Raw genomic sequence first — 111,185 nt, forward strand, 5'->3', positions numbered from 1 at the left:
TCTTGGTGGGTGAGGCAAGAACAAATAGATCTTCCACAATGCTAAGTTTCAATTCTTGGTTCATTACAAAAGAAAAAAACAAAAAAATCTTGAAAATTTTGTCTTAGCGCCTTTTTAAGAAGACTTCAGATTGCTGAATTAAGTACTGTCAAACATATCAAACTTCCCAAAAACTTAATTTGTTGGACAATGGGTTTAACATGCTAATCAAACTACGTTAACAAGACTATTACCATCAACACTTAAAAGGACTCAAGATTCTAAACCAGTTCAACAGGCTAAAACTAGTAAAATCACTACAGAAATAGAATTCTAGGAGAACTTCCTTCATTATCCATTTTAAACATAAGTAGTCTCAATTAGTTTTGGTTCTGCGTAGGTAAGTAACCAGAAAATGATTTTCAAGGGCTGAATTTTTTTTTTTTAAACATATAATTTTACTTAGTAAAATTTTCTAGTTAATTGCAAGATATATGGAGACTACATAAAGAAAAATTAGGTGTCAAGCTAATTCATAATTAAGTTAATAACACAAATATATTGCTAATTGAATTTTTCAAAAAAAAGAAAAAGATAAAATAAAATTGCATGGTCTTTTTTTCTTTTTTTTTTTGGTGGGGGGTGAGGAATAAAAACTGCATTTATATTAGTTTTGCTCTGAATGTTTATTTTAGTCATCAAGTGCTATTTTTTAATTGATAATCTCAAGATATTTACAAAGCTATATATACATATAAATATATATATATATATATATATATATATTTAAAAAAAGTTTTAAATAAAAATATAATTACTTTATTAGATAATGTACTAACTTTATTTGGGGATCAAAATGTCATTTAAAAAAATATTAACTAAATACCTAAAAAGATATTAATGGAATGTATATAAACAATAATATTAGAGTTATCAAAATATTCATCAACTTTGTTTACCAAATACAATAACATTTAATTGATTTATTTTTTATTTATTTATCTATTTAAATGTTTAATTTTTTATATTTAAATTATATACTAATAATATTTTAACACGTGTGATTTAATAAATATATAAAACATAAAAAATGAAAAATCTTCCCTCAATATATAAATATAAAAACTGAAAAACCTTCCCTCACCAGCACCAGGGAACATAGAAATCTCATGAAGCACTTACCTTTTACAACCCATTTAGCAAAATCCTGCCTATAATAGTTCTCTTATATCTTTTCTTTCTTCTTGTTTTTTTTTTTTTTTTTTAATTTTCTTCAAATTATTTGAAAGAAGTAAGTAGTCCCTGCAGTGTCATGGCTGCTATAGAAATCTTGGTAATTATATCTTCCTCTTCAAGGAAAGCCCAAAACCACTCAAACTATCACCATGAACACAAAAAGAAAAGAACCATCTAAATCAGTCCAACCGACTAAAATCTAAAATCTAAAACTATAGTCTGTACAAACATCATGGAAATAAAATTACAGTGAAATAAATATATAACTAATCAGTAAGCCAGAATGCTATGTTTGATAGGAAAAAAGATCTCTGTGTCAAGCTTGCTTCCTCAAAAGTGAACAAATCTTAATAGGATCCTAGCGATAAATAAAACATAATAGGAAATTGATCTCAATGAGTTGAATCATGAAATTCTGCTCAAGTTTGGATGATACTTGAAAATTAAGCCGGCTTGAAAACAAGGTCAACAAATGAAAAATAAATTCATCGGAGCCAAGTACAAAAAAATTATTAAAATTTTATTTCAAAGTATTATAAATACAATTTGGAAACTTCCATTTCCCAACACCTTCCAAATAATAATACTTTTTTTTATTTAATTTTACTTAACAATAAGAAAAGAACATGTCACATGTTATTGAATAACATATGGATCATAAATGATTTTCTTAAACTGACAAGACACTAAACATATTTAATCATAAAAATTTACATACTTTTTTAAACTTATTGATGCACTGTATTTTCAATCATTACATTCTGTTGCTCGCATTTAGCAGCAATACAAGCAAATTTCTTTCGGTTAATTCTTATTTATGAATTTTAGGGTTATTGACACTATAGAATATGAATATACTCCATATTAACTTATTAAATTCACGTACAAGATACATACATCCCATGTTGTATGTTGTAACAACTACATGTTTTTCAAAATTTCAACGGAGGAGGCTTCCTAATTTTAGTGGCTTGCTCAAAGGCATAAGCAATTTCAATAAGTTTTTGTTCTGAACCCCTTAGGCCCCCAAAGCAAATGCCAAACGGGACACCATCTTTGTATCCTGCAGGGACTATTATCCCGGGGAAACCCCCCAGAGCAAGTGGTGTAGAAAGAATATCAAATGGATCACCAGCCACCAATGCATCTAGCTTATTCTTTTTCATCACCTTCTCAAACCCATTTTTTGACAAGCGTGCAATTGAAGAAAGTGCTGCCTTCTCTGCATTTCCCATTCCATTTGTGGCTTCGGCAGTTAAAAATAGGTTTTGTCCATACTGCTTCACTTTTTCCTGCATTGTCCAAGTAAATTACAATGCCATGTTTCAGATGGGAAATTCTATGGATCAACAAACAATGCATACCTAAAGGGGATAACCCCTAATATAGACCTGTTTACAATGCAAGACTAGAATGGATTGTTTAAGGTTTAGATATCAAATCAGACTAAACTTGAACTAGTTCAATCCAATTTTAATCATGTCTAGTTAAGTCTTGCGTTTTCAAATGGGAATAGGATTAAATCATGTTTGATTGGACCAAATTTAAAAACAATTTAATACAGTATAATCATACATTTTAAATAAGCAACATATAGGCATGAATTGTGTACTTACTTTTTTGCTTTTGTTGTTGAAGGCAATGACATCTGCCAAGGACCGCACTGGTGAAGTCACAAGCTCTTTTAAGTATGCGTTTAGGGATATTTTGAACTCAGCAGACAACGCAGTATTTTCGGCTGCGGAGCTAAAGATCTCCCCTACGTTGTCTAGTTTCAGATGGTCTACCAAGATTCCACCTTCTCGCCTATATTAATCAGTACCAAGTTCATCAGAATACATTAAAATACAGAGGAGTAGAAGTCATTATTCCACACAAAGCTATCTCAAAATCCAGGCATTATTCATAAGGTATTAGATTATATATTAGTTGTGACCTTAATGTCTTGAAATGTAGCTCAAATGTTTGAGCCAGAAAAGTGTCGTTGCCAAAATCAAAGAAGGGATCCTTGACCATTCCAATTCTCTTTCCTTTGAGTCCGTCGCGTCTGAGAAACTGTGCATAGCCACCTTTAGGAATGTATTTGGACATCTCAATTGTTGCAATGTCGATTTGATCGATGCCAACAATGGCATCGAGAACGTGAACGGCATCTGATACAGTCCTACAAATTGGCCTAGTTCCATCCAACACCAAGGAAAGCTGCATATGTTATTTGAAAAACCAAATGGCATGGAAAAACTATATCTTCTCTGAGAAAAACAAAAAAAAAAAAAAAAAAAAAAAAAAAAAAAAAGAAAGGATTTTTTTTTTTTTATTGTTTTATTGTTGTAATTATTATTGAAATTTGTAGAAGCTAGGTAAAGAGAAAACCAGTGGAGTGCATTTAATTTTACACTTACCCAACGCTGTCCTGCCTTGGGGAGATGGGAACAACCCCAGCTCGACTAGTGAGACCCACTGTTGGCTTGATTCCTACCACAGAGTTCAAATTGGCAGGACATAAAATTGAGCCATCTGTCTCGGTTCCCAGTGACACTGCTGCCAAATTTGCAGCTACTGAGATGGCGGATCCACTGCTCGATCCACAAGGTCTAGCCAATAGATTATAAGGGTTCTGCATGTAACAATTTCGTTATAATGCCATCATCAAAGCAGAGTATATGAAACAGGGTATGTACACTGCACTTTGGTAATTTTTTATACTACAGTGAAAAAAAAAATACCAAAACATGAATCAAAACCCATATAATAGTAATAATATTTGAATATTGGTTATATTATAATAATATTTGAATATTGGTTATGTCTGTGGACTAATGTTAAATTCACCAGCCCTTGGCCACCTCTGGCACTCCAACCACCAGGTGCATTGTCGGACCTAAAATGTGACCACTCGCTCAAGCTTGCCTTTCCCAGTATGATAGCCCCAGCTTGCCTCAATTTTGTGACCACACCAGCATCACGAGGCACAATGGAGCCCAGCAGTGCATATGAGCCAGCTGTGGTGTTCAATTTGTCTTTGGTGGCAATATTGTCCTTCACCAGTATTGGAATTCCATGCAGATTAGAGTGTGTCACCGGTGCTTTAGCCTTTCGTTCCTGGTCTGCCTTATCCGCCAAGTAAAGCGCATCTGGATTCACTTCTATTACCCCCTTAAGCACCGGGTTCAGTCTCCGGATTTCTCTAAGGTAGAACTCCACGAGTTGCCTGGAAGTCAGTCTGTTTTGCTTGAATGCCAGTTGGAGATCTTCCACTGTGGCTTCTCTCAGTGCCATTCCATGGCTCTTTACAATGTTGGAAGCAACAAGAATCAGAAGCAGGGATAACAAGGAAAAGAGTATGGTTAGCAGTGCCATGGAAGCAATGTTTCGGCTGACTCACTGAGTCAATCTTGGAAGAGAGTAGAGTAGAAGTGGGTTAATTTAAGCTTGCACAATTGGATTGAATACTATATGGCGAATATGCATATGTGTCGGTCGCGTTATATATACTTGTGGTTATACTTATTTTAAAAAATATATATATATATATATTAAAAAAAAAAACTTGTGGTTGTATTATATTCAGCCTAACAGGTAAGTTGCACATGGCTGGCTGCTTGGGGATTCGACTTCCATCCTGGAATAGGTTCCTCTTTGTTTGTTAAAATAAAGGATTTCACGTTGGATAAATAATATAATGTCATATGTATGAGTAAATTTAAACTATTAGATTGTTTTACTTAACTGAAATAAAATTTATCAACATTAATAATTAGAATAGTTTTGGAAAATAAATAATATAGTTGATAGTTTCTATATTTATGGCTTATTTCTTTAATCCTCTTGATTAATATTAAATATAAATATCTTCTAAATAAATACTAAATACAAAAGTATTTTTATACATATGGATAAATTTTAAAAAATTAGTCTTATATAAATTTCTAAATTATTGAGCCACCGAAAACTGTAAATCAAAATCTTTATATTATGATTTTCTTTAAAAAAAAATTAAAGTTTGTTGAATTATTATTTTTTTAAAGAAAGTTTGATGAATTATTCATGGTTGATAAATCATAAAATTTCATTATGGTTGTTTATATCTTTTAATTTTTTGAAATATATAATCTCTTAAAATTTAAATAGGAAAACGAATTTTTTTTTTAAATAATTTTTAAGATAACATAGAGGAATTTGATGTCATTAAAGGTTATTTGAAGTTTAGAAAATTATTTCCTTCTAAGTAAAATAAATGGATTTAGTTCTAACGATTGGATAAATATAATATGATGTAACATGAAATGCTTAAATCAACTTGAAATCTTCCATTTTCGTAGAAATTGAAAGGATCCATGTCCCTTTCATCATCCTTTTGTTCTTTATTATTTTTCAGTTGTGCAATATTCATTCATATATTGAATATAAATGAACACTATACATATACTATGTTAACTCTAAATTGAAGGGAAGGAGGGCGACTTGAACCCACATATTTAAAGAACATTGCACTGGATCAAATCCCACAGAATTATCATATTTATATAGATTACAAAATGCGGAAAAAAAATATAGCTAGTTTGCATTAGACCACCAAAGCCAGAGTCAGAAAAGGCTTTTTAATTACATCAACGAGTCCTTTGGATTTCGCAGTTGGTGATAGGAAATCGGCAACCAGTATCGACCGACGCTAAAGTGAAGTTGAATTATTGCTTTCATACACGAGGAATTTGTGCTTAAAAGTTGTGTGAAACACACACACAATAATTTTGTCACCAAGAAAAAAAAATTTTGATGGCCCACTTGTTGTCAGTCTGATTTTAGTGTGGCAATTTGAAAATGTTATGATTTAAAAAAAAAAAAAGAATTAACTGATGTTATGCATTATGCATCAGTGGTTATGCAGCAACAAATGTAACTTTTTTTTTTCTGTTTTTTTCTTTTTTGGTAATAACAACGAATGTAATTTTGTCCTGTCTATGCTCGAAGAGCGATATGTAATTTAAAAAGTGTTTCTATTATGAGATTCGACTTTATAGGAATGGTAATGGATCCGATCCAAAAAAGTGGAAAAAATTATGGCCATTAGATTTAAACTGCAAGACACGGACGACTCAGATTTAAAATTCCCTCGTGTGAGAAAAATTGTCAAAATTCCCTTTCCACTCGACACCATGGCTTCCGCTTGGCAGTAATTGAAACACTTTTGGCAGCCAGAACCAAAAAAAAAAAAAAGGGGGAACAACAATGTTCATTTCCTGCTCTTGGCAGCAAGAACACCTCCAGGTTCCACCATATTCACAAGCTTTGTTTCCTCCTCCAGACTAAAGTACTCTACGTTTATGCTGCTATCTTCGTTTAACAGAACACCTACTACACGATGTTTTGATTTCTCCATTGACAAACTGGGTTTCACTTTTGCAAAGAGAAACAGATGGAGGAAAAAAAAAAAGAAAAAAAGTGAAGCACTTTTGGCACCCCACCCTCCTAATCCATGCCCAAACCTGTTGAATTCAAGCCTAATACATTTATTCATGTGTGCCTGACATTTCCTAAAGATGCAATTAAATGAAGAAGCAATAGAATTGATAAAAATAAAAAAATAAAAAAATAAAAAAGTGGAGCACTTTTGGCAGCCCACCCTCCTAATCCATGCCCAAACCTGTTGAATTCAAGCCTAATACATTTATTCATGTGTGCCTGACATTCCTAACGATGCAATTAAATGAAGAAGCAATAGAATTGATAAAAGTACCACCAAATGAAAAGTTTACAACAAAACGTTGGTGCTGAATTTTTTGTTTTTTTTTTGTTTTTTAGTTTTATTCCTTCTCTTTCTTTCTCATTCTTTCTTCACCTCCATATCTTCCTAACCTCTCCAAATATTCTAAACATTTTTTTTTCCATCACTTATGGATGATTGAAATTCAATTCCTTACCCTCACAACCCAATTTTTAAAATGAAAAAATAGATTTTCAGCCATGGTTTTCTGAAAACCGCAGCCAAAAAGAAGAAAAGATGATACTTTTCTGTAATAATGATGGCTATTATTAACGTTTTTAGTGATGCTTTTTAAAAAAATAAAAAACATTGCTAAAAACGTTTATAATAGCCGATGCTTTTACAGAAAAGCATTGTTTTTTTTTTTTCCTTTTGACAATGATTTTTAACAAAACCATTGTTAAAAATCTTTTTTTTTTAATTTTAAAAATTGGGTTGTGAGGCTAGGGAATTGAATTTTAATCATCCATAGGTGATGGAAAAAAGAAAAACGTTTAGAATATTTGGAGAGGTTAGGAAGATATGGAGGTGAAGAAAGAATGAGAAAGAAAGAGAAGGAATAAAACTTAAAAAAAAAAAAAAAAAAATCGACGCCAACGTTTTATTGTAAACTTTTCATTTGGTGGTGCTTTTATCATTTCTATTGCTTCTTCATTTAATTGCATCATTAGGAAATGATAGGCTGATGCAGCTGCAATATATTAGTTTCCTGTCTAAACGCAGTGTTTTATTTCCTTTTACTTTTCCTTGCTGATATGGCTTGTTTTGTTATTTTAATTGCTGAGGTGGCTTCATGCCTTTTAACATTTCACCCTGCGCGGTGACAAAGAGGGATATAAACAAAGTAGTTGTAAAAAAAGACAGATTTGGTAATTTCTGGAAATAGACTGAAAATGCTGGTTTTCTCTCATTCTTCGTGACTCATGCTGGAATTGGACCAGAGTTGGATCTGGACAGGAATGAGAGCCTGAGATCTGCTCCTTGGTAATTCCCTCTAGGATTTTCTGCATCAAATTGGTATCAGAGCCCACAGGTCCCAGGTTATCCTCTCTGAAATTTCCATGGCTGGTTCCGGTGAAAGCTCTCAACGAAATTCTGGCGAGGACCCAAGCTCGAAAATGCTCTTATCTGCTGTGGCTAAGTTAGATCAGAAATTCGACACCCTTTCTAATGAGATTCGGCAACTCTGTGCTGCAATACATTCTGGTCTGACATTGAAATCTGGAACTGCTGGTTCTCATCTCCCAGAGCACTTCGGCGACCGATCTGCAGCAACACAGATGCCACAGACGCCCATTCCTTTGGCACATCCAGCAGATCCACTCCTCCAAGATTCGCCTCCTCCTCGAATTCCCAGAACTCAACACCGTCAATTTCTGGATGTTCAGCAACGTATTCCACTCTCAATCGACTCGGACTCGGAAGATGAGATGGAGACAATGGCCATGAATCGAGCCCCTCAAGCTGGTCCTAACAGGTATGCTCGAGACCACCAACCTTCAGACTACCGAATTAAAGTTGATATTCCAAATTTTGATGGGTCTCTGAATATTGAGGATTTTCTTGATTGGGTACAAACTGTTGAGTCTTTCTTTGAGTATATGTCCATACCGGAGGATAAACAGGTTCGTTTAGTGGCTTACAAATTCCGTGGGGGAGCCTCGGCATGGTGGGAACAGGTTCTGAGTAATAGACGAAAACAAGGAAAGGGTCCGATACAATCGTGGTCACGGTTACGCCGAATGTTGCGAGCCAGATTTCTCCCCGTTGATTTTGAGCAAATCCTTTACCAGCAGTATCACCATTGCCACCAAGGTAACCGTTCTATTAGTGAGTATACTGAAGAATTTTATAGACTCAGTGCTTGGGTGAACTTGAATGAAAATGAAGGCCAACTAGTTGCTAGATATGTGGCTGGGTTACTTACTCCAATTCAAGAAAGAATAGAGCTTAGTCCTGTGTGGAATCTGAGTGAAGCTGTCAATTTAGCTTTCAAGATTGAAAAGCAAATTGAAAGGCATGTAACTAAAACATCAGCTAAGTGGAAACCCATGAGTGAATTGTACCCACCAAAAATTAAATCACTATCACCAGCAGCACCTTACCAAAAGGCCACCCCTGCTGATAATTCCATGAAAAATACCAGCAAACCCCAAAACCAACCCAACAGACCTTCAAATCCTTATGCCCGAAACTTTCCACTCAAGTGTTTCAAGTGTGGCCAGCAGGGTCACAAATCTAATGAATGCCCACTGCGTAAACAGGTTAATATAGTGGAGACTCAGGACGATTCGGGAGAAGAGTTTGCCACCGTGGGGGATGAAACCGAGTTGGTGGATGAAGACCAAGGTGAACCAGTTATTTGCATCATCTAGAAGCTATTGTTCTCTCCTAAACACCCCATGGAGCCTCAACGACATTCAATTTTCAAAACCAAATGTACTATCAACAAGAAGGTGTGTGAGGTGATTATAGACAGCGGGAGCAGCGAGAACATAGTGTCCAAGTCCTTGGTTAAAGCCTTGAAGCTTCCTACTATGAGTCACCCGAATCCTTACAAGGTGGGTTGGATTAAAAAGGGCATCGAAACCAAGGTCACTGAGCTGTGTAAAGTTCATTTCAGTATAGGAAAATATTATGCCGATGAGGTTGTTTGTGATGTTGTGGAGATGGACGCATGCCATATTCTCTTAGGCCGACCTTGGCAGTTCGACAACTCTGTAACGCATGATGGTCGACAAAACACACATTCGTTTCAATGGAATGGGAAGAAAATTGTCCTACTCCCTTCCAAGCCCTAAAATGACCCTACTCTGCTGCCCACATCTGGAGTATCACCAGAACAACTTTCGGGAAAGGGTCCTATACTTTTAACAACCTCGGGAAAACATTTTGAACTTCAAGCTAAACACTCACAGATTTGTTTCGGTATTGTAGCCTCACTTCAAGCCCCTGCAGATTCTCAATGTCCACAACCCATTCTCCAACTTCTTCAAGAGTTTGCTGAAATCTGTCCAAGTGAACTGCCGGATTCTCTACCACCCATGAGGGACATCCAACATGCTATTGACTTGCTACCCGGAGCCAAACTTCCTAATCTCCCTCACTACCGAATGCCACCAAAAGAAGTTCAAATCCTACAGCAGATGGTTGAGGACTTGCTGAAGAAGAACCTTATCCGAGAAAGCCTAAGTCCTTGTGCAGTACCAGCTCTTCTAGTCCCCAAAAAGAATGGTGAATGGAGAATGTGTATTGACAGCCGTGCTATCAATAAGATAACTACCAAATATCGGTTTCTCATTCCCCGGTTGGAAGACATGTTAGACAAATTAAGTGGGGCTCAAGTGTTCTCTAAGTTGGATCTTCGCAGCGGTTACCATCAAATCCGGATAAGACCTGGAGATGAATGGAAGACCGCCTTTAAGACTCCTACGGGTCTCTACGAGTGGCAGGTCATGCCCTTCGGGTTATGCAATGCACCGAATACCTTTATGTGTTTGATGAACCAAGTTCTACAACCTCTCATTGGCATCTGTGTGATGGTATATTTCGACGATATTCTTGTGTACAGCCACTCAACCGAAGCCCACATTGAGCATGTGCAGCGGGTATTTGTGATACTCAAGGAAAACCATCTGTATCTTAACCTCAAGAAATGCGTATTCATGACCCCAGAACTTCTTTTCCTCGGGTTTATTGTGGGCAAGCATGGAATCAAGGCCGACCCCTCAAAGGTAGCTGCAATCCGTGATTGGAAAACACCCTCAACAGTCACTGAAGTTCGCAGCTTCCATGGACTCGCAACTTTCTATAGGCGTTTTGTGCGCAACTTCAGTTCTATCGCAGGTCCACTAACAGACTGCCTCAAGAAAGGAAAATTCCAATGGGGGCCTGTTCAGCAGCAAAGCTTCGAAACTCTGAAAAAACATCTTACTGAGGCACCGGTATTGGCACTTCCAGATTTCGACAAAATCTTCGAAGTCGAAACGGACGCGTCTTCAACGGGCATTGGGGCTGTCCTTATGCAAGAACAGCGTGCTATTGAGTTTTTCAGTGAAAAGTTGTGCCCTGCCCGTCAATTGTGGTCGGCCTACGAACAAGAATTATATGCTATCGTGAGAGCTTTCAAGCATTGGGAACATTACCTGATCCAGCGGGAATTTGTTCTTCATTGTGACCACCAAGCTTTGCAACATTTCAGTTCACAAAAGCACATCAACAAGATGCACATCCGATGGTCCCAATTTCTTCAAAAATTTCCGTACTCATTCCACCACAAAGCTGGGAAACACAATCGAGTGGCAGATGCTCTCAGTCGCAAGGTGTGCCTCTTGAACAAGTTGCAAATCGAGGTTGTGGGATTCGACGCTCTCCAAGACCAATACCCCGATGATCCCGACCTAGGACACATTTGGCAAAAATGTCGTTTGCATGAGGCAGCCGGCGATTTTCATATTCATGATGGCTATCTCTTCAAAGGGCTCCAACTATGTATCCCTCGAACTTCTCTTCGTTTTCAGCTTATAAGAGACCTTCATGGAGGTGGTTTGGCTGCTCATACTGGAAGGGACAAAACAATTTCCTTGCTTGAAGAACGCTACTTTTGGCCTCACCTCAAACGAGATGTCACCAAATTTGTCAAACATTGTGCTGTTTGTCAAGCCGCTAAAGGCCAGCAACAAAACACCGGCCTCTACACACCCCTGCCTATCCCAAATCATATTTGGGAGGACATTTCACTTGATTTTGTCCTCGGTCTGCCACTTTCACAGCGCAAAGTCGACTCCATTTTGGTTGTAGTTGATCGGTTCTCCAAGATGGCTCATTTTCTTCCTTGCAAGAAAGCTGTCGATGTTTTGTATGTGGCCAACCTGTTTTTCCGTGAAATTGTGAGACTTCATGGCATACCGAAGTCCATCACCTCTGACAGAGATGTAAAGTTCATTAGCCATTTTTGGAAAACTTTGTGGCGCAAGTTTGATACGGTGCTTCAATTTAGCAGTGCTTATCACCCTCAAACGGACGGTCAAACTGAGGTTGTGAATCGAACTCTTGGTTCCATGCTGCGTAGCCTTGCAGGTGACTCTCCAAAACAGTGGGACTCATACTTGCCCCAAGCTGAATTTGCCTATAACAGCATGGTCAATCATTCCACAGGATTTAGTCCCTTTGCAATCATCTATACCAAACCTCCCAACCATATTGTCGACCTTGTCTCCACCTCTTTCCCTCCTCACACAGCTGCTGACACTTTGGCCCATAGAATTCAAGATATTCACACCCGGGTCCAGCATAATCTGAATGCCAGCAATGCTCGTTACAAGGCTACAGCTGATCTCCATCGTCGCCATAAGTCGTTTGAAGTTGGTGATCTTGTCATGGTTCATCTTCGGAAAGAGAGGTTTCCTGTCGGTGCCTACAACAAACTCCAAGCTAAAAAGATAGGTCCTTGTCGCATAATACAAAAACTTGGAGATAATGCCTACCAACTTGAGCTCCCTTCACATCTAAAGATTTCCAATACATTCAACGTTGCTGATCTTTTTGAATACCACCCCCCTGATGTCGCTGATGTTGCTGATTTATCTTCCTCGCTCGTGGTCGAGCCCTCTTCAAGTGTGGGCGAATGATGCAGCTGCAATATATTAGTTTCCTGTCTAAACACAGTGTTTTATTTCCTTTTACTTTTCCTTGCTCATATGGCTTGTTTTGTTATTTTAATTGCTGAGGTGGCTTCATGCCTTTTAACATTTCACCCTGCGTGGTGACAAAGAGGGATATAAACAAAGTAGTTGTAAAAAAAGACAGATTTGGTAATTTCTGGAAATAGACTGAAAATGCTGGTTTTCTCTCATTCTTCGTGACTCATGCTGGAATTGGACCAGAGTTGGATCTGGACAGGAATGAGAGCCTGAGATCTGCTCCTTGGTAATTCCCTCTAGGATTTTCTGCATCACATGAATAAATGTATTAGGCTTGAATTCAACAGGTTTGGGTATGGATTAGGAGGGTGGGCATGCCTGGTTTGAAGTGTTGAAGTTGCTGTACAGTTGTTGGCATGGACACACCAAACTTGCTGCCAAAAGTGCTTCACTTTTCTTTTTCTTTTCTTTTTTTTCCTCCCTCTGTTTCTCTCTGCAAAAGTGAAACCCAGTTTATCAATCGAGAAATCAGAACATGGTATAGGTGTTCTGGAGATGATTCCTTAACAACTTCACATGAAAACTGGGGAAATTTGAATTCCACGGTGTTCTTGCTATCAACAGGAAGAAATGAACATTGCAGTTCTATTTTTTTTTTCTTTTTTTTTTTCCATTCTTGCTGCCAAAAATGTTTCAATTACTGCCGAGCGAGAGCTGTGGTGTCGAGCGGAAAGGGAATTTTAGCAATTTTTCTCACATGAGGGAATTTTAAATCTGAATTGTCTGTGCCTTACAATTTAACTCCAATAGCCATTAATTTTTCCACATTTTTTCCACATTTTTGGACCTGATACAGTCCGATCAAAGATGTGATTCACATTTATCTTCTTAAAATAAATAAATCTAAAATAGTTCGCTATAAACCTATCCAAATGAAAATAAAATAGTGAACAAAAATCTAATTCTTCCACAATAAATAACAGTAAAATCATCATTATGCGAATAATGCTATATCAAATAAAACTTTGATTTTCTTGAAAAGGAGTCCTTATCTCATGGTTACTTCCTCAAGAGTATATTAATATTAGCAGGATTTTATCAATAATAAAAAATAAAAAATAAAAAACTTTAATAAGAAATCTCAATGGGCTTAATCATGAAAGTCTTGGACAACTCTCTACTCAAGTTGGCACGTACTGAATATTCACCCAAAAAAATAAAATAAAATAAAATAAAAGGTTGGCACGTACTGAAAATTAAGCCGATTTGAAGATCAGGTCAACATGAATAATAAATTGTCAAAATTTTGTTGCTAAGTATTTGAAGTATATTTTGGCAACTTTTCTAAATATCATAAATACATTTTTGAATTTTAGATAAGAATTAATTATATAAAAAAGATATTAGGTTTCACTAAATAATATATCATAAATCATTTTACTTGAACTAATATATAACTTCATTTCGCGGTTGGTGATAGGAAATTTGCAACCAATCTTGACCAAAGCTGAGGTGAAGTTGAATCATTGCTTTCGTACATGGAGAATTTCCACTTAAAAGTTGTGTGAAACCACATACAGAACAATTTTATCTCTAAGAAACATTTTTTAGATGGCCCACTAGTTATCAGTCTGATCAATTTGGTGAATAGTGTGAAGTTTAATGATGCATGGGTGAGTCATAAGTGGAAACAGCTTCTCGACCAAAGCTATAAAGTTCGCATTTAATCATCACTTTTATTCTTGCATGCAAAAGAATCAAAATGTTCCATCTAGCTAATCAAAACTTCATTTGATGGGATGGAGATCTTCTGCTTCATTTCTATCTAATTTATGATAGAATGTACTTGGATCTCTCAATTTTTGCAATTTCCGCTAAAAAAGTTGTGTGAAACCAGACACAGAATAATTTTATCTCCAGGAGAATTTTTTTTTTTTTTGATGGGTTACTAAGTCTGAATTTGGTGTAGCTGGTGTAGCAATTTATAATTGTTGTGTGTTATTGAATGTAATCTTGTCCTGTCTGTGCACGAAGAACGATGCATAATATCCTTACCAATAGTATGATCAAGCAAATGTTTCACACACCACCCAGGGTGGTAGTTCAGTGAAAAAAACTTTTCAGCTTTTATATATATGTGAATTCGAAAGTTGATGTTCAAATTTTGGTAAGTTCTATTATTATTATTTTGGATGGTCCTATAGCATAGATAATATTATCAGGTATTAATTTTTTTTTTTTCAGTTAAAAAAAAATTTGTTTAACACTTTTCTTCATAAAATAAATAAATCTAAAATAGCTCATCATAACCTAGCCAAACATGAAAATAAAATAGTGAAGTAAAAATATAATTCATCCACTGTAAATAAAGTGGAATCGTCATCGTTACGCTAATAATGCCGCATTAAATAAAACTTTGATTTTCTTGAAGATTTAAAAGGAGTCCCTGTGTCATGGTTGCTTCCTCAAGTAGTAGTAGGTTTATATCAATAAAATAAACTTATATTGGAAATCTCAATGGGTTCAATCATGAAACAGCATATACTGAAAATTAAGCTGACTTGAAGATTAGATCAACATGAACAATAAATTAATTGAAGCGAAGTAAGGGAAAAAAAAAAAAAGGCTGGGCATACAACGTTAGATACATCCCATATTATATGTCGTAACAACTACATGTTTTTAAAAATTCAATGGAGGAGGATTCCTAATTTTAGTTGCTTGCTCGAAGGCATATGCAATTTCAATAAGTTTTGGCTCTGCACCCCTTAGTCCCCCAAAGCAAATGCCAATTGGGACCCCATCTTCGTATCCTGCTGGGACTATTATACCTGGAAAGCCCCCAATTGCCAACACGGAACTAACAATCTCTCCAGCAGTCACCAAAGCATCTAGCTTATTCTTTTTCATCAACTTCTCGAACCCATTTTTTGAGAGTCTTCCTAAGTTGGACACTGCAGCTTTCCATTCGTTTCCAATGCCCTTTGTTGCCTGTGAACTTGTTAGTATGTCTTGCCCATATTCCTTGATCTTCTCCTGAATTGCCAATGTCAAATGGCCATATCCAAATAAATTTGACCAAGCTCTAGAAATTGTACCCACCAAAATAGTTAGTAGGAGGAAAAAATACTCACCAATTTGGAGTTTTTGTTGTTGAAGGCAATAACATCTGCTAAGGATCTGACTGGGGAACTAACCAGCTCCTTTAGGTATGCATTTAAGTATATTTTGAACTCAATCTCCAATGCAGTTCGTTCACCGCTCGAATTTCCAAAAATTTCAAGAGCATTGGTTATTTTCAGATGGTCTACCAAAACTGCACCTCCTTGCCTAAAAATTAGAATCAATTTCCATCAGAATACAAAAGTGTACATAGGGAGACAATTTCATATGTATTTTATGTACATTACCTTAGTGTCTTGAAATGTTGCTCAAATGTTTGAGTAAGAAAAGTGCGTCACCAAAATCGAAGAAGCCTCTCGCTATTCCTATTCTCTTCCCCTTGAGTCCATCTCTTTTGAGAAATTGCGCATAGCCACCTTTGGGAATGTACTTGGACGTCTCGATTGTTGCAATGTCATCGTGGTCAATGCCAGCAATTGCATCAAGAACATGAACCGCATCTGTCACTGTCCTACAAATGGGTCTGTTTTCATCCAAAGCAGAGGATGAAGCAAGACAAAGAATAGAGACTCTCAATTTATATACCAGAAACAAAAATAACTGAGCAATTTCCTTAAACATTGGCTAGACTAATTAGATTGAAGATTTTCAAAGGAAAAAAAATAAAAAAATAAAAAAAAGGAGTAAAGAAAATAGGTAGACCAGAACCTACCCAATGGTGTCCTGTCTTGAAGAGATGGGAACAACCCCAGCTCGACTAGTGAGACCAACTGTTGGTCTGATTCCCACAGCTGCGTTAAAGCTGGATGGACATAAAATGGAGCCGGATGTATCAGTACCTAGAGTCACCGCTGCCATGTTTGCAGCTACTGCTATGCCGGATCCGCTGCTCGACCCACATGGCGTCACAGATGAATTATACGGATTCTGCACGCCATCACGGTGAAAAAAATAAAACAAACATAATGATGATTCATCTTCCAATGGCTATATTGGAACGTGTAAATCTAGTTTGAATCAGTCAAAAACTCACCACTCCTTGGCCACCTCTGGCGCTCCAACCATTAGGTGCATTGTTGGACTTAAAAGCAGCCCACTCGGTCATGCTGGCCTTTCCCAATATGATAGCTCCGGCTTTCCTCAGTTTGGTCGCAACTCCGGAATCACGAGGCACAATGGAGCCCAACAATGCGAAAGAGCCAGCCGTGGTATTCAACTTATCTTTGGTGGCAATGTTATCCTTGAGCAAAATAGGAATACCATGCAACATCGAGTTGGAAACCGGTGCCTTAGCCCTGCGCTCATGGTCAGCCTTATCGGCTTCGTAAAGTGCATCTGGGTTCACTTCTGTGACCGCATTAAGGTGTGGGTTTAGCCTCTGTATTTGTCCCAGATAGAACTCCACGAGTTGTCTGGAAGTGAGCGTGTTTTGCTTGAAACCCAGTTGGAGATCGGCCAATGTGGCTTCTTTTAGTGGCAAGGTGTTGAACTCTGCGAATGAAACTTGGGGTAAAAGAATTAGAAGAAGCTGGGACAAGAAGGGAGAGAGAATCCTTAGGAGTTCCATGGAAGATATTGTGGAGCTGACTCGGTGAGCTAGTCTTCAGTGTAATTGATGGAAGGCGTTTGAGCTTTTCACAGATGAATTGTGCCAAGTATGTATCTTTTTAGTGGTATTGGTTCTCTTTTAACAGTCTAGTTATTGATAAGTGTACAATAAGTATGTATATTAAAAAAAATACATAAATTGAATAAGTATTAAATTTTGTTTGAATAATAAATAAGAATTATATTACTATGGAATTTTACAAGTATTATAGTTATATTAAATTATATAATCGTTGATAAGTGAGAGAAACCAAAAAATACATATAGATAAGTCTAAAATAGTGATAAAGCTAAGAAAATAATTGGAAAAGTAAAAAATAAAATAAAAATAAATAACCAAATGGATAGCTAAAGCAGGGGGTACAATTGTATATATTTGATTTATAAGGGGTAAAATAGTAAACAAACGAAATGGGTAACATTTAGAAAATTAAAAAATAAAAAAATTATGGGGCACAAGCGCCCACGTAGGCAACCCAATCCAGATCTGGAAATATGCCATTTTGTAACCCTTCCATATAAAATTATTGGTCATAAAAAATGCAACGAATAAAGTTTATGATGCCCGGATCCACAACCTATTAGTGGTCATAAAAAATGCAACGAATCAAGTTAATGATGCCCGAATCCACAACGCAACGAATAAAGTTTATGATGCCCGAATCCACAACCTCAAAACCATGTGAAGGAAGGTTTCCTTCCATTTGTTCCAAGCCCCGGGTGTGGCATTAATTTTCATATATATATTTTTTTAACATTATAAATTATCCTAAATTTCTGCATCTCCATAATTCAAAATTTTTATAATATAGATAAGAAGTATTCAACTATGAAAATTATCCTTTTCATCCATTAATTTTCACATTTGATGCCCCAATTGTTATCAGTCTGATTTTGATGTAGCAATTTACAAATGCTTTGAATTATTGGTTTATGCATCAACAAATGTCTTGCCCTCTCTGTGCACGAAGAACGATTTCATAAAATAAATTAATTGAAGCTAGGTGAGAAAAAATTCGTCAAAATTTTGTTGCTACATTTTGACAACTTCCAACTATAGTAAATACATTTTTGAATTTCAGATAAGATTTAATTATATAAAAGCAAAAGTTATTAGATTTCACTAGATAATATATCATAATCATTTTACTTTTACCTAATAAGATACTGCACATATATACTCCATTTTATGCTTGCAAATTAACTGGGATACAACTTGTCCCTGCCAAAGCATTTCAATGGCAAAGCCATCATTTTTTCATGCGGATCCTGAATTTTAAATTCTTATATCCTCCATATATAAGAAAAAAATTTAAAAAAAAAAAAAAAAAAAGGCTGGGGACACAAGTTTAGATGCATCCCATGTTGTATGTAACAAATAACTACATTTTTTTTGTTTAACTTCAGTGGAGAAGGGTTTCTAATTTTAGTTGCTTAGTCGAACGCATATGCAATTTCAATAAGTTTTGGCTCTGCATCCTCTGGTCCCCCAAAGCAAATGGCAATTGGGACCCATCTTCATATTCTGGTGGGACTATTATACTTGGAAAACCCCCAATCGCCAACACGGATGAGGTTATCATTCTAAATTATTGAAAGGAATATCAAACGTCTAAATTTAATTCATAATAATATATGCAATTTAAAGTTTATATCAACAAAAGATGGTAAAAAAATATTTTATTATTTTTTTCGACGATAACACTAAATACTATTATATATATTTGCCAAAGATTAACAATGAAGTTATAGAGAAATTTGGTTAATGAAGTTATAGAGAAATTTGGTTTTTATAAAGATGAAGTTGAGAATCAACTCAACAAAAAAATTAAATCAATTAAAAATGATCAAGGTGGCAAATATATAACATGTGAATGCTGTGCAGAATTTACAAGTGATAAAATTTGTTGTTATAAAAAATTTAGAGAATGCGACTGAATATATTCTGTATATTGTATATTTTTTGGGACCATGTATTAAAAGAAGTGACTTTCTTTTGGATAAAATTGCATGTGAATTGTACATCTGGTCAAACTTTAAATATTTTCAAATAAACTTTTGTTTTATTCTTCACAATCCACATTTTTCTTGTTCAAGAGTCAACCATCTTTTAACCTATCTTGTACGTTTTAAAATGTGTTACTATGTTTCGTCAACTCAGCAGGATCTCCAACAATTGACTCTTATGGTAATTCCTGAATAGTGAATATGTTTGGGCAACATATATGCATGAAACCTCATAAGCTATTAAAGACAACAAATCAGTTCGATTGTATTTATTATAGTTATTATGTTGATCTACCTAAATATGTTAAACAATATTCAATATACAGTATGATATTAGAATTATATTACAGTAAAACTTGGAATAAAATAAATTTTACTATATTATCTAAATATTTTGACATAAAAGTAAAAGATAAGAAAATGCAGCAACCAAAACTTTCACCAAAAAAACAAAAAAACAACAAAAAAAAAAGTATCAAAGAAAACAACAAACTGTTCTGTGTGAATATGAAATCTCACGAGTTTTCGTAATTCTTGTCTGTAATGAGGATTTGTTGATCCACATGTCAGTTTAATATTGGGGTAGCAATTAGGCTGGGTCCCACTATCCTTTCCAAGTTACTAATTTACAATTCATTCTGTTTCCTTTTTCTGAGGGTTTTCCTTTTCCTAAAACTTTACTACATTTGATAATGGCAGTGGAAAAATAGAATGATAGAGGATGAGAAAGGTTTACCCTGTTATACATTGAATTTCTACCCATTTAGCGTTACGTATGGAATTTTCCCATTGAAATCTTCCATAATGCAGGGTTTCAATTATTGGTAATTTTGTCTTCCTCTTCAAGGAGACCTCAGATTGCTCAATAAATACCGTCAAACAGCTCAAACTATCACCATTCAACACCAAACGACTCGAGCAACTAAACCAGTTCAACAAATTCCGAAGAGATCTTTGTCATCCATTTTAAATGATATTGAAAATGGAGGCTTACGGACCTTGGTTGCTTGTTCAAAAGCATAAGCAGTCTCAATTAGCTTTGGTTCTGTGCCCTTTAAACCCCCAAAGCAGATTCCAAATGGCATGCCATTTTTGTCATAACCAGCTGGCACAGTGATTCCAGGATGACCACCAATTGCTAATACGGCAATGGCACCCGTTCCTGGCGTCACCAATGCATCCAATGCATTTTCCAAAATCAGTTTTTCAAATCCTTCTCTTGAAAGATTTTTCATCAACTCAACTGCCTCCCTTTCCTTCTCTCCAAACCCGGTTGTCTTCTCCGATGCGATGAAAGTGGCCTGACCATATTCTTTAGTCTTTTCCTGCATTAAGAGAAAGCACCTAGGAACATAAAATCTAATAACGCAGCTACTTTTTAAAATTTATTCCATTGCGAATGTTATCCTTACCAAATCAGGGTTATTGTTGTTGAAAGCAATAACTTCAGCAAGAGACCTCACTGGAGAAGCAATAAGCTCTTTTAGATAATCATTTAAGGAGAGCTTGAACTCTGCCAGCATTGCTGTGAGTTCACCACTTCGCTTGGGACTCAGAATCACATCCACGTTTTCAATTTCAAGATTGTCCACTATAGTTGCACCTCTTTCTCTGGATGTTAAACATTGAAAGCAAAAAAAAAACAAATCAATTAATCTTGGTACTTTATTGTCAATTAGCAACAAGAATTAAAGCAATGAATTATAAGGTTCAGTTTTACATTTTTATACCTTAATGTGTTCAAATGATTCTCAAAAGCTTGACTAACTGAGGATTTGTTTAAAGAGTCTATGAACGGACTCCTAACGACCCCCAATCTCTTTCCTCTGATCCCATCCAAATTTAGAAATTGTTTATAACCACCGGGCGGGATGAACTTGGCAGCTTCCTTTGTTGCTTCATAATCATGTTGATCAAAACCCACGATTGCATCAAGTACATAAACTGCATCCATTACTGTCCTGCTCATCGACCTGATAATTAATCATAAACAAAATTCATTACATAGATGATATGATATGAAAAACCATATTCAATGTTCATGTTTTTCTTTTCAGATAAAACCTCGCTATATACCAAAGCTACCTAGCTAGCATAACCAACATAATGACTTTTACCCAATGGTGTCATGGCGTGGCAAAACAGGAATGACCCCGGCACGGCTAGTAAGTCCAACTGTCGGCTTCAACCCTACAACAGAATTGTGGTCAGAAGGGCAGAGTATGGAGCCGTGAGTATCACTACCAATTGACACAGTGACCATGTTGGCAGCCACTGATATGGCTGATCCACTGCTTGAGCCACATGGATCTCCAGACCGTACATAAGGATTCTGCATAGATTTTCATGCATGACAGATTAATTTCAGTTGTCACTTTATATTTTGGACAAAAATTTTGAGTTGTCACTAAATATCATTAATTTGTGTTATTACTCATAATAGTCACTTATACAAAACAAATTTGGACGAAACAAGTCAAGTCAACAATAGTCACTTATACAAAACAAATTCGGACAAAACAAGTCAAGTCAACACATCTGCATACAATAGATTTCATTATTTAATATGGAACTAGTGGAATGGCCATATGTTTGGATTTATGGTAAATTTTGTTGTGAAAAAACTACAGAAGGAAAATGTCAGCAATAACTATAATGGAAAATTTTATGTACATCTCTTCAATTTTATCATTATTTCATTTAGATCCAATGCTTTACAAAAATCATTATTTATCTTTTTAAAATTTTCTAAAACTAATCTATTAATTTTTATTAGTTTTTACAAATTAATTTTAACTATTAAAGAATAAAATTATATTTTTATAATGTTATTTAATCATAAACTATAAATTTATATAACTTCTTCGACCTTTTTAAGTATTAAAATTAACAAATACAAATTGACAAAAACTGTCAAATGGGCAATATATATATATATATATATATAATAAAAGGACTTTAATAGTAATTTTTCAAAAGTAGTAGAATTTTGAATGAAACAATGACAAAATTAAGAGATGTTAATGAAATTTGCCCCAACTAAAATTCCTAAGAACTTGGATTTCATAGATGCATGAAACTGAGACATTTGAGCCAGAAAATAATTGACGGCCATAAAGGCTGATCCTAACTGAAAGAGTTACCCAACTTCAGTAAAAATCAGTAGTCCGAGCAGTCCTTCCTGAAAAAAAGGCCCAAAGCAAAAATCTGATTTTGTCCACCCGATACATATTTCTGTTGCACCTTTTTTCTTTTTTATTTTGACATCTCTTTTTAATGCATAACAAAGGCAAAACATCTTTTCAGCCAAGAAAAATGAAAAAACAAAAACAAAAACAAAACAAAAAAAGAGAAATAATCTAGTAAGAGACAGAAATATCAATTCAACTAAATATTTAATTATATTCCAAATTCATAAGATTATACAAAATAAAATAAAATAAAATAAAAAAGTGAAAATAAATAAATAAAAGAATGAACTTAATTAATTCAACACCACGTTAGTTCGCGAAAGAAATAAAAATTTTGGAGGAGGAAAAGAGAGGGAGAGTAACTGACCACACCTTGTCCTGCTCGTGCACACCAACCGTTTGGTATTTGACCCAAACCACGAAAAGAATACCACTCCGTCAGACTAGCTTTCCCCAAAATCACAGCCCCAGCCTCTCTGAGCTTCTTCACCACGCCCGCATCTCTTGGGACCACCGAACCCAGCAGCGCGTAAGACCCAGCCGTCGTGTTCAGCTTGTCCTTGGTAGCTATCGAGTCCTTCACCAGCACAGGGATACCGTGCAACTCTCCGTACAAGGAACGCCCCTGATTGCCTTTCCTCTGCCGATCAGCCTCGTCCGCTTGATCCTGTGCATCTGGATTCACCTCTATGACGCTGCGAAGAATTGGATTTAGAATTTCAATCCGTTGCAAGTAAAAGTCTACCAACTGTCTTGATGTCAGCTTGTTTTCCTCGAAAGCCCTTTGGATCCCTTCGATGGTTGCTTCTTGGATCGTGAATTCCTGGCCGTTGATCCTGCTGAATATTATGATTACCAGCAGGGTCAACTGTGGACAGAGAGAAGAAGATGGATTCTTCATGGCCATCGAAATGCTCTCCGTCTTTCTTTTTAATAAAGAATACTCTTTTGTATTTCAAGTTAAGGCCACTTCTGTCATTGCAGTAAAATTGAATCTCTGTTCCTTTTTTGGTGAAAAGTAACCCCTCTTCTTATATAAGAACCCGTATTTATTTTCAGGCAAGGAAGCGTGGATTTAAAGAATTAGATTCTTATTTGCCTAGAATATGTAGAAATGTTGTTTTTATTCATGTTATTTTGAAAATTTTTTTAAAAAAATAAGTCTTAAAATTTTTGTAACTATAAATTTATCTTTAATTTATTGTATAATATTAAATTTAATTATATATAAATTTTAATTTTTTATTTTTTATCAAACATGTTAATTTTAAAAAATTATCGGAAGCTAAGTTTCAAATTAGTTCCTTTTTAACCTTTAATACATCTTAAACAAAATCAAAGCCTTTATATATATTTATATATATATATATATATATGTATGTATATATGTGGGAAAATTCATATATCATATATAATTATTAATAATATATTTCTAAGATAACTCTTTATATTTTATTAAAAAAAAAAAAAAAAAAGGCAACTAACACCTCTATATGTCGATATCATTTTACCTATACTTTTAGGGTGTCACGGTTGAAAAATATTACTTTTCATTTGTGATTTAAAAACTAAGCTCAAGTACTAAATAATTTATGTTATCAACAACAAAAAAACTCAATTGCTAAACTTCATTCGACTGTTAGTTCTGAGAAGCACGTGTCACCGTTGCATCCAAACTATCAATCGAGTGTTCTTAATCACTTCAAACACAACTTAAAAAAAAGGTATTACAATATAATTTATATTATTATATAATATATGAGTCACAAAAGGAAGCTCTATAGGGAGAAGAAAATATTTGTCACTGGAAAAATCACCACTATCTAACTATTTTCTTATAGTGAAAAATAGAAACTGTAGCACAATCTTATAAAAAACTTTTTTTTTTTTTGATTGATTATAAAATACTTAACAAAGGATTCATTAATAGCAAGAGGAAAAATATATATCTCAAACTAATTTAAATCTTTTATTTTGTACAGTAACAGCAGTACATTTTGTGTACCATAGATAGATGCATCAGTATATTTGATATTGTAAATCATCATAGAAAAGTTGATATATTGCATTTTACGGCTCATTCTAATTTATATAACTTTACAATTGAATCAATGCAATAGGGCTTTTAACACACTTCAATATTTCTTTTTACATGCTATCAGAGCTATTAGCCTTTATTTCTCCTTATATTTCGTATTTTTTAAGATACCTCACTATATTTATATGATAATATCTATAGTTTTAAGAGTGTCACCATTGAAGATATATTAATTACTTTTCATTTTTTCTTTATTTAATGTGAACTTACCGATTGCTGGCACTGAGAAGCCAAATGTCATTTTCACAAAAAGAAAGAGGGGGGGGGGGGGGGGGGGGGGGGTGAAGCCTAGTATCATAACTTACAATATAATACACATTTAGTAATTGTAATAAAACATGATACACTTAGATTATACCACATAAAATCCAACGTAACATATTGTAGTACAATTTGCCTACTAGCTAGCTCATTTTTCTTTATTTATATATTTATGAACTAGTTCATATGGCTAGGCAGACCAGAAAAACGAAATGCATGCACAGCCACACCAAAAGGAGGAGGAAAAAAAAAAAAAAAAAAAAAAACGTCCTTGGGTTTTTGCCAGCCTCTGCTTCATCAACCATTTTATTCACCCAAAAAAAAATAAAATTAAAAAATTAAAAAAACAAAAGGCTAAAGATGCCTTTTTAAATTGCCACGCTGTGAAGTACTACCGTCTCAACCGTAAGGCCAGGTCCAAACCCAAACAGTACTCCCCAGTCAAGCCCATCTCCTGTTGTCTTCAATCCATTCTCGAAAGACTTTTTCCTCATCTCATCCAAAATGAATAGCACACCAGCACTTGACATGTTACCATACTCGCTAAGCACGTGCCTTGTAGCCCATAACTTGTCAGGTTTTAGGCCCAACTTTAGCTCAACCTGGTCAAGAATTGCAGGCCCACCTGGGTGTGCAATCCAAAAAATGGAGTTCCAGTCTAAGATACCTAATGGCTTGAAGGCTTCCAGCAGGCTATCCTCAATGTTATTTGAAATAAGCTCCGCAACATTCTTTAGAAGATGTAACACAAGCCCGGCCTCGCCTAAATGACCTTCAATTGCCCCTTCACTTCCAGGAAGAATTGTTTGGGCTACTGAGACTAGTTCAAATATGGGCTTCTCAACTCCCGGTACAAGGTCCGAACCAACTATAAGGGCGGCTGCACCATCACCGAACAAAACTTCGCCAACGAGGCTACCAAAATGGGTGTCACTAGGCCCACGAAAATTGATGGCGGTGATTTCCGAACAGACGACCAGTACTCGTGCACCATTGTTATTCTCAGCTTGATCCTTGGCTAGACGGAGAACGGTGCCACCGGCAAAACATCCTTGTTGGTACATCATGATGCGCTTGACGGATGGAGGTAGGCCCAGGAGCTTGGTAAGCTGGTAGTCAGCTCCAGGCATGTCCACACCACTAATGGTGCAAAAGACCAAATGGGTGATCTTGGACTTGGGCTGGCCCCATTCCTTGATGGCCTTGATGGCAGCCTCTTTCCCTAGCTTTGGGACCTCAACTAATACCATATCTTGCCTGGCATCCAGTGAGGGTGCCATGTGCTCGCGCATATTAGGGTTTTCTTTGAGGATCTCCTCCGTTAAGTACATATACCTCTTCTTGATCGTCGAATTTTCACCTACAAAATTGCCAACAAAAAGTATTTTCAAACCTCCGCATTCTTTTCTTAATTAAGTAACACTAAGAACACAGGCTTGCTTTCTTGGGCATTATTTTTAAAGTGTTTTTTTTTTTCCTTTTTTCTTTTTTCTTTTTTTTTTTTTTTGGCTGGAACTTCTATTTTCAGCTTATCCAAAATGGGTAATCTTCATTTTTCATATTCATGCATGCATTTTTTAACTTAAAATGGCCATACGTACACGTGCTTTAGAAAGTTTTTTGTTTTTTTGTTCTCTTTTTTTGGCTGGAACTTTCTATTTTCAGCTTATCCAAAATGGGTAATTAATTATCTTCATTTTACATGTTCATGCATGCATGCATTTTTTTAACTCTAAATGGTCATACGTACACATGCTCTTGAATTTCTCTTTCAGCTCTGTCTTGTGCTCGCTGTTGGTGATGCGGAAGTAGTAATCTGGGTACGTGTTTTGATCGTAGCAGTGCGGTGGTGTGGCCGTCCCAATTGCCATGACCGTGGCTGGGCCATCTGCTCGCTGATCCTTTCGGATTTCATCAACTGTCACCATTTTCAGAACAGGTGGTAGTGGTGTTTGTTTGCTGAGATAGTTGAGTCGCAAAGAGAGTGCTGCAAATTATGATGACAAAGCCACTCTATTTATAAGAGACCAAAACCAATATAGTTGAGCTAGGTAGATGGTAGTATCAATTCCTTTATAGCTAAGAAACGTGATTTTTTTAGTTTGGTTTGTCTGCCTATCAAATATCCACATGGCTTGGAATGACTATTACACAAGTAGTTTTAAAAATCAAGTTTCGACAATTTTATAAGTGCATGGGATTATGAGCTATTAGGAGAATAAAAGATGAGACTGATAGAGAGGAAACAAACAAGGAGAAAAGTTGGAATACCACGATCTTTTATATTTTTCTCTGACAAGAAGGAAGAGATATTGAGCTAAGAAGGAGATTCTTTTGCCAAATATTGAATAAAAAGGCCTGGCACTTTGCTATAGACAAGGTTAGGTAATCAGCTAGCGTTTAAATAATTCTATGCCAAGGGTCTTTATCATCTCCTTTTTTCTTCCTTTGATAATTCTTGTAATAATTTTTTTCTTATTCTCTATTCATTTCTTCTGGAAGTTCATTAGAACTAATGGCAGGGTTAGCCTACAATGTTATGCATGGAACTGGAATTGAAGTTCCAGTTTGGAAGTTGGAATATTTGATGCATTGAAAATGAAGCACTATAGCTGCATGGCATCCTCTGTGAAACTGTTCGGTACAATAAGTTTACTATTAGATATAGCTTCTCGTACACCTAATTGATTCTTAAACAATCACAAGAATAAGATAAGTAAGGGTTAAGAAAGGAGTACCGAACTCCATAGTTGAACCATATGGCTCAAATCGATGGATGCCTTATTTTCTATATAAAAATGCAATTAATCCTGAGTATGTGTAAGATGTGCGACCGTATAGGGTCCCATAATAATAAGGTCATCGTAGATATATAATGAATTATATACGTATCTTTTTCATCTAAAAATTTTCTAAATGGAACTCATTTTTGTCAAAATTAAATGGCATAAAATTTGGAAATAAAAGGGACACTTCTTTAAATTTTATGCAGGACAATTCAAATTTTAAGATCAACTCCGTAAAATGAAAAGCATGTATCTTTTTAATTTTCTTGTCCTAAAAGGAGAAAAGATAATGTGTTGCAAACAGGGGCAGATTCATATGGAAAGTCCTTGTGCCCAAGGTTTCTTCTTTTTGATATTTGGGATAGGAGGATTCAAACTTTGGAATTTGTATCTTTGGCCAAGAAAGTAGTAGTTCTACTGCTATCAGGGCTGTCCTTATAATCAGGACCATGTATCCACACATTGAAACTTCATATATAAATTTCTTTCTTTGTTTCTTTTCCCTTTCCGCTCATCATTGGACTCCTTACATATTGGAAGGAGTTCAGCTCATTCTATGAATTCCTCTGGCCAAAATAAAGAAATAAATAAAAATAAATTAAAAAATAGAGGCACTAGCATGCCATAAAAATTTAATCATTCCAAGTAGTGATTTATTTCATGCCATAAAAATAGTTATTTCTTTATATATTTCATGTCCTAAAAATATTTATTTCATTATAGTATTGAGTGTGTCCTAAAAATATATGTATTCTTTTCAAAGAAAAGAAATTGTACAAGGATGATTTGATAAAGTTAAAATAACATATATGATGTAGAATAAGTAATTTCAAACTCAGAAGCAATATAACATACGAGATGAGGGAAAAATATAATTACACGCTAATATTTGGATTTTCCATGATGATCAATAGGAGGCACCCTCCTGGCCTTTGTGGCTTGTTCAAAAGCATAAGCAATCTCTATCAAATTGGGCTCGGTACCCTTTAAGCCCCCAAAACAGATGCCAAAGGGCATTCCACCAGTTTGATACCCAGCCGGAACAGAAATTGCTGGATAACCTCCAATTGCTAGTACTGGAGCTGAACCCCACCCAAATGTCACCATTGCATCCAATTCATTCTCTATCATCAACTTCTCAAACCCCTCTTCTGACAGTTTCTTCATCCTCTCCACTGCCTTCAACACTTGCTTTCCAATGCCATCTGTCATCTCTGACGCAATAAACTGATCTTGACCATACTCCTCCAGCTTTTCCTGCCATTTTTCAGGGAAGGCCTTAATTAAAAAAAGGCTGTAAAATTTAAGGGCTTGTTTGGGCAAGAAGACAGAGTTGAACACTCCTTGATGCTTACCAAAACAGAGTTATCCGAGTTGAAAGCAATAATGTCTGCAAGAGATCTCACCGGGGACTTTGATAGCTCCTTGAGATATTCATTTATATTCACCTTGAACTCGGCTAATAGTGTAATCGCTTCACCACTCTGAAAAGGATCTAGAATGATATCAGTATTGGCTATTTCCAGATTATCCAATATGGTTGCACCTCTTTGCCTTGAAAATTTTTCACAAACACAATTCATTAGTAATCATAATACCAAATGAGCTTCAATAGGCCAACTTCGAAATCTTGATTAGAACTTAGAAATTTTACCTTACCTTAATGTGTTAAAGTGATGCTCGAAAGCTGATACGGTAGAGCATGTATTATAAGAGTCCAAAATCAGATTCCTCACAACTCCCAATCTCTTTCCATGAAGCCCATCTTCCTTGAGGAACTGTTTATAACCACCTGCAGGAATGAACTTAGTTGCTGCTTTTGTTGCTTCATGGTCTCTTGGATCATATCCCACAATTGCATCCAGCACATAAACCGCATCCGAAACAGTCCTGCATAGGGGTCTGCATATGGAAAATTCTTTAGCCGATTACAAGCTGAATAAATTGTATATATACAAGTGTTATGTTTAACAATTATGTATATGTATGTGTGCATGCATGCATGTTATATACCCGATTGTATCTTGACGCCTGGAAACTGGGATAACACCGGCCCGACTGGTGAGGCCAACAGTGGGCTTGATCCCTACAACGGAGTTGTGATCAGCAGGGCAGATGAGGGAGCCGTCGGTCTCGGTTCCCAGTGAAACTGCTACTAAATTTGCTGCAACTGAGATAGCCGATCCAAAGCTGGATCCACATGGGTCCCCTGCCTCAACATAAGGATTCTGTAGTATACATGTTCTCAAATCATCAAGTTGTAAGTGCATGGATTAACTACACTCACATTACAATTATCCCTGCGTAATCTGTAATCAATTACTGAGAAAACAAGATCCTTAAGAGTATTTTCAAATCTAAAACTACCAATTTAATTACTTCTCTTTGTGCAATTACTCTGTTCCTTTAACAAATAGATAGGGTCAAATGTATCCAAGGATGGCATGCTAACCCCATACACCATGTAATTAATGAGCAAAATTTTTGGTGCTATGGAAGCTTTACTCCCTTCTTTCACAAAGAGGTAGGACCCATATGATTTTTTTTTTTTTTTTGGTAATTAATTAGTGAATTTGATCACTTTAATACATTTGGGTAGAAATTACATGTAATCCCACCCCAATCAGATAAAGAGTATAAATTGCAAGCTAAGCCTATAAAAGCATAATTAATAAATTACAACACCATAAACTATATATTACTAGCCTCTCAATGAAATATGCGTTGCCCACTCAAAATGGTGCATTCAATCAAATTCAATTTAGTAATTAAAGAATATCAAAGACATTAATATTAATGAATATTGATACAAACCATGGCCAGTCCAGTTCTAGCGCACCAACCACTGGGAATCAGCGAAGACCGAGTTCCGTACCACTCGGTGAGACTAGCCTTCCCGAATATCACAGCCCCAGCAATTCTCAACCTCTGCACCACACCCGCATCCCTCGGCACCTTCGATCCGAGCAGCGCGTAGGATCCGGCAGTCGTGTTGAGCCTGTCCTTGGTGGCGATGCTGTCCTTGAGCAGCACAGGAACGCCGTGCAGCTCTCCCACTGATCTACCGCCACGAATGGCTTCCTCCCTCTGTCTGTCGGCCTCGTCCGCCTGATCGCGCACATCAGGGTTGACTTCCAGTACGCTACGAAGCTGGGGATTGAAGGTTTTGACCCGCTCCAGGTAGAAGTCAACCAGCTGCCTGGAAGTAAGTTTGCCGTGAGTGAAGGCATGTTGAATGTCGATGACGGTGGCCTCGATGATGTTGAAATCTGAGGTGGTAGTAGTGATTTTGGTGAAAAAGCCAGCGGAGAGGACTATTAAGATCAGCGGTGAGATCAGGGGCAGTGATGGTGATGAGAGAAGAGGCTTTTTGCTCGGCATTTTATTATAATTCCTATATTCTCATATGTTTTTCTTTTTTGATAAATTCATGTCATATGGTGTTATCATTTGGCGCATGATTTGAGAATTATAATAGTTTATTGTTTAACATTGCTAACGGTTGATTAGTCCTTTCTTTTTCTTTTGAATCAAATTTAATTTCAAAGTCTCCCTGAATTATTCAACCAAAAAAAACAAAAGTCTCCCTGAAATCTTTTTTATTTTTATGAGGGGATGGTTAAGAAAAGGTAAAATTACAACATGCCCCTTTGACTCTCATTTCATGTTTCAATTTGCCCCGTAAATTATTTTTGAAGTAATTTCTCCCCAGACTATTGTATAATGTCAAATTGGCCCTTTTCTTTTTTTCTTTTTTTTTTCTTGTTTCTGATATTCGACAAAATTTACTTTTAAATATTAAAATTAACAGTATATGTATAAATCAAATTTCTTTTTATCAGGATTTATAAAAACTAAACAACAATAATGGGAAAAAAAAAGATATTATGGTTCATTTCTTTGATCATTTTTGTTCAAAACAAGGTATAATTTTTTGGTGAAACAAAACAATCTATAATTTAGACATATATTATTTACATAGATGGTTATTTTGAATATTAGATTGTCAATTTTATCAAATTTCAATAAAAGAAAAAAATTATAGAAATGGAGCAGTCTGAGACTGTGCAATATTTTGGGAGTAATTAACAGTTTAGAAGCAAATTCAAACAAAGAAGAAAATAAAAAGGGATATTTTGTAATTTTCCAAAAAGAAAAGAAAAAAAAATAAAAAGTGAGCACGTGGCAAGGATTTTCGATAAAAATCACAACATCATTTTTGTCTTTTTCATCCTTATCTTATTTTTGGTTTTTTTATTCGCTAAGCAATTTTTAAGCGATAAAGTGAAGCATATTATATATGAAACGACGTTGTACAGACCAACTTTTTCTTATTTCCAAAAAAATAAATAAACAACCTACGGTGCACTTTTATTCGATTTATATGTCTGGGTTAATGGAGTACACCCGTTCTTATTTTGATGATGACTCTAATGGTCCGATTGGACCAAACTTTTAAATTTAATATGATTTAGTACTATTATCAATTTTGAAGAAAACTTATGTGTATATATATATATATATATATATGTTGTTTTCCCCCCCTCATGTCATGTAGGGACCATTTTTCGTGCGGAAAGAATATGTATATTTATGGCATGCATGTTGATACGATTACTTCTAGTAAATATATATATATATATATATATATAATATTGATACGATTACACACATATCCCTTCAAAATAGAACATTTGAAAAAAAAAAATATATATATATATATATATCTAGTTTGGGGGACCATGACCTACTAAACATACGCCAACAGTTTTGTTCATATGCCCCTGGTGCACATTGATTCGGATTGAAAAATAAATAAATTAATCAACTCGTGAAACATGAAAATCAATATAATAAAATGTTAGTTTATTGCCAATATTAATAATGGAAACTAGTAACATTACTTTTTTTTTATTTTTCTGTGATACTAACATTACAGGTTATTAACGTATGAAAATTTATTTTAATTTTTTGTAGTTTTCACATGTAGTAGCTCCATTATATTTTAACCAGCCACATATTATATTATATCACTATCTATGGTAAATAAGTAAAAATTAAGATTGAAAATAAAATAATTCAAACTTTCATTATTGACTAACGAAATAGTGACAATATGGTGATTTTAACATGTACTTTTTTTACCAATATTGTACTCTATTAGTTATTCATTTGTCGTAATTCAATACAGCAAGAGCAATACTGGGCGTCTGCAGGAAATTTCATGACGATTAGAAATTTTCTTTCTTTTTTTTATTTATTATTTATTTTTTTATGTGATTGTGGAACTCTGATGGTTGATCTAGTTAGTTATAAACCAAAGATAAAGAGAAAACTAAAAGTGAGAAAGATCAAACTATAAATCTCTGGATCTTAAGTCATAAATTTTTCCCGATGAAGAAGCCTCCTCAAATTGAAAACCTAGTTGAGGAAAAGTCAGCTGCACATTTGCTTTACCTTTGTTGAAATGAATACAAAGATCTACAAAATCAAAAAAAGAAATAAACAAAGAGCATAGTTGAACAAACGGCGGTTGATGAGTTATTAAGTGTTAATTTTAACAAGCAAAGATGATGTCAGAAATTATTTTAAGATGCAAATTTCAATTGGCTATTTGAATTCTTGTGACACAACACTTAATTATCTCATAAAAATTTCAATTTTTGTTCATTAAGTTTATCAAAACCTCTAGCCGACACATAAACACCTTTAGAATTTCCGATCACCTTCGACGTTGGCTCTGGACCTTCAGTCAAAGAGTCACCCACGAACCATACGGTGTCAAACGGTGTTGTAGAAGTGTTGTTTGTAGCATTGTTGTTGTTCGGTTGGACGACCTTCACTGCGCTTGGGTTGTTGCCGCCTGGAGTACTGTCTTGCAATTGAAAATGGAGAACTATCTCTTTTTCTAAGATATTGTAGCCGTGAAGTGTCTGTGAATAATCAACATGGTGTTGTGGATGAAGCAAGGACATCGTGACAATAATAGCCCAAAAGCAGAATACTCGAACTTTGTCGAATTCCATGGTTTTATGCTTATCTGGTGGCCTTGGTCTTTCTGCCAAAATAATACAGGGGTGGTTTTCATAGACTTGGCATTAGGAATATGACCTTGTTTGTGTATAATTTTTCATTTCTGTGCCATGTCGATATTAGTTTTACACTTTTCACAATTTCAAGCTCTAAAAACTTGATTTTTATCTCATATATAGAATCTAATAAAAGGTAAATAGATAATAGTTTTACATGATTTTACTCAACTGTGTGTAATTTGCTTAACTTAATTGTTAGTTAATAATAATAATAAAAAAAATTTGCTAGACATATCAATTAGGACGAATATAAAAAAATCAAAATCAAAATTTTAAAAATCAAAATAATTTCAAATTGTGTTTCGTTTGGTGTTTAGATTTTTTTTTCCTCTTAAATTATAGTTAATTAAAATATTTAACTATACCAACTAATACAAACAAATATTTGAAATAAAAAAACTATATGCAAGATCCATTTAGGAGTAATTTCTGGGAATTACTTTAAATGATTTTTTTTTTAAATTACTTAATTGGTGCTTATTCTAAATCAACAAATAGTGTTTTTTTTTTTACAAAAAATAACTAAAATGATTGTAGACTTTTTTTATCAATATTATAAGGAGTGTTTTTACCCTTTTTTGCAGCCTATCGGCCTTTAAAAAATACCACTAATGCAAGTATTAATTGACTATTAATAGCCCGTTTAATCTAAAACACATGTTAGAGATTGGTCCTGGATAGAGGTGACAATTCATGTCCATGTGTCGGGTTCGTGTCGATCCGTTTAATAATCGTGTTAAAAATGTTCAACCCTAATCCGACCCATTTATTAATCGTGTAAAGTATTTTAAACACTAACCCAATCTGTTTATAAACAGATCAACTTGACACGATCCATTTAACAGGATTATTTTAACAGATCGTGTTAACCTATTAACCTAAAAAGTAACCTATTTATTTAAAATTAACTTGTTTTTTAATATATCTATTCTACTAACCTGGAAATCAAGCTCCCTTTGAAAATGATTAAAAAATAATAATTAAAAAAACAACATAAAAGTAATTTAAGCATTAAAAATTAAGATACAATATTTAAGTTTCATAGTAATATACCCTCAAATTATATTTGCAAATCCTAATCCACAATGCATAAATCTCAATATGCTTTTATAAAAAAATATTTTTATAAATTTTTTTAATTTATAATATTTTTTATTTATTAAATAATATATTATGGGTAAAGTTATAATTTAAAATTAAATTTAAATGGATTTTAATAGGTATAAAATCGTGTCGGGTTGAAACTAACACGTTTAATAAATATGTCATAACGGGTCAATTTCAAGTTAAATGGGTCAATCCGAAATTGACACAATTAATAATTGTGTTAAACGGATTAACCCGATTATGACTCGAACCCGTTTATAATAAATCCAAACCCATTTATCCCGTGTTGTGTCGTCGTGTCATGACTTAAATTGCCACTCCCATATATATATATATATATACATATTTCCCGCATTTTTTTTTCCTTTACATTCAAAATCAAAAAAAAAAAAAAAAATGGTAACCTAGCTCAAAGGCTGAGAGAGACAGTCTAGACGTGGCAATTCGTGTTTACGTGTCAAATTCGTATCGAACTGTTTAATAATTGTATAAAAAATACTCAACTCTAACCCGATCCATTTATTAATCATGTTAGATATCTAAAACACTAACCCAACCTGTTTATAAAGGGTTAACCAACACGACCCGTTTAACATGATTAGTTTAACAAGTCGTCCTATTAACCTGAATATTGACTCATTAATCTAAAAATTAATCTATTTATTGAAAATTAACTTGTTTATTAATATATATATTCTACTAACTTGAAAATCAAGTTCTTCATTTGAAAATTATTTAAAAATAATAATTAAAAAAATAACATAAAAATAATTGAAACATTAAAAAATTAAGATACAATATTTAAGTTTCATAGTAATATAGCCTCAAATTATATTTGCAAATTCTAATCCACAATACATAAATCTCAATACATGTGTTTTTATAAAAAAAATTACTTTTATAAAGTTTTTTAATTTATAATTTTTTTATTTATTAAATAATATATTCTGGGTAAAAATATAATTTAAAATTAAATTTAAATGGGTTATAATAGCTATAAAATCGTGTCGGGTTGAACCGGACACGTTTAATAAATGGATCATAATGGGTCAATTTCGAGTTAAACGGGTCAACCCAAAAATAACACGATTAATAATCGTGTTAAACGGGTTGACCCGATTATGATTCAAACCTATTTATGATAAACAAAAATCCATTTATTTTGTATCGTTTTCGAGTTGTGTCACCGTATTATGATCCAAATTGCCACCCATAGAGAAACATAGTAGAATTGATGAGATGCCTTACTAATTTTCCTTCTATCGATTATATACCTAATAAAATAAATCCAAACGTTAAACCATTTTGATCCAACGGTTTTAATAAGGAGTGGCATGGATCGAGAAATCGCTCTCACATCCTTTATCACCGAAACTATTTATTTTATTATTTTTTTCCTATATATATGCATTCTTTCTTGTGCACATCACTCTGACACTCTGTGATAACGTCACTTTGCCTTTCGATACATTATCTTTCAATTCCACTGTCTCTCTCACTACTCCTTTTCAGATCCAAATGGCTTTGAAGAGTTCAAAATTTGCTAAGACAATGCTGCTGTGGGCTGGCCAATGGACTATGTCTATGGCACTCGACACCTTGAAGGAGAAGGTAAAAGAGAGACTAAAGAATGAAGGTGTCAATGTGAAGAACTTTCTGGATTTGGCGAAGAAGAAGAGCAGGGTGTTGAGTATTGTGGACACAACCCATTGGCCAGCCCAAAACAGCAATGTCTTAGCAAATTTTGAACTCTTGGAAGCCATTTGGATCTGAAAGGGAGCAGTGAGAGACAGTGGAACTGAAAGATAGAGTATCGAAAGGCAGAGTGACGTTATGAGAGCGTGTCAGAGTGATGTATGCAAGAAAGAACACGTAAATATAGGGAAAAAATAATAAAATAAATGTTTTCGGTGATATGGGGTTGAGAGAGCGATTTCTCACTCCATGCCATTCCTTATTAAAATCGTTAGATAAAAATGGTTTAACGGTTGGATTTATTTTATTAGATCGATTCGTGCCTTTCTATTCCTAACCATTGGATTTTTTTTTTCAAGGACCGATCCATGCCTCTCGCTCTGTCAACCGTTGGGTCATGCACTTGCCTTGTTTCTTTCTTTTTAGGAAACTTATGTAAAGTTTTGTATTATTCAAATGACAATATTGCAATAAACATTAAAGAGAAGGTCAAATGTTAGCAGTTGTGCAAGGTTATTGTTATTATGGTTTCCTTTTTTTTTTTATTGGACGAAGAAAAACTTGCAAAATGGTTGGTGTTATCCTAAAATGGAGCCCGTTTGGTTCAAAAAATTATTGTCTACCTTTTATTTTCAATTTTATCCCTAAGGATAGATGGTAAAATTAATTGTTTTATTCTTATTATTATTATTATTGTTGTTGTTGTTGTTGTTGTTGGTGTTGTTGTTGTTGCTATTATTATTTTGTTTTCTCTATCATATTTGATCTTCCTTGCCAAATTGCTACCCCTAGAGAAATATAGTAGAACTGATGAGATGTCTTACTAATTTTCCTTCTATCGATTATATATCTAATAAAATAAATTCAACTGTTAAACCATTTTGATCCAACGGTTTTAATAAGGAGTGGCACGGATCGAGCAATCGCTTTCACACCCCCTATCAACTAAAATATTTATTTTATTATTTTTTTCCTATATATATATATGCGTTCTTTCTTTGCTCACATCACTCTGACACTCTATGATAACGTCACTCTGCCTTTCGATACTCTGTCTTTCAGTTCCATTGTCTCTCTCACTGCTCCCTTTCAAATCCAAATAGCTTTGAAGAGTTCAAAATTTGGTAAGACAATGCTGCTGTGGGCTGGCCAATGGGCTGTGTCTACGGCACTCGACACCTTGAAGGAGAAGGTGAAAGAGAGACTGAAGAACGAAGGTGTCAGTGTGAAGAATTTTCTGGATTTGGCAAAGAAGAAGAGTAGAGTGTCGAGTATCGTGGATACAGCCCATTGGCCAGCCCAAAACACCAATGTGTTAGCAAATTTTGAACTTTTGGAAGTCATTTGGATTTGAAAGGGGGCAGTGAGAGAGACAGTGGAACTGAAAAACAGAGTATCGAAAGGCAGAGTGATGTTATGAGAGCGTGTCAGAGTGATGTATGCAAGAAAGAACACGTATATATAGAGAAAAAAATAATAAAATAAATATTTTTGGTGATATGGGTGTATAAGAGCGATTTCTCAATCCGTGCCACTCCTTATTAAAACCGTTGGGTAAAAATGGTTTAAAGGTTGGATTTATTTTATTAGGTCGATCCGTGCCTTTCTATTCCTAGCCATTGGATATTTTTTTTTCGAGAACCGATCCATGCCTCTCGCTCTGTCAACCGTTGGATCATGCACTTACCTTGTTTCTACTTTCTAGAAAACCAAGAAAGAAAGAAACTTATGTAAAGTTTTGTATTATTCAAATGGCAATATTGTAATAAACATTATAGAGAAGGTCAAATCTTAGCGGTTGTGCAAGGTTAGTGTTATTACAATTTCCTTTTTTTTTTTTATTGGACAAAGAAAAACTTGCAAAATTTAAAACAGAGCCCGTTTATTTCAAAAAATTATTGTCTACTTTTTATTTTCAGTTTTATCCCTCAGGATAGATGGTAAAATTAATTGTTTTATTATTATTATTGTTGTTGTTGTTGTTGTTGCTATTATTGTTTTGTTTTCTCTATCATATTTGGTCTTCCTTGCCAAATTGCCACCCCTAGAGAAACATAGTAGAACTGATGAGATGCCTTACTAATTTTCATTCTATCAATTATATACCTAATAAAATAAATCCAACCGTTAAACCATTTTGATCCAACGGTTTTAATAAGGAGTGGCACGGATCGAGAAATCACTCTCACACCCCCTATCACTGAAAATATTTATTTTATTATTTTTTTCCTATATATATGTGTTCTTTCTTGCGCACATCACCCTGACACTTTATGATAACATCACTCTTCCTTTTGATACTTTGTCTTTCAATTCCACTATCTCTTTTACTGCTCCCTTTCAGATCCAAATGGCTTCGAAGAGTTCAAAATTTGCTAAGACAATGCTGTTGTGGGCTGGCCAATGGGCTGTGTCTACGGCACTCGACACCTTCAAGGAGAAGGTGAAAGAGAGACTGAAGAACGAAGGTGTCAGTGTAAAGAATTTTTTGGATTTGGCAAAGAAGAAGAGCAGGGTGTCGAGTATCGTGGACATAGCCCATTGGCCAGCTCAAAACAACAATGTGTTAGCAAATTTTGAGCTTTAAGAAGCCATTTAGATCTGAAAGGGAGCAGTGAGAGAGACAGTGGAACTGAAAGACAGAGTATCAAAAGGCAAAGTGACGTTATGAGAGCGTGTCAGAGTGATGTACACAAGAAAGAACACGTAAATATAGGGAAAAAAATAATAAAATAAATGTTTTTGGTGACATGGGGGTGTGAGAGCGATTTCTCAATCCGTGCCACTCCTTATTAAAATCGTTGGATAAAAATGGTTTAACGGTTGGATTTATTTTATTAGGTTGATCCATACCTTTCTATTCGTAACCATTGGATATTTTTTTTTCGAGGACCGATCCATGCCTCTCGCTCTGTCAACCATTGGATCATGCACTTGCCTTGTTTCTACTTTCTAGAAAACCTAGAAAGAAAGAAACTTATGTAAGGTTTTGTATTATTCAAATAGCAATATTGTAATAAACATTAAAGAGAAGGTCAAATGTTAGCGGTTGTGCAAGGTTAGTGTTATTACGATTTCCTTTTTTTGTTTTTTTTTTTCGTTGGACGAAGAAAAACTTGCAAAATGGTTGGCGTTATCCTAAAATGAAGCCCGTTTGGTTCAAAAAATTATTGTCTACTTTTTATTTTCAGTTTTATCCCTAAGGATAGATGGTAAAATTAGTTGTTTTATTATTATTGTTGTTGCTATTATTTTTTGTTTTCTCTATCATATTTGATCTTCCCTACTAAATAGGATTTCTATTTTTAAATTTTTAAATACTCAATTTCTATTACTAGGAAAACCAGATCCTTAAGAGTATTTTCAAATCTCAAACTACGAACTTAATTACTTCTCTTTTTGCAATTACTTTGTTCCTCAACTAACAGATATGATTGTATATGTCCAAGGATGGCATGCTAACCCATTACACCATGTAATGAATGAGCAAATTTTTGGTGCTCGTGGAAGTTGTCCTCCCTTCTCTCACAAAGAGGTCCGACCCATATCACTTTTTCCTTTTGTTTTTCTTCTTCTTTTTTTTTTGTAATTAATTAGTGAGTTTGATCACTTTAATACATTTGGGTCCAAATTGCATGTAATGCAACCCCAATCAATTAAAGAGTATAAATTGCTAGCTAAGCCTATGAAAGCATAATTAATAAGTTACAACGCCATAAACTATATATTATTGGCCTCTCAATGAAATATGCGTTGTCCACTCAAAATGGTGCATTGCAATCCAATCAAATTCAATTTAATAATTAAAGAATATCAAAGACATGATTCTTAATGAATACTGATACGAACCATGGCCAGTTCAGCTCTAGTGCACCAACCATTGGGAATCAGCGAAGATCGAGTTCCTTACCACTCAGTGAGACTAGCCTTCCCGAATATCACAACCCCAGCAGTTCTCAACCTCTTTACCATGCCCGCATCTCTCGGCACCTTCGATCCGAGCAAAGCGTAGGACCTAGCAGTCGTGTTGAGCTTGTCATTGGTGGCGATGTTGTCCTTGAGCAGCATAGGAAAGTCGTGCACCTGTCCCACTGATCTACCGCCACGAAAGGGTACCTCCCTCTGTTTATCGTCCTCGTCTGCCTGATCACGTGCATCAGGGTTGGCTTCCAGTAAGCTTTGAAGCAGGGGATTGAAGGTTTTGACCCGATCCAGGTAGAAGTCAACCAACTGCCTAGAAGTAAGTTTGTCGTGAGTGAAGGCATGTTGAATGTTGGCGACGATGGCTTCAATGATATTGAAATCTGAGCTGGTGGCAGTGATTTTGGTTAAAAAGGTCTCAGAGAGGACTATCAAGATCAGTGGTGAGATCAAGGGTTGCTGATGGTGATGAGAGAATAGGCTTTTTACTCGGCATTTTAGTATAAAACCTATATGTTCTATGGTTATCTTTTTTTATTAATACTTGTTATATGGTGTTATCATCTAGTGCAAAGTTTGAGAGTTATAATAGTTTATTGTTTAACATTGCTAACGGTTGGTTAGTCCTTCTTACTTTCTTTTTATTTATTTATTATTCATTTTGAATCAAATTTCATTTCAAAATCTCCCCTAATTATTCAACCAGGACCAAAAAAAAAAAAAAAAAAAAAGAGTCTCCTTGAATTTTTTTGGTTTTTTATGAGGGGATGATTAAGAAAAGGTAAAATCACAAAATGCCCCTTTGACTTTCATTCACGTTTCAATTTACCCCTTAAGTTATTTTTGAAGTGATTTCTCCCCATACTATTGTATAATGTCAAACTGGCTTTTTTTTTAATTTTTTTTTCTTTTTGCTGAAATTCGATAGAATTTACTTTTAAATATTCAAATTAACATTATATGCATAAATTAAAATTCCTTTTAATAGAAAGGTTGATCTATTGCCTTTTATGGCTCATCCTAATTGTATATAACGTTACAATTGAATCAATGCAACACATGGGTTTTACCACACTTCAATATTTCTTTTTACATGCTATCAGGGTTCTTAGTCTTTATTTCCCCACATACTTGGTATTTTTTAAGATACCTAACTATATTTATATGATAATATCTATAGTTTTAAAAGTGTCACCATTAAAGAAATGTTAATTACTTTTCATTTTTTTATATTTAAAATGAACTTACCAATTGCTGGTACTAAGATGCCTACTGTCATTTTCACAAAAAGAAAGGGAAAAAAAAAAAGAAGCCCTAGTATCACACCTTACAATATAATACACATTCGTTAATTGTAATAAAACACTATACACTTATATTAGACCACATACAATCCAATATAACATATTGTAGTATAAATTTGCCTACTAAGTGGAAATGCATGCACAACCACACTAAATAATAATAATAATAATAATAATAATAATGATTAAAAGATATGCCAACCTCCAGAGGATAGAGGTTTGAGTACCACAAACGTCCTCGGGTTAGCGTCTGCCAACCTCTACTTTACCTGCCTTTTTATTCACCCAAAAAAAAAAAAAAAAAAGGAGTTGACTTCACTGCCGGTGACCCGCCGTCGTAACAGCACTATGGGCGAAAGTTACTGTGTGATCACAACTTCCGATGCTAAAGATGCCTTTTAAATTGCGACGCTGTGAAGTACTACCGTCTCAACAGTAAGGCCAGGTCCAAACCCAAACAGTACTCCCCAGTCAAGCCCATCTCCTGTTGTCTTCAATCCATTCTCTAATGCCTTCTTCCTCATCTCATCCAAAATGAATAGCACACCAGCACTCGACATGTTACCATACTCGCTAAGCACGTGTCTTGCAGCCCATAACTTGACAGGCTTGAGGCCTAACTTTAACTCAACCTGATCAAGAATTGTAGGCCCACCTGGGTGTGCAATCCAAAAAATGGAGTTCCAATCAGAGATACCTAATGGCTTGAAAGCTTCCACCAGGCTATCCTCAATGTTATGTGAAATAAGCTCGGCAACATTCTTTAGAAGATGTAACACAAGACCGGCCTCGCCTAAATGACCCTCAATTGACCCTTCACTTCCAGGAAGAATTGTTTGGGCTACTGAGACTAGTTCAAATATGGGCTTCTCAACTCCCGGTACAAGGTCTGAACCAACAATAAGGGCGGCCGCACCATCACCGAACAAAACTTCTCCTATGAGGCTACCAAAATGGGTCTCACTAGGCCCACGAAAAGTGATCGCTGTGATTTCTGAACACACAACCAGTACTCGTGCACCTTTGTTGTTCTCAGCCAGATCCTTGGCTAGACGGAGAACGGTGGCTCCGGCGAAACAACCATGTTGGTACATCATGATGCGCTTGACGGATGGACGTAGGCCCAAGAGCGTAGTAAGCTGGTAGTCAGCTCCAGGCATGTCCACACCACTAATAGTGCAAAAGATCAAATGGGTGATCTTGGACTTGGGCTGGCCCCATTCCTTGATGGCCTTGATGGCAGCCTCTTTCCCTAGCTTTGGGACCTCAACTATCACCATGTCTTGCCTAGCATCCAGTGAGGGTGCCAAGTGCTCACACATATTAGGGTTTTCTTTGAGGATCTCCTCCGTTAAGTGCATATACCTTTTCTTGATGGTCGAATTTGCACCTACAGAATTGCCAACAGGATGTATTTTCACACCTTCTCATTCTTTTCTTAATTAAGTAACACTAACAACATAGGTTTGCTTTCTTGCCATTATTTTTAAAGCTTTTTTTTTTTCCTTCCTTTTGGTGGAACTTCTATTTTCAGCTTATCTAAAACGGGTAATCTACATTTTTCATATTCATGCATGCATTTTTTAACTCTAAATTGTCATACGTACACATGCTCTTGATTGAAAGTTTTTTTGTTTTTTTGTTTTATTTTTTGCTGGAACTTCTAATTTCAGCTTATCCAAATCTGTTAATTATCTTCATCTTTCATATTCATGCATGCATTTTTTTTACTTTAAATGGTCATACGTACACATGCTTTTGAATTTCTGTTTCAGCTCTGTCTTGTGCTCGCTGTTGGTGATGCGAAAGTAGTAATCTGGGTACGTGTTTTGAGCGTAGCACTGCGGTGGTGTGGCCGTCCCAATTGCCATGACCGTGGCTGGGCCATCTGCTCGCTGAGCCTTTCGGATTTCATCAACTGTCACCATTTCAAACCAGGTGGTAGTGGTGGTGGTGGTGGTAGTGGTGCTTCTTTGCTGAGATAGTCGAGTCACAAAAGAGAATGCCGTAAATTATGATGACAAAGCCGCTCTATTTATACAAGACCAAAACCAATATAGTGGAGCTAGATAGATGGTAGTATCAATTCCTATATAGCTAAGAAACGTGATTTGTTAGTTTGGTTTGTCTGCCCATCAAATATTCACATGACTTTGAATGACTATTACACAAGTAGTTTTGAAAATCAAGCTTCAACAATTTTATAAGTGCACGGGATTATGAGCTATTAGGAGAATAAAAGATGAAACTGATAGAGAGGAAACAAACAACAAGAAGAGTTGGAAGACCACATTCTTTTATATTTTCTCTAACAAAAAGGAAGAGATGTGGTGCTAAGAAGGAGATTCTTTTGCCAAATATTGAATAAAAAGCCCGGACACCTTGCTATAGACAAGGTTAGGTAATCAGCTTGCGTTTAATTAGTTCTTTATATGCCGAGTGTCTTTATTATCTCCTTTTTTCTTCCTTTCTTAATTCTTGTAATAATTTTTTTCTTATTCTCTATTCATTTTCTTCTGGAAATTTATTAGAACTAATGGCAGAGTTAGCCTACAATGTTATGCATGGAACCGGAATTGAAGTTCCAGTTTGGAAGTTGGAATATTTGATGCATTGAAAATGAAGCTATAGCTGCATGGCATCCTCGGTCAAGTTAGGTACACTAAGTTTACTATTAGATATAGCTCCTCGCAATTGATTCTTAAACAATCATAAAAATAAGATAAGTAAGGATTACCAAATTATATTGGCGTACTGATCTCCATAGTGGAACCAAATGGCTCAGATCGATGGATGCACTATTTTCTATATAAAAATGCAGGTTGAATTCTGAGGATGTACAGCATAGAATCCTATAATAATGGAGTTAAATAAGTATATAATAAATTATATATGTATTTTTTCCATTTAAAAGGTTTCTAAATGGAATTTATTTTTGTTAAAATTAAAATGGCATAAAATTTAGGAATAAAAGGACCCTATGAAAAATTATTAATATTATATATATATATATATATATGCATATATTATATTTTTTAAAAAATAGAGCATACAATGAACAAAATTATTTTTTATCATTCTTAAAACCTACATCATAACTAAATATGATCACATGATTAAGGCAAACTATAACTGTGCATAGTAAAAGCACCATTGGCAAAAATCAGTTAATAAAAATATATTTTATAATTTTATATCCTATTTTATGAAAAGTGATTGGATCAAAAAAGAGAAAAGATATTTGATTTGCATGTAACAAGCTTAACATACAAGACCAAAATCATTAGCGCTAACAATGGTTTTTAAAAAAAAAAAAAAAGAAAGAAAGAAAAAAACAAATAGATATTTTATTTCAATCTAACTACTGTATACCAAAACCAATAACTTTTTTTGGGAAAATTTTCTCCTTTTAAAAGAAATAAAAAAAAAATCATCTTCTCCATAGTTGTATGACTTAAATAATGTGTTTTTTCTCTTCTTCATAAACAAGAGAATTATGAAGTTGGTTTTATTTTGCCATAAATCATCTTTTTTTTTTTCTAATATTCTTTATTTACTATTATATTTGTTTTGTTTTGTTTTCTTGTTGTTTCCAGTTTCTTTTTTTTTTTTTCCCCCATAAAAAATTAAAATGCATATTAGAAAACTAATACTTGGATATGAAAAATGGAAGAAGAAGAAAAATTAAGAGTACTTTAATACAATTTCAAAAAGGTGTTCTTGATAGATATATTATTAAAGAACCAAAAAATTTAAACTAAATTTAATATTATTTATTCTATATTTATATGTTCTAAATAGATGAAAGTGGTTTATTAAAAAAAAAAAAATTTAAAAAGACAAAGGATACTTCTTTAAATTTTATACAGGACACTTCAAATTTTAAGATCAGCTGTAAAAATGAAATGCATATATTTTTTTAATTTTCTTTTCTTGAGAGGAGAAGATAATGTGTTGCAAACAGGGGCAGATTCATATGGAGTCCATGTGCCCACGGTTTGTTCTTTTTGATATTTGGGATAGGAGAATTCAAACTTTGGAGTTTATATATATATATTTGCCTTAGTAGTTCTACTGCGATCAGGTCTCCTTATAAGGACCATTTATCCACATATTGAAACTTCATATACAAATTTCCTTCTTTGTTTCTTTTCCCTTTCTGCTTATCATTGAACTCCTTACATATATTGGAAGGAGTTCAGCTCATTTTATCAATTCCTCTAGCGAAAACAAATAAATAAATAAATAGAGGTACTAGCATATTTAATTTCCGGTTTTATGTCTTAATAAGAGAAACTTTTCTGTGGTTTTTTGTCGGTAATTTTTGAATATGAAAATGCAATTTGGCCTTTCCATAAAGATTAAGGAGCTTTTCAAAGCAAAATGGGTTATATGAGTTTTCTGAAGGCCTGGTAGGTGCGTAATCTGATTTTAACAATTTAATTATTCCAAATAGTGATTTATTTCATGTCATAAAAATTGTTATGTCTTTATGTATTTCATGTCCTAAAAATGTTTATTTCATTATATTATTGAGTGTGTCCTAAGAATACATGTATTCTTTTCAAAGAAAAAAAAATGTACAAGGATGACATGAGAAAGTTAAAATAACATATATGATGTAGAATAAGTAATTTCAGACTTCAAAAACAATATAACATACGAGATGGGAAAAACATAATTACAATATAATTTCATATTTTCCATGATGATAAATAGGAGGCACCCTTCTTGCCTTTGTGGCTTGTTCACAAGCATAAGCAATCTCAATCAATTTGGGCTCAGTACCCTTTAAGCCCCTAAAACAGATCCCAAATGGCATTCCACCTGTTTGATACCCAGCCGGAACAGAAATTGCTGGATAACCTCCAACTGCTAGTACTGGAGATGAACCCCACCCAACTGTCACCATTGCATCCAAATCATTCTTTATCATCAACTTCTCAAACCCCTCTTCCGACAGCTTCTTCATCCTCTCCACTGCCTTCAACCCTTGCTCTCCAATGCCATCTGTCATCTCTGATGCAATAAACTGATCTTGACCATACTCCTCCAGCTTTTCCTGCCATTTTTAAGGGCAACCCCTGAATTAAAAAAGGCTGTAAAATTTAAGAGCTTGTTTGGACAAGAAGGCAGAGTTGAACAATCTTTGATGCTTACCAAAACAGAGTTATCCGAGTTGAAAGCAATAATGTCTGCAAGAGATCTCACCGGGGACTTTGATAGCTCCTTGAGATATTCATTTATATTCACCTTGAACTCGGCTAATAGTGTAATCGCTTCACCGCTCTGAAAAGGATCTAGAATGATATCAGTATTGGCTATTTCCAGATTATCCAATATGGTTGCACCTCTTTGCCTTGAAAATTTTTCACAAACACAATTCATTAGTAATTATAATACCAAATGAGCTTCGATAGGCCAGCTTGGAAATCTTGGTTAGATCTCAGAAATTTTACCTTAATGTGTTAAGATGATGCTCGAAAGCTGATATGGTAGAGCATGTATTATAGGAGTCCAAAATCAGATTCCTCACAACTCCCAATCTCTTTCCATGAAGCCCATATTCCTTGAGGAACTGTTTATAACCACCTGCAGGGATGAACTTAGTTGCTGCTTTTGTTGCTTCATGGTCTCTTGTATCATATCCCACAATTGCATCCAGCACATAAACCGCGTCCGAAACAGTCCTCATATGGGTCTGCATATGGAAAATTCTTTAGCCGATTACAAGCTGAATAAATTGTATAAAGACAAGTGTTATGTTTAACAATTATGTATATGTATGTGTGCATGCATGCATGTTATATACCCGATTGTACCTTGACGGGTGGAAACTGGGATAACACCGGCCCGACTGGTGAGGCCAACAGTGGGCTTGATCCCTACAACGGAGTTGTGATCAGCAGGGCAGATGAGGGAGCCGTCGGTCTCGGTTCCCAGTGAAACTGCTACTAAATTTGCTGCAACTGAGATAGCCGATCCAAAGCTGGATCCACATGGGTCCCCTGCCTCAACATAAGGATTCTGTAGTATACATGTTCTCAAATCATCAAGTTGTAAGTGCATGGATTAATTGGTATCTACACACACATTACAATTATCCCTACGTAATCTGTAATCAATTACTAAGAAAACAAGATCCTTAAAGAGTATTTTCAAATCTAAAACTACCAATTTAATTACTTCTCTTTTTGCAATTACTCTGTTCCTTGGACTAATAGATAGGGTCAAATATATCCAAGGATGGCCTGCTAACCCAATACACTATGTAATTAATGAGCAAAATTTTTGGTGCTTATGGAAGCTGTACTCCCTTCTTTCACAAAGAGGTAGGACCCATATGACTTTTTTTTTTTTTTTTGGGGTAATTAATTAGTGAATTTGGTCACTTTAATACATTTGGGTCGAGAAATTTTTCAGTGCACAATGTGCACCAGGTTGGATTTTGATTTGGTGCACATAGCAAATAAAATGCTGCCAAATGTCAAGAATAAAATAGAAATTAATAGCCTAATCAGCAATATTAATGCCGTTTTCGCTCCCAATAAAATTAAAAAAAAAAAAAAAATTGCCATCTCGTTTCTAGATCCAAAGGGGGAAGCTTTTTAAAGAAAGAAATCTTGGCTACATTTGGATATATTTTTTTGGCAAAGATGGAGATGACAAAGCTGCCAAGATCTCTAATCTTAGGAAAGAATAGAAGTGTAGGATTCTGAAATTGGTCAGTAGGCATTCCTCTTTTACGTTGCCCCTGACTCGTGGCGTTTTTTTTTTGAATGGTTCTCCAACAGGACCATCTCTATTTTCACTTCCTAACTTCTGTTTTAAATATTAACTTCCATAGAGATTGGATGCGAGCTTCTATATCGTGTAATTCATTATCCTTAAATTTATTATATATTATATTCTATGAAATAAATAATATTTTTTTTGGTCAACTACGTAAAATATAATCAACAGCTTAAATCCGAAAAAAAAAAAAAAAAAAAAAAAAAAAAAAAAAAACATGTTGTTTTTAGTTTGCATCATCCTCAAATTTGATTCTCCAAATATAAGGCACAAGATAAGAGATCAGGTCCTTCACCGTCGTTTGCTCACCGGATGCCCAATTTTCACTTTCTTGGTAACGCCAAACAACCTTTCTCTTTGAGTTCGGAAGGGAGAACGACGTTTATTTTATTTTATTTTATCTTTTTATCAATAGACTAGGAACGGCGTAAGTCTTGGCTAATTAGGCTATTAATTTATATTTTTATTCTTGACATTTTGCAGCATCTGATTTGCTATGTGCACCAAATCAAAATCCAGCCTGGTGTACATTGTGCACCGGATAATTTCTCCCAAATTACATGTAATCCCATCCCAATCATATAAAGAGTATAAATTGCAAGCTAAGCCTATGAAAGCATAATTAATAAGTTACAACACCATAAACTATATATTACTAGCCTTTCAATGAAATATGCATTATCCACTCAAAATGGTGCATTGCAATCAAATTCAATTTAGTAATTAAAGAATATCAAAGACATTAATATTAATGCATATTGATACGAACCATGGCCAGTCCAGTTCTAGCGCACCAGCCAACCGAGTTCCGTACCACTCGATGAGACTAGCCTTCCCGAATATCACAGCCCCAGCAATTCTCAACCTCTGCACCAGGCCTGCATCCCTCGCCACCTTTGATCCGAGCAAAGCGTAGGACCCGACAGTCGTGTTGAGTTTGTCATCAGTGGCGATGCTATCCTTGAGCAGCACAGGAACGCCGTGCAGCTCTCCCACAAAGAATATCAAAGAGATTAATATTAATGCATATTGATACGAAACATGGCCAGTTCAGTTCTTGCACACCAACCAACCGAGTTCTGTACCACTCGGTGAGACTAGCCTTCCCGAATATCACAGCCCCAGCAATTCTCAACCTCTGCACCACGCCCGCATCCCTCGGCACCTTCGATCCAAGCAGAGCACAGGATCCGGCAGTCGTGTTGAGCTTGTCATCGGTGGCGATGTATATCTATGGCATACATGTTGATTACTTCTAGCAAATATATATATATATTGGTACGATTACACATATATCCCTTCAAAATAGAACATTTGAAATATATATATATATATATATATATATATATAGTTTGGGGGAACCATGACCCACTAAACATACACAAGCAGTTTTGTTCATATGCCCCTGATGCAATTGACTCGGATTGAAATATAACTAAATTAATCAAGTCATGAAACCTGAAAATCAATAAAAAGAAATGTTATGTTTATTGCCAATATTAATAATAGAAACTACTAACATTACAATTTTGTTTTTTTCTGTGATACTAACATTACATGTTATTAACGTATAAAAAATTATTTTAAATTTTTTGTAGTTTTGACGTGTAGTAGCTCCAGCATATTTTAACAAGCCATATATAGTTCATATTTTATCACTATTTATGATAAATAATAATAAAAAATTGATATTAAAAATAAGATAATTCAAATTTTAATCATTATCTAAAAAAATAGTGGCATTATCGTTAATTTGTCACAAATGTTGTATTCTATTAGTTATTCATTTGTAGTAATTCAATACAGCAATAGCTATACTAGCGTCTCTGCAAGAAATTTCATGACGATTAGAAAAAAAATTTTCTTTTTTTTCGTTTATGATTTTTTTTTTTTTTTTTTATATGTGATTGCGGAACTCTAATGGATGATATGATTAGCTATAAACCAAAAGATAAAGAGAAAACTGAAAGTGAGAAAGATGAAACTTTAAATCCGTAGATCTTAATTCATAAATTTTTCCTGATGAAGAAGCCTCCTCAAATTGAAAACCTAGTTGAGGAAAATGCCAGCTGCAAATTTGCTTTGATGTGGACATGGTGGCAATGCAAACAATTACGGCCCAAAAGCAGAATACTCGAACTTTGTCGCATTCCATGGTTTTATGCATATCTTGTGGCCTTGGTCTTTCTGCCAAAACACAATAGTTCTTATAGACTTGGCATTAGGAATACGACCTTAGTTGTGTATAATTCTTCATTACCGTGCGATTTCGATATTAGTTTTACGCTTTTCACAATTTCAAGCTCTAAAACTTGATTTTTGTTTCATATATAGAATCTAATAAAAGGTAAGCAGATAATAGTTTTAGGTGATTTTACTAAACTGTGTGTAGCTTACTTATCTTAATTGTTAGTTAACGATAGTTAAAGTTTATTAAACATATTAATTAATTTGATTGTTAAAAAAAAAATTAAAACTAAAATAATTTCAAATTGTATTCTATTCAAAGTTCATGTTTTTTTTTTTTAATTTATAGTTAATTAAGATGTATAACCATACCAATTAATACTAATAAATAATTCAACTAAGAAAACTATACTTAAAGTGCATTTGGGAATAATTCTTAAAATTACTTCAAATGATTTTTTTAAAAATTACATAATCGATGCGTATTCTAAAATCGCCAAATAAGTGGGTTTTTTTTTTCTTTTTTTACAACAAAATAACTAAAGATGATTTTAGATTCTTTATCAAATACTATAAAAAGTGTTTTTACCCTTTTTTGCAAAGCTTTTAGACTTCCAAAAATCTCTCAAACATGTTCAAAAACCAAACACCTGCACATCTACTTTCAAGTTTCATAAATATTATTACATCTCACCTTTCCATCTATCTAATTCTGTATGTACGTGGAAATTAGATATGCATGAAAATTTTATAAAAACTACGTACTAGAAATGTCACTAAATTCATTGCCACAACCCCCCGAGTTTTCTTAAAATTATTGCTTTCTCACACAATGATAAATTTGAGCATATCCTAATTAATTTGATAAAAGAAGACAAATTTCTATTTTCTTATTTTAATGAACTTTGGCTTTCAAATCCTTTGTTTTTTTTTCTTTCTTTTGGGTAATATTACATTTCTGCAGGGATTTTTTTTTTTGGTCATGAAAAAACTAATTTTTTAATTAGAGGGGTATAAATATAACTCCAAATCCACAACTTTAAAAATTCCGTGGGAAAGTTTTGAAAGCATAAACCATATGGACATAATCTTTATATGCAACAATATTCACTGAATTTGATGTTTAACTATATTATTTTGTTAGTTAAAATCTGCAAATTTGATGCATAACTATATTATATAATATACTATAATAAACCAAAGCGTGATATTTACCCTTTTTTTTTCTTTTTTTCTTCTTTTTTTTTTTTTTTTTTTTTTTGTAAATAAAACATGAAATCAACACGCATATGGACGACTACGTCTCGCTTTTTTTGGGGCGTAATAGTACGAACGCCTCACTTATAAATGTTTTTATGGTTGGTTCGTGGTGCGGCTGCGTGGCTAAGATATGTTTTCCCATCTTGGTTTTTCTGTGACCATGCACTAGTTTCCGTGTATGCCTTCTCTTGTAATTCACATTCTTAATATGTTTCGACCCTCTCAGGAAATAAACGAATTTTGGAACACAAGAAATTCTGGCATTGAAGTCACTATTGACCAAGAACAAAACCAAAGAGAAAATAATTTCTCGTATCCGGTCTATAGACCAAAATGCATTACTTTAAAGAGAAAAAAAAAAAAAAAAAAAAAAGAAGGGCATTTATTAACAAAAGATTGATCAATGAAAATGTGGAAATCGTTTACCAAAAACTTTTGCATGATATTTCTGCCCTAGTACTTCTACTAAAACAATGGGAAATTTAAATGGGAAAACCTAATTTAGATTTTTGTTTAAAGGACCAATACATAAATCAAAGGTAATTTGATGTTGGATAAGAGATCAGCTTAATTAGTAAGTCATTTAACACCTATACAATAAAAAATCATAAATTCAAAACATCGAAATTGAAAAAATTGTTATAAACATAAAGAGGTATATCATAAATGACCAAAAAAAAAAATTAAAGGTAATGTGACATATAAAAGGACTTTTCTTATAAATGATATTTTTTGGAAAAATTATTTATGATTTATCTTTCTAAGTTCAAACTGTTGTTAAAATATATTTTAACAAACAAATAACGAAAAAATAATTTTATAAAGTATATATTTCAAAAACTTTTACTCGTATATATGAAATGCATTAGGCTCATATTATAACAACATAATAGTTTTAATATCAACATTTTATTTATTAGCTCTTGAATCATACAAAATGCTAAGATTTAAAATTAAAATGGTAAATACGAATTTAGGAATATACTAAAATTCTATTAAAAAAAAGTAAAATTTTTTTGAACCCGATGATTAATAAATATCATTAAATTTTAATTTTTAATACAATCAAAAGGTTGAATAAGAAAATTCTAACATTAATTTTCAATTCCAATATTAAAAATTTAATTTGAACCTAATCGTATATATATGTTATATATTCTATTAAAAAAATTAATAAAGGTAAAATGATTTGTTCAATTTCCTTAAAATATTAAATAAGTTATGGGCTTTGAAATCTATAAGGAGTCTTGAACAATAAAGTTAGGTATGGATACACTATCTCTCTTGTAGTTATGAGTTTTTGTTGCACCAAATATTGCAGTTTCTCTTATTCCTAGTTTAAATAAATATCTCAATTACGTCCCAATAATTCTTCTTACCTCAGGAAAATCCTAACCAAAAATACTGTAAAAAAAAAAAAAAATGTATACACGATGCTATACTCAAAGTCAGGTTTTAATATGAAAAAATTCTGGAAGAATAATAATAAATCCTAGAAAATTGATAATTGTCATAATTGCTTACCATCATCAGTTGGAATTTTTTTTTTTTTTTTGGGTAATTATTATCAGTGGGATCATATATATGCCCACGTAGCAATTAATTAACTATTATGGTTTTTAACTTGTCTAGAGGTTATAAAATGCTTGTGGTTGAGATCGATTCTAAGATAGTTCTGCTATAGGTAGAACTGGAAATTAAGTGAAATCCCCAAAGATCCATCCTCCTTAAAATTTAGAGGACCTTGCTTATCAACTATCGCAAGGTTGTTTTTATCAATTCCTTGGAAACGCAAGTTTGGCCAATTTTGGCTATAGGTACATGATTTTGGACATTTTTCCCCAAGTGTACCACAAGGAAAAGTGTGTGACTTTATGTGGATATGCAGGAATGTTTTGGAGATCAAACACTGATATAACCATAAAATCTCTAATGTTTTATTCTCCTTCCAAACCAATGACACTAAAACGTACTAGCAAATGGAATAAGATATGTGTGTGTAAAGTACACATTAGTAAATGATACTAATAAAAAGCAAGTTTCACACATACTGATGTGTGTCATAATCAAACTACAAGAAATTAATTTCACTTGCAAGGTGTAAATTTGCATGTGACAAGCCCATTAGAAGTAGAACCAGAATTAGCCCTCTTGAACCGCAAGGCTGTGAGAAGGACACTACTTGGGGAGCCCATCAACGCCCAATTCATGTGTTGGACCACGCCTACTGTGTGGTAAGGAAATTGTAGGCTGTTGAAGGAGTTGAGATAAGCAGTAATACCCTCCCTAAGAAGAGTTCTGTAGGGATCTCCTCTGCCTTGCAAGCCTTGCCACAACGTCATGTCGTTTCCATATCTCCTTGCTGCGTATAACCCGAAGGCAAGAGCTACTTTGCTGTCCGGGTTCACTGCCCTCCAGTAGCATTTGTATTCTGGGGTTGTCCAATTCCTATCATATCAGAAAACAATTCAAAGGGTAAACAGAAGAAAAAAGAGAATTTAATGATTTTGTCTAACATAACTACACCTATACTTAGGTATGTCCTCTTAGCTAATCAATGTTTCATGCACAGCTTATCAAAATAATGCCCAGAGATCAATTGAAAAAGTTACTAGGACCAGCCTCTTAAATGCTTAAGTGATAGATGTCTAATAAGAGCAGACACGCAAGAGGCAGATTAAAGAACAGAGGGATTCCATCACTGCTAGCAAAAGTATGAATCATATTTTTATATCATCAAACAGTTGTAGTTAGTACTAGTGACTAAAGAAACAAGCAAATTGAGACATAAAAATTTACTACTTACTCATGTGTACAAGCTGAAGCTTCCAAAAATGGCATAGGTGGCATTGGAGGCAATGAAGGCAGGGGTGGCAATGGAGGCAACTGAGGCACAGGAGGAACTCTAACACGCGGAGTAGGCGATACAGGTGTTACCGGTACCTGCACAGGAGGTGGATTTGATGGTGTTACTGGTGTAACAGGTGCTGGTACAGGATTGGTAGACCTGGGGCAGAATGACATTGGGTTGGCAGGCTCAGAGAGTAAAGAATCCACAGCATACATCTCCATGTCAAACATCCTAAACATAAGCCTAAGTTGTTGGGCTGATCCAGCAGCAGCTGTGCAGTCTGATGAGCCTTGGCCAGTGCTCGAAACTTGAGCATAGCAATTGCTCAGGTCAGGTGTGCCATCAAACTTCATGGCATAGTTCCCAAACCAATTTGTAGTCTCTTCCCTTGACATTGTGATTTGCCCATTTCTGTCGGCACAGTTCACTTTCACTTTTACTCCTGTACAAAATTAACATTATTTCTTCTAATTTAGTCAGCAGATCAAAGGACAAACATTTAATTAAGGAGAACCAATTATATTATATATATTGGTATCCAACCAGCCAAATAACACCCACCAAACCAAAATTAATTTGTCAAACCAGAATAGTGCTTTCAAACATCACCCTAAACGTGGCATTTGTCTAAGAGTCTAAAATTATATATAATTTGATCATGTAATCGAAAACTGGTTTTTGCATTTTGAAAGCACTTAGTAATTCATTTTAAAATTAGAACACAACTTATATATGTCTTTTAAAAATAAATAAATAAATAAAATACCCAAAAATTGACTAGGTTCATTATTTGAATATATAAGCTTATTTCCCTGACACAATAAAACTATGTTTAAGAAACTATGGAACTCTTACCGTAAAGGGGATAATCAAAGAGGGACCTCTCACCGTCCTTGCATTGGTCACAGAAGACAGTGCCAGTAACCATGGCATCGCCGCGAGTTTCATGAATGGCGGCAAAAAAAATCAGTAAGCAGACTAAGAAAAACTTCTCCACCAAATCCATGACAAATGGGAGACAATACGACGGCAAGAGAGAAAGTAATGGATAAAGAGAAGGGTTCTGTGTATGTGTATGTGTGTGTGTGTGTGTGTGTGTGTGTGTGTGTGTGTGTGTGTTTCTGTCGATTCAGAATGTGATGGACACCAGCAATATGATCTCAGAGTAAATAAATAAGTAGTAGTTGCTTACAATTTCAACTCTCAACTGTCCACATTTATGAGGTGTAGAATAAGTAGTACATACAATATATGCTCTGCAACTAGTAAGGAATTGAAATATATTATTAATATTATAGTACGAAAAGTAACATTTAAGAAGATGCTGTAAATAATATAGATCGGCCTATAAAATTATGTTTGTAAAACTTTTGTGAGAATGGTATAAAATAAAATAAAAGGTCCTTTCGGTTTTGTACACGGACTGTGAGAGCATGTAATGAAGGTGATAGCTTAAGAATTGAGTTGGGGAAGTTTCTCCAATGTTTGGATCACTATGCGGTTTGCAGTATGAAACCATTTAGACATTGTTTGACTATATTGTGTGAACCATTAATGGGGTAGCTGGTTTCCATATGAACCAGTTGGTTGATTGTAAATTGTATAGTCTAGGGATTTAAAATACAATTCAAAGAGAAACTAGCAAGTTAGCAACTCACGTGAATTTTCAGACATGGGGATGCTGATAAAGGAGCTAATATTTTGCTGAAAAAGAACAGATTTTTCTGGGCGACTTAAAAAAGTTGAAAAGGTAGGGATTGCCATATCTTGCAAACTGAGTGGTAAATCCAACTGCATTGACAAGGCAAACGTCTGCTTCCTTGATCACAATCCAAGTATTTTACCAAACCAATCTAAAAAGAATAAATGAATGTCTAATAGGATAATTTTTATTTATCTTTTTTTTTTTTTTCTATTGGCTGAGAAGTCATGTATATTCTGGAGTAAGAAGATAAACTCTGAACCTTTTTTCAAAAGAAAGTATTGAAAAGAGAGTACGGGAGAAATTAGCATTTAATTGGTTATTATTAAAATATAATATGTTTGTCATCCAATCAATGAAACACACATAATGTATATAAAATATGTTTGTCATCCTATTTCTATTGTCACCGCATTAATATACATGAATGAGTCATGTCACCCAAACTAACGGACACCAACAAGGGATAAATGAGGATTCTAGAGAGAGAGTGAATGTGTCTCACTCACCAACACTATTTCAAAGAATTCAATTTAATGCAAATGCACCAAACATTCACTTTATTTTGCTTCATAGTAGAAGCTTCCTCTGGCTTCTTTTTATTTTTTTACTGTTATCATTTTTCTTTATAGTGGGTATTAATTAGCCGTCGAAGTAGAAAAAGCATTGAATAAGAAAGAAGGGGAGCTGGAAAATATGCCGTAGGAAGGGCTAGAATGAGAAATAATCCTACAAATGTGAAATGCACAAATGGCTTGTACCATTAGAGCCATTGCATATACATTGGTGGAGCTTTCTCGTGCCCACATTTAATTAGTTCCCTGAACCAAAAAAGCACAATAAAAGCACAATATGTGGGGTTCCTCTCAACTCAAAAGCACTTTCATATAATTTTGTGAAAGCCATAAATAGCCTCCAGCTGGAGTAAATTTTTATGTCTGTCTAATAATGGAGTTCTTCTTTATTGTTATTTTGCAAATTCAGCAATTGTTTTCTCTACCTCATCGCATGGAATGATCGTAGTGAATGGAGGAAAATTCTAATATGGGTTGTACTAAACTCATAATGTCTAATTTCATTCTCAAATTTTGTGATATGTATATATATATATATATATATATATGTATGTATGTATGTATGGATATAGGAACTCTCAAATTGAGATCTTGCTTAACACATTTTGGATTATTATTCAAAAACTAAGAATTAAAGATATGTTTGAAATTTACAAGAGTTTTTATAGGATTTATCTTATCCTTTAAGATTTTTATATATTACTAGACTCACATACTTCACCAATATCTTTTTTAATCTCAATAGCAATTAAAGCAATTTAGACTTTTATTATTAGTTTTTGAATTGTTTTAAAAATTAAAATTTAAAAATATAATTTAAAATTTATATGAATCTAGTAAAATACTAAAATTTTTAAAAAATAATAATATATTTGAACTCATATAAATATTAAATGCATTTTTAAATTACAAACTTTTAAAGGAATCAAAAAGTTAATCCTCCTAGTTTTCTACCATGATGGTACTTAGAAGAGAATTCCTATATCTTTGTCAATGATGCTACTTAGAAGAGAATTCCTATATCTTTGTCAATTGTCATAGACAATGTGACTGTTTTTATTTATTGATTTCTATTTTGTCTGTTTGTTTTTAAATATTTATGTTTTAACCAAATATATATCTAAAATTTAATGAATATCAGTGATATTTATTATTTTATTTGTTATTATTGGTCTCATCTAATTTTGAATTATTGTGATCCTCATTTAATTTTAAACCATAAAGATATTGTCATGCTGCTTATTTTGTTTTTGATAAATTTAACTGAGTCACTGGTTCAGAAACATTAGTATGGGTTGCCATGGACCAGCCAATGGTCTTCTATCCTTTCCTTGTTTTAAAAAATGTTTATCATAATGTCAGTTTGTGAAATTTCTATATCCGCTTAATAACAACGATCTTTCCTTATTAGGTGACAAAGGCAGCTTAAATCGATCTTAGAATTCAATAAGTTATGCTAAATAGAACGAATTCTAACAAAATTGTAGTTAAATAAGATTGATTCAAATTGACTTTAGAAATTCAATAAGTTTTTTTTTTTTTTTTGGGAATAAAATTTAACAGAATTGTGGTTAAATAAGATTGATTTAATTATTAAACCGAGTTCAAGATTCAAATTAGGAGTAAATTATTATAAATAATTTAAAATAAAATAATAAAATAGAAACCTTCCAAATTTAAGCACATTGTCGTGAAAAGTAATGCAAGCCTTGTTTTGTTGTTCCAGCCACAAGCTAATGGCAACAATATTAGAAAAATACTAATCATTCCACATGGTAGTGGGTTTCATATTTACATGGCAGTACTTTTGTCGCTTTTGTTTTTAGAAGTGAAAAATCTCAATAATTAATCGAGTAAAATTGCATTTGGCAGTCTACATGGTTTTTGTCTCTTTTGTTTTTACAAATGAAAAATCTCAATAATTTTCGAGTAAAATTGCTTCTTTCTTTCGCAGTCTTGATCCATTTTTTCCATTCGTCTCTCATTTTTTGTTTTTTTTTGTTTTTTTTTTTTTTGGGGGTTGCTCTGTGTTTTCTCTTTTTTATTGCAAAACACCATTAAAGATGCAAGCGTTTGATTATTGTGATTGAAGCAAAGCTCTATAGATGGATTTAGCATTTTTTATTTTTAATGAATAATGAAGGAAAGATCCTGTGAAAATTCTCGTACAACCTCCCTCTAAAATATAAATCAAATTTTTTTTATGATTTTGGATGACCTGCTCTTAAAACAACAAAGCTCTCTACTTAACTAAAAGTAAAACTACTAATTTTTCATCATTTAATTTCATCAATATATTTATATAATTAGCATAAACTCATATCAAATCCACCTAAATCCAAAAGAAAGAAGGAAAAAAGAAAAGCCATCGAACAACCTTGTTATATGGCACTCATTAACTCATTAATGCTTTCTCCTTCCTTACAATTGGAACACAGAAGTTCAATTTATTTTTTTTTTTTTTTTTTTTTTTTTTGGGAAAGACATTCAAGCACGTAAGAGACAAAACTATGAAGATGAAAAAATGTTAAAGACAGAGTGAAGAGATGATAAAAGGGAGAGTGAACAAATGGTAGAGAAAATTTAACTTGTCAAATAGACAAGCTCTATAGATGTGAAATTTACTCCACTTACGATGGTAATATCACCACCAATGACATGTAATGGTATTCAAACTATTATTATTATTATTATTATTATTATTATGTATAAAGATTTAGAGTTTGAATTCTCTCTCTTAATATATAATAATAAGAAGTTGTGCTTTGTTAGTTTTCTTTCTTTCATGCTTGGCAGTTCACGTAAAGGGTGAAAATTTTAATATTTGTAATGTTGTATAAGAACATTAAATAATAGATAGTAAGTAGTTTTTTTTTTTTTTTTGTATATTTTATGTTTAGGTTTTCAACCTTAGGTTGGGTGTGGCTTGAGATGGAAAGCAAATTAATCATGTCTTTTATTAGTTATAACTAATATTCATTCTCGTATGATGCACAGTACGTGTAATCATAATAGACAAATTTTAAAAATAATTTATAATAATTAATTATATTTAAAAGCCTATTTAAAAATTTATTGTTAATAAAAATATTTTTTGATATATTTTTTTTTTAATCTATACTATAAAGTTTGTTAATAACTATAAATTTGATCTTTATATATAATATTATTCAATTATAAAATTCAAATTTAAAAATGTTTATCTATATATTTTTTCCATTTATGGAATTTTCCTATCCAATTTTTTTCATCTATAAAATTTAAATTTAAATTCAAATGTATTTATATAATTTAATTTAAAATCAAATGTTTTCCACTTATAGAATTCAAATTCGAATATATTTTTTGATTCCTTACAAATAATTAATTTCCATATATTAAATACTCATAATATAATATAATATAATTATTTATTTATTTATTTATTATTATTATTATTATTATCCTATAAACATATTTTTATCTTATAAGATAAAATATTTATGAAATTCAAATTATAAAATGTTTACCTATTTAATTTTTCCTATCTATAAAATTCAAATTCAAATGCAAATGAATTAATAATTTGTTTTAGATGTAAATCTTATTTTACTATGTTTAACAACTATTATTTATGATATTATATTTTTTAATCCAAATAAAAAAATATTTTTATTAATTTCTATATAACTATATTTGTATATGTAAAAATATTTAAAATATGCTTAATTAAGGAAACTATATATATGTAAATACATTTTAAGTATTTAACTTATTTAGTAAATAAAATATTTTGTTTATTTAAAATTAATTTTAAAATAAAAATTGATTTTATATATAATTGGGTACAACTATAAAAGATAAGATATTTAAGTAAATTAATTAATTAATTAAATTAAATTAAATTAAAAAAGATAATTTTGAAAGAAATTTACAATAAGAGTATGCTGACATGTGACACATCTTTTCTTCTTTTATATTATATATATATATATATATATATATATAAAAGCACATTTTGAGCACTTTTTAAAAACTGTAGAAAAATAAATTATTCATTTTAAATTTCTGATAAAAAATCAATTAATTAGTTTACAATAAAATTACATTTATTACATATCCATATATAAATATGTATTAGTATATAGAGTTTTTTTCATAAAATATCTATAATAATAAAACTATATACATTCTCGTTTTGACCAAAAAAGGGTTATAAAATATAAAAATAATTAAAAAAATATCTGATAAAATGTAATGGCATATTATAATGTAATATGAATTTGTTATAGATATGATGTATCGTATAAAAAGTTTAATATTTAATAAAAAAAAATCAAATAAAGATTGGTTGAGTGAAAATGACTTTGACTATTCATTTTGTCTTTTAAATATGGAATTAAAAAAAAAAGATAATGTTTTTCAAACATAAAATAGTATTTTAGATGATATATAATTTGATTGAATATTATAAATAGAAAAATATATAGAACAGAAAGCATTGGCAGAAAAAATATTGGTTTACTTTTTTAGGAAAAAACTATAGATAATTATCCTCTTTTTTTTTTTGGATATTTTAATTATTTAGGAGTGTTATAGGTATTGATTTAGTTTGGTTCAAAAAAATAATTTTACTGCTGCAATACATTCCAACACTTAGACCATGTAATGCAATTGAATGTTTAAGACCAAAGTTTCCAACCCAAAAAGCCAACTAACCATTTTTTTTTTCCACAATTCCACCACAATTAAGCTAATGAAATAATAATAAGTTCAACCACAGAAAAAACTTTTGGAGGAACTTAAAATGTCAGTTATAAAAAATAATAATAATAAATAAAATAAATATGCTTAAGAGAGGGATAGATGTCTTAGAGAACCTCATCATAGAACCTGGCACGCTTTGATACACAATACCTCAACTTGAGGTCCTCAAGCTCACTACTGAACTCTATAAGCCTTCTATCATATTATTCTTTTCTTACTCATCAATCACACATCCGTTGAAAGCTACTGCACATTCTTGATGTAATGAGAAAAAAACAAAAAAAAAAAAAAAGTAAATTTTTTAAATAAAGACAATTTAAAACATGAAAATCATAATTAATAAAGTGAATATTTTGATTTTTATATATAATACTATTCAATTATAGAATTTAAATTCAAAAATATTTACCTATCTATTTTTTTCCATTTATGAAATTTTTCTATCCAATTTTTTTTTATCTATAAAATTTAAATTTAAATTCAAATGCATTGGTATAATTTAATTTAAATTTAAATGTTTTCCACAGAGTTGAAATTCAAATTTATTTTTGATTCTTTGTAAATAATTAATTTTCACATAATAGTTATTTATTTATTTATTTATTTATTTATTTATTTATTTATTTATTTATTATTATTATTATTATTATTATTATAATACATTATAACTGACTTTGATACAATTAAACAGTTAAATATATAAAATGTTAACTATAAATTACTATTATAATAATGATCTCTTTTTAAATTAGATAATATAATATAATATTTTATTATGTAATATTATAATAATAATACTAATAATAAAAATATATATAATTTAAAAAGAATAAAAATATATATTTGATAAATAAAATCAAATTAAATATTTTATTTATTTTAAATTTATTTCAAAATTATTATCATATATAATTTTTTCAATCGTTCTTCAATAATTATATTAAAAATTAATTTTATATATATTTAAGGATACTTATAAAAAATAATATAATAATTTTATATATATTTAAGTATATTTATAAAAAGTAATATAATATATAATAAATAAAATAAAAATAACAAATATACTTTAAAGAGAATTTGGAAAAAGGATAGGAGAAGAGAGGAAATACAATTTCAAATTTTCTATCCATGAATTTTGGCATTCAACCCCTAATATTGCTCAAGACAACATTAGCAAAGTAGCTCTCATCATATCAACACTGATAACCAAAAAGACCCACAACAAGAATATGTCTCGAGCAACTACACGATACTTGCCAAGAAAATGAAAATGAACAAGGGCAGAACAAAACTAAACTTTGTATAAAACCATCTAATTTGAACTCAACCTCCAAAAAGAAAAAAAATTTAAATCCCAACAATAATTATTAGGATTAGGATATCTCTGATTGCAATACAAACTACAAACAAAAGCCATCACGGAAAAACTACTACTGTAAGTACTTAAGAATACCCTACCAAAATTGACTCAACAAGAAGTTCAAAAGTATAATCCAGTCTTAGCAAACGTACGAAATAGAAAATACACCCAAAAAAAAAAAAAAAAAAATTCTCTAATGACATAAATAGTCTGTGTTTCTTTTCCAGTCTTTTAGTGAAACTTGTAGACCTCAACTTTTCAATTTTCATTAACATCCTCAACTTTGTCAGCATTCCCATTCTCTATTTCCTCAGAATTCCCATTCTCAATTTCCTCAGAATTCCCATTCTCTATTTTCTCAGCACTGCACCGAAAGAGAAAAAGTTCAGTTGAACATATACTAAAACAACAGAATCCTATTTAAAAAAAAAAAAAAAAAAGACATATTCATACAAACAGTTGAAATCACAAAACTTATGAAGATTAAAACCACAATCCAATAACAATATGAGCTTTACAATTCATTCCTAAATCATTTGACTCCTTGTGAAAAAACCATATCCTGAAAAACTTGTGGTACAACTTCTATCATTAGAACCTTCTGGGCAAGGATAACCAAGGATGTTCAAGAAGCAAAAGGGTCAACTACCTAAAACCCTCCAAAACATTCTAACAAAAGCCACCCAAAAAAAATTAGTAGAACTTTCTTGCAAGCTACTTTAGTTTCTAACAGTTTTTTTAACCCTGTAAAAACGAAAACCTTTTCTCTACTTGAATGCATAGAAAGTGAATGACATTGAAAGCAAAAACATGTATTTTCTAGAAATTAGCCAAAAGAAAACCATAGAGCTATGGATGGGTAAATCCATGAAAAAGTGATAATACAAATTCATGCTGCTTGACTGTCCCATCAATATATAATCACTAGTTAAACAATTCTAACAACATTGCACTCTCCAAACAACACATAGAATTTCACTATTTACTATCATATCAACAACCAAAACCGTTACAGCTTGTAACTTTATAAGAAATAATTCAAAAACTAAGCCAATTCACGAAGATGAATTGACAAACCTTGTAGGACGAGCATCTGAGCCATCAGGCTTCCTCCATGTCTTCTCAGCACTGTCACTGGACGAACCAGCCCGACCGTTCCCAATTCCGAAACTCCTTTTCCCAAACGAAGACCCACCATCTGCTGCTTTATCATTCGTATGCTTGACCTTCGACTCGAGCTGCTCGTCGATCTTCTTCCAATCCTGCCCTTTCTCAGCCAATACCTCCTCTCTAGGTCTCGCATCTCCGAAAGGATTCGAGCCCTTGGTCTTAGCCACCACCACAGTCGCTGAACCCTGAGAACCCCCATCGCTCACGGGAAGTGTTCGAGGCTGCAAGTTCAGCCTCGGCCTACCACTCTCGGTTCCATTCACTGTCGTCACACCATAACTCTCTTCCCTTTTCTTGCCCCAGTTATCGGAATCCGCACCACCGCCATTGGAGGTGAAGCTCACTCTCCTCTCTCTCTCAAACCCACCACCAGAAGAACCGAATCTTCGACCTTCTGAGGGAACAAAGCTCTTATTCGAGACCCAACTGTCGGATTCGTCAGCTTTCGACTGCGAATCGAAGAACCCACCCCTATCTTTCCTCTCGAAACCGTTCCGGGTCGGGGATTTCTTCGCTGCAGCCCAATTGTCAATCTCATCGGCCCGCGAAGGCCCAGATTCCCTGTTCGCGTCCCTACCGAACCCACCGCCTCCGTTCCTTTCAGAGCCCCTCGAAGAACCCCACCTGGAATTCGAAGATTCATCGCCGTTCGAGTACCTATTATTCCGATCGTACGAGCCGTTCGAGCCGTAGCCCCTGAAGCCGCCACCGAGACGGTTACGGTCAAGCTCCTCAGCGGAGCGTTCGCGAGGGCCGGTGGGGAGCTTCAAGCGGTCTTCGTGGGTCAGGCCCTTCGGCTCAATATTATTAGCCGCCGCCGGCTTGGCGCCCCCGTAGGTGGTGAACTCGGCTAGGGTTATAGTCTGGCCCTTCTTCTTTTTCGGCTTGGTAGTGGCGGCGGCGGCGAGTGATGGGAAATCGGGTAGCGGCTCGGCGGCTTCCTTTTCCTTCAGCTGCTGGAGTTCGGCTTCGTGTTCTTCGGAATCGAGAGCCCACGCGCCGGGTTTGCCCCAAGGAGACATCGTTGCCGCCATGGTTTTTTCTTTTCTTTTTTTTTTTTTTTCTCGCTCTAGATTTTTTCTCTCTCACAAGTCGCAAAGGCTCGGAAATCTGGGTTGCGTTTGATAATAGCGAAGAGAGGCGTGCTGAGGGAATATATTAGAGAAAAAATGAAGCGGATTTGATCGGACGGTCGAGGATGAATGGAATATACCTTTTCGGTTAATTGCGATTTTGTTTTTAGATTCGATGGATTGGACGGTTAAGATCAGGGGTTTTGATTATATGCTAAGAAAAATTTTCGAAATTTGACTGCTGATTTTTTTTTTTTTTTTTAAGAGACTTTTAGAGAAAGAGACTTATAAAAATAATGAAAAGAGCCTTTGTTAAAAAGGAAAAATAATTAGAAGATTAATGTCTTTGGAATAAACATAAATGGAAAGTAGTTAAATTTTGTAAAAGGATGGTGTTTTTTTGAACTTCCACAATTTTCTTATTAAGATTATTAAAACTTTTTTTTTGTTGTTGTATTTCTTTTTTTTTTTTTTAGTTTGAATAATATTTTGGCTATAAAAATGAAAAGTTTGAATAATTTTTAATTTTTTTTATTTGTATTATTATGCTCAACAACCACTGATACTATTATTTTCGTCAAAAAAACAGAATGGTATTACTCTTTTTTTTTTTTTTTATTGAAGTATTACTCTTACTTATTTAGCAAGTAATGTATAAATATTTGATAAAAAAATAATGTAAAAGTATTAGTAGTTGGGTAAAGTCCTTTCTACAAAGGTTTTTAACTATTTTTGACAAATAATCATGGTCAATGAAATAGTTTAATCCGTTGGTAGATAAAAAAATGGAAGTTAGAAAATTTTAATTCATAATTAATTTTGATTTTTTTTTTTTATCTCTTATACATTATTATTTTACATCATTTTAACAGCCATGATTATTTATCAAAAATATTAATAAAAAACCTTTGTACAAAGAACTCTCTCATAGTAGTTAAAAAATTATATTAAAATAATAATAATGTTAAATTTATCAAAATATTTACTAAATTTATTGATATAACCAATAATATGATAATAATATTTAATTAATTTATTTTTACTAATTTATTTTAAAATATATTTATTCATGTTAAATTTCATGAATATATGAACAATATTATATCACATTTTATTTGGTAAATATTTTCATATTCGTAATAATATTGTAAAATTCAATAAAAAATAATAATAATGTATAAACTAGGTGTATAAAGGATTGCGTTTTCTCAATAAGCTTCAATCATTTGAAGGAATAATTTTTCCGTTGTTTTTTTTTTTTTTTTTAATGTTAATGGGATAAGTAGGGTATATGTCACATGAAATATAGGAAATATTTTTCTTTTAATAAAATATTCACAATTAATTCAAAATAAATAAATAAAACATTCACACTTATTTCATAAATAAATAAATAATACATAAAAGATTCACAGTACTTACTATAAGAAAAGAAAAAAGATTCGAGATTCACTCCTTCAAACATTGATATCCAAAAAAGTCTTCAATTAAAAAGAAAAAGAAAAGTAACAGTAAAGCTACATCTATTACACAAATTAAGGAGAACATAACTCCAATAAATTGAACAATTTAATTCTATACTAAAAGCAACTATTTATATAGAGGAAAAAAAAAAAAAAAACACTCTTTATGAAAAATAAAATGTAACCTCTTCCGCACCGTGAAGAGCGAGTAAATGTTGCCCTTACAAACTATTTTTTAAAAGCAATATCATCATTGCATTTTTTTTTTTTCAAATATCATTTTTCTTTTGAAAGGTTAAAATATCAATATATATATATTGATATATAAATAATTTGATACAGGTTAAAATATCAATATTAAAATATTATTTATGTTCAGATAATAAGAAATAGGGAAGTATAATCTTAAATGGCGCTTTAGTATATAATATAAGTTATAATAAAAATTAATAAAGCATTATAATAAAATGGCCTATTTAACATTGTTATAAAATGTAGAGTAATATTGTTTTATATATATATAAATATATATATTTAGAGAGAGAAAGATGTTTCAATGCGGTGGGAACGAGGAAAAATTATTGATATTATATATATATATATATTTAGAGAGAGAAAGATGTTTCAATGCGGTGGCAACGAGGAGAAATTATTGATAATCGACAGAATTTCAGAGGTGTGATTTTATAAAATTGCCAATATAGATGGAAACAATATATATATATATATATATATATATATATATTATGGAAACATTGAATATTTAACTTATGAGCAAGTTTTACCAAAAATAAAAATAAAAAATAAAAAAATAAAAACTTACCAAATTTGTAAAATGAAATAATAATATAACAATGAGAATAATTTCATAAAAATGGTGCGCACACTTTGGTATCAGCGGGTAAATAAGTTCGACATTTCTCTTACATGTCCCTAAATATCCGCGTTTCTCCTTTATCAAAAATCAGCAAAAATAATTAATCATGAAAAATAAAGGAATTGAAAATAATAAGACAGAAACAAATATTCTAGAAACATTAAACAGGCAAAAAAACTAGTACAGGAGAGAGAATAACCAAAACAAAATGCCATAATTCTAATGCCAAATGCATGTAATAAAACCAGCTCAAAACGTAGATAACAAGAGTTATTTATTAGTTTCCACCATCACCTGGCCAATTCAGATTTTGACGCAAACAATTTGTATAAGCATGATAAGAAAGTACACCAGCTCACTTTCTGTCACCCTAAATGCTAAACAAAACATTATATATAATCTAACTTCGTTTTCATTCGTGTTCTACACCAGGTGTGAAAAATTAAAAAATATATCTCCAAAACAAGTTCATAGACAGCGAAAAGTCGATCTCCAAAACAAGCTTAAAGACAGCAAATGCATAAAAATTTCAACTTCAAAATTTGTAATTCACAATTGCAAACGCTGTAAGATATTTGACTACAAACAGCCGTATACATCTATACTCTCTGTTTAACTCTCAGATGCCAGAGATGGACTTAAATTATACGAACTTCAAAAAATTTAAAAAAAAAAGGACAGGAAATATAAAAAATAATGAGTCCTGAACACCCAGAAAATCTACCAACTGAAACCTTTATAACGAGAAAACTGGACGAGCATCAGTATACGTACACATATCATGGACTGCCATGGACGATGAGGAAAATGCTGGACCACAATGAATTTCTCTGTTTGCACTGGAGCTTTTGCAGCATCTGAATCCATTTTCCACAGTTGAGTGCAAAGACGATACTGCACTTTGAGCCGAGAGTGGTGCCTTGCAAATCATGAATCACTTGTGTGTTTAATTGAGCTCTCATGACTCTGCTGTTGAAGAAATTTAAACCCATCATAAAAGACTGGAATTTTCCCACTCAGCAAACACTACTATAAATGCTAGTTGCAGTGTCGCTTCATTGCTGGGAGCTGAGGTTCATCTAGTTCCATCTAAAATGCAAAAATCTATTGTTCAAGATAATCTGCACCATGCAAGGCGATCAAACACTCATCTTCGATGTTCTTCATCGAATCTCCACTAATATACCATGTCACAGTACCTGCAATAATTTATGAGCAAAGTTACTGTCAAAAGCTCAAATTGATATTTAAAACCTCTAGGCATGGCGGAAGTTCAAGGTCCCTACTTACTGAAAAATCATCTCTCAATACCAGAAACAAAGCTACTCAATATACAGCTACTTTTAGAAATAAATTTACGTCTAAGCAGGAAATTTTGACTGTAACTAATTTTGACTGCAACAAGTTACGGAGATTTCCATCACAATATTACCATAGGAATCATCTTTTTGTCTTCCTTTTTTGTTTTTTTGTTTTTTTTTTTTTTTTTTTTTTTTTTTGGGTGTTGTGGGGGGCCGGGGGTAAGGAAATGCGGGTTGCGGTTACCAGACCACTTGTGCAGTCATGACCAGATGGGCACCTTTTGCCACTAGACCTAGCACTGCAAATAACACTTTACTGAAGTACTTCCAATCAAAAGACAAGTTGAAATTTCTCTTGATCAAAGGATGACATTGAGGACGTAGAAGTTAATTCCACCTTTTTATCCTCAAGGTGTGAGCCATATACCCATGTATCATACATGTATTCAAGGCCCTCAGGCCCGCCTTTATAGAAATAAATAACCTCAGCTAAGGTTTACCCGATTCCTGTCAAAGAAAACCCACTTATAATGATTGCAGATGGTACAGGTAGAGAAAAAAGAAGTCCTTTGTTACCTTGTGTAGAAGCCGTTTCCTGTTCTCTCGTTGCATGAAGTATGATTGTTCCTGATAGCACAGTGATGAATCCACATAACTCGGAGGCTATACTGCTCACATTTTGACCAGACCAATCCTGCAACATTGACATGTAAACATGAGAAACCATATATTCACCAAAAAAATAAAGAAATGAGACCCCTCATATATTTGTAACCGTATCAAAATAATAGAAACATTAGGCTGATTCAAAAAATAAACTTGAAGGATTAAGCAACATACCTTGAACATTATTGCACTGGCAATAATTGTAAGAGTTGTGAACATCACATAATATACAGGAGAAACAATAGCTGCATTGAATGTATCTAGGGCCTGCACAAACAAAGCTGGGAACATCAGTTACATGAGAATCTAGGAGTTCTTTATCTTTAATGTTATGTAATTCTTAGAGTTTTAGAAAGATTGGAGTATAGTAAATGGCTGATAAGCCACCTTAGATAAATGAAATTACAAACAAGATATCCAGCCAAGCAGGATGTCATATTTATACTCATCTTAGCATCAACATATTCACGATGTTTGTATTATTTAATTCAGTTTGAGGGGATTCCTTAAGCACTACTAAAATTCTTTTGGATTTTAACTTGCCTAAAAGTTCCAAGAGTATGCCTGAACCACTTCCCCTTTCCAGTTAGTAAATGGGGACTAACTCAAAATCCCTATTCAGTCACTTTTCCTCTCGCTTGGGCAGGGAAGTAAGTAGGCAAGAGGCAAGGAGCTCTTAGATTAAATATATAAAGGTACAAAGATTGGACAGGTTTCAGGTAAGAAGTAAGAGAAGTTTAGCAAGAACTTTGACACAACAAAAGAGAAAATCTGCCTAAAAATTAACAAAAGTAAATCGATTAGTTAACTAACTGTGAAATGAACCCTATTCCTCCTTTCCAATGGCCTATACACCTTCAGTTAATTCTTAGCATGCACACACAAGGGGAAAAATAAAAAACCTTGTTACTTTTATTTTACCAAAAGGTGCAATATGAATTAGAATTCATGGTAACTGCAAAGAACAATAATGTCAACTATCTCTCTTCAGGGAATTTTAACTCCCCTTCATCAGTTAACTCAATATATGCAGACGACCCAAAAAGCTATGACTTTTGAGGTAACTTTGAACACTCAGACCTCAAATGAAGGTATCATATAGACTTAAAAACACACAGAAGCTATCCCCACTCAATTCCGGTCTGCACTTGATGGTACATGCTTTTTGGGAATGGATCTCACATATAATTCGATTCTCAACTCTAATAAGGGCATTATGTGTTCCATGTTTTGCATGACCATCCCATCCAGAGACTAAAAAGAAGTCCCCACCAGGAACACTCAACCTCCTATTACAAGCTAAACCATGTCACACAATGAGCAAAGTTTTTCAATACAAGGACGATGGTACAAAAATGTCAAAAGCGAGGAACTTTAAAAAGAAATAAAACCCACAAGAAAGATTTTAAATACATATATATATATATATATTCTTTATTTATTTATTTTTTTCCCGAAAGATCTAACATTTGATTTTTTGCATGCTATAAGAAAAAACCATGCATGCCAGGAAGAGAACAGATTTCTTAGCACAATATGACCATTAGTCTAGAAAGAAGTATCGACAATAGCATATGAGAAAGAAGCCAAAATAAATAATACTCACCTTGTTGAGGTAATTTAACTGTGTAATGACGCATATGGCAGCGACAGTCACAAAGAACCAAGTTTGAGGATAAGCTACCTGACTCACCCCCTCCATTGTAAGTTTTATAGCAATTCCAATGGCCTTTATGCTTACAACCTAGATAGAAACACAGGATATAATTCATAGATAAGCACCTATAATTTACTCAATAACAAGATTAGAATTAAACCCCATAAGGTCTAGTAGACAAGATATATATATATATATATATATGTTGTCAGTAATAGAGAAACATAATTACCGTTATAGCTCCCATTAACGAACAGATTCCCAAGTAGACAAGTATATTTGTCTGTCCATAGCGAGGTTCAAAATGCAAAATCAGAGCTAACACTGCAGAAAGTGTTGCTGCAACATAAATCAGAAAAGCTGTAGGCAGAAAAAGTAAGGAGAAGATTAGCAGGTTAAGACAAATGAAATTCTAATTGCAAATGACTTTGAAGATAACAATTAGGGGCCTCAAACTTAAAAACCTGGTTGAGTAGCCAGAATCCAGATTTCTTGTACAGAAGCTGGAGTATGCTCTTGAGGTGCATGGATTACAATTACAACTGATCCCACAATACAAGACAAGCATCCCAAAACACCCATTTTCTGTAATCGTTCCTTCAACAAGAAGTGAGCCAAAGCAGCACTACATAGAATCACAAAGCAAGTCTTTAACAGAAACTTTTATCAATTTTTTAAAAAAGTTACCACGTAGAAGAACTCATATACCTCAGCATTTACCTGATTATTATACTCAGTGCACCAAGTGGGGTCACAAGAACTGCTGGAGCATATACATAAGCCACAAAATTGGCAACCTCTCCAACAATCACTGTTTAGTGCAAATATTTCAATCACAGTATCAGTAACTTATCAATTTCATTTCATTCCAGATTCAAAAATATTAAATGGGGGGCCAGGGTTGAGAGTAGAGAGAAAGAAAGTTGCATCAATAGCTGTACTTACTTGTCACCATGCCAGCCCACCACAGAGGCTCTAATAAGTAAGTATAGCCGCCGATTCCTACATCGCCCAACAGAAAACGTACACTTAGACAAAACAAACATACATGCATTATCACATTAGAAGCCCAAAATTAACCCAAAAATAAAAAATAAAAATAAAAAAAAAAGTCAGTTTCTTACAGTCTTAGCTAAAAATTAGAAACCGTGATTCAAAAGAACTACAATGTTCATGTGGTATTATTACTGTCATTGCCTGATATTATGAGGTAATTTCAATAAACCAAATACCTGCAAAGATCAATATATGGAACTGCATACATATAAAATATCATTTTTTAGCTGTCTGATTTGCTATCATAATTAACAAAGAAAGAATTATAATGTTTCAATTTTAGTTTTATCTTGATACTATTATCAACAGCATTTCATAAAGCAAAACCAGGACAAACCTGCCTACCACAACAGTACAAGATAGTAGTGCTAGAAGAGACCAAAACTTCAACAAGAACTGGACAAAACATATTTACATAAAAAGTTCAACGAAAAAAAAAATTACAGATCAGGGAAACAACTTTTGACCATTCATAGCTCTATAGCTCTAACTGAACAGATACTTAATGCACCATGATGGACACATCACATACTAAGCTGTCCTGTTTGTCATGAAGCTGCTCCACAGGGGAGAACACTGTATTTAACGCTTCTGACTATATTCAAAATTGGTTCTCACCTTTTTTTTTCTCTATTGAACTTGCAAACCATCAGTTTGAAACTAGTATGAACCTTAAACACCTAAATTAGCAGTCTGCTAATTGAATCCCAAATAACCAAAAGATTAAATAAATTTACACAAAATGTGATTCCAAACCTATGACAATTTCGATTAAAAAAAAAAAAAAAAAAAGTCTTCCAAATTGCTTCCCTATCTATGAAATGAATGTATTGCATGCATACAATGAGAAGAAAATCATCTTAAAATATCCATTCTCGATACCAACATTCCAAACTTCAATTGACAATTTGTTCTTGCTCAAATAGCTCACTTTCCACAATCGAAAATCATCATAAAGAGCCCAAGAAATGGCACACCGATCTTGATCTCTGATAAATGATACAGCATTATCACAATGACATCAACGATGACATACCAAAAATGCAGAACAATAAACCAGAAAATTAAGACCCCAATCAAGCAGCCCAAGTAAAGAAACAAATCAACTCATTTGCAGTTCCCAAAAATAAAAAAGAAAAAAAAAATCTCCAGCAGAGATCTGGAAAATATCAAACAGTTGCAATAAAGAATTAATTAAATATAAATGGCGAATATTAAATTAGATAGAAAACCTGCACGAGTACCGATAGCACCAGCGCGCTTGAGGCCTTTCTTCTTTAATATGAAGCTGGAACCTATGAATGCGCTCGATGCCACTGCCAGTATCACCCCCTTCGAATTGTCCGAAACCCCCATTCCCTTCCCTCTCTCTCTCTCTCTCTTTGTGTACGAGTCCAAAATGAGATTCAATTAAGGCGACAAAGAGCTTGGATTTCCCGGCCCAAAAAAAAAAACAAAAAAGCTGAAATTTCCGTCAACAAAGAGAAATGGCGGCCAAACGTGAATTTGCACACGTTCAACCCACCATTAGAGCGATACAAAGCGAGAAAGAAAAATAAAAATAAAAATCGAATAAAGATACAAAAACCAAAAAAAATAAAAAATAAAATAGTAGAAAACGCGTCTCTTAGAGAAAAGCGAGTGAAGAAAACTCAATGAGTTCGTCGTCTTGTCGGAAGCTTCTGGTATTGTGTGTAAAATGGTACGACCACTACGACAAGAGCAAAATGGGAATGAATTTGCTGCTTCACGAGTCTGCTTGAATTGCCTAAGCTAGGGGAGTTGGCTGATTGATCAGGACCGTCCGTTACGTGATTTGATCAATCATCCACATGTATTATTACGCGTTTGGCTTTTCTTTGTCTTTGTGTTGTAGAAAGTTTCTTTACTTTTCCCTTTTTACATATTTCAAAAACTCTTTTATCAAGAAAAATAAATAAATAAATAAAATTTGTGAGCTCCGTTTGGTAATCATCTGGTTGAAGACGGAGCTCATGCTCCTGCACGTGTTGCTTTCGGAATGACGATAATACCCACTCTCCTAGTGGCTTGGCATAGCCTTTGCTAAAGCTTTTAATGGAGGATTCGGTTGAGTGAAAATGGTAATTTCACCTTTTGGGTAATTCATATCCGTTACATGAACATGACAAGCTGGATGACAGCAAGCGCACGAAGATGTGCAGTTTAATGTTTCCCCACAGCATTCAAATGTATTTTCTTTTTTCAAAGGGTAAAGGAGGGCAATCTCAAAATATCCATGATATTCCTGTCCTTTTTTATATATAAAAAAATGCTATTCAAGTTTTTGTTTTTTTTTTTTCGTTTTTATAGAGCGACTTCAGGGAGTTAATTAGTTCAAGTAAAAAGTTCAATTTGGATAAATATTTCAGACAAATTATGTCCAAAATTGGAAAATTTCACCTCATACAATGATTTTCTTAATTAAATTGCAAGTGTTTGGATTGACAAAATCAACACTAATATAGAACATGCATTCAATCTTTTTTTTTTTTTATCTTTCTTTTGATTTGATAAATGAACAAGCATTCAATTTGATTAGTCATCCCCCCCCTTTTTTTTTTTTTGGTAATTTGATTAGTCATTCTTTTTGCTTGAATTTGATTAGTCATTCTACTTAAAAAAAGAGTCAACATTCATATGTATTACATATTTAACCAAAATGAGGAAATATTACACCTAAGGCAAGGAATTTCCATTCCAAGTTTTGGTTGAACATGCATTCTATAAAAAATGCCCATTCTTTTCTTTTGTTTTTATTTTAATCTTTTTTATATAAAATATATATGTATATGATACTTTTTTTTTTCCACTTTTTCATAAGTATAAAATAATTTATTCTCTTAAAAGATAGGGTATGTTTGGTATGATTTATTTTTAGACAATAAGCATTTATTGGTTGTTATAAACTTTTTAGTTTAAAAAATTTATGTTTGACTAAAAATCAATAAGTGTTTGTTAACCAACAGAAAGCTTTTTAAGCCAAAATGGAAATTTTTTTAACTTCTTCATGTTGAGCTTATACAGAACTTCAAAAAAAATTAAATAAAGCTTAAAAAATACATTTTAAATTGACAGTCAAACACTTAATACTTTTTTTTTATAAAAGCTATTTTTTTATAAACTTTATTAAAAAAAACTCTATAGTTAAAATTTCTTCTTACATAAGCTATACCAAATGGCTTTAAAATGTTAATATTAAATTCTATCAATAATCAAGGACTAAACCTAAGAATGTACTTTCCAAACTCTTCTTATTTGGCCAAGCTCATTTTTCCAAGAACCTTATAATTTCTATTAGGCCTTTTCAATTTAGAAAAACTAACTGTTATATGACATGGTTTCATGGTTTCACAAGTTACTCATTATCAAATATGATAATATTTATGTAAAAGCCATATATTTTATTTTTCATCATTTAATGTTGTGCATAATTATAAATTATTGAATTTGTATTGAATGTTATGATTGAAAATGATACAGATAATATAACTTAACCGTTACGTAAGATATTTTCTCTTAATTTAACATAAGATCACTGTTATGTATGCTAATTGACCTTTGTTTAAAAAATATCAAAGTTTTGAAATTTTTTTTAAGAAATATCAAAGTGTTGAGGGAATTTGAATCCTTGGAATTAGTTTTCCAAAAATTATTTTCCTCAAAAAATAGTTTTTGTCCTTTGATGTTTGGTTGCGAATAGAAACTTTAGCACTTGAAAATAATTAAATTAAATTTTATATGACAAATTACAAATAAACTTGAAATAAATATAACTAGTTTCCTAGAAAATCTTAAAACTACACATATATAAGCAAGAACAATTTTTCATTACTTTTTTTTAAATTTGGAAATTTGATTTTCTTAACCCAAACTTTTATATTTCCTAATAAACTATCTAAATATATAAATTTATTTACTTTAAAAATAAAATTCTCACTAACTTTCCCCATACAAAATGAAACCTAAGTCCAAAAGCACACCTTTTAGGTCTATTTGATTAGTTAACACCCAACTTTTCATGGTAAGTGTTAGTCAGCTAACCTTAAAAATTTCTTCTGACTCTTCTATTCAAGGGTCCAAAACACACCACATCATGTCCAATAATATCTTCACATTTTCTTTTTAATTGTTATATGGTTATATCTTTTAACAGATATATGATCACTTCTTACCAAAATAAAAAAAAATAAAAAATAAAAAAAAGGCATATGTTTACTTTGTTGAATCAAACGCACATCGGATTGAGCTATAAATTTACCATTATGCTATGTTTTATCAATTTTTTGAAAGATTAAATTTTGAAAAATGTTTTTTTTTAATCAATATGAGAAAATTTTATTAAATAAAAATCAGATTATAAAATAAAAAAATATTATTTATCATTGTTGATGATAAAGATAATTGAATTTATATAACACCTAGTAATTTAATATTTTAATTGGCTATAATTAAAAATATTACCTTTTATATTAAAATTTTATTATTATAAAATAAAAAAATAGATATCATTAATTAATAATGGTCACATTAACTGCAAATCCCACTAGATCATAATTAATGGCTGTAATAGTAAAATTCTACGATAAAGTAAATTTTAAATAAACTTGTGTAAACCATTAATATATTTTTAAAAACAAATCTTGAAGCTATTTAAAAATACTAAAAGAAATTCCTGTAAAAAAAATTCCCATGGTAAACCATTAAATGGATCACATGATGTAAGCCTTGTTGATTATTTATTTCTATCAAGTTTTCTCTTCCTTTTTCATTGTCTTTGTTCTATTTCTCTCTCTCCCCCTCTCCTCCTCTCCATTATTCAACTTCCTTCTCAGCTTTTACATTTTCCTATGCTTTCAATTGAAGAAGCCAAATATCATGCTTAATTTAATCATTTATTTACTTTTCAATTTCAAATTTCAAGGAGAAAATCAATTACTCATTCAATTGCGTTTTTCAGTTGGTTTTATTGGATTGTTGATAGATGAGCAATTGTTAACTCAATAAAAATCATAGACGTTTATAAATTCAACAAAAATCAATCAATTTAAAAAAATTCATATAAAAGTATTTAAAAATCTATATCAATATAGGTCTTAAGTTAGCTATTTTATTTTGATGTAAAACAACAACAAAAAAAAAAGAAAAAAAAAAGCAGGGTTTATGTTTAGATATCTAAAAAAGGATGGAGATTTTCTGTCATCTTCTTCACCTCTTCAATCCCATTCCACCTAATTGTACATCTTATATAAAAATTCTACTTCATCTTCCCTTTATCTCACTCTTTTAACTCCGCTTGTTAACTTTGCTATCGGTTTCTTTACAATCCCGTCACAATAGGTTTTTTTTTGGGGTAAAATTTCAATAAATGAATGTTTGATAAATAATAATTTCACTAAATAAATAAAGTTATTTGGTCTCAACTCGGATGGATATACTAAAAGACTAAATTCGTTAAATGCATAAAGATAATAATTTTTTAAAAAATCTTTTAGAACCCATTAAATATATAAATTAATAATTGATTAAACTTGTAAAAAATAATTAATATATATAAACATTTACTATATATAATAAAAAAATTTTACTTAATAGCTTTTATATTTATTTATTTATTTAAAATTTCCATATAATTTTTTTTTTCAAAAAATATACAAGAAAATAAAATAAGATTTGAAACAAGAATTGATTAACTGATTCACGGTCTTCTATAAGTAGTAAGTCAACTAACTAGCTAATTAACGGCGGTTTTCTTTGCGTTTATCAATAAAATTTGTTCTATTAGTAGACTTTTCTATATAGTAAACTTTTCTATATTTATTATTTTTTCTTTATTTATTGATCGAATGGTGAGCAATTTTATGATTGTAGATTTGATTAAGCTTGATTAATATTTTTTTACTATTAATATATTATATAATTAGTAAAACTATTTCACAAAAATAATGTAAACTTTTTTTAAAATTAATAATATTTATTTATTAATAAATTAATAGATAATTCATTTATCAATAAATTAACAACTCATTTAAAAATGAATAATTTTTTATTCCATGTTGTTTGAAAAATGCTTACTAAGGACTCTGACGCTCTTTCTCTCGCCAAACAAATAAGCCTTCAACATTTTTTTTGTTTTGCCTTTTTATTTATTTATTTTTCTTCTTATTTGAAACCCTCTGCTTTTTTTTTTTTTGGTTTTTTTTTTTTTTTTTCGTTTTCGAAACGCTTTCTAACCCATCATTCTCCCATACCTCCCATACCTTTTTTTACACTGAGAGGCCATTAACACTGTTTTTACTCTTATTCTTCCTGTAAGGATATTTATGGTCTTAACGAAACTGAAACTTAATTTTTTGTAGCTTATGAACCGTTCCAATTAGTTCGATATTTTTTTAACTTAATAAATAATGGCGATGGAGGAAAGTGTTTTGGGAAAAGAAATGGCTGAGGGTTTCAAAGAAACGAAAAAAAAAAGCAAAAAGAAAGAACATTGGGAGCTTTTTTGGAAAAAATAAACTAAAATTCTTAACATTCAATAGAATTGTTAATAAAGGGAGTAAGAAAAAAAGGTGAGGCTATAGGAGATGAAATTTTATATGATATGTTAAATTGTAATTAATATGGCAGAGGATTCATAACACAAAAAAAGGAATAGAAGATTCTTGTCTCTAAAAAAGCCGGTAATGCTATTTGCACTAAATTGTTTAAAATATAATGTGGCAAGATGATGTTTTATTATTTGGTTGGTTGAAAATTTTAATATAAATTTATATATATACGTAAAACTCAATACAAATTAATAAAATAATAATATTTGATTTTACAACATTATTTGATAAACAAAGTAGTAAACAATCCTAACCAACAAAACAAAAAAAAAAAAAAAAATAGCAAACAACTTTGATGCCTATGACAATATTATTGAAAAAAAAAAAAAAAACCAAGCCTTTAGTTAACTCCTTATAAATAAATAAATAAATAAATAAAAGTAAAAAGTTGGTGTAATGTTAAAAAAAAAAAAAAAAAAGTTGGTTATCGCATATTATATATATCGCCAAAACCCTTGTGCAAAATGTGTTATATTCTCACTTAATTAAGGGAAGAATGACAAAACGCAACTGCTTGATCATATATCATGAAATTTAATATGGGATATTTAAAAAATATATGCATGTTTGCTTACTTTTACCCTTAAAACTTTTGAAGGGGTGGTTTTCGTAGAACGTTGTCCTTCATTTTGGTATTATTCCTATAAACCTCTCTGTTATAATAACACCTTACAATAAATTAAAACAAGCCGGGAATATGTGTATAAAAGGAAGCTTCATTATATGTATAAAATGATATATGTTAGGGGAAGCTCCGTAAGATGCAATGTTTATTATTATTTCGTTAAATTGTCTCTAAGCTGCATACATAGTCGAGGCACTGCATTGTTTTTTTTTTTGTTGTTTTTCCTGCTTGTGTATGCATTTTATGTACAACTGATACGCAATGCAGTGTATAATTCAGCTTTAGGAGTTCAACAGAAAGATTGGTCCTTCAATAATAATAATAATACTATTAAATAGTAAGATTGGATTGGTAACTTGAATTATGCCATGTACGTACACCTGCTCAATTTCTCCCCCTATTTACTCGCATTTATGGCAACATATTCAAGTTGGTGTCATTGTTTGAGAGCATCTCAACTATTTATTGCTAGTTTTTTCTTTCTTTTTTTTTTTTAACAATACCAAAAAAATAAACAAAAAAAATCCTTTTTCTAATGGATTTATTTAAGCATCATATTAAATTGATGTGGTAAGAAAAAGAAGCACGGTTAAGATAATCTTTTATTTTTTAGAAGGTTTGTTACATATTTTCAATTTTTTTAAAAAAAATAAAAATTTAATTAATTAATAGTTATAAATATTTTTATACACATTATTTTTGAAAAATAATTTTAAAATTAATTATATAATTATGCTACATAAATTAGATAATGTTAATTTTTATATTATATAAATATCAATTCATATTTATCATTAAAAATACTTCATGCAAATAAATATAATTTCTAACAAAAACAAATAAAATTATTTATATTCATCATTGAAAATGCTTTATGCAAATAAGTATAATTTCTAACAAAAACAAAAAAGTTTTTTTAGTGTTTTCATCTAAACCTAGCAAGAAAGGAAAAGAATTAAAAAAACAAAAAGAAAAAAGAAAAAAAGCTCTCCATCAGCATAAATATATAATGAACTCAATTTAACTCTTTAAATTAAAATCTTTTTAGTATTTTCTTAAGATGGCCAAATCATAATACGAACTAGAAATCCACAGACCCTGTCTCCGGTATACCACTCATGATTGGCTACAGCCGCTATCAATTTGACTCGTCAGCCCACACGCAATTACACATCAACAAGAAGTTCATTAGAGAACCATTCTTGATGAAACAACATCAAACCTTTATTTCTTGAGGACTGCTTGCAACACTCACTTGCACACACGGTCATGCACTCGCTCCTTTCTCCACGCTAGCACACTCGCTCATTTCTACAATGCACATGTGTCTCACAACTTTTTCCAAAACTAATGCACTGCTTAAAACATTAATTTCACCCTTTATTTATTTATTTATTATAATATTGCTATTCCTTAAATTTTAATACAACTTTTATTTTACATATATTTCGTTTTCTAATTTTTTAAATAATATTTTTTTATTTTACATATTTTTAAAAGTGACACAACATATACCCAAAATAATAATAAATCTATATTTATTTAAACGTAGCTAATTGATCTTATTTTTAATAAATGTAGATATTTAAATAAAGCAAATATTTTTAATACAATTAAGAAACTTTTATCTCGCGTGTTTTTAACTATGATGCAATACAATTAAGTAAACATGTCAAACTTTTAGCTCACGTGTATGTGATACATTTTTTTTCCCCAGTTTTTCATAAAGGCTGCAACAATTAGAAAGTGGCGTATTAAGTCCTATAATCATCGACGACCCTAGGAACGTACTTTCCAAACTCTTTTTATTTGGCCAGACTCACTTTTTTCATGTTAAGAATTTAGGAGAATCTTATAATTTCTATCAGGCGTCTTCAATTTAGAAAAACTTAAAAAAACTAAGGTTATATGACACTATTTTACAAATTATTCATTACCAAATATGTGATTATATTTATGTAGAATTCATATATTTTAGTTTTAGTGGATGATGTTGCACATAATTATAAATCATTGTATTTACATTGAATATAAAAATTAAAAATGATACACATAATATGATGTAATCATTATATAAGATATTTTCTTTTAACTTAACATAATATTACTTTCATGTATAATACGTGCAAAAGGGAACCAATATCAAAATGAATTTTTAACACCTATGACCAAGGAGCTTCCGCCCTCTTCTGTTCTGGGAATTATTAGCTAGGGAAAAGAAAAGAAAAAAAAGGGGGCAATTGGTGGACGTGGGATGCCATATCTCAAATGCAAAGTATTATTTCCATCATTCAATATTTAAAAAATGGATATAGATAGAAATATTAAAAGTTTAAAATGTAAAAATTTCTATAAAAATATTGAATATCAATAAAAAATTATAAAAAATAATGAAAATTTGTTTTAAAAAATAAAAAATTTTATTGAAAGTTTAGAATTAGTTTATTTAATCCATCATTTATCAATTGGTTATAAAACTTACTAAAATATTGAATGGATATTATATTCTTATAGTGAGTTGATTTATAATAAGTATTAATGAACATATATGAATTATTATTAATAAAAATATATCAAAAAATACATATATGATAAAATTATTTATTAACTAAAATATATAAAACGATTATTACAATTACGTTGTAATTCATAAATGTTATCTTAATACCATATAAAACTTCTGGGTAGTTGAAAATCATTGGTTTCTTCTTTATTTTGATTTTGAGATGTGAAATGTGAGAAAAAGTTACGAAAAAATATATTTCTCTGATAATTTTGCATATAATTATTAATATGCCAACCATATGGATCTTGAATTATTGGTTGACTATGTGCATAACTACTACTCTCTGATGGTTGAGTTTGAGATGGTACCCATGAGTTGCTACTTGATGACATTCCATAAATATCCATTGAATAAGGGTTATGAAAATGATTTCCAACTCTCATACATCCAAAATTCATAAAAATCGAATATTTTCTTGTTGTGACATCTCCATGATAGGTTTCTCTTTACGTATATAGTCTTTTCCAATAACATCGAATCCTTGACCTGCATCTTTACTCCCATGATCTTTATCTTGTGTTGCATGTGTGTAATATTATTGTTCACCAGTAAATGGGCTTAATCTAACTTTCTTGACTTGGTGATTCCCTTTGGCCGCTACCACTTTTAACTTCTAATTCAAATAATTTATTGAAGTTATCTTCATAATCACTGCAGCTAAAGTGACTACTAAGAGTCTCAAATTGTAAATGTGTACTGCCTGATGGAGCTGAAACACTAGTAATTATAGTTGGCTTTCTCATAAGTCTTTGATATAAATTACCATTACTAGAATATACTTCTTCAGCAATCACTTTTGAACATTTATTCCCTCTTTTTCAACTTGTTGGGCAATTTTTGGATCAAGATTTCTTTCATGATCATCTAAATGAACATCTCTAATCCATTGGTATATTTGGTTGCCCTCTTCATCATCATCTTCCATTATAATTTCAAATATTATTATTGAATCCAAGTCTTGATGATTTTATTCTTCAGCTTCCATATCCTTCAACTTGAGTTTCATATTACAATAACAATAAACTAGTTTTGCTTATATCATTAAACATTTAAAAAACAATTAAAGGATAAAAAAATTATCAATGAAGTAAATTTGATAACAAATTTTACTAAATATCAATAATATTTATGAATTTTTTTTAGAAAATTAAAGAAGTCCATGGATATTTTTGATATTTCAATGAAAATTTTATGGAAATTATAGATTTTTTAACCAAATTGTTAAGGATTTGATGTTCATATTTTACGAAAATTTCCATGGAAAATTTGGTAAAATTTTGGAAATTTCGATAGATATTATGGAAGTTTTATCTGTTTCCATTTTGAACCTAAATTTTATTTTGACCCCTTCAAAAAATGGAAATATCAGATATTTTAAACATTATCATCATTGACAACATAAAAACAATTGAGATTTTTGATATTTTGATCAAAATTAATGACAACAATTTCTGCAAATCACAAATTTTTCCTTTAAGGACCGAGATGAGATAGTAGTATCCTATAAACAAATATCTAAATCATATTTATACATATATGCAGAGAGAGAGGCTATCATCAGAACATCCTGATCGTGTTGTACCCAGACTATTCGATTGATTTATCATTTTAAATAATATTGTGCTGCTCATTGAGGCAATTTCTTGAAGAACAGAAGATTACTGATATATTGTATTGTATCATATTATTTAAATTGCCTAGAGGATTTTGATATGCCACCTACTTTTTGAAAAAAGTGATTTGTTTCTTGGAGCTTATTCATTCACTTTTATCTCTTAGAATCCCAAGCATTAAATTTTTGTTCCATGATCTTCGACACTGGCATTTGTATGCTGAGTCATAAATTTGCTATGAAATATACATATTAGCAAAAAACAAAGTGAAACTCTAATAAATAGATTGAACTCCATCTATAATTAGAATTGTTTATCAATAACTGCCTCCAAATAAAAACTTTCAAGTCTGAGCCTTCTCATTCATGGTTTTAAAATGCATTTTTCTCTGAAAAGCCCATTAATGCAATGGTATAATGTATATAGATGCCTTTGTTAATTATAGCATGCTTAATTTGTTTCACTATCAAACAGGTGTTAGTGTACCATAATCTGCTTAGAATGTTATAACACCCACATCATGCCAAGGTTAATTTTTACAATTGCATTTCCATAAATTGATTCTCTCCTCTTATATAAATTTTTGCTTAACTTGGTCACCTTTTATAGGTTGCCTCGAAATTCTGTAAGCAATATACATGTGTAGGACTAGGAGATGTTATCAACAAAGCTAAGGAAAAAGTGAGCAGCGGCAAATTTCCTGGGCGTGCATACAAACCCTTTTTTGTTTTTTTTTTAACCTTACTCATCCAACTTTTCTTCTTATTTCTCTGTAACACCAAATAATGTCATCTATATAATATGCTGTTAGAATTCCTATTGAGTGGTAAAATAATTTGATTCCTGTACAAAGTTGTATTTGGAATATTGAAGCAATTTCAGGAATGAGAATGAGATTTAAAGCCAATGTTCATGGTTTATGATCTATGTTCAATCTGACTGGAGGAATTTACTTCCAGCTGTATATTAAATGAGGAATTTATTTCCAATTGTATCTGTGATTATTAATTTGACTCACCCCCTCTTACTTTTGTATTTTGGAATCTTCATTCTCCAAGATGGTTATGAGTAATGCTTATAGAAAATGCAAAATTGCAATTTGTGTAACCCTCTCCTCCCAACGGTGGCTCCGACTCCCTTGGATGAACGGTGATGTTGTATTTGGAAGGTTGGAGATGGTGGGAAAGAAAAGGAAGAATAGTGGCCCGAAAAGGAAGGGAAGGGAAGAACGGTGGCTCCTGATAGGAAGTAAGGGAAGGGAAGAATGACATTTGGGAGGTAATTTGAGATTGAGAACTTTTAATCTACACTATAGATTTTAATTGAACGGCCATGCAACACCCTCATCAAAAGATTACGTTTTTTGTCTGGATACAATATGATCAGGACGTCCTGACCATAACCTCTTTCTATATATATATATATATAGAATCTTTCTATGATCAAGTCCGACCTAAAAATACGAAAAAATGACCAGCCATTAGATTTCAACTTATCCAATGAATGGCTCAGATATTTCCTTGTCACACTTGAAAAAATTGCAACTTCAAAAAATTTCCTTCAACCTTCCCGCTTCAAAATATCATTTTCTTTCCCGCTCGCACCACTGTTTCACACAGACTTTACCATTTCAAAATTTCCAAATAAAATTTACAATCTCTCACCATTTCAAAATTCTCAAATAAAATCCACCACCTCCACCGTTCAAGTCTAAGATATTCTTCTATTGCTCCCATTGCTCGGGCCTTCTCCTTGACAATCCAAAATTCATTTAGAGCTAAGGTTAAAGGTTAGTATTTGTGAGCCATTGTTCTTTTTTTATTTTTTTTTTTGGTGAGCCTTTGAGTTTTTTTTTTTTTTTTTAAGTGTGAATAAAAAACCAAAAAAAAAGAAAAGAAAAAACAATGACATTAATAACCTGCAAAACATCACCGGCTTATATACCAAAGAAGTGGGCATTTTCCTCCAGATTTAGAGCTGCTCTTTATCGGTGGTCCAGAGTAGTCTCAACGTGGCCGAGAGCGAAATCCCGGTGGTGACTATATCGCTGTCTAGGGCAGAACGCGCCTCTATGGTCTTGATAATCAAGTCTCATTTGGCTGGATTCTTTTGAGTCTTGAGATCCCGATCTTGATCGAATATGAGGTTGAAGAGTTCCTACTTAGAGAGTTTCGATTGAGCTGTGAGGGACGAGTAGGCAGTCATAGAGGAATTAGAATGGTGGGGTTTTAGAGAACAAGAATTGAGATGGGGGTGTTGTGGATTGAATTAAATACTGGAAAGAAAGAGGTTTGAGAACGCAGAGTTATGGAAGCTTTAATGCTTTTGTAAATTTCTTTAATTTTTTAATTTTTTTTGTTATTTTCTTTTTTTAATTCCTTTGTAATGTTTTTTATATTTTTATAAGTAATATTCAAAATAATAAAATTCAAACTTAACAAAAAAAATTAAGGATAAATTGAAAATTACAAAATTGAAAAGATAAAAAAAAAAAAAATTGGGGACTAAAGCCAATGCTCTTACATCCTAAAAGCATTGACTTTGGTATCCCAATTTTTTTTAAAAATAAAATAAAAAAGAAAAGAATAAAAAAAATTTAAAAATTGGGGGACCAATTTTTTTTTTTTTTGTGGTTATCTTTTTAATTTTGTAATTCTCATTTGGTCCTCATTTTTTTTAATTAAATTTGAATTTTATTATTTTGAATGATACTTGTAAAAATATAAAAAAATTACAAAGGAATTAAAAAAAATAACAGAAAAAATTTACAAAAACATTAAAGCTTCTATAACTCTACGTTCTCAAACCTCCTTTTTTCCAGTATTCAATTCAACTTACAACACCATCATCTCAATTCTTGCTCTCTGAAACCCCACCAGTCTAATTCCTCTATGATCGCCTGCTTGTCCCTTATAGCTCAATCGAAACTTTCTAAGTAGGAATTGCTCAACCTCATATTCGATCAAATTTGGGGCCTCAAAACTCAAAAGATCGAGACTCGATTATTATGGCCATAGAAATCCTTTATACTCTGGGAAATGATACAGTCACCGTCGAAACTTCGCTCTCGACCACGACAAGACTACTCTGGACCACCAAGAAAGAGCAGCTCTTAATCTGGATGAAAATGCCCATTTATTTGGTATCTAAGCCAGTGATGTTTTGTAGGTCATCGATGTCATTGTTTTTTTTTTTTTTGGGTTTTTTTTAACACTTAAAAAACACAAAAAAAAAAAAGAAAGAAACAACAACAACAACAACAAAGGTTCCAAAAAATAAATAAATAAAATAATGGCTCACAAATACTAACATTTAACCTAAGCTCTAAATGGATTTTGAATTGTTGAGGAGAAGGTCCGGGCGGTGGAAGTAATAAAAGAATATGTGGGGTTGGAACGGTGGAGATGGTGGATTTTATTTGGGTTTTTGAAACGGTGAGAGATTGTGAATTTTATTTGATAATTTTAAAATAATAAAGTCTATGTGAAATAGTAATGCGAGCGGGAAATGAAATAATGTTTTGAAGCAGAAAAGTTGAAGAAAATTGTAATTTTTTAATGTGTGACAGGGATATATCTGAGCCATTTATTAAATGAATTAAAATCTAATAACTGATCATTTTTCTACTTTTTTAGACAATACCATTTTTGTTAGGTCCATCCTAACCATAGAAAAAGTATATATATATATATATATACTTTTAAATGGTCGTCTTTATCTCTCCCTTGTCTTTTTCTTAAAAGGACCGGTATTTTGTTTTCTCTACCCCCGATAGACCAAAATCCACCGAGGGTATTGACCTATATAATCTAAGAAACCATAGAAAAACAGAGGAAAAAAAAACACACACACACATACACACACACAATTGCAGAGATAAAAGATATTGTCTAACAGTGAAAATAGAAATCCAGAAAAGAAGTAAGATAAAAAAAAGACGTATTCACCCAAAAAAAAAAAAGACGTAAAATCTTTTTTTCTTTTTTTTTCTTTTTTTTAAACATAGTTTAGGGTAGCCCGATATTGCAAGTTAAGAGCCTCAGGCCATGTTTGTTTCACCGGATTGGGCAGGTCAGGACAGGACTGTGTCCCAGTCCGGTGTTTCGTAGCAACATTTTAAGAAGGGGACAGGATATCCCAAACAGTAATTCTGTCCCACGCTAGCAGGCCAAATCAGACCCTTTCTACACCTGGGTCACATTTGTCCCAAACTCGTCGAAGCTCTTCTCTTCCTCACTGGTGTCTCTCGCCGAAGCAACTCCTCGCCGGATTGTGTCAACAATCGAAGCAGCTCTCTTCCTCGGTGAACGATCGTGTTTTTTGCGGGACCTTTGTGTCTCTCCGAGGAGCAAACACGGCAGGTGAGTATGAATTTTTGCATCTCTGCATCGCTTTCGTTTTTCATTTTTATACCCATTTTCTTCAACGTTTATTGGTTCATGGCATGTACGGTTAGCTTGTCTTGTAGCGATTCCTTTCCATTGATTTATAGGATTTTGGTGCTGGTTTTTGTGATTGGGTTTCTCTCGTGGATAATCGTGGCTAACCGGCATAGAATTGAGCTGATTATGAGCATAATCGGGGTTGTGTCTGATGCTCTTTCTAAGTACTTGGGTTTGTTCGTGTTTCTGCCCAGTTTGATATGGGAGTTGGTTGTCTATTATGGGCCCATTGTTGTGTTCTTGGTGTTTGCCAGGTTGAATGGGAAGATTGTGCCATGGGAATCCAATGGAGAATATACTTGTGTGTAGAAGCAAGATAATTGGGTGCCTGCTTATTTCACATTGGCAATTCTTACTATGTTGTGGTCTGCTACTGCGATGGTGGAGGCGCATGTGTTTGTGATCAGTGGAACTATTTCACAGTGGTACAGAAGGCCAAGGTCAGTTGTCCATAGTTGGGAGTTCGAATTTATGAACAATTTTTCATAAAATTCCGATAGTATATTTTATTTGGCTGCTGAAATCTTTCTCTTTTTCTTTCAGATTGAGATTGTACTGAGGAAGTCTGAGAAATTGGACTCTCTTATGACTGCTGCTGTGGCATCTGAGATAGCTACTGAAGACGAGGAAAATGTTAAGGAGATTGGCAAGGAAAACAAGGAAAGTGGAAAGGAAAATGATAAATAATAGAAACCTTCTTTTTCAATGCCTTTTTTTTTTTTGTAGTTTAATATAACATTCTTCAGATTTTGTGGTTGATTAGGAAAGGAATTGCATTTACCTTTCTTCAGATTAGTCAACAGCTTGTTTTTTGTTCAAATTGGTTTTCTTCTCTAAATTTGTTTATGGGAACCATCTATTCCACCAATTAAAGTTCTGTTTCTTTGTTGCTTATGAAAATGGTCCTTGCAGAACTAATTCCGTTCATAATGAGAAAACAGCACAAACAAATGAGTTGCCTACCAATTGAAGACTCAGTGTAGAGAAAAATTAATTGGGCCTGATGGCCTCCTAGGAAACAAGTATATATTTTTTAATTCTAGTTATAAATCCCATTAAATTATTTTTATTTTTATTTTTATTTTTAGTTAATTGTTATTTATAAAATACTATATTATAATTTAATTTTAATTTGTATCTAAAATTATATATTAATATAATTTGTGGATGTAAAAAAAAAATTAAATTTTTTAATGTAAATATAAATATATAAACTTACAATTTTAATTAAATATAATATTTTTTTTTGTAAATATAAATATAATTTTTAAAATTTTCATTTTAAAAAAATAAAAAATTATACTGTATCAAACATGTAACAACTAGTTCTCTATTCAGTCTGGAATTCTGCCAACACAGAACTATTCTATTGTATTCTATCTGATCCTGTCCGATCCGAACATGTCCTGTCCGATCAAAATCTATCCTACTTATCAAATGCCACCTCATAGACCCACATTAGCATTGGACTGTTTTGGACTCGGTAAGGTTGTGCTTGTTTCACAGGATTGGGTACGTCAGGACAGGACTGTGTCCCATCGGATGTTTGGTAACGTAATTTTGAGAATGAGACAAGTTATTCAAACAATGATTCTGTCCCACTCGTTCAGAATTAATCAGACCCGTCTTCCCCCTGGGTCACTTTTGTCCCAAACTTGCCGAAGCTCTCCACTTTCTCGCTGGTGTCTCTCGCCGAAGCAGCTCCAGTCCGATCGTGTCAAAAATTGAAGCTTGGCCCGCACGGTTAGCTCGTCCTGTAGCGATTCCTTCCCATTAGTTTATAGGATTTTGGTGCTGGTTTTTGTGTTTTTGGTGATTGGGGGTTCTTTTGTGGATAATTGTGACTAACTGGCATAGAATTGAGCTGACTGTGAGCATAATCGAGGTTGCGTCTGATGCTCTTTCTAAGAACCTGGGTTTGTTCGTGGTTCTGCCCAGTTTGATATTGGGGTTGGTTGTCTATCATGCGCCCATTGTTGTGTTCTGGGTGTTTGCCAGGTTGAATGGGCCGATTGTGCCATGGGAATCCAAGGGAGAATAAACTTGTGTAGAAACAAGATAGTTGGGTGCCTGCTTATTTCACATTGGCAATTCTTACCATGTTGTGGTCTGCTGCTGCGATGGTGAAGGCGTAGGTGTTTGTGATCAGTGGAACAATTTTACAGTGGTACTTCTAGAAGGCGGAGGATTCAACTCCTAAGCGGAGTATTAGAAGTCCGTTGAGGTTAGTTCTTGCTCTTCTTTTCTGTTTGGGATTGTTTATCTAACTTCGTTTATAGCTGCTATTAATTATGGAAAAAGTTGAGAATGCCTTTACTCTGTAGTCCTGCATCTAGAACAGAGAGAATAAAGTAATATATATACGAATGCACCTAACTTGATGGCATAATTTGGTAAAGTTTGATTTCAAATATACGTGAAGGTCCATGTTGGTCGAAATTCATAATGAGTTGTGCTAATAGATTGTCCTTAGAATGGCAGATTGGATAGATATAATGGAGCTTACCGCTATTGGGACACCACTTGTCTTTTTTACGTTCTCTTATGGGTGCTTCTAGTGTAGCACAATTTAATTAATAATATATTGAGCTGGAGTGGGTGTTAAACTTCATAAGTAGCACATGGATTTAAGTTTAAAGATTGAGAATGTGGATGGCAGCCATTTTACTGTAATATGCATGATCAAAATGCTGTTATTGGCCTCTTTACTCTCTAGGATTAATGTTTGCCACTAAGTAAGGTATCTTGTTAAGCTAATCTGTCAGCCATCATTGAAGCATATGATATTTTCAGTGATCAGTGATATCATCTAACATGCATGGTGGACATAGCTGACATGATTTTTCTTCATTTATGATATGCAACAGAAGTTTCAACATCTACGGTTGGCATGAAAGATGAGAACAAAGGTTGTTTGGTACAGAAGGCCAAGGTCAGTTGGCCATAGTTGGTTCTAAGTTATGAACATTTTTTTATAAAATTTCTATAGTATATTTTATTTGGCTGCTGAAACATTTCTCTTTTTCTTTCAGATTGAGATTGTGCTGGGAAAGCCTGAGAAATTTGACTCTTTTATGACTGCTGCTGTGGCATCTGAGATAGCTACTGCAGACAAGGAAAATGTTAAGAAACTGGCAAGGAAAACAAGTGGAAAGGAAAATGATAAATAATAGAAACCTTCTTCTTCAATGCCCTTTTTTTTTCTTTTCTTTTTTTAAGTTTAATATAACACTCTTTCTTACTCTCTGATCTCACAGAGTTAAGTAGGAGAGTAGTCAGGTGTTCTGTTATTGAAGATGGTAGTATGGAATGGTTAAAAGAGTACAGAGAAACAACAACTTGAAATAAGATAGCATTGTATAAAGGTTGCAGTTGCATGCTACTTTCTAGTCTCATCCTTTTCTCAAGGAGTTGTAAAGATTTTCTCTGTTACCATACCATGTTTTGCTGGCTTTGTATTCATCTAAACTTACTGCACATAATATGATGAGTGAATAGTTGATTAGGAAAGGAATTGCATTTACCTTTCTTCAGATTAGTCTGCAGCTTGATTTTTGGTCAAATTTGTTTTATTTTCTTAATTGTGTTTATGGGAACCAGCTATTCCACCAATTAAAGTTCTGTTTATTTGTTGCTTATGAAAATGGTCCCTGCAGAACTAATTCGTTCATCATGAGAAAACAGCACAAACAGATGAGTTACCTACTAGTCTTAGGCTCAGTGTAGAGAGAAATTAATTGGGGCTGATTACAATTTTGTGTCGATTGGGTGTAATTAAAATTTTTTTTAATTAAATATAATATTTACAACTTTAATTAAATATAAGAATTTTTTATAAATATAAATATAATTTTTAAATTTTACACTTTTAGAAAAAATAAAAATATAATTATAAAATAGTTCGGATTATCTATACGAAACATAAAATTTATAACTGTACCAGTCCGCTCCAGACCTGTCCTCGTATCAATTGCAATCGCAACCTATGAGTACCAAAAATCATAAAACCCCATTGACATATCCCAAATGCCGAAATAAGCAAAAAACAACCCAAAAAAAAAAGAAAAAACAAAACAAAAAAATAAAAGATGAAACTACTAGAAGAACCCAACAGTCAAACAACCAAATCATCTAAGAGAGCTGACCGCAGTCGGCGATCACCACCGGCTTCGAAGTCCTTCGGGTGCTGGACCCCACTTTCTCCACGGCCTTCACAAATTCGAAGCCCTCGACGACCTGACCGAAAACCACGTGCTTGCCATCAAGCAACTCCGTCTCGGCCGTACAGATAAAGAACTGAGATTCGTTGGTTCCGGGTCTGGCATTCGCCATGGAAAGGATACCAGGGCCGGTGTGCTTGACGAAGTTCTCGTCGGCAAACTTGGAGCCGTAGATCGACTCACCGCCGGTGCCATTTCCGGCGGTGAAATTGCCTCCCTGGCAGATGGAACCGGGGATCCCATGGTGGAAGGTCATCCTTTGTAGTGCAGACGCTCTCCGCTCCTACCGACCCCTTTCTCGCCGGTGCAGAGGGCAAGGAAATTCTCGGCACTGCTATCCATATAAAGCTCTTGGGCTAGACGCATGAGCAACACCGGCACCCCAAAATGGCTAATGGCTATCCCAGACAAAAAGTGGATGTTTCAGCACAAAAGGAAGCATCTTTAAATGTAGCATTATCTAAACAATGATAACACTAAGAAAACTCAGACTTGACCAAAGATTCTGTAAGGCACCTTATGAAGCAATAAGTAAAAGCAGGTCAATTACAACCCATTTACCTCCCATCGTACAAGAGCAGTATTTCCACCAACTATTTTCAAAATATGTCCACGGGCATTACTGGGAATCAGTAAACCTTATGGAATGGGACATGGGTTTCCACAATTTGTGAGACATCATCGACAAAGGAATTATTAGTAATCTCAACCAATGATGAAATGTCCAGACTTATCTTAAAAGTTATACCTGTAAATAATGAAGAACACAACAAATGAAGATTAGATAACAATTGCATAAGAAGAAAATTCACACAGGAAAAAATTAGTAGAGATAATTTTTTAGCTTATTTCAAGCATAAGCAGAAATATTCACTACAAAGAGAAACCCATCAACATATGAAGCTTTAGCTTTAAAGACATGATAATCTATATAACCATAAAGCAGACACATTTTGATTCAAAATTCAACATCTACAGCTTGCACCTATCATGCACACACACGTTAATATAGGGGAGTTACACTGGTAACAATATGTTTGATTTTAAGCAGAAAATGATAGTCTGGAATGCAACATTTAAATTTAAGCCATATTCTAAGAGTGTAACATGATATGTAGTACAAGTTAACAAATATAAAGAATCATTTTCATAATCAGGATAAGGCTTCATGTTGTACATGGAAGCCAATGCAATTAACCAAAAAGGCCCACATAAAGTTACTCACACACACATTCTGCTGACCAATTTCCTTTCACATAGTCCTGAAAGGAAATTCGCCTTCCAAGTTGCAAAGAAGACATCGAATGAGACCATCAACAAAACTTTCTCTATCCCAAAATTGCATATAAAGTAACTCCCGCAAATTCAAGAGCTATGATATCCAATTGAAAAACCACAATTAATGGATTAACGTTGCGGATAATACCAACAACAGAGTCCAGAATGGTGAAAATAGAAATCCAGAAAAGAAGTAAGATCCTATATAGCTTGTAATAGCAAGAGCATTTTGGACATCCATATTTTTTTGGGTGATCATAGTCTCATGACATCTTCTAGTAATATGAGGAAGTCATTAGCTCACTCTGGTAGGGAAGATGTAAATTATATAAATGCACATGCTACATCCACACCAGCTGGAGACCTTAAAAGAGTATCAAGCTATCATGCATTGCTTTGACCAGAATCCTGAGGTAACTTAATTAATGATATAAGTGACTTGTCCATCTTTTACAAATAACCATGCTAAGAACTCTACTTAAACTCTAACGAAATCCATGATTGGTCATCTCCTAGGAGATTGGTGGAACCTGTAGCAACAGTACAATTCACCGTAGCCTTCCTTTTAACACCAGTTTTATTTATCATGTATATTTGCACAGACAAGACGTACAGGGTGGGTCATCCAAACGTCAACCTGGCCTAACCCACAGTAACATTGGACTATTTTGGACTCAGTAAGAGTACCAAAAAACATAAAACCCCCAGACATATACCAAATGCCGAAATAAGAAAAAAAAAAAAAAATTACTAGAGAAAGACCATCGTAATAGACATAATAAAAAAGACCCAACAAAATCAGACAAACCAAATCATCTAAGAGAGCTGACCGCAGTCGGCGATCACCACCGGCTTCGAAGTCCTTCCGGTGCTGGACCCCACTTTCTCCACGGCCTTCACAACGTCGAAGCCCTCGACGACCTGACCGAAAACCACGTGCTTGCCATCAAGCGACTCTGTCTCGGCCGTACAGATGAAGAACTGAGATCCGTTGGTTCCGGGCCCGGCATTCGCCATGGAAAGGATACCAGGGCCGGTGTGCTTCTTGACGAAGTTCTCGTCGGCGAACTTGGAGCCGTAGATCGACTCACCGCCAGTGCCATTTCCGGCCGTGAAATCGCCTCCCTGGCACATGAAACCCGGGATCACATGGTGGAAGGTCGATCCTTTGTAGTGCAGACGCTCTCCGCTCCTACCGACCCCTTTCTCGCCGGTGCAGAGGGCACGGAAATTCTCGGCGGTGAGTGGAGTGACGTCAGCGAAAAGCTCCATCACCACACGGCCGGCCGGTTCGTCACCGATCGTCACATCCATGAACACCTTAGGGTTTGGCGTATTTAATGAAGCCTCACAAAGGTCTGGCGTCTTTAATAAAAGCTCAAAAGAATGACGAAGGAGAAACCGACCGGTCTCCACTACAACCTCGGCACACAACGACAACTCGGGCAATTGCACCAGTGATGAAAGCCAAGGGATTGGCGCCATTGATGAAAGATTACGGTCGGCCGGTTGGCCACCAATCGTAAAATCTAAGAACACCTTAACCTTTGGCGCCATTGAGGAAAGCTAAGAAGAAGACTAATAACAGAAAAAAGCTCAAGCTCGCTCACAGAAACCTTCGAATTGAAGACCTGAGCGTGTCAAGTGTGGGCGTGGAGTTTATATAGGGTTCAATATTTATTCAGAGCTGATCTTAACCCTTGAATTTAAACACGCGATATGATCTTACATAGAATGAGGTTAACCCTAGTTGCGTTAGGCTTTGACTAGGGTTAGTGTTTGGGATCGGAGGCTAAGGCGGGGCGTGGAGTTTATACAGGGTTCAATATTTAGTCAGAGCTGATCTTAACCCTTGGATTAACACGTGGCATTATCTTACAAGAATGAGGCTAACCCTAGTTGCGTTAGGTTTTGACTAGGGTTAGGGTTTAGGATCCGAGGTTAAAGCGGTATATGCTATTGTCACCACTCGGATGCGTTCGCTCGCTCGTGGACTTTTTGAAAGACGACGACGTTTATTTTCGTACGGTTTTTCTTACGGTTCATCCACGTTGGCGGATAGTCTTCAATATATGCTACGTGGAGAGATCTCGGAATGGGAACTCACGATGTGTGGGTTCATCACACACTTGTCGTACGTGGATCCTTTAATTTAAAGCTGCCATGTCATTGAATTTTTTTACTGAATATCGATATGATCTCTAATCCAACGGTGATTATGAACTGAGTATTTTATACCGGATAAAAAAAAATTATTAAAAAAATACTAAATAAACCCAAAAAAAATAAATAAATAAATAAAATCCAAACATGGGCTACATTTTAAAAATGGTTTTGCAAATATCTACGGCTACCGAACGCGTTCATGAACCCGGACCCGTTTCAAGGAACTCCACAATTTATTGTTATTATTATTTTAAAGAAAAACCAGGTAGTTTTCTTTCTCTCTTTTTTTTTTTTTTTTCAAATATTGAAAAACAGGTAGTTGAATAAAATATCAAACAATTTTATGTTTCAATTATTATTATTAATATTTTTTTGTTAATGAATTCCGGGGCTATACTTCCACGGATATATACATATATATATATATTGTTTTTTTTCACAAATTAGAAAAGAAAAAAAAAACTCTAGTTACGGAATTTGTGGTACGACCCAAATGTACTAAAGGCCTATTCAGCTGTTTTCACCAAAAAGAAAAAGGCTTATTCAAATGTTTTTAAAGTGAGGAATTTATAGAAAAAAAAAAAGCATTGGTAACTATTTTTTTTAGAGAAAAAAAAAAAGAAATATAAAAAAGGGAAAGACTCAGGATGACCTATCATTTAAGCATGCAAACCAATTGGACTAATAAAAAACAATTTGTAAAAAAGGAGGACTAATCATCTTGAATCTGGGTTCATCACACAGTTGTCCTGCGTGAACCCTTTAATTTAAAGCTGCCATGTCATTGATTTTTACTTGACAATCGATATCATCTTTACCTAAAATATCAAAATTTTCTACCAAAATTTTTCAAAATTTTTATCTTTTAAATATCTTATAAAGAAATTTAATGTATATAACTTTTATAATGAAAATTTTTATTTTTTTTTATAAGTTTTTACGTAAATTTTTATCATAATATTCATATTAAATTATTGACAATTTAATTTAAAAATTCATAATTTCAATATAAATTTTTACAATTTTTATATAGTTTTTTAAATTTTTATTTAATTTTTTTTGAAATTTTAAAAATATCTATAATTTTTTTGATTAAATATTTTTCTCAAAAATTTTTATAAATATTATTAATATTTAATAAAAATTTTTGTCAAATTAATATATTGGTAGTTTTTTTACCTTTTAATTGTTTTCTAATAATTAAGCAAATAAAAATAAAATATTCACATTTAATAAATAATATTCAAAATTATATTAGACAAGTTTATCTATATTCTTTGAAAAAAAAAAATATCATAAGTTACAAGTTTACCTAGCTATTATTATTTTTCACAATAAATTTAATATTTGTATAAATATTATCAAGTATATAAAAAATAAAACATAGAAAAAAATTAAAAAATATATAGAAAATATATTTTCTGCAAACCAAAGTTCAAAATTTTAGTATTGATAATATTTAATACATGTAAATTTAACTTTTAAATATTCACATCGATGATATATTAATAATTATGTGCAAAATTATTAAAAAAATATATCTTTTAATAATTTTTTCATACATTTTACATTTTAAAATGAAAATAAAAAAGATATAAACAATTATTAACTATTTTAAAAATTCTTTATAATATTGAAATGATATTTATAAAATATAATATAATTATAATAACAGTTCTATATATCTTAATTAATAATAAATTTTATTAGATATGTATTTTTTTTTACATTTTTTATTATTAATAATATTATATTTTTAACAATTAATATTTATTATAAATCGATTGATTAAGAAAAATATAATATTTATAATTTTAATAAACAATTTAATAATTAATTAAATAAATAAACCAATACTAAAATTCTAATAAAAATTTCAATTTTTTAAAATAAATTTCATTTAATTTTCATTTATGAATTTTTATTGATATTAAATAATTTTTAAAAATTTTTTTTAGATATTTTTGTATTTTAAATTTTTGATATTTTTATCAATATCACTGATAAAAATTTTAATCTTGCTCCGATGCAACGGTGATTACAAAACTGAGTATTTTATACAAGATAAAAAAAAATTATTACCAACGGCTACCCAACACTTTAATGGACCCGGACCCGTTTCAAGGAGCTCCACAATTTATTGTTGGTATCATATTGAATAAAAAACCAGCTAATTTTCTTTTTTTTTTTTTCAAAAAATAAAAAATAAAAACAGGTTGTTGAATAAGATATCAAATCATTTCATGTTTCAATTATTATTATTATTTTTTTTGGTCAATGAAATCCAGGGCTATACTTCCATGGATATATATATATATATATATATATATATTTTAGTATTTTTATAATTACAAATGTTTCAATTTCTAAAATCAATTTTGAAACATTCATATATTTTATTTGAAAATTTATTTTAATATAATCCAATTTGATTAAATTTAATAGATTCCATCAAATTGATATCACTAGCATCTCACATGACTCTTCAAATATTATTTTTTAAATTTTATTTGTTTATTTGGTAGGAGTAAAAGGAAAAAGCATTTTAGTATCCTTTAAAATCACTAAATTTTATTTTAGATCTTTAAATCAATTTTTTCATATTGATAAAGAATATTAAATGTTTAACAAAATTTAAGAGCTCAAATAAGAATATCAAATATTCAAACAATTTTGGAAGTCAAAAAAATTATCAGTTTGTTAAAAAAAAATCCAAGTGTTTGAAAGAATACCAGATATTAAAAATATATATATATATATCATGAACTCAAAATAAAGTAAACTAGATGTAAAAAAAAAAAAAAAAAATCTTAAAGTCTGGAAAAAATCATATAGTAAAAAAATACTAGATGTTAGAATATTTGATATTTTATTAGACTCTCAAAATTTTTTTAATACTAGCATTTTTTTATCATGCTTTTAAAATTTATTTTTTTGCCATCTAGTATTTTTTGGACTCTCAGATTTTTTTTTTAAATATTTGATATTTTTTTGATGCTGTTAAATTTATTTTTTTTTTTTACTATCTTGTCTTTTTATAGTATTTTCAAAAAAAATTTAGTATATAATTTTTTTTCGGTTCTTCGATTTTGTTGAACATCTAATTTTTTTTATCAATATGAAAAAATTAATTTTAAACATCCAAAATGAAATTTAGTGATTTTAAAAAATATTAGAATATTGTTTTCTTTTACTCTAACAAAATAAACAACTAAAATTTAAAAAATAATAAAAAAATAATTTTTAGAAAATCACGTGAGTTGCACGCGTTTTCAATTTGAAAGAATCTATTAAAGTTAATGCAATTAAATCACGTTAAAATAATTTTTCAAATATAAAATATGAATATGTCAAAATTGATAGTAAAAAAGTATTTCAATCAATATTGACACTAGGAATCCCCTAAACAATTTGTTTGCCATTTGGCATTGAAAACTAAAGTATTCAGCTATATCCACACAAGTTTCTTACATCAACTCCTCGGTCTGTAACAATCTGGGATAGACAAACGATATTATATGTTTCAAGGACTTCATTGACCCTTTTAGGGAAAGCATGTCCCTCCGTGGCTGTAAAAACATTGAACCAAGAAACAAAGAGAGTTAGATATAAAAAGAACCCAGAAATAGTATTTCTCATAATGAAAGGATTATTACCTCCAATCAACTGTTTAACTGCTTTTGAGAAGTCATCTACGCGTCCCAATACAGGTGTTATGCCGCATATCTGTAGGACGCAAAGCTCCAAGTATAAGGCCATCTCCAATATTTGCAGTAACAAGCAGCAAATGTTCTGGACCTGTTTTGGAATATGCTTCAATTTGTTGGCCTCGCACAACTCGGTTACAATGGCAATTGCTTGATCCTGCATCGCAAAAGAATACCCAAGTCCAAAATAAAGGCTCACTTTTAACATTCATTTCAAGATTAGGTAACAAAATCGCAATATTATCAGAGTGGGACAACATTCTAAAATAAACATAGTCATCTTACCTGTAAGCCATGTAAAATTTCAGGCATCGGAAGCTCAGGAAAATGGGCAAGATCAACATAACCCACCTCCTCTGCCCTTCTAGAAGCGCCCTCAGCTTGCAAACAGAGAAATTTCAAAAGGAGAAATGTAATTCGGTAGATCTGTAGCGCAACTTCGTCAGAGAAGTATGTGTGAGAAGCGTGTAGAGCATTTTCAGTTGCTCTACTTCTGATTATTAAAGCAGGTGTGGTAGAGACTGCTGAGAACTTTTGTTTTGAGACACATCTAAGAGGCGCAAGAGCAAACCATCCATTTCTGCTGTTGATAAATGATGGTTTCTTGCAGTATTCAAACTTCTGTTTGAAGACAGGAGGACATAAAAGAGGGACAGTTGCACTAGGAGATTCTCCAACACGTTGCATTCCCCTACTAATGAAGGCTAAAGGATGGATACTTTGTCCTCTCAGATGCGAATCCATTTCCTTCACGGCCTTAACCCATGAATTCCAATGCTTTGCCAGCACACACATTAGCATGAGAGTATGCTCAATTTCTTTAAGATTAGTCAGGGATGATGGAGTTCTTTGTGCCCGCGGTCTTTTCTTGTCATGATCATCAGATGGAAAGTTTGGTGCACTGAGATAATAAGAAATCATGTACGCCTTTTCACAAAATAAGTAGGGAATCACATTATCCAAAATATCCACACACGAAGAACCATCTCCTAAGGACTGAACCATTGCTGTGATGACAGCCAATCCAAGTCCCCAGATTTGTTGAGGCTTTTCAATTTTTTCTGAAAGAGATGGACAGACTTCCCTTATTATTGGTTAACATGAAAGGTGTATCGCCCAGGCTTTCAGAAAACAAAAGTCTCAGAGATGAGAGAAAACCAGAATTAAGAAGCATCTCAGCATCTTCTCTCACACGGGCTAGTGTCAAAATGAACTTCATTATTATGGATATGGATGAAAAAGAATTCTTACCCTGAAGCTTCATAATAACATACTACAACTGGAGGTGATTCTGTACAATGGGAAACCAAGTGTTAGGTGTTAAAAAACTTCTTAGCATCAAGTCAACAATAGTCAAGGCGAGAGTGCAATGCTCAACAGTGGCAATACGGTTGCAGAGAACAGGTAATAGCCCCAAACACACATTAGAAAATTTAGCTACGTCTTCAACAAATTCCACATCGAATATCCCACCAAATTGTGAGTTTAGACAACTAAACTCCACTGTTGAGAGAGGCAACAACAGTAAGAGTTTCATTGTATTTTTAACCTCGGTAACTGATGGCCTGAAATTGGTCAATACTTTAAAGTCCAGAACCTGATGTTTTTTAGACAAGTATGCAAATAGACAACGTGAGGCATTGATGTAGTGATTGCAAAAGATGGAGAAGCAATTCTGCTTTGGCCGCAAGAAAATGACCAATGAAAAATGTGAGTAGAGGTTGTGAATAAATCAATTGAGGCCCTAATGTAAATGAAGCCAAAACCATATAACTACTCCAAAGAGGATGTACTCAATTTAAAATTTAAAACATTTTAAAAGTCTTTCAAAGTTTAAAAATATTCCATTTAAATTTTAAAAACTCCACTCAAATTTAATAATATTCAAATCAGATTTTGATGGATTTTATAAAAATCTATTAAAATCTAAATGTATTAAATTAAAATTTTATAGAATTTTTTTAAAATATGATAGTATTCAAAAAATTATTAATTTTAAAAAATAATAAATTTTAATGGATTTAAAAAGATTTTAACAGTGAAATTATAAAGAAAATTATTAATATGAAATCCAGCTTTAAATCCAAACATTTTGTTGGATTTTTATAAAATTTTTATGGAATCTGTAAAATTGTATAACAATCTATCAAAGTCCTTTAAAATCTATAACTCATTGTAAATCTTTCAAACTCTAAATTGAATTCATTCCCATAAATATTTCTTGAACACAAAAAGCAACAAGACATAGCTGATGAACCAAAAAAACAAATTCCAGTTCAGTGAGGAGGGAGTCCATACGGGATTGCAAAAATAAGATATCAACAATACAATAGCGGAAACTATAGGAATTGGTTCGATTCCTGACGATATCACTGATTGGAGAAAGATAGGGAGGCTGGAAGACTTATCCTGCAAATTAACAGAATTGAACAATCGGTTCCTGTGATTTGTTGAAGTACTATTCACAAAGTCAACTAAAATAATATAAAGGCAGAAAATAGTATATTAGATGAATTACTAGACAGATGGATAGTCACTGTTACTAAATAGCCCAAAAGATGATGAACCAAAGATCAATACAATTTACCGATGCTTGCAGAAAACTAAATATAATGTGCTAAAACTTGTTAAAGAAACTGACATAAACTTGGAAAGACATGCATTTAGCTAAAATCAAATCACCACACTCAATTACCTAAATATCAAGTTATTCCTAGTTAGCATGCCAATTAAATTGCAGTTTCCTTATTTTCTTCAAAACTATACCTTCGAAAACTCAGACCGCATATTGAAAAGAATATCCAAAACAGAACAGATAGTAACTGTTAAACCCTCAATCTCTACTAGATCAAAGAGACAACAAATATAACATTTCTGCAGAAAAGAAATGCCTATATTAGGGAAGAGAAAAATAAAAAATAAAAAATGAGCAATGCATGACAAGATAAAATAAGGAGGCAAAACTCCAACACTCGTGAAGTCGTGCAAACAATCCGAAACCGAAAGAGAGTGATGTTAATTGAAGAGTCAACATAGTAACATGTCCCGGATTATCTCACCCAGCTTTTCAGAATAGGGTGTTATCATAATGCCCTTTTTAATCAGTTCAGTCACCTAAAACAATAAAAACATGGTTAACCTGCCATGTTCAGATCTATATTTAAGCTGGGTTCATATCAACAGATAAACAACAGTTGATTTCAGTAGGCATAAAAAGCTAACATCAGTTAGCTGAAAATTGCAGGCATAGATAGGAACATTTAACCATGTATAAATGCAATAAAACAATAATCCCAATAAGCGTAAAAACCAATCTTGACCTTTCCACAGGCCACTTTAAGAAATCAAACAACGAAAAGGCACCACCAAAACGCAATTTGGGACACACAATCATGCAGCCCAGCAACCACAAATGGTCATCCAAATTGCCTACAAAATGACAACTCATACATGAGGAACACTAACTTCTCATAATTGTTAATTTGTAATGATATTTTACAAAGTTAAAAGAAGCTAAGCATTGTTAATTGCATGTGCACAAATCATTAATTGCAAAAGAACCAGTAAATTTAGATGTGCAAGTTATGATCTTTTAATGTATTGAGATGTGCGAGTTATAACCTTTTAATGTAGACACTCATGTCAATACATACATAGAAATATAAAACCACTCATGGTTGTACAAATTACAGTTTACTCCTTGGATATCAATTGAATTTTCATTTTGTCTCCTAATGTTCAAAAACCATCAGAATTCCCCCCGATTAATTAATTTATTACAGATTTGTCCATACAGCCGTCAGTTATAGGCTCATTCCAAGCTCTTTTTAATAATTATTATTATCTTTTTAAACTTTTGGTGGGTAGCTCAGAAAAATGCGAGTTGAAAAATAAAATAGACACGGAAATGAAGAAAACTGAAGATGATTTTAAGCTATATTGTAATGCAATGATATGGAAATCATTAGGTTCATGGGTAATTTGTTAAAATAAACTTGCTAACTAATCCAAAGCCAATGTGATAGCTTTTGCGTATTGGGAAGGCAAGTTGAAATCAAGTGATATTTTCAAACAAACAAAATGAAGCCTACATTTTATTTAACAAGAGGTGCAGAGCGTTATTGGAGGAAAACCAAAGTGAACAGACGACACAAGAAAGACATGAATGCCTCAACATTAATCATTAAGCCTCAAAAAATTAATTTATATTTAACTTGCCTTTGTACGACTCCCATAGAAAGCTAATTTGTAGGGCATTAATTAACCCGTAACTATCTATATCAATACATAAAATTTTCTCCCTCTTTTTGATCGTGTATGACTATTTTAGAAGGAAATGGAAATTTCCCACTAAGTTTTGTATCTCTTTTTAAATCTAATTTCCTTGGTCAATATGTGAGCCGAGTCATAAAAATAAGATCATAAAAACCACAATATCATAATTTTTATACGTAAAGGAAACAAGAAGACATAAAAAGAAATTGAGAACCAACTATAGAAGCACAGGAAAAAACCAAGATGTCTCTTCTGTGTTATTCTCCAGCGCGTGTGTTTCACCTTGTATTTCCAGTATTCATGGTTAACCAGAACATATTGCAAAAAGAAAACAACAAGAGCTAGGACAGCATCATTCTCAAATCCTGTTTCCATGAGCTGCATGGTAAAGTCCAGCATTGCAACGTTTAAAGCATGCATGTTAAGACGGAAAGCTGACTGTAATAAAGCACATTTGACCTAAGCAGAAGGCTTAACAGAATAAATGTCTAAAGCATGCTTACATCTATGATGTATGAATACATGCACCAACAACGAAACAAAGTTTAATTTATCAAAGAAAAAAAAAAAAAAAAAAAAAGGCTCCATGACCAAAAATCACATAAGTCACATAACCATGCACTACTTAAGATAAAGAACGGAAGAACAAAAGTGTGCGCTGCAATGGGATCCCAAAGCTAATAGGTTAAGGCAAAATAAAAGCATGCAATGAAAAGCCAACCACCGAATACCCTGACATAGTCAAAGGACAGTCATTATCATTCTGCTCGCAGTCAATCAACAGCATCTTTACCAGTTTTCCAGAAAGCAACCATGATCCACTAGAAAAAGACAGGGTGATGAATTCATTCTCCACTAAAATACCACTAATACAAATATTAATTGACTATTAATAGTCAGTTCAATCTGAAACACATGTTAGAGAAGCTGGCCCTGGAAGCAGAAAAATTGAAGAAAATGCTGATACAGCAAAACAGAACATGATGATTCATTATTGACAACATGGCATTCTATGTATTTTATAAAATGATTTCAGCTGCCAATATAAAATTTCATTGACAAGAAGAGGATGTAATTGATCATTAATTTGATGCGACCGAAATGAAGAAATACAAAATCTGAAAGAAAATAGAGAACATGTGAAGAAAGTTAAACAAGGCAGCAGTGTCCAAATGCAGGAAACAAACGTTCCAAAAGAATAAGTCAAAAAGCCTCAGAAGGATATAACTCATAACCTCAATCTCTTCCCCTCTCCTTTTTTCCATAATCTAAATCAATCTTGTCAATACAAAATTAATTCAGCTATGCATATTTAAAAATATATATAATGGTAAAGGAAGACAGAAACTACTTATTTATTAAATTAATAACTATAAAGAAGGTAGTAACTAAATGGTGTATATGCATATCAACAATAAATTATACAATATCCCAATCTTATAAGATAGGGCTTTACCATGATGAACCATTACTGCCAGCGTCAAGAACACTCATCTTTAAAGCCACATCAAAGATATTTGCCTTCAAAGTCACTGCAGCAACATTCAAAGGCAAACTGCCCAAAAATATAAACATATCCAGATTAAAATATAGAGATTGCATTACCAGGTTTTGCTTAAAATATAACCAATTGAAAGCAATATCAAAATACTTGAAATGCATTTAACGCCCTGAAGTCGGGGTATCTAGCATTTTAGTCTGCAATTCCAGTCTATACTACTGTACCCTAGATTTTCTTACTGCAACCAGTCTATCCAACCAAAAGGTGCTAGCAACTACTGCTAATGAAACTCTTTTGTGCCAGAAGATGGTCCACCATGTTCAATTTCACTCCAGTTCATATTTGTTCTTGGGTGACCGATTTTAGTGTGAGTTGTGTTGATTGCCAACTGGACTCACTTCTTACTAACTTTATTTTTTTGACTGATGATACTTTAACAAGGTAGCATAGCTGTATTCTATGCTTGATCTTGTTCTCAAATCTCGTTGATTCTGTTAAAAAGTCAAAAAATATATATATATATATACATATAACATGAGGATAATAATAATAATAATAATAAAAGGCGAGGGGAAAACTCTATCTAGTTTTCTCTTCCTTTTTCATTTCTTTTGTTCTCTCTCTCTTTCTCTCTCTCTCTCCTCCCTCCATTATTCAACTTCTTTCTCAGCTTTACATTTTCCGGAGCTTTCAATTAAAGAAGCCAAATATCATGGTTAATATAATCATTTTCCTGTGTTTTAGGATATAATTCATAGATAAGCACCTATAATTTACTCAATGATAAGATTAAAATTAAAGTGCATAAGGTCTAGTAGACAAGATAATATATATATGTTGTCAGTAATAGAGAAATATAATTACTGTTATAGCTCCCATTAATGAACAGATTCCCAAGTAGACAAGTATATCTTTCTGTCCATAGCAAGGTTCAAAATGCAAAATCAGAGCTAACACTACAGAAAGTGCCGCTGCAACATAAATCAGCAAAGCTGTTGGCAGAAAAAGTAAGTAGAAAATTAGCAGGGTTAAGAGATGAAATTCTCACTACAAATGACTTTGACGACAACAATTAGGGGGTTTCAAACTTAAAAACCTGGTTGAGTTGCCGGAATCCAGATTTCTTGTACAGAAGTTGGAGTATACATGCATGGATTACAATTACAACTGATCCCACAATACAAGACAAGCATCCCAAAACACCCATTTTCTATAGTCGTTCCTTCAACAAGAAGTGAGCCAAAGCAGCACTACACAGATTCACAAAGCAAGTCTTTCAGAAACTTTTACCAAATTTTCAAAAAAGTTACCACATTGAAGAACTCAGATACCTCAGCATTTACCTGATTATTATGCTTGGTGCACCAAGTGGGGTTACAAGAACTGCTGAAGCATATACATAAGCCACAAAATTGGCAACCTTTCCAACACTGTTTAGTGCATATATTTCAATCACAATATCAGTAACTTATCAATTTCATTATCATTCCACATTCAAAAATATGAAATGGGGGGCTAGGGTTGAGAGCAGAGAGAGAGAGTAAGAGAGTTGCATAACTAGATGTACTTACTTGTCACCACGCCAGCCCACCATGGAGGCTCAAGTAAGTATAGCCCCCGACTACTACATCGCCCAACAGAAAACGTACACTTAGACAAAAGAAACACACATGCATTATCACATTAGAAGCTAAAAATTAACCCCCAAAAAAAATTGTCAGTTTCCTTATGATATTAGCTACAAAATTAGAAACTGTGATTCAAAGAACTACACTGTCCATGTGGTATTATCAAATACCTGCAAAGATCAATACATAGAACTGCATACATATATAACATCATAATTTAGCTGTCTGATTTGCTATCACAATTAGCAAAGAAAGAATTATAATGTTTCAATTTTAGTTTTATCTTGATAATATTATCAATGGCATTTCATAAAGTAAAACCAGGACAAACCTGCCTACCACAACAGTACAAGATAATAATGCTAGAAGAGACCAAAACTTCAACAAGAACTGGACAAAACATATTTACGTAAAAAGTTCAAAGAAAAAAAAAATTATAGATCAGGGAAACAACTTTTGACCATTCATAGCTCTTAACTGAACAGATACTTAATGCACCATGATTGACACAACACACACCAAGCTTCCGTCATGTTTGTCATGAAGCTGCTCCATAGGGGAGAACACTGTATTTAACGCTTCTGACGTTATCCAAAATTTGTTCACACCTTTTTTTATCTATTGAACATGCAAACTATCAGTTTGTAACGAGTATGAGCCTTCAACACCTAAACTAGCACTCTGCTACTGGAATCCCAAATAATCAAAAGATAAAATAAATTTACACAAAATGTGATTCCACACCTAGGACAATTTCCATTAAAAAACTTTGAAAAAAGGGTCTTCCAAATTGCTTCCCTATGTATGAAATGCATGTATTGCATGCATACAATGGAAAGAAAATCATCTTAGAATATCCATTCTCGATACCAACATTCCAAACTTCAATTGGCAATTTGTTCTGCTCAAATACCTCACTTTCCACAATCGAAAATCATCGAAAACGAGCCCAAGAAATGGCACACCCATCTTGATCACTAAAAAATGATACAGTATTATCACAACGACATCAACGATGACACACCAAAAATGCAAAACAATAAACCAGAAAATTAAGACCCCAATCAAGCAGCCCTAGTAAGGAAACAAATCAACTCATTTGCAATTCTCAAAAATCAAAAAGAAAAAAAAAAATCCTTCGGCAGAGATCTGGAAAATATCGAACAGTCGCAATAAAGAATTAATTAAATATAAATGGCGAATATTAAATTAGATGGAAAACCTGCACGAGTACCGATAGCACCGGCGCGCTTGAGGCCTTTCTTCTTCAACATGAAGCTGGAACCTATGAATGTGCTCGATGCCACTGCCAGTATCACCCCCTTCAAATTGTCCGAAACCCCCATTCCCTTCTCTTTCTCTCTCTCTCTCTCTCTCTCTCTCTCTCTCTCTGTGTACGAGTCCTAAATGAGATTCAATTAAGGCAACGAAGAGCTCGGATTTCCCGCCCCAAAAAAAAAAAAAAAAAAAAAAAAAGCTGAAATTTCCGTCAAAAAAGGGAAATGGCGGCCAAACGTGAATTTGCACACGTTCAACTCACAATTAGAGCGATGCAAAGCGAGAAAGAAAGAAAGAAAAAAAAGGAATAAAGATACAAAAACAAACAAAAAAGAAAAAATAGTAGAAAACGCGTCTCTAAGAGAAAAGCGAGTCTCAGTGAGTTCGTCGTCTTGTCGGAAGCTTCTGGTATTGTGTGTAAAATGGTACTACCACTACGAGTAGAGCAAAATGGGAATGGTTTCGCTGCTTCACGAGTCTGCTTGAATTGCATAAGCTAGGGGAGTTGGCTGATTGATCAGGACCGTCCGTTACGTGATTTGATCTATCATCCACATGTATTACGCGTTTAGCTTTTCTTTTTCTTTGTGTTGTAGAAAGTTTCTTTACATTTCCCTTTTTACCTATTTCAAAAACTCGTTTTCAAAAAAAAAAAAAAAAAAAAAACTTTTGTGAGCTCTGTTTGGTAATTATGTGGTTGAAGACGAAGCTCGTGCTCCTGCACTTGTTGCTTGCGGAATGACGATAATACCCACTCTCCTAGTGGCTTGGCATAGCCTTTGCTAAAGCTTTTAATGAAGGATTCGGTTGAGTGAAAATGGTAATTTCCGCTTTTGGGAAATTTATATCCGTTACATGAACGTGACAAGCTGCAGGACAGCAAGCGCACGAAGATGTGCAGTTTAATGTTTCCTCACAGCATTCAAATATATTTTCTTTTTTACAAAGGGTAAGGGAGGGCAATCTCAAAATATCCATAATATTCCTGTCCTTTTTTATATATAAAAAATGCTATTCAAGTTTTTTTTTTTTTTTAGAGCGACTTCAGGGAGTTAATTAGGTCAAGTAAAAAGTTTAGTTTGGATAAATATTTCAGACAAACTATGTCCAAAATTGGAAAATTTCACCTCATACAATGATTTTCTTAATTAAATTGCAAGTGTTTGGATTGACAAAATCAACACTAATATAGAACATACATTCAATCTTTTTTTTTTTTTTTCTTTCTTTTGATTTGATAAATGAACAAGCATTCGATTTGATTAGTCATCCCTTTTGTTTTGTTTTTTTTTTTTTTTTGGTGGTAATTTGATTAGTCATTCTTTTTGCTTGAATTTGATTAGTCATTCTACTTAAAAAAAGAGTCAACATATATGAATTACATATTTAACCAAAATGATAACACCTAAGGTAAGGAATTTCCATTCCAAGTTTTGGTTGAACATGCATTCTATAAAAAATGCCCATTCTTTTCTTTTGTTTTTATTTTAATCTTTATATATATATATATATATATGTATGTATGTATATGATACTTTTTTTTTCCACTTTTTCATAAGTATAAAATAATTTATTCTCTTAAAAAATACAACAATTAAGGTATGTTTGGCATGATTTATTTTTAGGCAATAAGCACTTATTGGTTGTTATAAACATTTTTAGTTTAAAAAATTTATGTTTAACTAAAAATCAATAAGTGTTTGTTAACCAACAGAAAGCTTTTTAAGCCAAAATGGAAATTTTTTTAACTTCTCCAATAATGCTTACTTTGAGCTTTTACATAACCCCAAAGAACATTAAATAAAAGTTAAAAGGTACTTTTTAAATTGACAACCAAACACTTGATATATTTTTTTATAAAAGCTCTTGTTCTATAAACTTTATTGGAGAAAACTCTACAGTTAAAAATTCTTCTTACATAAGCTATACCAAATGGCCTTAAAATGTTGATATTAAATTCTATCAATAATCAAGGACTAAACCTAAGAATGTACTTTCCAAACTCTTTTTATTTGGCCAAGCTCATTTTTTCACGAACCTTATAATTTCTATTAGGCCTCTTCAATTTAGAAAAACTAACTGTAATATGACATGGTTTCGTGGTTTCACAAGTTATTCATTATCAAATGTGATAATATTTATGTAAAGGCCATATATTTTATCTTTCATCATTTAATGTTGTGCATAATTATAAATTAATAAATTTATTTTGGACGTTATTATTGAAAATGATACAGATAATATTATTTAAATCTTTAGAATTAGTTTTCCAAAAACTATTTTCCTCAAAAATAGTTTTCTTCCTTTGATGTTTGGTTGAGAATAGAAACTGTAACACTTGAAAATAATTAAATTAAATTTTATATGACAAATTACAAATAAACTTGAAATGAACTTAACTAGGTTCCTAGAAAATCTTAAAACTATACATGTATAAGCAAGAACAACTTTTCATTACTTTTTTTAAATTTGGGAATTTGATTTTCTTAACCCAAACTTTTATATTTCCTAATAAACTATCTAAATATACAAATTTATTTACTTTAAAAATAAAATTCTCACTAACTTTCCCCATACAAAATGAAACCTAAGTCCAAAAGCACACCTTTTAGGTCTATTTGATTAGTTAATACCCAACTTTTCATGGTAAGAGTTAGTCAGCTAACCTTAAAAATTTCTTCTGAACCTTCTATTTAAGAGTCCAAAA

General features: G+C 32.6%; 13 protein-coding genes, 1 long non-coding RNA gene and 2 pseudogenes across 61 annotated transcripts; 1 reads left to right on the forward strand and 15 right to left on the reverse strand.

Annotated features, from left to right (window-relative positions):
• Positions 1-2,057: 2,057 nt before the first annotated feature.
• LOC107427584 (probable amidase At4g34880) lies at positions 2,058-4,675 on the reverse strand. The gene is made up of 5 exons (XM_025077515.3): positions 4,048-4,675; positions 3,618-3,832; positions 3,152-3,391; positions 2,832-3,021; positions 2,058-2,507 (listed from the first exon to the last, which is right to left on the reverse strand). Exons 1-5 carry the CDS (start codon positions 4,573-4,575, stop codon positions 2,148-2,150), a joined length of 1,533 nt encoding a protein of 510 aa, XP_024933283.3. The 5' UTR covers positions 4,576-4,675; the 3' UTR covers positions 2,058-2,147.
• A 10,514-nt stretch (positions 4,676-15,189) lies between these two features.
• On the reverse strand, positions 15,190-17,447 carry LOC107427546 (probable amidase At4g34880). The gene is made up of 5 exons (XM_048480260.2): positions 16,778-17,447; positions 16,457-16,671; positions 16,036-16,267; positions 15,756-15,965; positions 15,190-15,657 (listed from the first exon to the last, which is right to left on the reverse strand). The coding sequence occupies exons 1-5, from the start codon at positions 17,309-17,311 to the stop codon at positions 15,304-15,306; spliced, it is 1,545 nt and encodes a 514-aa protein (XP_048336217.1). The 5' UTR covers positions 17,312-17,447; the 3' UTR covers positions 15,190-15,303.
• Positions 17,448-19,830: 2,383 nt separating this feature from the next.
• LOC107427572 (probable amidase At4g34880) lies at positions 19,831-23,588 on the reverse strand. Of its 2 annotated transcripts, none has more exons than XM_016037958.4 (5): positions 22,923-23,588; positions 21,477-21,549; positions 21,090-21,332; positions 20,772-20,970; positions 19,831-20,684 (listed from the first exon to the last, which is right to left on the reverse strand). In XM_016037958.4, exons 1-5 carry the CDS (start codon positions 23,455-23,457, stop codon positions 20,292-20,294), a joined length of 1,443 nt encoding a protein of 480 aa, XP_015893444.1. In that variant the 5' UTR covers positions 23,458-23,588; the 3' UTR covers positions 19,831-20,291. The 2 variants fall into 2 exon arrangements, with proteins under 2 accessions (XP_015893444.1, XP_015893443.1); XM_016037957.4 differs by having other exon boundaries at positions 21,477-21,691; positions 22,918-23,586.
• Positions 23,589-25,104: 1,516 nt separating this feature from the next.
• On the reverse strand, positions 25,105-26,902 carry LOC107427576 (chalcone synthase 1). The gene is made up of 2 exons (XM_048481030.2): positions 26,660-26,902; positions 25,105-26,269 (listed from the first exon to the last, which is right to left on the reverse strand). The coding sequence occupies exons 1-2, from the start codon at positions 26,835-26,837 to the stop codon at positions 25,278-25,280; spliced, it is 1,170 nt and encodes a 389-aa protein (XP_048336987.2). The 5' UTR covers positions 26,838-26,902; the 3' UTR covers positions 25,105-25,277.
• Positions 26,903-28,510: 1,608 nt separating this feature from the next.
• Positions 28,511-31,193, reverse strand: LOC107427571 (probable amidase At4g34880). Its single transcript, XM_016037956.4, has 5 exons — positions 30,510-31,193; positions 29,709-29,923; positions 29,355-29,597; positions 29,051-29,249; positions 28,511-28,952 (listed from the first exon to the last, which is right to left on the reverse strand). Exons 1-5 carry the CDS (start codon positions 31,074-31,076, stop codon positions 28,578-28,580), a joined length of 1,599 nt encoding a protein of 532 aa, XP_015893442.2. The 5' UTR covers positions 31,077-31,193; the 3' UTR covers positions 28,511-28,577.
• Positions 31,194-33,051: 1,858 nt separating this feature from the next.
• Positions 33,052-33,721, reverse strand: LOC132799419 (dirigent protein 15-like). Its single transcript, XM_060811229.1, has 2 exons — positions 33,382-33,721; positions 33,052-33,176 (listed from the first exon to the last, which is right to left on the reverse strand). The coding sequence occupies exons 1-2, from the start codon at positions 33,719-33,721 to the stop codon at positions 33,052-33,054; spliced, it is 465 nt and encodes a 154-aa protein (XP_060667212.1).
• Positions 33,722-40,495: 6,774 nt separating this feature from the next.
• Positions 40,496-41,789, reverse strand: LOC132799420 (probable amidase At4g34880). The gene is made up of 2 exons (XM_060811230.1): positions 41,759-41,789; positions 40,496-40,938 (listed from the first exon to the last, which is right to left on the reverse strand). Exons 1-2 carry the CDS (start codon positions 41,787-41,789, stop codon positions 40,496-40,498), a joined length of 474 nt encoding a protein of 157 aa, XP_060667213.1.
• A 345-nt stretch (positions 41,790-42,134) lies between these two features.
• LOC132805433 (chalcone synthase 1-like) lies at positions 42,135-43,806 on the reverse strand. Its single transcript, XM_060820425.1, has 2 exons — positions 43,565-43,806; positions 42,135-43,204 (listed from the first exon to the last, which is right to left on the reverse strand). Exons 1-2 carry the CDS (start codon positions 43,740-43,742, stop codon positions 42,213-42,215), a joined length of 1,170 nt encoding a protein of 389 aa, XP_060676408.1. The 5' UTR covers positions 43,743-43,806; the 3' UTR covers positions 42,135-42,212.
• Positions 43,807-46,495: 2,689 nt separating this feature from the next.
• Positions 46,496-50,005, reverse strand: LOC107427550 (probable amidase At4g34880; annotated as a pseudogene).
• A 3,963-nt stretch (positions 50,006-53,968) lies between these two features.
• LOC107427568 (protodermal factor 1) lies at positions 53,969-56,053 on the reverse strand. Its single transcript, XM_016037954.4, has 3 exons — positions 55,760-56,053; positions 54,860-55,346; positions 53,969-54,501 (listed from the first exon to the last, which is right to left on the reverse strand). Exons 1-3 carry the CDS (start codon positions 55,908-55,910, stop codon positions 54,141-54,143), a joined length of 999 nt encoding a protein of 332 aa, XP_015893440.1. The 5' UTR covers positions 55,911-56,053; the 3' UTR covers positions 53,969-54,140.
• Positions 56,054-63,213: 7,160 nt separating this feature from the next.
• Positions 63,214-65,599, reverse strand: LOC107427556 (eukaryotic translation initiation factor 4B3). Its single transcript, XM_016037942.4, has 2 exons — positions 64,368-65,599; positions 63,214-63,654 (listed from the first exon to the last, which is right to left on the reverse strand). The coding sequence occupies exons 1-2, from the start codon at positions 65,492-65,494 to the stop codon at positions 63,549-63,551; spliced, it is 1,233 nt and encodes a 410-aa protein (XP_015893428.1). The 5' UTR covers positions 65,495-65,599; the 3' UTR covers positions 63,214-63,548.
• A 2,765-nt stretch (positions 65,600-68,364) lies between these two features.
• On the reverse strand, positions 68,365-74,345 carry LOC107427581 (probable magnesium transporter NIPA6). 4 transcript variants are annotated; one of them, XR_007243064.2, is made up of 10 exons: positions 73,786-74,343; positions 72,443-72,499; positions 72,218-72,308; positions 71,962-72,122; positions 71,730-71,857; positions 71,447-71,584; positions 70,015-70,107; positions 69,751-69,868; positions 69,572-69,681; positions 68,365-69,072 (listed from the first exon to the last, which is right to left on the reverse strand). XR_007243064.2 is itself a non-coding variant. In XM_025077647.3 (9 exons), exons 1-9 carry the CDS (start codon positions 73,907-73,909, stop codon positions 68,978-68,980), a joined length of 993 nt encoding a protein of 330 aa, XP_024933415.1. In that variant the 5' UTR covers positions 73,910-74,345; the 3' UTR covers positions 68,365-68,977. The 4 variants fall into 4 exon arrangements, 3 of the variants coding, with proteins under 3 accessions (XP_024933415.1, XP_015893453.1, XP_024933416.1); XM_025077647.3 differs by lacking the exon at positions 69,572-69,681 and having other exon boundaries at positions 73,798-74,345; XM_016037967.4 differs by lacking the exon at positions 69,572-69,681 and having other exon boundaries at positions 73,786-74,334.
• A 15,661-nt stretch (positions 74,346-90,006) lies between these two features.
• Positions 90,007-92,016, forward strand: LOC132799478 (uncharacterized). Its single transcript, XR_009634101.1, has 3 exons — positions 90,007-90,649; positions 91,293-91,357; positions 91,458-92,016. It is a non-coding gene; the product is annotated as an uncharacterized LOC132799478 (long non-coding RNA).
• Positions 92,017-92,235: 219 nt separating this feature from the next.
• LOC132799537 (peptidyl-prolyl cis-trans isomerase-like) lies at positions 92,236-93,011 on the reverse strand (annotated as a pseudogene).
• LOC132799536 (peptidyl-prolyl cis-trans isomerase-like) lies at positions 92,904-95,603 on the reverse strand. Of its 3 annotated transcripts, none has more exons than XM_060811596.1 (3): positions 94,754-95,602; positions 93,207-93,393; positions 92,904-93,043 (listed from the first exon to the last, which is right to left on the reverse strand). In XM_060811596.1, exons 1-2 carry the CDS (start codon positions 95,478-95,480, stop codon positions 93,275-93,277), a joined length of 846 nt encoding a protein of 281 aa, XP_060667579.1. In that variant the 5' UTR covers positions 95,481-95,602; the 3' UTR covers positions 92,904-93,043; positions 93,207-93,274. The 3 variants fall into 3 exon arrangements, with proteins under 3 accessions (XP_060667579.1, XP_060667580.1, XP_060667581.1); XM_060811597.1 differs by having other exon boundaries at positions 92,992-93,105; positions 94,754-95,603; XM_060811598.1 differs by lacking the exon at positions 92,904-93,043 and having other exon boundaries at positions 93,255-93,393; positions 94,732-95,599.
• Positions 95,604-99,445: 3,842 nt separating this feature from the next.
• LOC132799469 (uncharacterized) lies at positions 99,446-109,084 on the reverse strand. 42 transcript variants are annotated; one of them, XM_060811359.1, is made up of 11 exons: positions 108,423-109,084; positions 107,144-107,222; positions 106,916-107,002; positions 106,669-106,822; positions 106,437-106,564; positions 105,528-105,626; positions 102,563-102,670; positions 100,955-102,205; positions 100,082-100,857; positions 99,746-99,953; positions 99,446-99,658 (listed from the first exon to the last, which is right to left on the reverse strand). In XM_060811359.1, exons 8-11 carry the CDS (start codon positions 101,058-101,060, stop codon positions 99,534-99,536), a joined length of 1,215 nt encoding a protein of 404 aa, XP_060667342.1. In that variant the 5' UTR covers positions 101,061-102,205; positions 102,563-102,670; positions 105,528-105,626; positions 106,437-106,564; positions 106,669-106,822; positions 106,916-107,002; positions 107,144-107,222; positions 108,423-109,084; the 3' UTR covers positions 99,446-99,533. The 42 variants fall into 42 exon arrangements, with proteins under 42 accessions (XP_060667342.1, XP_060667339.1, XP_060667343.1 ...); XM_060811356.1 differs by adding an exon at positions 102,856-102,910 and having other exon boundaries at positions 100,955-102,670; XM_060811360.1 differs by lacking the exon at positions 102,563-102,670 and adding an exon at positions 103,117-103,225.
• Between the last annotated feature and the right edge of the window lie 2,101 nt (positions 109,085-111,185).

The sequence above is a fragment of the Ziziphus jujuba genome, chromosome 9, assembly GCF_031755915.1.
Source record: "Ziziphus jujuba cultivar Dongzao chromosome 9, ASM3175591v1".
NCBI lineage: Eukaryota > Viridiplantae > Streptophyta > Magnoliopsida > Rosales > Rhamnaceae > Ziziphus > Ziziphus jujuba.

Bases quoted from the DNA above. Each gene is read 5' to 3' on its own strand.
- LOC107427584 (XM_025077515.3), bottom strand. From the start codon at position 4,575: ATGGCACTGCTAACCATACTCTTTTCCTTGTTATCCCTGCTTCTGATT. The intron at 3,022-3,151 runs GTCACAACTAAT...TGATTAATATAG, and splicing joins CTACATTTCAAGACATTAAG to GCGAGAAGGTGGAATCTTGG. The intron at 2,508-2,831 runs GTAAGTACACAA...TGGACAATGCAG, and splicing joins TCAACAACAAAAGCAAAAAA to GAAAAAGTGAAGCAGTATGG.
- LOC107427546 (XM_048480260.2), bottom strand. From the start codon at position 17,311: ATGGAACTCCTAAGGATTCTCTCTCCCTTCTTGTCCCAGCTTCTTCTA. The intron at 16,268-16,456 runs GTAGGTTCTGGT...GGATGAAAACAG, and splicing joins TCAAGACAGGACACCATTGG to ACCCATTTGTAGGACAGTGA. The intron at 15,658-15,755 runs GTGAGTATTTTT...TTGGCAATTCAG, and splicing joins ACAACAAAAACTCCAAATTG to GAGAAGATCAAGGAATATGG.
- LOC107427572 (XM_016037957.4), bottom strand. From the start codon at position 23,457: ATGGCCATGAAGAATCCATCTTCTTCTCTCTGTCCACAGTTGACCCTG. The intron at 21,692-22,917 runs GTCAGTTACTCT...AAATCTATGCAG, and splicing joins CACGAGCAGGACAAGGTGTG to AATCCTTATGTACGGTCTGG. The intron at 21,333-21,476 runs GTAAAAGTCATT...ATTAATTATCAG, and splicing joins CCACGCCATGACACCATTGG to GTCGATGAGCAGGACAGTAA.
- LOC107427576 (XM_048481030.2), bottom strand. From the start codon at position 26,837: ATGGTGACAGTTGATGAAATCCGAAAGGATCAGCGAGCAGATGGCCCA. The intron at 26,270-26,659 runs GTACGTATGACC...GCAATTTTGTAG, and splicing joins AGAGAAATTCAAGAGCATGT to GTGAAAATTCGACGATCAAG.
- LOC107427571 (XM_016037956.4), bottom strand. From the start codon at position 31,076: ATGCCGAGCAAAAAGCCTCTTCTCTCATCACCATCACTGCCCCTGATC. The intron at 29,250-29,354 runs GTAAGGTAAAAT...AAAATTTTCAAG, and splicing joins CATCACTTTAACACATTAAG to GCAAAGAGGTGCAACCATAT. The intron at 28,953-29,050 runs GTAAGCATCAAG...GAAAAATGGCAG, and splicing joins ACTCGGATAACTCTGTTTTG to GAAAAGCTGGAGGAGTATGG.
- LOC132799419 (XM_060811229.1), bottom strand. From the start codon at position 33,721: ATGGAATTCGACAAAGTTCGAGTATTCTGCTTTTGGGCTATTATTGTC. The intron at 33,177-33,381 runs GTTTTGATAAAC...TTGATTTTGTAG, and splicing joins TGTTTATGTGTCGGCTAGAG to ATCTTTGTATTCATTTCAAC.
- LOC132799420 (XM_060811230.1), bottom strand. From the start codon at position 41,789: ATGACAGTAGGCATCTTAGTACCAGCAATTG. The intron at 40,939-41,758 runs GTAAGTTCATTT...TGATCTTGATAG, and splicing joins CATCTTAGTACCAGCAATTG to TCCTCTCTGAGACCTTTTTA.
- LOC132805433 (XM_060820425.1), bottom strand. From the start codon at position 43,742: ATGGTGACAGTTGATGAAATCCGAAAGGCTCAGCGAGCAGATGGCCCA. The intron at 43,205-43,564 runs GTACGTATGACC...GCAATTCTGTAG, and splicing joins ACAGAAATTCAAAAGCATGT to GTGCAAATTCGACCATCAAG.
- LOC107427568 (XM_016037954.4), bottom strand. From the start codon at position 55,910: ATGGATTTGGTGGAGAAGTTTTTCTTAGTCTGCTTACTGATTTTTTTT. The intron at 55,347-55,759 runs GTAAGAGTTCCA...AATTTTGTACAG, and splicing joins CTTTGATTATCCCCTTTACG to GAGTAAAAGTGAAAGTGAAC. The intron at 54,502-54,859 runs GTAAGTAGTAAA...CTGATATGATAG, and splicing joins GCTTCAGCTTGTACACATGA to GAATTGGACAACCCCAGAAT.
- LOC107427556 (XM_016037942.4), bottom strand. From the start codon at position 65,494: ATGGCGGCAACGATGTCTCCTTGGGGCAAACCCGGCGCGTGGGCTCTC. The intron at 63,655-64,367 runs GTTTGTCAATTC...CTTTCGGTGCAG, and splicing joins TCAGATGCTCGTCCTACAAG to TGCTGAGAAAATAGAGAATG.
- LOC107427581 (XM_016037967.4), bottom strand. From the start codon at position 73,909: ATGGGGGTTTCGGACAATTCGAAGGGGGTGATACTGGCAGTGGCATCG. The intron at 72,309-72,442 runs GTAAGTACAGCT...TGCACTAAACAG, and splicing joins GTGGGCTGGCATGGTGACAA to TGATTGTTGGAGAGGTTGCC. The intron at 69,869-70,014 runs GTATGTTGCTTA...TCAATGTTGCAG, and splicing joins CCAGTGCAATAATGTTCAAG to GATTGGTCTGGTCAAAATGT.
- LOC132799536 (XM_060811596.1), bottom strand. From the start codon at position 95,480: ATGGCGCCAAAGGTTAAGGTGTTCTTAGATTTTACGATTGGTGGCCAA. The intron at 93,394-94,753 runs GTCAGCTCTCTT...CATTATTTACAG, and splicing joins GGTGGTGATCGCCGACTGCG to GTATAACTTTTAAGATAAGT.
- LOC132799469 (XM_060811367.1), bottom strand. From the start codon at position 101,060: ATGAAGCTTCAGGGTAAGAATTCTTTTTCATCCATATCCATAATAATG. The intron at 100,858-100,954 runs GTTTTCTCTCAT...CATCTCTTTCAG, and splicing joins TGAGATGCTTCTTAATTCTG to AAAAAATTGAAAAGCCTCAA. The intron at 99,954-100,081 runs GTAAGATGACTA...TTTGCGATGCAG, and splicing joins AAATTTTACATGGCTTACAG to GATCAAGCAATTGCCATTGT.